At 47.8% G+C, this 144,179-nt stretch overlaps 1 long non-coding RNA gene across 1 annotated transcript; it reads right to left on the reverse strand.

The window, feature by feature from the left end:
- Window positions 1-3,904: 3,904 nt before the first annotated feature.
- Window positions 3,905-120,811, reverse strand: LOC134920961 (uncharacterized). Its single transcript, XR_010177470.1, has 3 exons — window positions 120,565-120,811; window positions 118,041-118,175; window positions 3,905-3,998 (listed from the first exon to the last, which is right to left on the reverse strand). It is a non-coding gene; the product is annotated as an uncharacterized LOC134920961 (long non-coding RNA).
- Between the last annotated feature and the right edge of the window lie 23,368 nt (window positions 120,812-144,179).

A 144,179-nucleotide genomic window follows, 5' to 3' on the forward strand; every position in this document is an offset into this window, starting at 1 on the left:
CAGAGAACACTGGGTACACAGTAAAGATCCCTGTGAGGAAGGTGTAAACTTAGTGTTACATGAGGGCCACACAGATTTTTTTTACCTAGACATTCCTACAGCAGAAAACACAGAGTTAATAAGCAATACAGTGTAATGACAACACAGTGTACATAGACAGCAACCCCAGACAGCCCTGTATGGAGTGACACAGAGAGGACTTGGACCAGCACACAATAACACAGCCCAAAGCAAATCTCTACTGGGTATTTTTATTTGAATGTAATGTGCATAGCGGTGTAACTGCTGAATAAACGCTCCCCCCTTCCTATCAGACCCCCTGGTACCAGTACAGTGTGGTTCAGTGGAGGAACAGTGTCAGCGTGCAGCCTGTAGTCAGCAGCAACAGCAGCAGGAAATGACGCCTTCCAGCCTTTGGTCCCGCTATCTGGGAAGCCCCGCCTGCTCTATGGCGCGTGGCCCCTAGAAGATTATACTGGATTCCACTGCAAAATGTGTAAAAAAACAGAGAAAATAATCCCCCTTTTCGTCATTAGCCAGTGTGGGTTCACGGCGGGCAACGCAGCTCGTGAACTGCGACCACTGTGAATTATGCCACCATTGTCACCGGGGACCCACTAACCAGGACCCCGGTGTAACACTCACCGCACTGCGTCTGTCTTCAGCATCTGTTAGGGGTGGCAGCATGCAACCAGCGTAGGCTCACAGAGAAACAGCACCTTAGGAGCTTAGTGTCCTGTCAGCAGGGATATGAACCATTAACTCTATATTAAGTTGGTTCGATTTTCCCCTAAGTCCCACGACGCAGGCAGACTGGTTGCCAAACAGCGCTGCCTAAAAAGAAAAAGTCTGAAGAAAACTTTCTGGCGCTCCCAGAGAATGCACCCGGCTCCTTGGACACATTTTCAAAACGGAGTCTGCTAGAAGGGGCATAGAGGGGAGGAGCCAACACGCACAAATTAATTCTTAAAGTGCCAGGCTCCAATGGACCCGATCTATACCCCACGGTACTAAAGTACATTCCTCAGTATCCACTAGGACATTAGAGAAAAATTAGATAAAATGAACACTAAGGATTGATGCAGAGTTCGGGGGATATTCAATTAGCACCTGAAGAGACATCGGGAGTAAAAACTCCCAATGTTTCTTCGGGTTTTGCGGACGGCCTATTCGATTTGACCGGCCATTAAAAAGTGCATTTTCACCAAAAAATACACAGGTTCAGTGAAAACTGTGTGTTTTCGGGTGAAATAGCCCCGTTTTCGGATGCAAACGGGGCTGATATCAGTGATTTTGCTTCAGCTCACTACAACAATATGGCTCGAATCCATTCCGACAAGCATTTGTCGGAATGGATCCGACAAGGGATATTCAAAGCCCATCTCAAATCGACTTTAAAAAGCAGTCGAATTGAGATGAGGGGGGGGGGGGGAAGCATCCACCCGGCTCCAGCAAGCAAGCCCTTACTTGCTGGAGCAGAGTGGACAGTGCTGTGAGCGGCGGCTATTACACATCCTCCTGCAGCGCTGTGCTGTAGCGCGGCTCTCCCCCATCTGCCCGCGGCTCTCCCCCCTCTCCTCCTTTCAGGTCCCCCATCTCAGTTCCGACCTGAAAAAGTCGAAAACTGCCATCTTTTCGACAAGACGGCAGTTTCGACCCTAATTGAATATACCCCATATGGTCTAAACAAATTCTAAAAACATTTTATTTATAGGGGCAAGTAATAATTTTAGCTTGTTACATGAAGTTTCAGAGAAAAGCAGACACGGGGCCTAATTCTGAGTTGATCTCAGCAGCAAAGTTGTTAGCAGTTGGGCAAAACCATGTGCACTGCAGGGGAGGCAGATATAAAATCCGCAGAGAGAGTTAGATTTGGGTGCGGTGTGTTCAAACTGAAATCTAAATTGCAGTGTAAAAATAAAGCAGCCAGTATTTACCCTGCACAGAAATAAAATAACCCACCCAAATCTACCTCTCTCTGCACGTTATATCTGCCCCCCCTGCAGTGCACATGGTTTTGCCCAACTGCTAACAAATTTGCTGCTGCAATCAACTCTGAATTAGTCCCAAGCTCGTGGGAGTGTGTCCACTCTGCAATACCTCACACCTTGGTGAATGGACGAGTTTGGAGTGGAGATATCGGAAGCACTCAATTACTACAGAGTGACAAAAGTTAACTTACGTGTAATGAGAGAACAGGGACAGAAGAGGGAGGCAATAAGAAAGGATATAATCTGGATAAATCAGGGACAGGGAATGCTAGTGGATAGTGCATTGGTAGTAATCAAGTGGTCAAAGAAAAAGGTAAAAAAATGAGGCACAGCAGAAAAGTACTACAATTTTAACATTTCATTACAACAGTTATCTAGTACCAGAGTACAATAAAAAATAATAGGAAATACTGTGTGCCAATCTTCGATCAATCTGTATGCCAATGAAGCACTTTATAGTGTCCAGTGTTCTCCCCACGCTCTATTTTTCAAGCGGTTCGCCTGGGAAAATTACTCTGCCACCCGGCACGGTTACATAGCCTAAAGTCGCACTGCACTGTGATGCTGACGCACAATATTTTTTACTCGTGATTGGCTACCCCACTCATGCCCTGACGTCAGACGCGTCACCTGACCGTCCTCGCTCTCACGCAGGTCCCCGGCTGTCGCGGGTAACCCCCTCGGCTCACGCCCTGTTTCATGATGAGACTAATGCATCTCCTGAAGCCACACATCCTGCAGGGTGCAGCAGCTGTAGCGAGCTGCAGATGGAGGTTGCCCTGCAATCGCTTTCCCTGGTTTCACGTAAGCTCTCGCGCAGGAAGGTCAGCTCCTCGTCCACAGCCATGAAATCGCTCCTGAGCAAGTCTGTGCCCTGTCTGCCAGCCCTACGCGATAATGGAGAAGAGCCCCCCACTCCTTGAGCTGCAAAGCTTGCACTTCATCCAGTGCTACGGGTTCCTGGAGAACGTTTGAAAGGGTGCTGCTGCTAGGGCAGCTGAGATCGGGGTGAACCACGTCAAGGTGGCAGAAATCAGCAACAAGCTAGTGCAGGCTCAGCAGAAAAGGGACCTGGGCACTGTCCTGCAGGTGAAGGATAGACTGAGGTACTACCTCACACCCCAGTATAAAGTCCTCTTCAGCCATATTAGTAAGCTGGAAGCGCCTGGTGGACCTCAGAGCTGACATGGTGTTAAGTCTAGGCTGGCATATGTCCCCCACCTTAGGGTAAGATGCCTTGCGTGTGCTCAGTTGTGTATTGCATGGATCATTGCCAATGCCACCAGGTTACTTATATGTATGTATCCTTATAGAAGCATCTACTACTGTGCGGTGGTGTATAAGGGGCCATACTGTGTGCGCATAATTTGCAATAAGGGACCATACTGTATGGACATAATGTGAATTGGTACTATTGTGTGGCCATGCCCCCTCCATGTGAGGCCACACCCTTTTTGCACGAAGGCCCCTACACAGCTGCTATTTGAGGTAAAATTTTCTGGGGAGAACACTGGTGCCATGTCTGGGCCATCTAAAACACTGCCAAGCACATTACAGTCTCTGCAAAGTAATATATTAGCCCTGAGGTTCTTAATCGTGGTTCTCAATGCACCCCAACGGTCCAGGTTTTAAGTTTACCCATGCCTGGCCACAGGTAACTTAGCGCCTATTCAGCATGAGTTGTAGTTTTCGCAAAACTACAACTCCTTTCTCTAGCATGCGGAGGGCTGACCAGCCAAGGCAAGGCCGCCCTGCATGCCGGGTCCAGTGCCACCCCTTCCCCCCTCCTTCCCTGCTGAAATGTGAGCAAAAAGATATATTAAATAACTAGCACAGTACATAACAAAATTAGAGTAGGACCAGTGGTCCATCTATAACTATGATGCCAAAAACATATCCTGTAATTGTATGTCCTTACCTGTCCACAACTAAGCCAACAGCTTGTGTTAGGTCTGGATTGGATACTTGAAGACGCTTCCATAAAGACCATACAAACTCCTTGTCGGCCTGGAAAGGAAAGGAAAAGAAAAAAGCAATTTTATCAAAGTTAGAAGGGTTACAGAGAGAAATTGTACTCAACAATCACGGGAAAGGGGGCGCGGGGGGGGGTTCAGTTGCAGGGAACCTCCTGTCCCGACTTGAATTATGACCACAAGAGCAGTAGTATTAAAAACAATCGTACTAGAGCTGCAACCATAACATGCCATAAAAAGGATAGAATAGAGCTGCTGCACATGCCCAGAGGCAGCAGCTTCTACATCCAAGTCAGCAGTTTTGAGGAGCACAGTGTTAAATGGTCATCAGACCAGAGAGAAGCTGCCAGCAAGAGGAGACATGCACCTTAACATGAGGTGGGAGAATGTGTGTTTAGAAAGCTCATTTCTGTCTCTTACTGGTCATATAATATACAGTATGTATATTTACAGTATTATGGGAAGTTCAACATTATCCTGACCATTTATTTTATTTATAGGAGGTAAAATATGTCTGATACAGAAAGTTAATTTTTTTAGAGTATCGCCCCTACAGCCTATACCAGTGATTCCCAACCTCGGTCTTCAGGGCACACTAACAGTCCAGGTTTTACGGATAGCCTAACTTGAGCCCACGATTTAATTAGTTGCAGTTATTTTTATTTAACCATCTGTGATCAAGCATGGATATCCTTAAAACCTGGATTGTTAGTTTGCTTGAGGAACGAGATAGGGAAACACTAGCCTATATACCAGTGGTTCCCAACCTCGGTCCTCAAGTACCCCCAACAGTTCATGTTATGGATACACCTGATCAACTGCTAGGTGACTTGGAAAACATGAACTGTTGGGGGTACTTGAGGACCGAGGTTGGGAACCACTGCTATAGACTAGTGTTTCTTAAATTTGGACTTCAGGAACCCCTAACAATGCATGTTTTACAGATCTCCTCAGTATCACATTTGAAATAGCACTAACTGTAGATCTTAAAAATATGTCAGCCAGTAATGAATACATCTGTGCATCAACTAGAAAATCTGGAAAACAAACACTGCTAGAGGTGCATAAGGACAAAGTTTGGTAAACACGGCTATAAACAATCTAGAGTTAGTTTTTAATACTGTATTACATACACTGTTCGGTGAATAATGAGACCAATGTGTATATATGTCCAGAACTGATGCCAGGTTCTTCTGCAGCTGCCCCTTACTTGATCCAATGCCCCGCAGAACAGGGACTTGAATCTTATTATGGTGCCCTCATCAAAAAAAAATAAAGCCATTCAGCTCAGGCTGGTTGACCCTACTGCCACATCTAGCAGTTTACTGTGATCACTGGCACTTTCATGCACTGCACTTAGTATGAGCCAGAAAATAGGATTTTAATACCTACCGGTAAATCCTTTTCTCCTAGTCCGTAGAGGATGCTGGGGTCCACTTCAGTACCATGGGGTATAGACGGTTCCGCAGGAGCCATGGGCACTTTAAGACTTTTCAAGGTTGTGAACTGGCTCCTCCCTCTATGCCCTCCTCCAGACCTCAGTTATAGGAACTGTGCCCAGGGAGACGGACATTTCGAGGAAAGGATTTACTTTTATACTAATGGTGAGATTCATACCAGCTCACACCTCAACCATGCCGCACAACATGGCATTCAACATGACACATGCCAACAGCCATGAACCATTTACAGCAACATGCTGAAAACAAATGAAACACAACTTGTGTAACTATAAAGAACAAACTGCAGGTAAAGTACGCACTGGGTGGGGTGACCAGCATCCTCTACGGACTAGGAGAAAAGGATTTACCGGTAGGTATTAAAATCCTATTTTCTCATACGTCCTAGAGGATGCTGGGGTCCACTTCAGTACCATGGGGTTATACCAAAGCTCCAGTACGGGCGGGAGAGTGCGGATGACCCTGCAGTACCGATTGACCGAACTTGAGGTCCTCATCAGCCAAGGTGTAAAACTTATAAAATTTAGCAAATGTTTTTGACCCTGACCAAGTAGCTGCTCGGCAAAGTTGTAAAGCTGAGACGCCCCGGGCAGCCGCCCAGGATGAGCCCACTTTCCTAGTAGAATGGGCCTTCACCGACTTCGGTACTGGCAAGCGGCAGAATGAGCGTGCTGAATTGTCCCTCTGATCCAGCGCGCAATAGTCTGCTTAGAAGCAGGACACCCAATCTTGCTGGGAGCATACAGGACAAACAGAGCCTCTGTTTTCCGTAATCGAGCTGTTCTTGCGACATAAATCTTCAAAGCTCTAACCACATCTAGAGACTGTGACTTAGTGAAAGTGTCAGTAGATACTGGCACCACAATAGGTTGGTTTATGTGGAAGGACGAAACCACCTTTGGAAGAAATTGTTGACGAGTTCTTAACTCTGCCCTATCTTCATGGAAGATCAGGAAAGGGCTCTTGTGAGACAAAGGCCCCCAACTCAGACACCCACCTTGTGGATGCCAATGCCAAAAGCATCACCACTTTCCAAGTGAGAAACTTCAATTCTATCTCCTGCAGAGGTTCAAACCAATCTGATTGAAGGAACTGCAATACCACACTAAGGTCCCATGGTGCCACTGGAGGCACAAATGGAGGCTGGATGTGCAGAACCCCTTTCACGAACGTCTAAACTTCTGGAAAGGAGGCCAATTGTTTTTGAAAGAAAACTGGTAAGATCGAAATCTGGACCTTGATTGACCCCAATCTAAGGCCCGCATCCACACCAGACTGCTGAAAATGGAGAAAACGTACCAACTCAAACTCTTCCGTAGGAGCCTTCTTGGATTCACACCAAGACACATATTTTCTCCAAATACGGTGGTAATGTTTAGACGTTACTCCTTTCCTGGCCTGAATAAGAGTGGGGATGACAATACCCTTTCGGGCTAGGATCCGACGCTCAACAACATGCCGTCAAACGTAGCCGCGGTAAGTCTTGATACACACACGGCCCCTGCTGTAGTAGGTCCTCTCGAGGAGGAAGAGGCCAAGGATCTTCTATGAGCAACTCCTGAAGATCTGAATACCAAGCCCTCCTTGGCCAGTCTGGGGCAATGAAGATTGCTCAAACTCTTGTTCTTATTATTATTTTGAGAACTGTTGGAATCAGTGGAAGTGGAGGGAAAACATATACCGACCGAAACACCCACTGGGTCACCAGTGCATCCACTGCTATTGCTTGAGGGTCTCTCAACCTGGAACAATCTCTCTGAAGCTTCTTGTTTAGAAGAGATGCCATCATGTCTACTTGAGGAACTCCCCAAAGACTTGTCACCTCTGCGAAGACATCTTGGTGGAGGCCCCACTCTCCTGGATGGAGATCGTGTCTGCTGAGGAAGTCTGCTTCCCAGTTGTCCACTCCCGGAATGAAAATTGCTGACAGAGCTCTAACATGTCTTTCTGCCCAGAGGAGAATCCTTGTCACCTCTGCCATTGCCGCTCTGCTTTTCGTTCCGCCTTGCCTGTTTATGAACGCGACTGCTGTTACATTGTCCGACTGGATCTGCACGGGTTCTTGAAGAAGATGTACCGCTTGTAGAAGGCCGTTGTAAATGGGTGTAGTATGGTATGCCGGCGGTCGGGCTCCCGGCGACCAGCATACCGGAGCCCAATCGCCGGCATACCGACAGCGTAGCGAGCGCAAAGGAGCCCCTTGCGGGCTCGCTACGCGCACCACGCTATTTATTCTCCCTCCACGGGGGTCGTGGACCCCCACGAGGGAGACTGTCGGTATGCCGGGTGTCGGGATTCCGGCGCCGGTATTCTGTGCGCCGGGATCCCGACATTCGGCATTCTGAAGACCACCCTTGTAAATGGCTCTCAATTCCAGAACGTTTATGTGAAGGCAGGCTTCCTGACTTGACCATTTTCCTTGGAAGCTTTCCCCCTGTGTGACAGCTCTCCAGCCTCGGAGACTTGCATCCGTGGTTACTAGGACCCAGTCGTGAATCCCAAACCTGCGTCCTTCTAGTAGGTGAGAACTGTGTAGCCACCACAGGAGCGAAATCCTAGCTTTGGGGGACAGGATTATTTTCCGGTGCAAGTGTAGGTGGGATCCGGACCACTTGTCCAACAGGTCCCACTGGAATACTCTGAAATCGGCCAAACTGTATGGCTTTTTAGGCCGCTACCATTTTCCCCAAAACCGAATGCATTGATGGATCGACACGCTTGTTGGTTTCAATATTTGTTTGACCATTTTCTGGATTTCCAGAGCCTTTTCCACTGGAAGAAATACTCTCCGTACTTCTGTGTCCAGAATCATCCCTAAAAAGGACAATCTTGTCGTCGGTTCCAACTGCGACTTTAGAAAATCCATGATCCAACCGTGTTGTTGGAGTATTGCAAAAAAATGGTGAACTGCTCAATCAGATAGTGATGTCACTCAGGTGCTAAAAGGGAGGGGTAATTCTGTGAAGGAAAAAACAATGGTTCCCTAATGCACACTGAGTGAATAATATTCCTACATAATAGTCAGATAATACGGAGATCTTGGTTGCGTATATCTGCAGATATAGGGTTAAGCCCCCAGGCCGATCGACAAGGCCTCTCCGTCACTGGGGGTCCCTAATATTAGGTATGGGTCCGGGGTGCAGGACCCCATAATGTCGGCACAGGTCGGCTACCCCAGGTCAGCACACAGGTGAGAGTTAATAGGGTTAATAAGAAGCACAGAAGTGCTATGTGAGTGGTGTGATTAAAATCATACAAAAATATATACAAAGTGATAGGGAAACTCATAAGTGTTAATAAAGTGTTAGGGTGTGCCGACCTGAAGCAGCCCAGCGATACCGACACAGGGGCCACCACACCCCACACCCACCCCGTAAATAATTCCAAATATGTCTGGGTTGAATTCCCAGTGTAAGGCCACATGGTAATGGCTCCTACAGCATCTGAGAGCCAGCTTACCTGGGGATACCCCTGACTTCCCCCTATGGCAGTCTAGAGTCAGCAATCCCTCCTAATGCTGACCCGTTCATGCCTCTCAATACAATGCAAAAAAATGGTGAACTGCTCAATCAGATAGTGATGTCACTCAGGTGCTAAAAGGGAGGGGTAATTCTGTGAAGGAAAAAACAATGGTTCCCTAATGCACACTGAGTGAATAATATTCCTACATAATAGTCAGATAATACGGAGATCTTGGTTGCGTATATCTGCAGATATAGGGTTAAGCCCCCAGGCCGATCGACAAGGCCTCTCCGTCACTGGGGGTCCCTAATATTAGGTATGGGTCCGGGGTGCAGGACCCCATAATGTCGGCACAGGTCGGCTACCCCAGGTCAGCACACAGGTGAGAGTTAATAGGGTTAATAAGAAGCACAGAAGTGCTATGTGAGTGGTGTGATTAAAATAATACAAAAATATATACAAAGTGATAGGGAAACTCATAAGTGTTAATAAAGTGTTAGGGTGTGCCGACCTGAAGCAGCCCAGCGATACCGACACAGGGGCCACCACACCCCACACCCACCCCGTAAATAATTCCAAATATGTCTGGGTTGAATTCCCAGTGTAAGGCCACATGGTAATGGCTCCTACAGCATCTGAGAGCCAGCTTACCTGGGGATACCCCTGACTTCCCCCTATGGCAGTCTAGAGTCAGCAATCCCTCCTAATGCTGACCCGTTCATGCCTCTCAATACAATGCAAAAAAATGGTGAACTGCTCAATCAGATAGTGATGTCACTCAGGTGCTAAAAGGGAGGGGTAATTCTGTGAAGGAAAAAACAATGGTTCCCTAATGCACACTGAGTGAATAATATTCCTACATAATAGTCAGATAATACGGAGATCTTGGTTGCGTATATCTGCAGATATAGGGTTAAGCCCCCAGGCCGATCGACAAGGCCTCTCCGTCACTGGGGGTCCCTAATATTAGGTATGGGTCCGGGGTGCAGGACCCCATAATGTCGGCACAGGTCGGCTACCCCAGGTCAGCACACAGGTGAGAGTTAATAGGGTTAATAAGAAGCACAGAAGTGCTATGTGAGTGGTGTGATTAAAATAATACAAAAATATATACAAAGTGATAGGGAAACTCATAAGTGTTAATAAAGTGTTAGGGTGTGCCGACCTGAAGCAGCCCAGCGATACCGACACAGGGGCCACCACACCCCACACCCACCCCGTAAATAATTCCAAATATGTCTGGGTTGAATTCCCAGTGTAAGGCCACATGGTAATGGCTCCTACAGCATCTGAGAGCCAGCTTACCTGGGGATACCCCTGACTTCCCCCTATGGCAGTCTAGAGTCAGCAATCCCTCCTAATGCTGACCCGTTCATGCCTCTCAATACAATGCAAAAAAATGGTGAACTGCTCAATCAGATAGTGATGTCACTCAGGTGCTAAAAGGGAGGGGTAATTCTGTGAAGGAAAAAACAATGGTTCCCTAATGCACACTGAGTGAATAATATTCCTACATAATAGTCAGATAATACGGAGATCTTGGTTGCGTATATCTGCAGATATAGGGTTAAGCCCCCAGGCCGATCGACAAGGCCTCTCCGTCACTGGGGGTCCCTAATATTAGGTATGGGTCCGGGGTGCAGGACCCCATAATGTCGGCACAGGTCGGCTACCCCAGGTCAGCACACAGGTGAGAGTTAATAGGGTTAATAAGAAGCACAGAAGTGCTATGTGAGTGGTGTGATTAAAATAATACAAAAATATATACAAAGTGATAGGGAAACTCATAAGTGTTAATAAAGTGTTAGGGTGTGCCGACCTGAAGCAGCCCAGCGATACCGACACAGGGGCCACCACACCCCACACCCACCCCGTAAATAATTCCAAATATGTCTGGGTTGAATTCCCAGTGTAAGGCCACATGGTAATGGCTCCTACAGCATCTGAGAGCCAGCTTACCTGGGGATACCCCTGACTTCCCCCTATGGCAGTCTAGAGTCAGCAATCCCTCCTAATGCTGACCCGTTCATGCCTCTCAATACAATGCAAAAAAATGGTGAACTGCTCAATCAGATAGTGATGTCACTCAGGTGCTAAAAGGGAGGGGTAATTCTGTGAAGGAAAAAACAATGGTTCCCTAATGCACACTGAGTGAATAATATTCCTACATAATAGTCAGATAATACGGAGATCTTGGTTGCGTATATCTGCAGATATAGGGTTAAGCCCCCAGGCCGATCGACAAGGCCTCTCCGTCACTGGGGGTCCCTAATATTAGGTATGGGTCCGGGGTGCAGGACCCCATAATGTCGGCACAGGTCGGCTACCCCAGGTCAGCACACAGGTGAGAGTTAATAGGGTTAATAAGAAGCACAGAAGTGCTATGTGAGTGGTGTGATTAAAATAATACAAAAATATATACAAAGTGATAGGGAAACTCATAAGTGTTAATAAAGTGTTAGGGTGTGCCGACCTGAAGCAGCCCAGCGATACCGACACAGGGGCCACCACACCCCACACCCACCCCGTAAATAATTCCAAATATGTCTGGGTTGAATTCCCAGTGTAAGGCCACATGGTAATGGCTCCTACAGCATCTGAGAGCCAGCTTACCTGGGGATACCCCTGACTTCCCCCTATGGCAGTCTAGAGTCAGCAATCCCTCCTAATGCTGACCCGTTCATGCCTCTCAATACAATGCAAAAAAATGGTGAACTGCTCAATCAGATAGTGATGTCACTCAGGTGCTAAAAGGGAGGGGTAATTCTGTGAAGGAAAAAACAATGGTTCCCTAATGCACACTGAGTGAATAATATTCCTACATAATAGTCAGATAATACGGAGATCTTGGTTGCGTATATCTGCAGATATAGGGTTAAGCCCCCAGGCCGATCGACAAGGCCTCTCCGTCACTGGGGGTCCCTAATATTAGGTATGGGTCCGGGGTGCAGGACCCCATAATGTCGGCACAGGTCGGCTACCCCAGGTCAGCACACAGGTGAGAGTTAATAGGGTTAATAAGAAGCACAGAAGTGCTATGTGAGTGGTGTGATTAAAATAATACAAAAATATATACAAAGTGATAGGGAAACTCATAAGTGTTAATAAAGTGTTAGGGTGTGCCGACCTGAAGCAGCCCAGCGATACCGACACAGGGGCCACCACACCCCACACCCACCCCGTAAATAATTCCAAATATGTCTGGGTTGAATTCCCAGTGTAAGGCCACATGGTAATGGCTCCTACAGCATCTGAGAGCCAGCTTACCTGGGGATACCCCTGACTTCCCCCTATGGCAGTCTAGAGTCAGCAATCCCTCCTAATGCTGACCCGTTCATGCCTCTCAATACAATGCAAAAAAATGGTGAACTGCTCAATCAGATAGTGATGTCACTCAGGTGCTAAAAGGGAGGGGTAATTCTGTGAAGGAAAAAACAATGGTTCCCTAATGCACACTGAGTGAATAATATTCCTACATAATAGTCAGATAATACGGAGATCTTGGTTGCGTATATCTGCAGATATAGGGTTAAGCCCCCAGGCCGATCGACAAGGCCTCTCCGTCACTGGGGGTCCCTAATATTAGGTATGGGTCCGGGGTGCAGGACCCCATAATGTCGGCACAGGTCGGCTACCCCAGGTCAGCACACAGGTGAGAGTTAATAGGGTTAATAAGAAGCACAGAAGTGCTATGTGAGTGGTGTGATTAAAATAATACAAAAATATATACAAAGTGATAGGGAAACTCATAAGTGTTAATAAAGTGTTAGGGTGTGCCGACCTGAAGCAGCCCAGCGATACCGACACAGGGGCCACCACACCCCACACCCACCCCGTAAATAATTCCAAATATGTCTGGGTTGAATTCCCAGTGTAAGGCCACATGGTAATGGCTCCTACAGCATCTGAGAGCCAGCTTACCTGGGGATACCCCTGACTTCCCCCTATGGCAGTCTAGAGTCAGCAATCCCTCCTAATGCTGACCCGTTCATGCCTCTCAATACAATGCAAAAAAATGGTGAACTGCTCAATCAGATAGTGATGTCACTCAGGTGCTAAAAGGGAGGGGTAATTCTGTGAAGGAAAAAACAATGGTTCCCTAATGCACACTGAGTGAATAATATTCCTACATAATAGTCAGATAATACGGAGATCTTGGTTGCGTATATCTGCAGATATAGGGTTAAGCCCCCAGGCCGATCGACAAGGCCTCTCCGTCACTGGGGGTCCCTAATATTAGGTATGGGTCCGGGGTGCAGGACCCCATAATGTCGGCACAGGTCGGCTACCCCAGGTCAGCACACAGGTGAGAGTTAATAGGGTTAATAAGAAGCACAGAAGTGCTATGTGAGTGGTGTGATTAAAATAATACAAAAATATATACAAAGTGATAGGGAAACTCATAAGTGTTAATAAAGTGTTAGGGTGTGCCGACCTGAAGCAGCCCAGCGATACCGACACAGGGGCCACCACACCCCACACCCACCCCGTAAATAATTCCAAATATGTCTGGGTTGAATTCCCAGTGTAAGGCCACATGGTAATGGCTCCTACAGCATCTGAGAGCCAGCTTACCTGGGGATACCCCTGACTTCCCCCTATGGCAGTCTAGAGTCAGCAATCCCTCCTAATGCTGACCCGTTCATGCCTCTCAATACAATGCAAAAAAATGGTGAACTGCTCAATCAGATAGTGATGTCACTCAGGTGCTAAAAGGGAGGGGTAATTCTGTGAAGGAAAAAACAATGGTTCCCTAATGCACACTGAGTGAATAATATTCCTACATAATAGTCAGATAATACGGAGATCTTGGTTGCGTATATCTGCAGATATAGGGTTAAGCCCCCAGGCCGATCGACAAGGCCTCTCCGTCACTGGGGGTCCCTAATATTAGGTATGGGTCCGGGGTGCAGGACCCCATAATGTCGGCACAGGTCGGCTACCCCAGGTCAGCACACAGGTGAGAGTTAATAGGGTTAATAAGAAGCACAGAAGTGCTATGTGAGTGGTGTGATTAAAATAATACAAAAATATATACAAAGTGATAGGGAAACTCATAAGTGTTAATAAAGTGTTAGGGTGTGCCGACCTGAAGCAGCCCAGCGATACCGACACAGGGGCCACCACACCCCACACCCACCCCGTAAATAATTCCAAATATGTCTGGGTTGAATTCCCAGTGTAAGGCCACATGGTAATGGCTCCTACAGCATCTGAGAGCCAGCTTACCTGGGGATACCCCTGACTTCCCCCTATGGCAGTCTAGAGTCAGCAATCCCTCCTAATGCTGACCCGTTCATGCCTCTCAATACAATGCAAAAAAATGGTGAACTGCTCAATCAGATAGTGATGTCACTCAGGTGCTAAAAGGGAGGGGTAATTCTGTGAAGGAAAAAACAATGGTTCCCTAATGCACACTGAGTGAATAATATTCCTACATAATAGTCAGATAATACGGAGATCTTGGTTGCGTATATCTGCAGATATAGGGTTAAGCCCCCAGGCCGATCGACAAGGCCTCTCCGTCACTGGGGGTCCCTAATATTAGGTATGGGTCCGGGGTGCAGGACCCCATAATGTCGGCACAGGTCGGCTACCCCAGGTCAGCACACAGGTGAGAGTTAATAGGGTTAATAAGAAGCACAGAAGTGCTATGTGAGTGGTGTGATTAAAATAATACAAAAATATATACAAAGTGATAGGGAAACTCATAAGTGTTAATAAAGTGTTAGGGTGTGCCGACCTGAAGCAGCCCAGCGATACCGACACAGGGGCCACCACACCCCACACCCACCCCGTAAATAATTCCAAATATGTCTGGGTTGAATTCCCAGTGTAAGGCCACATGGTAATGGCTCCTACAGCATCTGAGAGCCAGCTTACCTGGGGATACCCCTGACTTCCCCCTATGGCAGTCTAGAGTCAGCAATCCCTCCTAATGCTGACCCGTTCATGCCTCTCAATACAATGCAAAAAAATGGTGAACTGCTCAATCAGATAGTGATGTCACTCAGGTGCTAAAAGGGAGGGGTAATTCTGTGAAGGAAAAAACAATGGTTCCCTAATGCACACTGAGTGAATAATATTCCTACATAATAGTCAGATAATACGGAGATCTTGGTTGCGTATATCTGCAGATATAGGGTTAAGCCCCCAGGCCGATCGACAAGGCCTCTCCGTCACTGGGGGTCCCTAATATTAGGTATGGGTCCGGGGTGCAGGACCCCATAATGTCGGCACAGGTCGGCTACCCCAGGTCAGCACACAGGTGAGAGTTAATAGGGTTAATAAGAAGCACAGAAGTGCTATGTGAGTGGTGTGATTAAAATAATACAAAAATATATACAAAGTGATAGGGAAACTCATAAGTGTTAATAAAGTGTTAGGGTGTGCCGACCTGAAGCAGCCCAGCGATACCGACACAGGGGCCACCACACCCCACACCCACCCCGTAAATAATTCCAAATATGTCTGGGTTGAATTCCCAGTGTAAGGCCACATGGTAATGGCTCCTACAGCATCTGAGAGCCAGCTTACCTGGGGATACCCCTGACTTCCCCCTATGGCAGTCTAGAGTCAGCAATCCCTCCTAATGCTGACCCGTTCATGCCTCTCAATACAATGCAAAAAAATGGTGAACTGCTCAATCAGATAGTGATGTCACTCAGGTGCTAAAAGGGAGGGGTAATTCTGTGAAGGAAAAAACAATGGTTCCCTAATGCACACTGAGTGAATAATATTCCTACATAATAGTCAGATAATACGGAGATCTTGGTTGCGTATATCTGCAGATATAGGGTTAAGCCCCCAGGCCGATCGACAAGGCCTCTCCGTCACTGGGGGTCCCTAATATTAGGTATGGGTCCGGGGTGCAGGACCCCATAATGTCGGCACAGGTCGGCTACCCCAGGTCAGCACACAGGTGAGAGTTAATAGGGTTAATAAGAAGCACAGAAGTGCTATGTGAGTGGTGTGATTAAAATAATACAAAAATATATACAAAGTGATAGGGAAACTCATAAGTGTTAATAAAGTGTTAGGGTGTGCCGACCTGAAGCAGCCCAGCGATACCGACACAGGGGCCACCACACCCCACACCCACCCCGTAAATAATTCCAAATATGTCTGGGTTGAATTCCCAGTGTAAGGCCACATGGTAATGGCTCCTACAGCATCTGAGAGCCAGCTTACCTGGGGATACCCCTGACTTCCCCCTATGGCAGTCTAGAGTCAGCAATCCCTCCTAATGCTGACCCGTTCATGCCTCTCAATACAATGCAAAAAAATGGTGAACTGCTCAATCAGATAGTGATGTCACTCAGGTGCTAAAAGGGAGGGGTAATTCTGTGAAGGAAAAAACAATGGTTCCCTAATGCACACTGAGTGAATAATATTCCTACATAATAGTCAGATAATACGGAGATCTTGGTTGCGTATATCTGCAGATATAGGGTTAAGCCCCCAGGCCGATCGACAAGGCCTCTCCGTCACTGGGGGTCCCTAATATTAGGTATGGGTCCGGGGTGCAGGACCCCATAATGTCGGCACAGGTCGGCTACCCCAGGTCAGCACACAGGTGAGAGTTAATAGGGTTAATAAGAAGCACAGAAGTGCTATGTGAGTGTAATTATTTACGGGGTGGGTGTGGGGTGTGGTGGCCCCTGTGTCGGTATCGCTGGGCTGCTTCAGGTCGGCACACCCTAACACTTTATTAACACTTATGAGTTTCCCTATCACTTTGTATATATTTTTGTATTATTTTAATCACACCACTCACATAGCACTTCTGTGCTTCTTATTAACCCTATTAACTCTCACCTGTGTGCTGACCTGGGGTAGCCGACCTGTGCCGACATTATGGGGTCCTGCACCCCGGACCCATACCTAATATTAGGGACCCCCAGTGACGGAGAGGCCTTGTCGATCGGCCTGGGGGCTTAACCCTATATCTGCAGATATACGCAACCAAGATCTCCGTATTATCTGACTATTATGTAGGAATATTATTCACTCAGTGTGCATTAGGGAACCATTGTTTTTTCCTTGTTGGAGTATTGACAGGGAGAGTGCGATGTTCTGCGCCAACTGTTCCCTGCATCTCGCTTTTATCAGGAGATCGTCCAGATCCTTTTTAACGAAGGACGACCATCATCTCCGCCGTCATCTTGGTGAATACCCTCGGTGCCGTGTAGTCCGAACGGCAACGTCTGAAACTGGTAATGGCAATCCTGTACTGCGAATCTTGGATAAGCTTGGTGAGGAGGATAAATGGGAACATGCAAGTAACCATCTTTTATGTCTACTGACACCATGAAGTCCCCCTCTTCCAGACTGGAAATCACTACCCTCAGGGGTTCCATCTTGAACTTGAACCTTTTCAGGTAGAGATTCAGATTTTTCAGGTTTAATATTGGTCTGACCGAGCCGTCCGACTTCGGAACTACGAAGAGGCTTGAATAAAAAAACCTTCTCCTTACTGTGCCAAGGGTACCAGGACAATGACCTGATCCTGACATAATTTTTGAATTGCCGTTGTTACTGCCTCTCTTCCCGGAAGAGAAGCTGGCAAGGTCAATTTGAAAAATCGGACGTCTTGAAACTCTAGTTTGTACCCATGGGACACCATTTGTAACACCCATTGGTCCAAGCCAGATTGAATCCAGATTTGGCTGAAAAGTTTCAGACGTGCTCCCACCCGAGCGTACTCCCGCAAGGGAGCCCCAGCGTTATGCTGCAGATTTGGCAGAAGCAGGGGTGGACTTCTGCTCCTGCGATCCGGGAGACACTGCGGAATTCTTTCCTTGTCCCCTTCCCCTACCTGCAAAAAAGGGGAGACCTTTGGCCTTTTTGTATTTGTTGGGCCGAAAGGACTGTATGTGAGAGTGATGTGTCTTTTTTGCAGGTGTAGGAGCATAAGGCAAGAATGTCGACTTATCTGCGGTAGCCCGTCACCAAACAAGGTCTCACCTTTATACGGGAGAGCCTCCATATTTCTTTTGGAATCTGCATCAGCATTCCACTGGCGAATCCACAACTCCCTCCGAGCCGATACTGCCATGGTAGCGGTTCTTGATCCCAAGAAACCAATATATTTCATGGTTTCTAGTACGTATGCAGCAGCGTCTTTGATATGACCTAGCGTTAGGAGTATCTTGTCTCCATCTATTGTGTCAATGTCTAATGACAAGTTTTCTGACCACTTTTCAATAGCACTACTCACCCACTCACAGACAATGGTAGGCCTGAGTAGTGTCCCATTGGCCACATCAATAGATCACCTCACTCACTTGGGCCTGTCGGCTCCTTAAGTGAAGCCATTCCAGGCGCAGGGAGAAACACCTTTTCTCTTTTATGACAGGGCCCTGTCTAAAATACGGGGTGACTCCCACCTTTTTTGGAAAAAGGTAAGCTGCCTGAATTCCTTTTGGGAATCTGAAATTTCTTTTCAGGTTAAATCAGACCTGAGGTGGAGGGAAAAATAAGAATTTACTTACCGATAATTCTATTTCTCGTAGTCCGTAGTGGATGCTGGGGACTCCGTCAGGACCATGGGGAATAGCGGCTCCGCAGGAAACAGGGCACAAAAGTAAAAGCTTTAGGATCAGGTGGTGTGCACTGGCTCCTCCCCCTATGACCCTCCTCCAAGCCTCAGTTAGGATACTGTGCCCGGACGAGCGTACACAATAAGGAAGGATTTTGAATCCCGGGTAAGACTCATACCAGCCACACCAATCACACTGTACAACCTGTGATCTGAACCCAGTTAACAGCATGATAACAGCGGAGCCTCTGAAAAGATGGCTCACAACAATAATAACCCGATTTTTGTAACAATAACTATGTACAAGTATTGCAGACAATCCGCACTTGGGATGGGCGCCCAGCATCCACTACGGACTACGAGAAATAGAATTATCGGTAAGTAAATTCTTATTTTCTCTGACGTCCTAAGTGGATGCTGGGGACTCCGTCAGGACCATGGGGATTATACCAAAGCTCCCAAACGGGCGGGAGAGTGCGGATGACTCTGCAGCACCGAATGAGAGAACTCCAGGTCCTCCTCAGCCAGGGTGTGCCCCTGACCAAGTAGCAGCTCGGCAAAGTTGTAAAGCCGAGACCCCTCGGGCAGCCGCCCAAGATGAGCCCACCTTCCTTGTGGAATGGGCATTTACATATTTTGGCTGTGGCAGGCCTGCCACAGAATGTGCAAGCTGAATTGTACTACACATCCAACTAGCAATCGTCTGCTTAGAAGCAAGAGCACCCAGTTTTTTGGGTGCCTACAGGATAACAGCAAGTCAGTTTTCCTGACTCCAGCCGTCCTGGAAACCTATATTTTCAGGGCCCTGACAACATCTAGCAACTTGGAGTCCTCCAAGTCCCTAGTAGCCGCAGGTACCACAATAAGCTGGTGCAGGTGAAACGCTGACACCACCTTAGGGAGAAACTGGGGACGAGTCCGCAGCTCTGCCCTGTCCGAATGGACAATCAGATATGGGCTTTGTGAGACAAAGCCGCCAATTCTGACACTCGCCTGGCCGAGGCCAGGGCCAACAGCATGGTCACTTTCCATGCGAGATATTTCAAATCCACAGATTTGAGCGGTTTAAACCAATGTAATTTGAGGAATCCCAGAACTACGTTGAGATCCCACAGTGCCACTGGAGGCACAAAAGGGGGTTGTATATGCAGTACTCCCTTGACAAACTTCTGGACTTCAGGAACTGAAGCCAATTTTTTCTGGAAGAAAATTGACAGGGCCGAAATTTGAACCTTAATGGACCCCAATTTGAGGCCCATAGACACTCCTGTTTGCAGGAAATGCAGGAATCGACGAGTTGAAATTTCTTCGTGGGGCCTTCCTGGCCTCACACCACGCAACATATTTTCGCCACATGTGGTGATAATGTTGTGCGGTCACCTCCTTCCTGGCTTTGACCAGGGTAGGAATGACCTCTTCCGGAATGCCTTTTTCCCTTAGGATCCGGCGTTCCACCGCCATGCCGTCAAACGCAGCCGCGGTAAGTCTTGGAACAGACATGGTACTTGCTGAAGCAAGTCCCTTCTTAGCGGCAGAGGCCATGAGTCCTCTGTGAGCATTTCTTGAAGTTCCGGGTAACAAGTCCTTCTTGGCCAATCCGGAGCCACGAGTATCGTTCTTACTCCTCTACGTCTTATAATTCTCAGTACCTTGGGTATGAGAAGCAGAGGAGGGAACACATACACCGACTGGTACACCCACGGTGTTACCAGAACGTCCACAGCTATTGCCTGAGGGTCTCTTGACCTGGCGCAATACCTGTCCAGTTTTTTGTTCAGGCGGGACGCCATCATGTCCACCTTTGGTCTTTCCCAACGGTTCACAATCATGTGGAAGACTTCCCGATGAAGTCCCCACTCTCCCGGGTGGAGGTCGTGCCTGCTGAGGAAGTCTGCTTCCCAGTTGTCCACTCCCGGAATGAACACTGCTGACAGTGTTATCACATGATTTTCCGCCCAGCGAAGAATCCTTGCAGTTTCTGCCATTGCCCTCCTGCTTCTTGTGCCGCCCTGTCTGTTTACGTGGGCGACTGCCGTGATGTTGTCCCACTGGATCAATACCGGCTGACCTTGAAGCAGAGGTCTTGCTAAGCTTAGAGCATTGTAAATTGCCCTTAGCTCCAGTATATTTATGTGGAGAGAAGTCTCCAGACTATATCACACTCCCTGGAAATTTTTTCCCTGTGTGACTGCTCCCCAGCCTCTCAGGCTAGCATCCGTGGTCACCAGGACCCAGTCCTGAATGCCGAATCTGCGGCCCTTTAATAGATGAGCACTCTGCAGCCACCGCAGAAGAAACACCCTTGTCCTTGGAGACAGGGTTATCCGCTGATGCATCTGAAGATGCGATCCGGACCATTTTTCCAGCAGATCCCACTGAAAAGTTCTTGCGTGAAATCTGCCGAATGGAATCGCTTCGTAAGAAGCCACCATTTTTCCCAGGACCCTTGTGCAATGATGCACTGACACTTTTCCTGGTTTTAGGAGGTTCCTGACTAGCTCGGATAACTCCCTGGCTTTCTTCTCCGGGAGAAACACCCTTTTCTGGACTGTGTCCAGAATCATCCCTAGGAACAGCAGACGTTTCGTCGGAAACAGCTGCGATTTTGGAATATTTAGAATCCACCCGTGCTGTCGTAGAACTACTTGAGATAGTGCTACTCCGACCTCCAACTGTTCTCTGGACCTTGCCCTTATCAGGAGATCGTCCATTTTCTTTGAAGAAGAATCATCATTTCGGCCATTACCTTGGTAAAGACCCGGGCTGCCGTGGACAATCCAAACGGCAGCGTCTGAAACTGATAGTGACAGTTCTGTACCACGAACCTGAGGTACCCTTGGTGAGAAGGGCAAATTTGGACATGGAGGTAAGCATCCCTGATGTCCAGGGACACCATATAGTCCCCTTCTTCCTGGTTCGCTATCACTGCTCTGAGTGACTCCATCTTGATTTGAACCTTTGTATGTAAGTGTTCAAATATTTCAGATTTAGAATAGGTCTCACCGAGCCGTCTGGCTTCAGTACCACAATATAGTGTGGAATAATACCCCTTTCCTTGTTGTAGGAGGGGTACTTTGATTATCACCTGCTGGGAATACAGCTTGTGAATTGTTTCCAATACTGCCTCCCTGTCGGAGGGAGACGTTGGTAAAGCAGACTTCAGGAACCTGCGAGGGGGAGACGTCTCGAATTTCCAATCTGTACCCCTGGGATACTACTTGTAGGCTCCAGGGGTCCACTTGCGAGTGAGCCCACTGCGTGCTGAAACTCTTGAGACGACCCCCCACCGCACCTGAGTCCGCTTGTACGGCCCCAGCGTCATGCTGAGGACTTGGTAGAAGCGGTGGAGGGCTTCTGTTCCTGGGAATGGGCAGCATGCTGCAGTCTTCTTTCCTTTCCTCTATCCCTGGGCAGATATGACTGGCCTTTTGCCCGCTTGCCCTTATGGGGACGAAAGGACTGAGGCTGAAAAGACGGTGTCTTTTTCTGCTGAGATGTGACTTGGGGTAAAAAAGGTGGATTTTCCAGCTGTTGCCGTGGCCACCAGGTCCGATGCACCGACCCCAAATAACTCCTCCCCTTTATACGGCAATACTTCCATGTGCCGTTTGGAATCTGCATCACCTGACCACTGTCGTGTCCATAAACATCTTCTGGCAGATATGGACATCGCACTTACTCTTGATGCCAGAGTGCAAATATCCCTCTGTGCATCTCGCATATATAGAAATGCATCCTTTAAATGCTCTATAGTCAATAAAATACTGTCCCTGTCAAGGGTATCAATATTTTCAGTCAGGGAATCCGACCAAGCCACCCCAGCGCTGCACATCCAGGCTGAGGCGATCGCTGGTCGCAGTATAACACCAGTATGTGTGTATATACTTTTTAGGATATTTTCCAGCCTCCTATCAGCTGGCTCCTTGAGGGCGGCCGTATCTGGAGACGGTAACGCCACTTGTGATAAGCGTGTGAGCGCCTTATCCACCCTAAGGGGTGTTTCCCAACGCGCCCTAACTTCTGGCGGGAAAAGGTATACCGCCAATAATTTTCTATCGGGGGAAACCCACGCATCATCACACACTTCATTTAATTTATCTGATTCAGGAAAAACTACAGGTAGTTTTTTCACACCCCACATAATACCCTTTTTTGTGGTACTTGTAGTATCAGAAATATGTAACACCTCCTTCATTGCCCTTAACATGTAACGTGTGGCCCTAAAGGAAAATACGTTTGTTTCTTCACCGTCGACACTGGAGTCAGTGTCCGTGTCTGTGTCTGTGTCGACCGACTGAGGTAAATGGGCGTTTTAAAGCCCCTGACGGTGTTTGAGACGCCTGGACAGGTACTAATTTGTTTGCCGGCCGTCTCATGTCGTCAACCGACCTTGCAGCGTGTTGACATTATCACGTAATTCCCTAAATAAGCCATCCATTCCGGTGTCGACTCCCTAGAGAGTGACATCACTATTACAGGCAATTGCTCCGCCTCCTCACCAACATCGTCCTCATACATGTCGACACACACGTACCTACACACAGCACACACATAGGGAATGCTCTGATAGAGGACAGGACCCCACTAGCCCTTTGGGGAGACAGAGGGAGAGTTTGCCAGCACACACCAAAACGCTATAATTATACAGGGACAACCTTTATATAAGTGTTTTCCCTTATAGCATCTTAATATATAATCATATCGCCAAATAAGTGCCCCCCCTCTCTGTTTTAACCCTGTTTCTGTAGTGCAGTGCAGGGGAGAGCCTGGGAGCCTTCCCACCAGCAGTTCTGTGAGGGAAAATGGCGCTGTGTGCTGAGGAGAATAGGCCCCGCCCCCTTTTCGGCGGGCTTCTTCTCCCGTTTTTCTGACAACCTGGCAGGGGTTAAATACATCCATATAGCCCCAGAGGCTATATGTGATGTATTTTTAGCCAGTATAGGTACTTTCATTGCTGCCCAGGGCGCCCCCCCCCAGCGCCCTGCACCCTCAGTGACCGTTGGTGTGAAGTGTGCTGAGAGCAATGGCGCACAGCTGCAGTGCTGTGCGCTACCTCATGAAGACTGAGAAGTCTTCAGCCGCCGATTTCTGGACCTCTTCTCTCTTCAGCATCTGCAAGGGGGTCGGCGGCGCGGCTCCGGTGACCCATCCAGGCTGTACCTGTGATCGTCCCTCTGGAGCTAGTGTCCAGTAGCCTAAGAAGCCAATCCATCCTGCACGCAGGTGAGTTCACTTCTTCTCCCCTAAGTCCCTCGTTGCAGTGAGCCTGTTGCCAGCAGGACTCACTGAAAATAAAAAACCTAATAAAACTTTTACTCTAAGCAGCTCTTTAGGAGAGCCACCTAGATTGCACCCTTCTCGGCCGGGCACAAAAACCTAACTGAGGCTTGGAGGAGGGTCATAGGGGGTGGAGCCAGTGCACACCACCTGATCCTAAAGCTTTTACTTTTGTGCCCTGTCTCCTGCGGAGCCGCTATTCCCCATGGTCCTGACGGAGTCCCCAGCATCCACTTAGGACGTCAGAGAAATTACATTACTTCTTTACTGAAGTAAACCCTCTCCTTGTGGTAAAAGAGGGGGTTTCGTAACTTCTAACACCTCCTTTATAGCTAAAACATGTTTTGAATGCTTTTTTGCTAACTTAGGACCTATTCCCCTGGAATCACTAGCGTCGACACAGGAATCAGAGTCCGTGTCGGTATCAGTTTGTACTACTTGTGCAAATTTGTATGTGACCCTGTGGATGAAAGGCAGAACTATTAAAAATCACATCTTCAACAGATTATTTTCATTTTCTGTATGAGATTCAGTCCAACCTCTTACTGATATGATTCACACGATCATGTAACCTTTCACCCAGCCAGGCTCTTGGTGTCATATTACACCTCTGTGTCCCTAACATGTCTCCACAGAGTTCCCTGCCACAGACATGTCACACACGTGCACAACCACACCACAGACACTCCGGGACGTATAGGGTACAGACCCACAGTAAAATCTGTCAGAGGGACACAGATAGGATTTGCCAGCTCACAACCCAGCGCCAGTAACACAATGTCTATGAACACAAAATGTCCACTGCCATTCAGCGCTTTTATAATGTTAATCACACAATTATATAGCACCAAGGGAGTAATTCCGAGTTGATCGCAGCAGAAAACTTTTAAGCAGTTGGGCAAAACCATGTGCACTGCAGGTGTGGCAGATATAACATTTGCAGAGAGAGTTAGATTTGGGTGGGTTATATTGTTTCTGTGCAGAATAAATACTGGCTGCTTTATTTTTACACTGCAATTTAGATTTCAGTTTGAACACACCCCACCCAAATCTAACTCTCTCTGCACATGTTATATCTGTCCCCCCTGCACTGCACATGGTTTTGCCCAACAGCTAACAAGTTTTCTGCTTTCGCTCAACTTGGAATTAGGCCCCAAATTCACTGTGCCTCCCCCCCCCCCTCCCTGTTTTGCACCATGATACTTGTTCAGTAGTGGAGGAGGACCAGCTTTGTCTCTGCAACCTGGGGAGAGAGAGAAAATGGCGCTGAGCAGTGTGCTGGCTGACTGAGGAGGAAGCTCCACTCTTCAATGGTGTGTTTCTCCTCAGCTTTTATGAGGTAATTTTTTATACTGGCGGGGGTAGGACTGTGCCTCAGCAACTTATGCCCCTTATTTATGCCAGTTTCCATAGGTTTCATGCTGCCCAGGGCGCCCCCCAGCGCCCTGCACCCTGCAGTGCCTGTGTATGTGTGGGCAAAATGGCGCGCTGCGCTCCCACCAGCCGCGCGGTACCTTTAGCCGTCACTTTCTTGATTGAAGATCTGTCTTCTAACACTCACCTGTCTTCTGACTTCTGGCTCTGTGAGGGTGGTGACGGCGTGCTGTGGGAGTGAGCATCTAGGCACAGCTAGCGTTCAGTTCCCTTCAGGAGCTAATGGTGTCCTGTCAGCCAGAAACAGAGCCATGAAACTCTTTAGGAAGTTGGTTCCTACTTCTGCCCCCTCAGTCCCGCGAAGCAGGGAGACTGTTGCCAGCAGTTCTCCCTGAAAATAAAAAACCTAACATAAGTCTGAGAGTGGGAGGGTTATGGGTAGGGGAAGGGGGTTAGGGTACCCTCTGCACCCTTGTCGGCAGTGCTGCGATTGGAATGCTGATGTGTTTTCTCATTTCTAGCCTTATATCATGTACCCCTGGCTCAGCTCACTTGTATAAGTGCTTTTGACCGAATCAGATGTTTTAGGCAGCTTCACATGATGATCCCAGGAGTAGCGGGTGCACCACAGGTAGCAGCAGTGCCTGCACAATAGCTTCACGTTGTATTCTCGTACATCCTTAGCTATGTCTAGTTGTGAATGGCGCTGGGAATATCAGGGCAAACTTACTGTATTTGATGGCTGAAACAACCACTGAGGTCGGGCTACAAGCCCATGACACTCCCAGAAGACACACAAGGAATGCAAGGAAAGCAACCACCCAAGTTCAGCCACCTACTCCTAGACTGCTCACCCTTCCCCACAGCACTTACGCTGTCACCGGCGCTCACCTCCTGCCCGCAGCACAGCGTACAGCAGCCGCAGAGCTGTCTTCACACTCTGCCCGGCACCCGTGTGAAGCCGCAGCATGTGACCTGGAGGGGGAGGGTGCACCACCAGAGGACTGGTAGTGGTAAGGCTCTAACTTAGCTTTTCACAGGCAGGAAGCGCTGTCAATTGACAACCAGGAATTGGCTGCAGCGGAACACGTCACTGGGGACCCACACATTTTTTAAAAGTGAGTCCCCGCCCTCAGATCTGGATAAAATACTCGCTGTAGCTCATATTTGCGAACACTATACTAGGGATGTATATTTTGCTGGTGAGAAATCGGCATATGCCACTATGTTAGAGGTTAGTGGAGTAGAAGCTACATGACGGCAACAAAAAAATCAAAATCCATTAGATGGGAAATGTGCGTCTTTTCCACTGAGCCCCCCAATTGTGCTGTAATCATTTTATACCTGTGATTCATCTAGAACAGGAAAGACAAATACTGCAGATGTATTAACTTCATTTAATAAAGAGATGTGTGACACCATATTCTTATTACATTAGTTTAACAGGAGACTCCTATTATCTCCGTGTTGTGGGAGGATCCGCTCCTAATATCCAATTATAAGTCTGTGGTTTCTTGCTTGCCTCTAATTCCTTCCCTCATTACAATATTATGCGCTGATAGAAGCATTCTGTAGATCTGATTGGTTGTTGTAACCACACAAATGCCAAACCATGAGGAGATGAATAATGAATACAAAATGTGACCATGGCGTAACAGGGATCGGTATGAAATACCTCCAATCAAAATGCCAACGTTCAAAATCCCGACACCAATTGACCGATGGTCAAAATCCCAACAAGGTCAAAATCCCGACATGGACAAAATACCGACATTTAAAATACCGACAAGGTCAAAATACCGACATGTAAAATGCAGACAGGTCAAAATTCCAACATGCATTTTTTTTTTGTGTATGTCGACATAAGTCAACATGGACACCATATAAAGTGTACCGCTGCGCTCGCCATGCTTCGGGCACACTATTATATTCCCCCTCCAGGTCCACTGGGATGGTAAAGTATGAACAAGTCGGTTTCAATGAAAAAAATCATGAAAAACTCAGGTCGGTATTTTGACCTGTCGGCATTTACATGTCGGTATTTTGACCTTGTCGGTATTTTAAATGTCGGTATTTTGTCCATGTCGGGAATTTGACCTTGTCGGGATTTTGACCATTGGTCAATTGGTGTCGGGATTTTGATTGTCGGGATTTTGATTGGAGGTAAACTGACTGCATCCCGCGTAACATACCTCAATCACTTTTCACCTTTCATGACCATACCCAATGCCCCCTTTAATTATAATCTACCCAAATACATTCTTATATTATTTTATTATAAGACTGTTAAGGATTTACTTTTGGAAATAACATTGTCCCCTTAATTGCTTTAATGAAGTAAAAGCAGCCCCTGAAATGTCCCCAAATATGAAGTTGCTGGTTATCCCAAATACACATTTATAGGGCTCAGACACAAAGTATTATATCCACATTTATTTATATAGATAGCACCAACATACTACTTTGCACTTTACAATTGTTAACAAAAGTAATAAAAGAGGAACAAAAAAAAAAAAAAAAACAGGTAAGAAGGGCCCAACTTATAGAACACAGATTTTGATGGCAGATAAGAAACTCTTGGCTCATCTAGTCTCAAAAACGTACAAGTTGCAACCTATAGGGAGATAGACATTTCATACACAAGGAAATGGCTACATATTACAAATCACTTCAGGCAGATTGCACAGCTATATAATTCAGTCATACCGCAATCTTGCCTGTTGGTCAGTAGGTTGTGTAAGAGAAAAAAAGAACATACGAAAAGTTATGTGTGGAGTCTGTAGAGTAGAGGTAATTGTGTAGAATAGCTTATAGGGGTTATTTGGGCGTTTCTGGATCTCAGAGAATGCTTGAAGGTTTGCAGACTAAAAGAACAAGTCCTGTAACCATGAATGGGAGCAGGTAATGCATGTGGCTTGTATACAAGTCAAAGTATTTTATATTGAATTCAGTGAAATACAGGAAACCAAAGTATGGAGTGACAGCAGTAGAAAAACGGTATGGGTGTCAGATCAACCTACCCTCTGCATTCAAAATAGATTGAAGGCATGAAAGTCTCTTCAGTGAAAGACCAATAAAAAGACTACTGTAATCATCAATGCCGTAGAGAATCGTAATCAAACGTTTTGCAGTGAGCAAGGAACTAGCTGGATTTCCTTAATGATACTGTTAATCATGAAAGATACATATATACCTTTACACGGGCAATGACCAAATACCACAAATTATGGTCTCCTTGGTACACATTCAACTCTGGCTGGAGGGGTGGCACTTCACAGTAGCATGGCATTCAGTAATTTTAGGAGTGCACTACTTTCTCCTTGGGTCACACGATTTACATATCCCTCTATGTCATGCTATCTGTACAGTGCCAGGTTTTTTTTTTTTTTTTATTACCTTACAAACTTTTCACGTTTCATACTGTGGTCTTTATGCTAATTTGTCTTCTCAATGCTACAGAAGGGTCTTTGTTTAATGTTTTATGTATGTGTTTCGTTGAGAACAAAATCAAGTCAATAAAATGCACTTAATTAATAAAAAAAGTTTGCAATGCTTTGTGTAAGATATGTGTAGATTTTGCATATGTTTCTTAGATGTATATAGCATGATTTTGAGACAGATTGAATGTAGGGAGCAAACGACAGTTCATGACAATTGAAGTAGTGTAAATGGTCGCATTGTAAACAGAAATATGGATGTCAGGTAGGTAACTACTATTGGCTGGTGAGAATATTATCAACTTAGCTAGATGATGAAATAAAACAGCAAAAAGATATTTAGTACAAGAGGCCATCATGGATGGTGACAGATCTGGAGAGGATATAAGCTGATTAGTTTTCCAAGAGAGGTGGTATGGAAAGAGAAGACATAGGACTGAGCCTTGTGGTACTCCATCTGATAGAGAAAGCGGACAGGAGATGGATCCAGAGAGGTAAACAATGGAATGAGGATTCGATAAGTAGGATGAGAACCAATATAGGACAGTGTTCTGAAGACCAAGGGGTTTCAGGGTTTAAATGAGAAGACAGTGGCCAGCAATGTCAAATGCAGCACAGAGAACCAGGAGAATTAGAAGAGTGTAATGGTATTTACACTTAGCAGTGATCAGGTCATTGACTATGTTAGTCAATGTAGTCTTAAGTGTTGGGGTCTAATAAGTTGTGTGAGCCAAGAAAGTGTGCAAGGAGGATGCAGGCAAGTCTCTGAAGCAGCTCCTAGGAGCTGAAAGATGGGATGGAAATTTTAGAGAGTTAGGGACAGAATTGTGGTTTTTTTTTCAGAATTGTAGTAATCATTAAATGCGTGAATAATGACGGAAATATACCAGTTATAGAGATAGAATACAGATTTTACATAAGGTTCGAATGAGTTCTGGAGACAGGGCTTGACTGATTTGTAAGGGTATAGGAGAGAAGGTAGAGTAGAAAAAATATGGCAGTTATAAAATTACATACAGTAGGTACATTGATGTAATTACATCATGATGAATTGGGATCAGTACGTAATCCCGCTGGACGGGATCCCGGCGGTCGAAATACCGACGCCGGAATCCCGACCACACAATCCCGACAGGGGTGGCGAGCGGAACGCAGCCCCTTGCGGGCTCGCTTCGCTCGCCACGCTGCGGGCACGGTGCCTCGCTACACTATTATATTCTCCCTCTATGGGTGTCGTGGACACCAACGGAGGGAGAATATGTCGGGATTGTGGCGGTCGGGATTCCGGCGTCGGTATTTCGACCGCCGGGATCCCGTCCAGCAGGATGTTGACCGCATCCCGGTGAATTGATAGGGGTATATTCAATAGAAGTCGAAAGCTGCCGTCTGTCAGAAAGACGTCAGTTTTCGACTTTTTTAGGTTGGAAGGGGTTCCGACCTATTAAATATACCCCAAAATTATCTGACAAGTCAGGGAATTCGACTTGTCGGAAAGCACGTGGATCGGCAGAATAGCTGCCAATCCGCGTGCTTCTTTTGAAAACAGGGCCAAATCCCTTTTTAAAAAATAGGATTTTAATTACCTACCGGTAAATCCTTTTCTCGTAGTCCATAGAGGATGCTGGGGTCCACATTAGTACCATGGGGATAGACGGGTCCACTAGGAGCCACTAGCACTTTAAGAGTTTGAGAGTGTGGGCTGGCTCCTCCCTCTAAGTATCGAACTTGTAGAACTTTGCAAACGTGTTCGACCCAGACCAAAGTAGCCGCTTGGCAAAGCTGTAAAGCGGAGACATCCAGAGCAGCCGCCCAGGAAGAACACACCTTACGAGTAGAGTGGGCCTTAACAGACGTAGGACACGGCAATCCTGCCGTAGAATACGCATGCTGGATAGTGAACCTAATCCAGCTAGAGATTGTCTGCTTAGAAGCAGGATACCCAAGTTTCTTGGGATCATACAGGACATACAGAGAGTCCGATTTTGTGACAAGCAGTCCTCTTTACATAGATATTCAGAGCACTTACAAAATCCAAGGACTTTGATGAAACTGAGAAGTCACTAGCAACTGGCACCACAATAGGTTGGTTTATATGAAATGCTGACACAACCTTCGGAGGAACTGTGTACGTATCCGGAGCTCAGCTCTATCTTCATGGAGGATCAAATAGGGGCTCATACAAGACAAAGCCCCCAGCTTAGACACACGTCTAGCTGAAGCTAAGGCCAACAAAGTGACAGCCTTCCATGTGAAACTTGACCTCAACCTCCGGTAGAGGCTCGAACCAATCCGACTGGAAGAACTGTAACACCTCGTTAAGATCCCAGTGCGCCGTAGGCGGCAAAAAGGGAGGCTGGATATGCAGAACCCCTTTCAGAAAAGTCTGAACCTCAGGGAGGGAAGCCAATTGTTTCTGGAAGAAAATGGATAGGGCCGAAATTTGGACCTTTACGGATCCCAACCTGAGGCCCATATCCACACCTGCTTGCAGGAAGAGGCGAAACCTTCCTAGTTGAAACTCCACCGTAGGAAATTTCTTGGGACTCACACCAAGATACATATTTTTTCCAAATACGATGGTAATGTTTAGACGTTACTCCTTTCCTAGCCTGTACCAGGGTAGGAATAACCTTGGTCGGAATTCACTTCCAAGCTAAAATCTGGCGTTCAACCTCCATGCCGTCAAACATAGACGCGGTAAGTCGTGATAAGCGAATGGCCCCTGCTGCAGCAGGTCCTCCTGAAGAAGACTCGGCTTTTCTAGCAGTAGATCCAGAAGATCCGCGTACCAAGCCCTTCTTGGCCAGTCCGGAGCAATGAGGATTGCCTGAACTTTTGTTCTCCTTATGAGTTTTAGAACACTTGGAATGAGTGGAAGTGGAGGAAACACGTACACTGACTGGAACACGCACGGAGTCACTAGGGCATCCACTGCCACGGCTTGTGGGTCCCTCGACCTGGAACAATACCGCCGAAGCTTCTTGTTGTGACGAGAGGCCATCATGTCTATTTGAGGTACACCCCAAAGATCTGTTACCTCCACGAACACCTCTGAATGGAGTCGCCACTCCCCTGGATGGAGATCCTGTCTGCTGAGGAAGTCCGCTTCCCAGTTGTTTACACCAGGAATGAAGATTGCTGACAGCGCTAATGCATGTCTTTCTGCCTAGAGGATGATTCTTGATACCTCTGCCATTACAGCTCTGCTCTTTGTTCCGCCCTGTCGGTTTATGTAAGCCACTGTCGTTACATTGTCCGACTGCACTTGAATGGCCCGGTTTCTCAGAAGATAGACCGCTTGGAGAAGACCATTGTAGAAGGCTTAGTTCTAGAATGTTTATTGGCAGGCCGGCTTCCAGACTTGACCACCTTCCTTGGAAGGTTTCCCCTTGAGTGACTGCGCCCCAGCCCCGGAGGCTTGCATCCGTGGTTAGAAGGATCCAACCTAGAATCCCGAACCTGCGGCCCTCCAGAAGGTGAGGTATTTGAAGCCACCAGAGGAGTGAAATCCTGGCCTTTGGCGACAGACTTATTCTCTGGTGCATGTGTAGATGAGATACTGACCACTTATATAGGAGATCCAGTTGGAAGGGCCGTGCATGACACCTACCGTACTGCAGAGCCTCGTAAGAGGCCACCATCTTCCCCAGAAGGCGAATGCACTGATGAACCGAGACCCGGGCTGGCTTCAGGACATCCCGGACTATTGTTTGTATCACCAACGCTTTCTCCTCCGGCAGAAATACCCTCTGCACTTCCATGTCAAGGATCATTCCCAGAAAAGACAACCTCCTGGCCGGTTCCACATGTGATTTGGGAAGATTCAGGATCCAACCGTGTTCCCTGAGCAGAGGAGTCGTGAGAACAATGGACTGTAATAGCTTCTCCTTGGAAAATGCCTTTATCAGCAGATCATCCAGATACGGGATTATATTCACCCCTTGGCTTGCAGATGAGAACCATCATCTCCGCCATCACCTTTGGAACACCCTCGATGCTGTAGACAGGTCGAATGGCAAGGCCTGGAACTGAAAACAACTGTCTAACTGTGCGAATCGGAGAAAAGCTTCATGCGGCGGCCAAAACGGAATGTGGAGGTATGCATCCTTGATATCCAGGGATACCAGGAATTCCCCCTCCTCCAGACCGGATATCACCACCCTCAGAGACTCCATTTTGAACTTGAACTCTTCAGAAAGGGGTTTAGCGATTTTAAGTTCAAAATGGGCCTGACCGAACCATCCGGTTTCGGTACCATGAAAAGGTTTCGAATAGTAAACCTCGTTTTGCAAATGGGGAGGAACTGGTACAATGACCTGTGACTCTACCAACTTTTGAATGGCTTCCTGCAAGCCTGATTTGAAGAACCGGTCAGGATGGAGATCTTTAAACCCCAGCCTGTACCCCTGGGACACAATATCCTGTACCCAGGGATCCAGGCCGGACGACACCCAGACATGGCTGAAATGCCTGAGTCTCACCCCACCGGCCATATCTCCAGGCCGCGCAGTCCACCATAATGCTGAGGTTTCTTGGATTTTGGCCGACCTCCCCTAAAGAAAGTGTTAGACGGCTTGGCCTTTCTTGCTTTAATAGCCCAAAAGGACTGTGATGCAGGAGTAGTAAAAGGTTTCTTCGTAGACGGTGCAGCTGAGGGAAGAAAAGGTGACTTACCCGTGGTAGCTGTGGAAATCCACGCATCCAGCGCTTCCCCAAAGAGAGCCTGACCTGTGAAGGGTAGGGTCTCCACACCTCTCCTGGATTCCGCGTCGGCAGACCACTGGCGCAGCCAAAGTCCTCTGCGAGCTGAGACAGACATGGAAGATATCCCTGTAGCCATCGAACCCAAGTCCTTCATGGATTCCTCCATAAATCCTGCAGAATCCTGAATGTTACGTAAAAACAGTTCAACATCACCTTTATTCATTGTATCCAAATCTTCAATTAACGTGCCTGACCACTTTACTATAACCTTGGAACTCCATGCACAGGCAATAGTAGGACGTAGTATCGCCCCTGAAGCCGTGTATATGGATTTGAACGTAGCGTAAATTTTGCGGTCAGCCAGTTCTTTTAACACAGTAGATCCTGGGACAGGTAAAACCACCTTTTTTGAGAGTCTGGATACAGACGCGTCAACTATGGGTGGATTTTCCCGTTTTTTCCTATCTTCCTCAGGTAAAGGAAAAGCAACCAGAAACCTTCTAGGGATCCGAAATTTTTTCTCCTAGTTTTCACAGGCTCTCTCAAAAATTGCATTTAATTCTTTAGACGCAGGGAAGGTTAGCGAGGCTTTCTTATTGTCTGTAAAGTAAGCCTCCTCAAACTGCTCAGGTGTTGTATCAGCAATATTCAATACATCTCTAATGGCCTCTATCATCAACTGCACCCCTTTTGCAAGAGATCCCGCCGCGTCCCCCCCCAGTACATCCCCATCACCATCTGCCGTGTCAGGGTCGTTATCCGTGTCATCCTGCATAATTAGGGCAAGAGCACATTTTTAGGAGCGTACGTCAGGGGGTGCGGAGGCAACAGAACCGGACCAAACAGCCATAAAGTTCTATAAAACCTGAGTTGCAGACTCATTTTGTGCAACTCTAGTAGAAATCTGAGAAATCATGCTTTTAAGAGAGGCTAATCACTCCCTTGCTGGGACCTGTGCTAACACACTGCAATCCTGATTACATGGAATGGGATCATCCTGAGAGGGCAAATCCTCTGCAGCATATGGACATAACTTAATGGAGACCACAAACACTACACACATGCACAGGGAAAGGCAGACAGAGTTTCCCCCCCCCCCCCCAAGAATGCCATGAGAGATACAGAGATTGGAGCCAACCCACACACAGCGCTTCTTGGATAGAGAACAGCCAATACCCAGCGCTGACTGTGTACCTTAATCGGTTACACAGTCTGTACACAGCCTCCCCCTCCCCCCCCTTCTACAACCCCCTGGTACCGTTGTATGATAGCTGGAGTTGATGAGGATAGACAGCTCTCCCCTTCTGCGTCTCTGCAGGCAGGAAAACTAGCGCTGAAAGCTGCTGGGTCCGCTCTGAGAAGCTCCGCCCCCTTTCAAGGTGCTGCTTCACGCTCTCTGTTTGAATTATACTGACCTGAGATATGTGCTGGCAGTGATCCGGTGTCCCTGACAGGCTTGCCGACCAGTCTAGGGTGTAGGCGTTGGCTCAGGGTGCCCCTCACAATGCCGCACTATGTACCACTGAGCCCTGGAGCGCAGTTAGTACTGCGCTCCATACCCTGTTGCCGCCATATTCACACCGGCTCCCTGCTTGCTAGGGGGGCCGGTGACTAACTCGCCACAAGTCTTCTGGCTCTGTAAGGGGGTGGCGGCATGCTGCCGGGTTGAGCGATCCCCTGTGGCGGAGATCGAACAATCCCCTCAGGAGCTCAGTGTACTGTCAGCGAGAATAGTGGCTCAGACCCCTTAAGGCGTACACTACTCCCCCCTTAGTCCCACAAAGCAGGGAGGCTGTTGCCAGCAGCCTTCCTGTAAAATAATAAACTCTAAAAAAATAGGATTTTAATACCTACCGGTAAATCCTTTTCTCTTAGTCCGTAGAGGATGCTGGGGACACTTCAAGAACCATGGGGTATAGACGGGATCCGCAGGAGACATGGGCACTTTAAGACCTTAAAAGGGGTGTGAACTGGCTCCTCCCTCTATGCCCCTCCTCCAGACTCCAGTTACAGGAACTGTGCCCAGGGAGACGAACATTTTGAGGAAAAAGGATTTATTTTGATTTAAACTAAGGTGAGATACATACCAGCTCACACCTCAAACATGCCGTACAACATGGCATTCAACCCAACGCATGCAACGGCATGAATAACGACAGCAACAGGCTGACTAAAACCGCAACACAACACGTGTGTAACCATAACCAAAAACTGCAGATACAATACGCACCGGGAGGGGCGCCCAGCATCCTCTACGGACTAAGAGAAAAGGATTTACCGGTAGGTATTAAAATCCTATTTTCTCCTACGTCCTAGAGGATGCTGGGGACACTTCAAGAACCATGGGGTTTATACCAAAGCTCAAGAACGGGCGGGAGAGTGCGGATGACTCTGCAGCACCGATTGACAAAACAAGAGGTCCTCCTTAGCCAGGGTATCAAACTTGTAAAACTTTGCAAAAGTGTTTGAACCCAACCAAGTAGCTGCTCGGCAAAGCTGTAATGCAGAGACCCCCCGGGCAGCCGCCCAGGATGATCCCAAATTTCTGGTAGAATGGGCCTTGACCGATTTCGGTAACGGCAATCCAGCTGTAGAATGAGCTTGCTGAATCGTATTACAGATCCAGCGTGCAACAGTCTGCTTGGAAGCAGGAGCCCCAATATGGTTGGGATCATACAGGACAAACAGAGCCTCCGTTTTCCTAATCTGAGCCGTTCTGGCTACATACATTTTCAAAGCTCTGACCATATCCAGAGACTTCGATTCCGCTAAGGCGTCAGTAGCCACTGGCACCACAATAGGCTGATTCATGTGAAACGATGACACCACTTTTGGCAGAAATTGCTGACAAGTTCTCAACTCCGCTCTGTCTTCATGGAAGATCAAATAGGGGCTCTTGTGAGACAAAGCCGCCAATTCAGACACCCGCCTTGCAGAGGCCAAGGCCAACAACATGATCACTTTCCAAGTGACGAATTTCAACTCTACCTTACGTAAAGGTTCAAACCAATGAGATTGCAGGAACTGCAACACCACGTTAAGATCCCATGGTGACACCGGGGGCACAAAGGGAGGTTGGATGTGCAGCACGCCTTTCACGAAAGTCTGAACTTCCGGAAGGGAGGCCAATTCTTTTTGAAAGAAAATTGACAAGGCCGAAATTTGTACTTTAATTGAGCCTAACTTTAGGCCCGTATCCACACCTGCTTGCAGAAAATGGAGAAAACGGGCCAGCTGAAATTCTTATGTAGGAGCCTTCTTGGATTCACACCAAGACACATATTTTCTCCAAATACGGTGATAATGCTTCGCCGTTACTTCTTTTCTAGCCTGAAGAAGTGTGGGATTGAATTCACTGGGAATACCCTTTTGGGCTAGGATCCGGCAATCAACCTCCAAGCCGTCAAACGAAGCCGCGGTAAATCTTGGTACACGCACGGCCCCTGCTATAACAGATCCTCTCGTAGAGGAAGAGGCCAGGGATCTCCTATGAGCAAATCCTGAAGATCTGGATACCAGGCCCTCCTTGGCCAGTCTGGAACAATGAGGATTGCATGAACCCTTGTTCTTCTTATGATCTTTATCACTTTTGGAATGAGTGGAATCGGAGGGAACACATATACCGACTGAAACACCCACGGTGTCACTAGGGCGTCCACCGCTATTGCTTGAGGGTCCCTTGACCTGGAACAATATCTCGGAAGTTTCTTGTTGATGCGAGACGCCATCATGTCTATTTGAGAAATTCCCCAACGACTTGTCACTTCTGCAAAGACCTCTTGATGAAGACCCCACTCTCCTGGATGGAGATCGTGTCTGCTGAGGAAGTCTGCTTCCCAGTTGTCCACACCTGGAATGAAGACCGCTGACAGAGCGCTTACATGTCTTTCCGCCCAGCGGAAAACTTTTGTGGCCTCTGCCATTACCGCTCTGCTCTTCGTTCCGCCCTGGCGGTTTATGTACGCTACTGCTGTTATGTTGTCCGACTAAATCAAGACGGGCAGATCGCAAAGATGATGTTCCGCTTGTAGAAGGCCTTTGTAAATGGCCCTTAATTCCAGAATGTTTATGCGTAGACAAGCTTCTTGGCTTGACCATTGGAAATTTTCCCCGTGTGACTGCACCCCAGCCTCGGAGACTCGCACCCGTGGTCAGCAGGATCCAGTCCTGGATCCCGAACCTGAGCCCCTCTAGGTGTGAGCTGTGCAGTCACCACAGGAGTGAGATTCTGGTCTTGGAAGACAGGATTATCTGTCGGTGCATGTGCAGATGGGACCCGGACCACTTGTCCAACAGAATCCCACTGAAACACTCTGGCATGGAACCTGCCAAACTGAATGGCCTCGTAGGCCGGAACCATCTTCCCCAGCAATCGAGTGCATTGATGGATTGACACTGTCGCCGGCTTCAGAATTTGCCTGACCAGACTCTGAATTTCCAGAGCCTTCTCTTCTGGAAGAAAAACTCTCTGTAATTCTGTGTCCAGAATCATTCCCAAAAACGACAGTCGTTTCGTCGGACTCAACTGTGACTTTGGCAAGTTCAGGAGCCAACCATGTTGTTGCAGAACTGTCAGGGAAATCGTAATGCTCTGCAGTAATCAGTCCCTGGATCTCGCCTTTATCAGGAGATCGTCCAAGTACGGGATAATTGTGACTCCTTGCTTGCGCAGGAGAACCATCATTTCCGCCATAACTTTGGTGAAAACCCTCAGAGCCGTGGATAGACCAAACGGCAACGTCTGAAATTGGTAATGACAATCCTGAATCGCAAACCTCAGGTAAGCCTGATGTGAAGGATCAATGGGGACGTGTAAGTAGGCATCATTTATGTCGAACGACACCATAAAATCCCCTTCCTCCAGACTGGAGATCACTGCTCGGCGAGATTCCATCTTGAATTTGAATTTTCTCAGATAGAAATTGAGGGATTATTGGTTCAGAATTGGTCTGACCGAGCCGTCCGGCTTCGGGACCACAAACAGGCTCGAATAAAAACCTTCTCCCTGTTGTGACGGGGGCACCTTGACAATGACTTGATTTTGACACAGCTTTTGTATCGCATTGCATACTACTTCCCTGTCCGGAAGAGAAGCTGGTAAGGCCGATTTGAAAAATCGCCGAGGGGGAACGTCTTGAAACTCTAGTTTGTACCATTGGGACACTATTTCTTACACCCATGGGTCTAGGGTCGAATGAACCCAGAACTGACTGAAGAGTTGGAGACGTGCCCCCACCGGTGCGGACTCCCGCAGAGGAATCCCAGCGTCATGCGGTGGATTTGGCAGAAGCCGGAGAGGACTTCTGCTCTTAGGAACCTGCCACAGCCGGTGACCTTTTTCCCTTTCCTCTTCCTCTAGAAGGAAAAAACAAAGGTTCCCTAATGCACACCGAGTGAAAAATATTACGACATAATAGTCAGATAATACGGAGATCTTAGTTGCGTATATCTGCAGATATAGGGTTAAGCCCCCAGGCCGATCGACAAGGCTTCTCCGTCACTGGGGGTCCCTAATACTGGGTATGGGTCCGGGGTGCAGGACCCCATAACGTCGGCACGTGACCTGGGGTGGCCGACCTGTGCCGACGTTATGGGGTCCTGCACCCCGGACCCATACCCAGTATTAGGGACCCCCAGTGACGGAGAAGCCTTGTCGATCGGCCTGGGGGCTTAACCCTATATCTGCAGATATACGCAACTAAGATCTCCGTATTATCTGACTATTATGTCGTAATATTTTTCACTCGGTGTGCATTAGGGAACCTTTGTTTTTTCCTACACAGAATTACCCCTCCCTTTTAGCACCTGAGTGACATCACTATCTGATTGAGCAGCTCACCACTTTGTGCACTCTTCCTCTAGAAGCAAGGAAGGAAGACCCTTGTCCTTTTTTGTATTTATTGGGCCGAAAGGACTGCATCTGATAGTGGTGCGTTTTCTTTTGTTGTGCAGGAACATAAGGTAAAAATGATGACTTACCCGCGGTAGCCGTAGATACCAGGTCAGCGAGGCCGTCACCAAACAAGACACCACCTTTATACGGCAGAGACTCCATAGCGTTCTTAGAGTCAGCATCAGCATTCCATTGATGAATCCACAATGCTCTTCTAGCTGAAACTGCCATGGCATTGGCCCATGATCCCAAAAGGCCAATGTCTCTCGCAGCTTCCTTTAGGTAGGCTGCAGCGTCCTTGATATAACCCAGTGTCAAAAGAATGCTATCCCTATCCAGGGTATCTATCTCAGATGACAAGTTATCTGCCCACTTTTCAATAGCGCTACTCACCCACGCCGAAGCAACGGCAGGTCTGAGCAGTGTACCTGTAGTGACATAAATGGATTTCAATGTATTTTCCTGCTCAGAGGACGGAAGCGCCACCTTTTTGGACAGTCGTGACAGAGCCTTGTCTACAGTGGGGGGTGATTCCCACTTTTCTCTATCCCCAGAGGGGAACGGATATGCCACCGGAATTCTCATTGGAATCTGAAACTTCTTGCCAGGATTTTCCCAAACCTTTTCAAAAAGCGAGTTCAGTTCATGAGAGGGAGGAAACGTTACCTCAGGTTTCTTTCCTTTATACATACAGACCCTTGTATCAGGAACAGCGGGATCCTCCGTGATATGTAACACGTCTTTTATTGCCACAATTATGTACTGAATGCTCTTAGCCAGTTTAGGATTTAATCTGGCATCACTATAGTCGACAACGTGTCCGTGTCGGTATCTGTATCTGCTATCTGGGTAAATGAACGCTTTTGCGACCCCGAGGGGGTCTGGACCTGTGACAAAACATCCTCTACGGATTTTTTCCATGCCTGGTTCTGAGACTCAGATTTATCCCATCTCTTATTTAATAGAGCCACATTTGCATTCAAAGCACTCAAAACATTTACCCAATCAGGAGTCGGCGGTGCCGACATGGTCACTCCCACAGCCGTTTCTGTCCCTAATCCAGCCTCCTCCTGAGAAGAGCACTCAGCCTCTGACATGCCAACATACGTGTACCGACACCCACACACACACACTGGGCATATAGGGGACAGACCCACAGTAAAGCCTGTCAGAGAAACACAGAAGGGAGTTTGCCAGCTCACAACCCAGCGCTTATCCCAGTTCTGAAAACCTTTATACAAAGCCTCAGACCTATTAGCGCTTTTATAAATACATATATAGCACCAAAATAACTGTGCCCCCCCTGCTTTGCACCCTGTTACTTGATACAGCAGTGTAGAGGAAGGACCAGCGTCTCTGCAGCTCTGTGAAGAGAAATGGCGCTGATGAGAGCTGTGAGGGCTAAGCACCGCCCCCTTAAAGGCGCGCTTCAGCCCCGCTACTTTTTAAAATATTTATACTGACGGGAGTTCGGATTTAGTGCCTTGGCACTTAAAAACCACCTTGCCAGTCTTATATGAGGTTTTTAATGCTGCCCAGGGCTGGGGTGGTGAGGTCCCTCTTGCTGGAGCCGGGGAGCTGGGAGGATGCTGCGGCGGTGGTGAGGTCCAGCTTGCTGAATCCGGAGGACGCTGCCCGGCTACGCTGCTGTAGACGCTGCTCTCCCCCTCTCAGCACCTTCATCTCAATCCGACTTTTTTTAAAGTCGGATTGAGAGGGTCATTGAATAGGTCATGTCGAATCCATTCCAGCAAATTCATGTCGGAATGGATCCGACTTCAATTGAATATACCCCATAGTCTCTGCTATCATCACATACCCCATAGTCTCTGCAGTCATCAGAGGAGAGGACAGAAGGGGACGGAGACTGCTGCTATTACAGCTGCTGCCACTGGAGGAACTGGTGACTACGGCTGCATAAAAGGATTAAGGACCGCACAAAGATAGATAAGTATAAGCCTAACTTAATTATTGTATAAGTGAGTGTTTCTCCAGATTGTTCTTCCTTGTCTTCTTTATATATTTAGTTTTTATTTTATATATTTGCTTCTTTTCTGTTGAAAGTAACAGGGAGTTAGACCTTATAAACACTATGGGTGGGGCTGTGATTGAGGACCTCACTCAGTGCATGTCGTGCAAGATGTACGCACACCTGGAGCAACCGTCCCAGTGTGATTACATCTGCACGAGATGTGTGCGAACGGTTGCCCTGGAAGCCCAGGTAATGGATCCAGAGCAAACCATTACGCGACTGAGGGAGATTCACAATCTCGAGCAAGAACTAGATAGAACGGTGGAGGAGCTGCGGGAAGGGTCACTGGTAGAAGAGGAAAATCAGGGAGCCAGCTGGGTCACAGTTAGAAGGAAGAAGAAGAGGGGGAGGCTCGACATCTCCGGACTATCAAACCCGAATAAATTTGCACGACTGGACGAGGACTCGGAGGATGATAGTGAGGAAATGACGGTGCCGGAGGGGACTGTTTACTCTAGCATCCAGAGGAGCGGCCCCTCTGGCAGAGTTGGGACAAAAGATAGTGAGGTACCTAGTCAGATGGTGGTGGTAGGGGATTCTATCATCAGGAAGGCAGATAGGGCAATCTGCTACTGGGGACGCCTGGTATTAATGTATCTGACGAGGAATTGTTACTGAGGCAAATTGAAAGAGCAGCAGGAGTAGGTGACATAGTGGTGATGGGAGATTTTAACTATCCAGAGATAAACTGGAAAAACGATTCATGTGATACTGCTAGAGGTAATAAGTTTTTAAACACACTTAGGGGTATATGCAATTGCGGTCGAATTCCCGAAAATGTTGAAAAACGGGACATTTTCGCCAAAAAAAAAAAATTCGACAATGCAATTCAGTACTTTCGACAAAAAAACGGACTTTCAAAATTCGACTTTTTGAAATTCGACATTTGTCAAATTCGACATTTCTGCAATGGCACAAATGCGGCAATTCGACAAAAGTATATTCAATTGAAGATTCTAAATTCGACAACAGTGCTTTTAGACAGTAAATTCGTCATTTTCAATCCGCCACACTTTGCTGGCGGAATCTAATAAAAAAAATTTAAAACATGTTTTTTTGTGTGTTTTTTTTATTGGTAATAGCATATCTATTTATATTAGAAGGGATTAGGTACTTGGTTTGTCTATTTTGGAGGCACAAGTATTATTTATATATTTTCAAAAATATTATTATTATTATTATTATTATTTTTATTTTTTTAATGGAATGGTAAAAATCAGGAAAAAAAATGCGTGGGGTCCCCCCTCCTAAGCATAACCAGCCTCGGGCTCTTCGAGCCGGTCCTGGTTCTAAAAATTTGGGGGAAAAACTGACATGGGATCCCCCATATTTTTAAAACCAGCACCGGGCTCTGCGCCTGGTGCAAAAAATACGGGGGACAAAAAGAATAGGGGTCCCACGTATTTTTTACACCAGCATCGTGCTCCACTAGCTGGGTAGATAATGCCACAGCCGGGGGTCACTTTTATACAGCGCCCTGCGGCGGTGGCATTAAATACGCAACTAGTCACCCCTGGCCGGGGTACCCTGGAGGAGTGGGGACTCCTTCAATCAAGGGGTCCCCCCCTCCAGCCACCCAAGGGCCAGGGGTGAAGCCCGAGGCTGTCCCCCCCCCCATCCAAGGGCTGCGGATGGCGGGCTGATAGCCTTTTGAAAAATTAAAGAATATTGTTTTTTCCAGTAGTACTACAAGTCCCAGCAAGCCTCCCCCACAAGCTGGTACTTGGAGAACCACAAGTACCAGCATGTGGGAGAAAAACGGGCCCGCTGGTACCTGTAGTTCTACTAGAAAAAAAATACCCCAAAAAAAACAGGACACACACACCGTGAGAGTAAAACTTTATTTCACACATGTCGACACACACATACTTACCTATGTTCACACGCCGACCTCTGTCCACTTGTCCAAGTAGAATCCACAGTGTACCTGAAAATAAAATTATACTCACCTGATCCAGTGTCCTGTGGTCTTTTATTATAATCCACGTACTTGTCAAAAAAAAAAAACCGAACACCCGGACCAGGCGGACTGAAAGGGGTCCCATGTTTACACAGGGGACCCCTTTCCCCGAATGCAGAGACCCCCCCCCCCCTGTGACTGCTGTCACAGAAAGGTCCCTTCAGCCAATCAGGAAGCGCCACTTCGTGGCACTCTCCTGATTGGCTGTATGCGCGTCTGAGCTGGCAGACAGCGCATCGCACAGCTCCCTCCATTAGTTTCAATGGTGGGAACTTTGCGGTCAGCGGTGGGGTTACCCGCGGTCAGCCGCTGACCGCGGGTGACCTCACCGCTGACCGCAAAGTTCCCACCATTGAAAGTAATGGAGGGGGCTGTGCAATGCGCGTCTGAGCTCAGACGCGCAGAGCCAATCAGGTGAGTGCCACGAAGTGGCGCTTCCTGATTGGCTGAAGGGACCTTTCTGTGACAGCTGTCACGGGGGTCTCTCTGCATTCGGGGAAAGGGGTCCCATGTGTAAACATGGGACCCCTTTCAGTCCGTGTGGTCCGGGTATTCGTTTTTTTGTTTTGCCAAGTACGTGGATTAGAACACACAGGACACTGGATCAGGTGAGTATAATTTTATTCACAGGTACCCCGGATCGTTAGATCAGGAGACGTGGCAGTCGGCGGTTCAACATAGGTAAGCATGTATGTGTCGGCATGTATGAAATAAAGTTTTACTTTCACGGTGTGTGTCTCCTGTTTTTATTTGGGTATTTTTTTCCTAGTAGAACTACAGGTACCAGCGGGCCCGTTTTTCCACTCGCATGCTGGTACTTGTGGTTCTCCAAGTACCACCTTGCGGGGGAGGCTTGCTGGGACTTGTAGTTCTTCTGGAAAAAACAATACTCGATCATTTTACTCAAGGCTATCAGCCCCCCATCCGCAGCCCTTGAATCGGGGGGGGGGGGACAGCCTCCGGCTTCACACCTGGCCCTTGGGTGGCTGGAGGGGGGGACCCCTTGATTGAAGGGGTCCCCACTCCTCCAGGGTACCCCGGCCAGGGGTGACTAGTTGGATATTTAATGCCACGGCCGCAGGGCACTGTATAAAAGTGACCCCCGGCTGTGGCATTATCTGTCCAGCTAGTGGAGCCCGATGCTGGTGTAAAAAATACGGGGGACCCCTACGCTTTTTGTCCCCCGTATTTTTTGCACCAGGCGCAGAGCCCGGTGCTGGTTTTAAAAATACGGGGGATCCCCTGTCAGTTTTTCCCCCAAATTTTTAGAACCAGGACCGGCTCGAAGAGCCCGAGGCTGGTTATGCTTAGGAGGGGGGACCCCACGCAAATTTTTTTCGGGTTTTTTTACAGGTTTTTTTTACATTTTTAAAAATCTAATCAAAATCCGTCAAATCGTCCGTTTTTCGACAGCGGGACTGTCGAATCCGTTTTTTATTGAATATGTTGAATTCCGGCACCCACCTGCCAGAATTCGACGGTCGAATTGTGTCGAATTAAAAAACGGGCGAAAAATTGCCGCGATTCGCCGGCAATTGCATATACCCCTTTAATAATAACTACCTTAGTTCAACTAATTGAGGAACCCACCAGGTACAATGCAATCTTAGACCTGGTATTAAACAATGGGGAATTGGTATCAGATATTGAAGTGGGGGAGCCCATAGGAAACAGCGACCACAATAAGGTCACATTAAATGTAAGTTTTCATAGAGTCCTATACTGGCTCAACTAGGACTCTAAACTTTAGTAAAGCCAACTTTGAAATGATGAGGGAAACTCTAAAGGATATTGATTAGGAAGGTTCGTTTCTAGGAAAAAATACTAGAGAAATGGGATGTATTAAAATCACTACTACCTAAAAATACTCTCACATTTATTCCTAACTGCAGCAAAAAAAGGATTCAAAAATAAGAATTTACTTACCGATAATTCTATTTCTCATAGTCCGTAGTGGATGCTGGGGACTCCGAAAGGACCATGGGGAATAGCGGCTCCGCAGGAGACTGGGTACAAAGTAAAAGCTTTAGGACTAGCTGGTGTGCACTGGCTCCTCCCCCTATGACCCTCCTCCAAGCCTCAGTTAGGATACTGTGCCCGGACGAGCGTACACAATAAGGAAGGATTTTGAATCCCGGGTAAGACTCATACCAGCCACACCAATTACACCGTACAACTTGTGATCTGAACCCAGTTAACAGCATAACAGAAGGAGCCTCTGAAAAGATGGCTCACAACAACAATAACCCGATTTTTGTAACAATAACTATGTACAAGTAATGCAGACAATCCGCACTTGGGATGGGCGCCCAGCATCCACTACGGACTATGAGAAATAGAATTATCGGTAAGTAAATTCTTATTTTCTCTAACGTCCTAGTGGATGCTGGGGACTCCGAAAGGACCATGGGGATTATACCAAAGCTCCCAAACGGGCGGGAGAGTGCGGATGACTCTGCAGCACCGAATGAGAGAACTCCAGGTCCTCCTCAGCCAGGGTATCAAATTTGTAGAATTTAGCAAACGTGTTTGCCCCTGACCAAGTAGCTGCTCGGCAAAGTTGTAAAGCCGAGACCCCTCGGGCAGCCGCCCAAGATGAGCCCACTTTCCGTGTGGAATGGGCTTTTACAGATTTTGGCTGTGGCAGGCCTGCCACAGAATGTGCAAGCTGAATTGTACTACAAATCCAACGAGCAATCGTCTGCTTAGAAGCAGGAGCACCCAGCTTGCTGGGTGCATACAGGATAAACAGCGAATCAGATTTTCTGACTCCAGCCGTCCTGGAAACATATATTTTCAGGGCCCTGACTACGTCCAGCAACTTGGAATCCTCCAAGTCCCTAGTAGCCGCAGGCACCACAATAGGCTGGTTTAAGTGAAATGCTGAAACCACCTTAGGAAGAAATTGAGGGCGAGTCCTCAATTCTGCCCTGTCCGTATGAAAAATTAGGTAAGGGCTTTTATAGGATAAAGCCGCCAATTCTGAGACACGCCTGGCTGAAGCCAGGGCTAACAGCATTACCACTTTCCATGTGAGATATTTTAAGTCCACAGTGGTGAGTGGTTCAAACCAATGTGATTTTAGGAATCCCAAAACTACATTGAGATCCCAAGGTGCCACTGGAGGCACAAAAGGAGGCTGTATATGCAGTACTCCCTTGACAAACGTCTGAACTTCAGGAACAGAAGCCAGTTCTTTTTGGAAGAATATTGACAGGGCCGAAATTTGAACCTTAATGGACCCTAATTTGAGGCCCATAGACAGTCCTGTTTGCAGGAAATGCAGGAAACGACCCAGTTGAAATTCCTCTGTAGGGCCTTCCTGGCCTCGCACCACGCAACATATTTACGCCAAATACGGTGATAATGTTGTATGGTTACATCCTTCCTGGCTTTGATCAGGGTAGGGATGACTTCATCCGGAATGCCTTTTTCCTTCAGTATCCGGCGTTCAACCGCCATGCCGTCAAACGCAGCCGCGGTAAGTCTTGGAACAGACATGGTCCCTGCTGGAGCAGGTCCTTTCTTAGAGGTAGAGGCCACGGGTCTTCCGTGAGCATCTCTTGAATTTCCGGGTACCAAGTCCTTCTTGGCCAATCCGGAGCCACGAGTATAGTCTTTACTCCTCTCCTTCTTATGATTCTCAGTACTTTTGGTATGAGAGGAAGAGGAGGGAACACATACACTGACTGGTACACCCACGGTGTTACCAGAGCGTCCACAGCTATTGCCTGAGGGTCCCTTGACCTGGCGCAATATCTGTCCAGTTTTTTGTTGAGGCGGGACGCCATCATGTCCACCTTTGGTTTTTCCCAACGGTTCACAATCATGTGGAAGACTTCTGGGTGAAGTCCCCACTCCCCCGGGTGAAGATCGTGTCTGCTGAGGAAGTCTGCTTCCCAGTTGTCCACTCCCGGAATGAACACTGCTGACAGTGTTATCACATGATTCTCCGCCCAGCGAAGATTCCTTGCCACTTCCATCATTGCCCTCCTGCTTCTTGTGCCGCCCTGTCTGTTTACGTGGACGACTGCCGTGATGTTGTCCGACTGGATCAACACCGGCTGACCCTGAAGCAGAGGTCTTGCCTGACTTAGGGCATTGTAAATGGCCCTTAGTTCCAGGATATTTATGTGAAGTGACGTTTCCATGCTTGACCACAAGCCCTGGAAATTTTTTCCCTGTGTGACTGCTCCCCAGCCTCTCAGGCTGGCATCCGTGGTCACCAGGACCCAATCCTGAATGCCGAATCTGCGGCCCTCTAGGAGATGAGCACTCTGTAACCACCACAGGAGAGACACCCTTGTCCTTGGAGACAGGGTTATCCGCTGATGCATTTGAAGATGCGATCCGGACCATTTGTCCAGCAGATCCCACTGAAAAGTTCTTGCGTGGAATCTGCCGAATGGAATCGCTTCGTAAGAAGCCACCATCTTTCCCAGGACTCTTGTGCATTGATGTACTGACACTTGGCCTGGTCTTAGGAGGTTCCTGACTAGCTCGGATAACTCCTTGGCTTTCTCCTCCGGGAGAAACACCTTTTTCTGTACTGTGTCCAGAATCATCCCTAGGAACAGCAGACGTGTCGTCGGAATCAGCTGTGATTTTGGAATATTTAGAATCCATCCGTGCTGTCGTAGTACTACTTGAGATAGTGCTACTCCGACCTCTAACTGTTCTCTGGACCTTGCCCTTATCAGGAGATCGTCCAAGTAAGGGATAATTAAGACGCCTTTTCTTCGAAGAAGAATCATCATTTCGGCCATTACCTTGGTAAAGACCCGGGGTGCCGTGGACAATCCAAACGGCAGCGTCTGAAACTGATAGTGACAGTTCTGTACCACAAACCTGAGGTACCCTTGGTGAGAAGGGCAAATTGGGACATGGAGGTAAGCATCCTTGATGTCCAGAGACACCATATAGTCCCCTTCTTCCAGGTTCGCTATCACTGCTCTGAGTGACTCCATCTTGAACTTGAACCTTTTTATGTAAGTGTTCAAGGATTTCAGATTTAAAATGGGTCTCACCGAGCCGTCCGGCTTCAGTACCACAAACAGCGTGGAATAATACACCTTTCCCTGTTGTAGGAGGGGTACCTTGATTATCACCTGCTGGGAATACAGCTTGTGAATGGCTTCCAATACCGCCTCCCTGTCGGGGGGAGACGTTGGTAAAGCAGACTTCAGGAACCGGCGAGGGGGAGACGTCTCGAATTCCAATTTGTACCCCTGAGATACTACCTGCAGGATCCAGGGGTCCACTTGCGAGTGTGCCCACTGCGCGCTGAAATTCTTGAGACGGGCCCCCACCGTGCCCGAGTCCGCTTGTAAGGCCCCAGCGTCATGCTGAGGACTTGGCAGAAGCGGGGGAGGGCTTCTGTTCGTGGGAAGAGGCTGTTTGCTGCAGTCTTTTTCCCCTTCCTCTGCCCCGGGGCAGATATGAGTGGCCTTTTGCCCGCTTGCCCTTATGGGGACGAAAGGACTGAGCCTGAAAAGACGGTATCTTTTTCTGCTGCGAGGTGACTTGGGGTAAAAAGGTGGATTTTCCAGCCGTTGCCGTGGCCACCAGGTCCGATAGACCGACCCCAAATAACTCCTCCCCTTTATACGGCAATACTTCCATATGCCGTTTGGAATCCGCATCCCCTGACCACTGTCGCGTCCATAATCATCTTCTGGCAGAAATGGACATCGCACTTACTCTTGATGCCAGAGTGCAAATATCCCTCTGTGCATCTCGCATATATAGAAATGCATCCTTTAAATGCTCTATAGTCAATAATATATTGTCCCTGTCCAGGGTATCAATATTTTCAGTCAGGGAATCCGACCAAGCCACCCCAGCACTGCACATCCAGGCTGAGGCGATTGCTGGTCGCAGTATAATACCAGTATGTGTGTATATACTTTTTAGGATATTTTCCAGCTTCCTTGAGGGCGGCCGTATCAGGGGACGGTAACGCCACTTGTTTTGATAAGCGTGTGAGCGCCTTATCTACGCTAGGGGGTGTTTCCCAACGCGCCCTAACCTCTGGCGGGAAAGGGTATAATGCCAATAATTTTTTAGAAATTAGCAGTTTTTTATCGGGGGAAACCCACGCTTCATCACACACCTCATTTAATTCATCTGATTCAGGAAAAACTACGGGTAGTTTTTTCACACCCCACATAATACCCTTTTTTGTGGTACTTGTAGTATCAGAAATGTTCAAAACCTCCTTCATTGCCGTGATCATGTAACGTGTGGCCTTACTGGAAAATACGTTTGTTTCCTCACCGTCGACACTGGAGTCAGTGTCCGTGTCTGTGTCTGTATCGACCTGAGGTAACGGGCGTTTTATAGCCCCTGATGGTGTTTGAGACGCCTGTACAGGTATTAACTGATTTGCCGGCTGTCTCATGTCGTCAACAGTCTTTTGTAAAGTGCCGACACTATCACGTAATTCTTTCCATAAGACCATCCAGTCAGGTGTCGACTCCCTAGGGGGTGACATCACTAACACAGGCAATTGCTCCGCCTCCACACCATTTTCCTCCTCATACATGTCGACACAGCGTACCGACACACAGCACACACACAGGGAATGCTCTGATAGAGGACAGGACCCCACTAGCCCTTTGGGGAGACAGAGGGAGAGTTTGCCAGCACACACCAGAGCGCTATATATATATATAGGGATAACCTTATATAAGTGTTTTTCCCTAATATAGCTGCTGTATATATTAATATGCCAATTTAGTGCCCCCCCTCTCTTGTTTTACCCTGTTTCTGTTGTGCAGGACTGCAGGGGAGAGTCAGGGAGCCTTCCTCCAACGGAGCTGTGAGGAAAAAATGGCGCTTGTGTGCTGAGATAGGCTCCGCCCCTTTTTCGGCGGCCTTTCTCCCGCTTTTTTGTGGAAAACTGGCAGGGGTTAAATACATCCATATAGCCCAGGAGCTATATGTGATGTATTTTTAGCCATTTAAGGTATTTTCATTGCGTCCCAGGGCGCCCCCCCCCCCAGCGCCCTGCACCCTCAGTGACCGGAGTGTGAAGTGTGCTGAGAGCAATGGCGCACAGCTGCGGTGCTGTGCGCTACCTTATTGAAGACAGGACGTCTTCTGCCGCCGATTTTCCGGACCTCTTCACTCTTCTGGCTCTGTAAGGGGGCCGGCGGCGCGGCTCCGGGACCCATCCATGGCTGGGCCTGTGATCGTCCCTCTGGAGCTAATGTCCAGTAGCCTAAGAAGCCCAATCCACTCTGCACGCAGGTGAGTTCGCTTCTTCTCCCCTTAGTCCCTCGATGCAGTGAGCCTGTTGCCAGCAGGTCTCACTGAAAATAAAAAAACCTATTTAAACTTTTACTCTAAGCAGCTCAGGAGAGCCACCTAGATTGCACCCTTCTCGTTCGGGCACAAAATCTTAACTGAGGCTTGGAGGAGGGTCATAGGGGGAGGAGCCAGTGCACACCAGCTAGTCCTAAAGCTTTTACTTTGTGCCCAGTCTCCTGCGGAGCCGCTATTCCCCATGGTCCTTTCGGAGTCCCCAGCATCCACTAGGACGTTAGAGAAATAATAAACCGATGTGGCTTAAAAAAAATACGATTTTACTCACCGGTAAATCTATTTCTCGTAGTCCGTAGTGGATGCTGGGAACTCCGAAAGGACCATGGGGAATAGCGGGCTCCGAAGGAGGCTGGGCACTCTAGAAAGATTTATGACTACCTGGTGTGCACTGGCTCCTCCCACTATGACCCTCCTCCAAGCCTCAGTTAGGACACTGTGCCCGGACGAGCTGACATAATAAGGAAGGATTTTGAATCCCGGGTAAGACTCATACCAGCCACACCAATCACACCGTACAACTCGTGATACTATATCCAGTTTGACAGTATGAAAACAACTGAGCCTCTCAACAGATGGCTCAACAATAACCCTTTAGTTAGCAATAACTATTTACAAGTATTGCAGACAATCCGCACTTGGGATGGGCGCCCAGCATCCACTACGGACTACGAGAAATAGATTTACCGGTGAGTAAAATCTTATTTTCTCTAACGTCCTAGTGGATGCTGGGAACTCCGAAAGGACCATGGGGATTATACCAAAGCTCCCAAACGGGCGGGAGAGTGCGGATGACTCTGCAGCACCGAATGACAGAACTCAAGGTCCTCCTCAGCCAGGGTATCAAATTTGTAGAATTTTGCAAACGTGTTTGCCCCTGACCAAGTAACAGCTCGGCAAAGTTGTAAAGCCGAGACCTCTCGGGCAGCCGCCCAAGATGAGCCCACCTTCCCTGTGGAATGGGCTTTCACTGATTTAGGATGCGGCAGTCCAGCCGCAGAATGCGCCTGCTGAATCGTGTCACAGATCCAGCGAGCGATAGTCTGCTTAGAAGCAGGAGCACCCAGCCTGTTGGGTGCATACAGGATAAATAGCGAGTCAATTTTCTTGACTCTAGCCGTCCTGGAAACATAATTTTTCAAGGCCCTGACTACGTCCAGTAACTTGGAATCCTCCACGTCCCTAGTAGCCGCAGGCACCACAATAGGTTGGTTCAAGTGAAAAACTGATACCACCTTAGGGAGAAACTGGGGACGAGTCCTCAATTCTGCCCTCTCCATATGGAAAAACAGATAAGGACTTTTATATGACAAAGCCGCCAATTCTGATACACGCCTGGCCGAAGCCAAGGTCAATAACATGACCACTTTCCGCGTGAGATATTTTAGATCCACGGTTTTTAGTGGTTCAAACCAATGTGATGTTAAGAAACTCAACACCACGTTGAGATCCCAAGGTGCCACTGGAGGCACAACCGGGGGCTGAATATGCAGCACTCCTTTTACAATGTCTGAACTTCAGGTACTGAAGTTAATTCTTTCTGGAAGAAAATCGACAGAGCCGAGATCTGTATCTTAATGGAGCCTAATTTTAGGCCCATAGACACTCCTGCTTGTAGGAAATGCAGAAATCGACCTAGTTGACATTCCTCTGTTGGGGCCTTTTGTGGCCTCACACCAAGCAACATATTTCCGCCATATGCGGTGATAATGGTTTGCAGTTACATCTTTCCTGGCTTGAATCAGCGTAGGAATGACTTCCTCCGGAATGCCCTTTTCCTTTAGGATCCGGCGTTCAACCGCCATGCCATCAAAACGTACCCGCGGTAAGTCTTGGAACAGACAGGGCCCCTGCTGCAGCAGGTCCTGTCTGAGCGACAGAGGCCATGGGTCCTCTGATATAATTTCTTGAAGTTCTGGGTACCAGGCTCTTCTTGGCCAATCCGGAACCACGAGTATCGTTCTTACTCCTCGCCTTCTTATTATTCTCAGTACCTTTGGTATGAGAGGCAGAGGGGGGAACACATAAACCGACTGGTACACCCACGGTGTTACCAGAGCGTCCACAGCTATCGCCTGAAGGTCCCTTGACCTGGCGCAATATCTTTTATAGCTTTTTGTTGAGGCGGGACGCCTTCATGTCCACCTGTGGCCTTTCCCAATGGTGTACAATCCTTAGGAAGACTTCTGGATGAAGTCCCCACTCTCTCGGGTGGAAGTCGTGTCTGCTGAGAAGATCTGCTTCCCAGTTGTCCACTCCGGGAAAGAACACTGCTGACAGTGCTAACACATGATTTTCCGCCCATCGGAGAATCCTTGTGGCTTCTGCCATCGCCATCCTGCTTCTTGTGCCGCCCTGTTGGTTTACATGGGCAACTGCCGTGATGTTGTCTGATTGGATCAGGACCGGCCTTTTGAAGCAGAGGCCTTGCCTGACTCAGGGCATTGTAAATGGCCCTCAGTTCCAGAATATTTATGTAGGGAAGTCACCTGACTTGACCAAAGTCCCTGGAAGCTTCTTCCCTGTGTGACTGCCCCCCAGCCTCAAAGGCTGGCATCCATGGTCACTAGGACCTAGTCCTGTATGTCGAACCTGCGGCCCTCTTGAAGATGGGCACTCTGCAGCCACTACAGTAGAGATACCCTGGTCCTTGGAGACAGGGTTATCAGCCGATGCATCTGAAGATGTGATCCGGACCACTTGTCTAACAGGTCCCCCTGAAAAGTTCTTGCATGGAACCTGCCGAATGGGATTGCTTCGTAGGAAGCTATCATTTTTCCCAGGACTCGCGTGCAATGATGCACCGATAACTGTTTTGGCTTCAGGAGGTCTCTGACTAGAGATGACAGCTCCTTGGCTTTCTCCTCCGGGAGAAACACTTATTTCTGGTCTGTGTCCAGAACCATCCCCAGGAACAGTAGACGTGTCGTAGGAAACAGCTGTGTCTTTGGACTGTTTAGAATCCAACCGTGCTGTTGTAGCACTTTCCAAAATAGTGCTACCCCGACTAGCAACTGCTCCTTGGACCTCGCCCTTATAAGGAGATTGTCCAAGTACGGGATCATTAAAAACTCCCCTTTTTCGAAGGAGTATCATCATTCCGGCCATTACCTTGGTAACACCCTCGGTGCCATGTACAGTCCAAACGGCAGAGTCTGGACTTGGTAATGGTAATCCTGTACCACAAATCTGAGGTACTCCTGGCGAGGATAGTAAATGGGGACATGCAGGTAAGCATCCTTGATGTCCCGGGATACCATGTAATCCCCCTCGTCCAGGCTTGCAATAACCGCCCTGAGCGATTCCATCTTGAACTTGAATTTTTTTATGTATGTGTTCAAGGATTTTAAATATAAAAAAGGGTCACACCGAACCATGCGGTTTCGGTACCCCAAACCGTGTGGAATAGTAACCCCGTCCTTGTTGAAGTAGGGGCACCTTAAGTATTACCTGATGGGAATACAGCTTATTAATTGCCTCTAGCACAGCCTCCCTGCCTGAGGGAGTTGTCGGCAAGGCATATTTGAGGAAACGGCGGGGGGAAGACATCTCGAATTCCAGCTTGTACCCTTGAAATACTACTTGAATGAAACAGGGATCCACCTGTGAGCGAGCCCACTGATCGCTGAAATTTTTGAGACGGCCCCCCACCGTACCTGGCTACACCTGTGGAGCCCCCGCGTCATGCTGTGGACTCAGAGGAAGCGAGAGAAGAATTATGATTCTGGGAACAGGCTGACTGGTGCAGCTTTTTCCCTCTTCCCTTGTCTCTGTACAGAAAGGAAGCGCCTTTGACCCGCTTGCTTTTCTGAAGCCGAAAGGACTGTACCTGATAATACAGTGCTTTCTTAGTCTGTGAGGAAAACTGAGGTAAATATATTTCTTCCCAGCTGTTGCTGCGGATACGAGGTCCCAGAGACCATCCCCAAATAATTCCTCACCCTTATAAGGCAGAATCTCTATGCGCCTTTTAAAGTCCGCATCACCTGTCCAGTGACAGGTCTCTAATACCCTCCTGACAGAATGGACATTACATTCATTTTGGATGCCAGCCGGCAAAATATCCCTCTGTGCATCCCTCATATATAAGACGACGTCTTTAATATGTTCTCATGTTAGCAAACTAGTATGTTTGACAGGGTCACCGACCACGCTGCAGCAGCACGCTCTGCAGGTTTCAGTCTAGTACCTGAGTGTGTAAAAACAGACTTCAGGATAGCCTCCTGCTTTTTATCAACAGGTACCTTCAAAGTGGCCGTTCCTAAAACGGCAGTGCCACCTATTTTGACAACCGTGTGAGCGCCTTATCCACCCTAGGGGATATCTCCCAGCGTAACTTATCCTCTGGCGGGAAAAGGTACGCCATCAGTAACTTTTTAGAAATTACCAGTTTCTTATCAGGGGGAACCCACGCTTCTCACACACTTAATTCATTCATCTGATGGGGGAACAAAACACTGCCTGCTTTTTCTCCCCAAACATAAAAACCCATTTTTAGAGGTTAATGTCAGAAATGTGTAACACATTTTTTTATTGCCGGGATCAAGTCACGGATGTTCCCAGTGGATTGTGTATAAGTCTCAACCTTGTCGACACTGGAGTCAGACTCCGTGTCGACATCTGTGTCTGCCATCTGAATGAGCGGGCGTTTTTGAGCCCCTGATGGCCTTTGAGACGCCTGGGCAGGCGCGGGCTGAGAAGCCGGCTGTCCCACAGCTGTTACGTCCATCCACCCTTTTATGTAAGGAGTTGACACTGTCGGTTAATACCTTTCACCTAACCATCCACTCTGGTGTCGGCCCCACAGGGGGCGACATCACATTTATCGGCATCTGCTCCGTCACTATATAAGCCTCCTCCTCAAACATGTCGACACAGCTGTACCGACACACCGCACACACACAGGTAATGCTCTGACTGAGGACAGGACCCCACAAAGCCCTTTGGGGAGACAGAGAGAGAGTATGCCAGCACACACCAGAGCGCTATATAATGTGGGGATTAACACTATAATTGAGTGAATTTTCCCCCATAGCTGCTTGTATATACAATATTGCGCCTAAATTTAGTGCCCCCCCCTCTCTTTTTAACCCTTTGAGCCTGAAAACTACAGGGGAGAGCCTGGGGAGCTTTCTTCCAGCTGCACTGTGAAGAGAAAATGGCGCCAGTGTGTCTGAGGGAGATAGCTCCGCCCCTTTTCCGCGGCCTATTCTCCCGCTTTTTTCTGGATTCTGGCAGGGGTATTTACCACATATATAGCCTCTGGGGCTATATATTGTGGTATTTTTGCCAGCCAAGGTGTTTTTATTGCTGCTCAGGGCGCCCCCCCCAAGCGCCCTGCACCCTCAGTGACCGGAGTGTGAAGTGTGCATGAGGAGCAATGGCGCACAGCTGCAGTGCTGTGCGCTACCTTGGTGAAGACTGATGTCTTCTGCCGCCGATTTTCCGGACCTCTTCTTGCTTCTGGCTCTGTAAGGGGGACGGCGGCGCGGCTCCGGGACCGAACACCAAGGACTGGGCCTGCGGTCGATCCCTCTGGAGCTAATGGTGTCCAGTAGCCTAAGAAGCCCAATCCGGCTGCAAGCAGGCGAGTTCGCTTCTTCTCCCCTTAGTCCCTCGCTGCAGTGAGCCTGTTGCCAGCAGGTCTCACTGAAAATAAAAAATCTAATTCTATACTTTCTTTCTAGAGGCTCAGGAGAGCCCCTAGTGTGCATCCAACCTCGGCCGGGCACAAGATCTAACTGAGGCTTGGAGGAGGGTCATAGTGGGAGGAGCCAGTGCACACCAGGTAGTCATAAATCTTTCTAGAGTGCCCAGCCTCCTTCGGAGCCCGCTATTCCCCATGGTCCTTTCGGAGTTCCCAGCATCCACTAGGACGTTAGAGAAATAAATAAAGGAACTTATGGGCAAGAAAAGGCGAGCATTTAAAAAATACAAATCTGATGGGAATGCGGAATCATTTCAGCACTATAAGGACTGTAATAAAATATGCAAAAAAGAAATGAGCGGCTAAAGTAGAAACAGAAAAACTAGTAGCAAAGGAAAGCAAAGCGACTCCCAAAAAAATCTTTAAATACATTAATAGCAAGAGATTAATGAAGGAGAGTATAGTCGGGAGACTTAATCAAAAATTATAAGGACATAGCGGACATACTTAATTAATTTTTTTCAACAGTACTTACTAGAGAGGACCCAATTATGGGACTAACACACAATCTCAATAATGAGAATATCCCACTGATAGGTACTTATTTAAGTGAGTAGGTAGTCTATGACCGATTAAAACATTTAAAGATTAATAAGTCACCGGGGCCCGATGAAATTCACCCAAGGGTTCTAATGGAGCTTCACTCTGAACTTGCAAGACCGCTATTTTTGATCTTTAAGGATTCAGTTATATCAGGTACGGTTCCCAAAGACTGGTGTATAGCGGAAGTAGTGCCTATATTCAAAAAGGGAAGTAAAGCTGAACCGGGAAACTATAGACCAGTTAGTCTTACATCTATAGTGGGGAAAGTATTGGAAGGTATTCTAAGGGATAGTATTCAGAAGTTCCTTGAAGCTAATAAAATCATTAAAAGGAATCAATATGGATTCGTGAAGGACAGATCCTGTCAAACCAACTTACTTGGTTTTTATGAAACAGTAAGTGCAAACCTCGATCAGGGTAAAGAGGTGGATGTAATCTTTTTAGATTTTACCAAAGCTTTCGACACAGTACCACACATGCGGCTTATCTACAAGCTACAAGAAATAGGTCTTGGAAGCTCTATATGCACTTGGGTCAAGAATTGGTTAGTTAATAGAGAGCAGCGCATTGTGTTTAATAGATCTCTTTCAAATTGGACTGAAGTGTTAAGTGGTGTGCCACAAGGCTCGGTATTGGGACCGCTATTGTTCAACATTTTCATTAACGACCTAACAGAAGGTCTAGAGAGAATGGTCTAAATTTTTGCAGCTGATACCAAATTGAGTAAGGCTATTAATACAGAGGAGGATGCGGAGTCTCTTCAGAACGACTTAGTTAAATTAGAAGCATAGGCAGCCAAATGGAGAATGTGCTTCAACACAGACAAGTGTAAGGTAATGCACTGTGGTAGCAAGAACAAAAATAACACCTACATACTGAATGGGGTAAAATTAGGGGATAGTGTACTGGAAAAAACTTAGGTGTTCTCATAGATAGCAAACTAAGCAGCAATTCCCAAAGTAGGATGGCAGCAAAGAAGGCTAATAAGATACTAGCATGCATAAAACGGGGAATTGATGCAAGGGACGAGAGTATTATACTCCCATTATATAAATCACTAGTGAGGCCACATCTTGAATACCGTGTACAATTCTGGGCACTGTACTACAAGAAGGATATCCTGAAGCTAGAAAAGGTTCAGAGGAGGGCTACCAAACTAATTAAGGGCATGGAAAGGATGGAATACAATGAAAGGCTTGAAAGACTAGAGGGGATATGATCAACATCTATAACATCTACAAATATATAAGGGGACAATACACAGAGCTAGTGCGGGACCTGTTTTTGGCCAGATCAACACATAGGACTTGTGGACACCCGCTCAGGTTAGAAGAGAGGAGATTCCGCACAATACGTCGTAAAGGCTTTTTCACGGTAAGGACAATACGTGTTTGGAATTCCCTGCCTGAGGGAGTTGTAATGGCGGACTCAGTCAACACCTTTAAGAATGGGTTAGATAAATTCCTCATGGATAAGGGTATCCAGGGTTATGGTGCATAGTCACGCACTATAGTTACTATAAAAAGGGATAAAATGCAACGGCTGAAACCAGAATCAGTCATAATTTTAGACAAAACATTGTGCATAGGAGACCACAAATAGGTTGAACTCGATGGACAAATGTCTTTTTTCAACCTCAGATACTATGTAATATTGGCTTAGCCCACAAAACGGTTGTTAAAAAACCCAATAAAAAAAAAAAGGTCCTGTAGTAGCATCTGCTTTCTGTACTAACCATAGACGTAATCAGACCTTCATGAACAAAAACTCCTTTCACATGCAGTATCACAATGACTTTACGTGTATTAGCTCTGATGGTAAGTGCAATTGTTTTAAGGGTAAAACATATAACTGATTTTGTTTAAACCACACATATACACTAGAAAGACTTCACAAATGACTTTCTGAGACCAACCATAGTGGCCTATTTTAGACCCATTAACAACGACATCCAAGGGCTCCCTGTAATTGGTTTCAAACACAAAATTCCTGACATCAGGGTCTATGTACAGTACAATATAAATCAAACAAACATGCATTATCTGTTGTAAAAATAGGATTTTAATTACCTACCGGTAAATCCTTTTCTCGTAATCCGTAGAGGATAATGTGGTCCATTTAGTACCATGGGTATAGACGGGTCCACTAGGAGCCATGGGCACTTTAAGAATTTGATAGTGTGGGCTGGCTCCTCCCTCTATGCTCCTCCTACCAGACTCAGTCTAGAAACTGTGCCCGAGGAGACGGACAACTTTGAGAGCAGAATAGATAAGGACAGTGGTGAGATTCAGAGCCAGCGCACACAACAAGAGGAAAGCCAAGCTAACCAAACTTGAAACAGGAACAGCAACGGCTGAACCAACATTACTTAACCAAGTAACAGTGCAGGGAGAACGAAGAAGTGCCCGGTACCCTCTATGGACTACGAGAAAAAGGATTTAACGGTAGGTAATTAAAATCCTATTTTCTCTTACGTTCTAGAGGATACTGGGGTCCATTTAGTACCATGGGGATGTACCAAAGCTCCCAAACCGGGTGGGAGATTGCGGAGGTTCCTGCAGAACTGATTGACCAAACTGAAGGTCCTCAGAGGCCAAAGTATAGAACTTGTAGAACTTAGCAAATGTGTTCGAACCTGACCAAGTAGCTGCTGGTCAGAGCTGTAAAGCCAAGAAACCCTGGGCAGCTGCCCAGGAAGAACCCACCGACCTAGTAGAGTACAGATTTTGGACACGGCAAATTTGCTGTAGAATAAGCATGATGGATAGTAAGTCTGATCCAGCGTGCAATTGTCTGTTTTGAAGCAGGACACCCAATCTTATTGGGATCATAAAGAACAAACAGCGAGTCCTTCCTTCTGTGACGAGCTGTTCTTTTCACATACACCTTCAAAGCCCTTATAACATCCAAAAGACTTTGAAGTAGCAGAGGTGTCGGTGACAACCGGAACCACAATAGGTTGGTTGATGTGGAACGCAGACACCACTTTAGGTAGAAATTGCTGACGAGTTTTGAGTTCAGCTCTGTCCTCATGGAAAATTAAATTGGGACTTTTGTGAGACAAAGCTCCGACACACATCTTGCTGAAGCCAAGGCTAACAGTGTGACAGTCTTCCATGTAAGATATTTTACGTCCACCTCCTGTAACGGTTCAAACCAGTTCAATTGGAGGAACTGCAGCACCACATTGAGATCCCAAGGTGCCGTGGGAGGCACAAAGGGAGTTTGGATGTGCAGAACACCTTTCAAGAACGTCTGGACCTCATGGAGAGAAGCCAATTGTTTCTGAAAGAAAATGGACAAGGACGAAATCTGGACTTTTACGGATCCCAGACGCAGGCTCACATCCACGACTGCCTGCAGAAAAAGCAGGAAACATCCCAGATGAAATTCCACCGCAGAATAATTTCTGCTCTCACACCAAGAGACGTATTTCTTCCAAATACGATGGTAATGCTTAGACGTTACCCACTTCCTGGCTTGGATCATAGTCAGGATAACCTTGTTAGGGATCCCTATCCTGGCTAGAATCAGCTGTTCAACTTCAATGCCGTCAAACGTAGCCGCAGTAAGTCCTGAAAGATGAACGGGCCCTGTGGCAGAAGATCCTCACAAAGAGGTAGAGGCCACGGATCTTCGAGGAGCATCTCCAGAAGGTCCGCGTACCAGGCTTTTGGGAAGTCCGGAGCAATGAGTATTGCTTGAACCTATTCCCTTTTTATTCGTTTTAGAATTCTTGGGATCCGAGGAAGTGGATGAATGTACACCATCTGATAGACCCATGGAGTCATCAGGGCATCTATCGCCACCGCCTGTGGGTCTCTCAACCTGGAACAATACCGCCTGAGCTTCTTGTTGAGACGAGAGGCCATTATGTCGATCTGTGAATATCCCCATCGACTTGTCAAGCACCTGAACACTTCCGTGTGGAGGCCCCAATCCCCCGGGTGCAGGTTGTGTCTGCTGAGGAAGTCTGCTTCCCAGTTGTCTACTCCCAAACTCCAGTCTATAACCCTGGGAAATAAGATCTATGACCCAGGGATCTTGTCAGGAATTTGACCAGATCCGACTGAAGAATTGTAGTCGGGCTCCCACTTGACATCCTTCCAGGCATTGTGGTCCAAATATTTGAAGAAGCAGAGCCTGAGCTCTGTCCCTGAGCACCTGCTGTTGCTGGTTTGCCTGGTTTACCTCTTGCGCCGCTGGAGGACGTAAAAGCACCTCTGGATTTGCCCTTGAACTTGGCCGTCCGAAAGGACTGTAACTTAGAAGCTGAATAAGTCTTCTTGGTTGGGGGGGCTGCGGAAGGAAGATACGTAGACTTACCCGCAGTAGCGGTGGAGATCCATTTGTCTAATTCATCTCCAAACAAGGCCTCTCCATGAATGGTAGGCCTTCCACGCCTTTCCTGGAGTCCGCATCAGCAGTCTACTGCCATAGCGGTGGTGCATGCATCAAGCTAACACCATAAAGTTCACAGAGTCCTGTATATGCTGCAGGAGTAAGCAAGCCCCCTCCCCCCTCAGATAAGGAATCTAACCCCTCAATTAGGTTATCTGGCCATTTAGCAATGGCTTTAGTGACCCACGCACATGCAATAGTGTGTCTTTGAGCCACCCCCGCAGCTGTGTACAGGGATTTGAGTGTAGCCTCAATTTTACGATAAACCGTGTCTTTCAGGGAGGCTGCACCAGGAACAAGCAATAAAATTTTACGTGACAGTCTAGAGACTGATGCGTCCACTATCGGTGGATTCTCCCATTTTTTCCTATCCACCAGAGGAAAAGGAAAAGATGAGAGCAACCTTTTAGGGATCTGAAACTTATCAGGATTAACCCATGGTTCTTCAAACAGGGTATTCAATTCCTTCGACACAGGAAAGGTAACAGAGGACTTCTTTTTTTACATTAAAATAAGATTCCTAACACTCCTCTGACACCTTATCAGGAATATGCAGAACATCTCTGATAACCTCTATAAAATCCTCTATTCCTTGTGACAGAGCTGCATCCCCCCCATCTGAGTCCACCTCCACCTCCTCCATGTCGGACCTGCCAGTGTCAGAGTCAGAATGCAGGATATGGGCCAGAGATCACTTTTGCGGACAAATGGAAGGGGATTGAGAAGCTGTTTTGAGGACTGAGTCTCTGTTCATAAACTCATTCACAGTCTGTTTTAAGTATTGCGTCTCTTTCTCATTGCGGGACAATTTTGTAGAAAGAGTTGAGATCATTCCCTTAAGAGAATTAACCCATTCCACTTCAGCCCCGCTAGTCTGTGAACCCTGACTACCCAGTATCGAGCCCCCAAGTGAAGAGGAACACTCTGTAGTACAAGAGATACACTCTTTACCTGACGTAATGTAATGTGACAGCACACACACACACACACACACACACACACACAGGAAAGGTTAGGCACAATTAACCCAAAAAGAGCCCTTCAGAGAAACACAGAGTTGTTTGGAGTAAGCCCCCACCACGCCCTTATCGCTAATGCCAAGCTTAGCCGGGTCGCAGACTAAGTACCCTGAGAGGGGACTTTGTACACTAATAGTTGCTCCCCCCCTGCTACGACCCCCTGGTACCGCTGAGGTAATCTGGAGTCACACTGTAGGAGCTGCGCCTCCCTGTCCTGTCAGCGTCTGTGTCCACTGCAGAGGGGAAATGGCGCTGGTGAGCTGCTGGATCCACTCATAGTGAAGCCCCGCCCCTTCAATGGCGCTCAGTCCTCCCGCTTTTTTTACACTGGCTGAGGAATCTGGTGCTTAAAATGGAGAGAACCGTTTTAAGGCTGTTGTGCCAGTATGGGTACTGTGTACAGTGTACTGGGACGCAGTTGTGTACTGTGTCCGGAGACACATTCCGCTCCGTGTAGAAGCCGTGCGTCTCCGTACCCTCATGTCGCCATAATGACTGGTGACCCGCTAGCCTGGACGCCGGCTCAGTACTCACCACTCTCCATTCTTCTGGCTCTGTTAGGGGTGGCGGCGTGCTGCGGGAATGTACGCTCGCCGTGGTGGGGCTTGCAAATAGTTCCCACAGAAGCTCAGTGTCCTGTCAGCGGGGAATGGGACCATTAACCTTTCAAGAGGTTGGGCCATCCCCCCCCCCCCCCCCTTAAGTCCCAAGAAGCAGACAGGCTGGTGCCAACCAGCACTGCATGAGAATAACAAACATAGAAAATAAATGCAGAAAACTCTTTAGGAGCTTCCTTTAGCGTGACCAGCTCCTCCAGGCACATTTTCTAAACTGAGTCTGGTAGGAGGGGCATAGAGGGAGGAGCCAGCCCACACTATCAAATTCTTAAAGTGCCCATGGCTCCTAGTGGACCCGTCTATACCCATAGTACTAAACTGACCCCAGTATCCTCTAGGACGTAAGAGAAATACAAAACATAAAGAGCTGAAATAGGATTAAATGCAATTACAGGTTGAGTATCCCTTATCCAAAATGCTTGGGACCAGAGGTATTTTGGATATCGGATTTTTCCGTATTTTGGAATAATTGCATACCATAATGAGATATCATGGTGATGGGACCTAAATCTAAGCACAGAATGCATTTATGTTTTATATACAACTTATACACACAGCCTGAAGGTCATTTTAGCCAATATTTTTTATAACTTTGTGCATTAAACAAAGTGTATCTACATTCACACAATTCATTTATGTTTCATATACACCTTATACACACAGCCTGAAGGTCATTTAATACAATATTTTTAATAACTGTGTGTATTAAACAAAGTTTGTGTACTTTGAGCCATCAAAAAACAAAAGTTTCACTATCTCACTCAAAAAGTCCGTATTTCGGAATATTCCGTATTTCGGATATTTGGATATGAGATACTCAACCTGTACTAATTTAAAAATCAATTAAAGCATTGAGAAAAAGTTATACCGTTTATTCTATTTTAAGGATTGATAGTATTTTTTGGTCAAGACCTCTTCAAATATGCACTCCCCCTGTAAATAAAAGCAATCCACCCATTTTTATCATTTTATCAACAAACAGGCAGTGGACTTTTTTTTTTTCCTGAGGGGGGGATATGTAAATGCACTGAGCTGGCTGTGAATGGGCATTCTTAGTATATCTGGCATGCAAGTATTTATTTCGCTTAATTATTAAACCGCTTTTCAAACATCTTGGCACAATTAATAGAGACACTAAAATTGCTCCCTGAATGGTTACAACAGCCAAACAACATCTTTTGAAAGAAATCTCAACATCCTGACTGAAATTGGCACAGAAAGCAGGATTTCCAGCTGTCCATGCCTGCGAGGAATCAATCTGCAGCATACCTAAGGATTGTCGAGCATACTTGTTTCACGCCTGCTGATCAGAACACAGAACTGCATACTAGAAGTTTATCAACAGCATATTAGCAGAAAAAACATTAGCAGTGCCTGCTGTGCTGACCAAAGAGAATGCATAATAACATTTTCTATGAAATAATTCATTAAATTGTGTTTATCTACTGTACAATGAACACAAATTCAGTGGCTGTACCAGGCTAGGTGTATATATAGATGTGTATATAATACCCTTTGCTGTATATACATACACATATAAACAGTATAATATACATACATGTATGCACACACCTTAAAGTATGCCTATTTCAGCTTTCATGTGTCAATCAATCATCTATAAGATGCAGACTAATAACCCTTTTACACCGCCAGCATGTAACACAGGTTATTGCACATGAACATGCATAACCCGTGTTGCTAGTTGGTGTAAAAGGGCAGAGTTGGAATAATCCGGGTCAAGTAACCAGGTATTCCAACTCGGGAAGTTTGCAGGGTTGAACACAGGTTCAACCCTGTGCAATATGCCGGGTTGGAGATTGCAGTGGGAAAGAGGCCTGACGCGGCTCCCAGCCGGGTAGCATCTCTCTAGGCTCCCGTCTGCGACCTGCGATTTTAGTGTAAAAGATGTATAACTGTATAACTGTATTTCTGAAAGCACTTCTAACATCAGACTAATAATTTGGGATTTAAACAATTCTATGGTTTTTACAAAGAAAGACAGTAACAAAGTATCTTAGATCAGACGCCGGTTCGTGAGCCAATCGGAGCTCACGGACCAGCAGCCAATCAGGAGCTGCCGGTCCGCAAGCTCTGACTGCCTCACGAACTGGCGCCTGATTTAAGATACCCGCGGCTCCCGGACTGAGGAGATGGAGAGACTAGTGCTGCGCTCTCCTGTCCTCACACACAGCCAGGCAGCAGATCCCAGGCAGCAGCGGCGGTGAGCACATTGTGGGCATATGTTATCTGGCAGTGTGGGGGCATGTGTTTATCTGGCACTGTGGAGGCATATGTGTATCTGGCATTGTGGGGGCATATGTGTATCTGGCACTGTGGGGGCACATGTATATCTGGCACTGTGCGGGCACATGTATATCTGGCACTGTGCGGGCACATGTATATCTGGCACTGTGCGGGCACATGTATATCTGGCACTGTGGGGGCACATGTATATCTGGCACTGTGGGGGCACATGTATATCTGGCACTGTGGGGGCACATCTATATCTGGCACTGTGGGGGCACATGTATATCTGGCACTTTTAGGGACATATGTGTATCTGGCACTATTGGGGGAATATGTGTATCTCGCGCTGCACTACTGAGGGAATATTTGTATCTGGCCCCCAATATGTGTATCATACACCCATTTTTCACATAGTACCACTAAGACATTTTTCCTACTTGCACCACTGCATTAAAGTAAATGTTTTCTTTACGATACTTGACATCTCTTTGATTATACTTTATTGTTGGTTTTTCTAAAAAAAACTTAGAAAATAAGAATTTACTTACCGATAATTCTATTTCTCGGAGTCCGTAGTGGATGCTGGGGTTCCTGAAAGGACCATGGGGAATAGCGGCTCCGCAGGAGACAGGGCACAAAAAAGTAAAGCTTTACTAGGTCAGGTGGTGTGCACTGGCTCCTCCCCCCATGACCCTCCTCCAGACTCCAGTTAGGTACTGTGCCCGGACGAGCATACACAATAAGGGAGGCATTTTGAATCCCGGGTAAGACTCATACCAGCCACACCAATCACACCGTACAACTTGTGATCTAAACCCAGTTAACAGTATGACAACAGAAAGGGCCTCTTAAAGATGGCTCCTTAACAATAACCCGAATTAGTTAACAATAACTATGTACAAGTATTGCAGATAATCCGCACTTGGGATGGGCGCCCAGCATCCACTACGGACTCCGAGAAATAGAATTATCGGTAAGTAAATTCTTATTTTCTCTATCGTCCTAAGTGGATGCTGGGGTTCCTGAAAGGACCATGGGGATTATACCAAAGCTCCCAAACGGGCGGGAGAGTGCGGATGACTCTGCAGCACCGAATGAGAGAACTCCAGGTCCTCCTTTGCCAGGGTATCAAATTTGTAAAATTTTACAAACGTGTTCTCCCCCGACCACGTAGCTGCTCGGCAGAGTTGTAATGCCGAGACCCCTCGGGCAGCCGCCCAAGATGAGCCCACCTTCCTTGTGGAGTGGGCTTTTACAGTTTTAGGCTGTGGCAGGCCTGCCACAGAATGTGCAAGTTGAATTGTGTTACAAATCCAACGAGCAATCGACTGCTTAGAAGCAGGTGCGCCCAACTTGTTGGGTGCATACAATATAAACAGCGAGTCAGATTTTCTGACTCCAGCCGTCCTTGCAATGTATATTTTTAAGGCTCTGACAACGTCCAACAACTTGGAGTCCTCCAAGTCGCTAGTGGCCGCAGGCACCACAATAGGTTGGTTCAGATGAAATGCTGATACCACTTTAGGGAGAAAATGCGGACGAGTCCGCAGTTCTGCCCTATCCGAATGGAAGATTAGATAAGGACTTTTATAAGATAAAGCCGCCAATTCAGATACTCTCCTGGCAGAGGCCAGGGCTAGTAACATAGTCACTTTCAATGTGAGATATTTCAAATCCACCTTTTTCAATGGTTCAAACCAATGGGATTTGAGGAAATCTAAAACTACATTTAGATCCCACGGTGCCACCGGAGGCACCACAGGAGGCTGTATATGCAGTACTCCCTTGACAAAAGTCTGGACCTCAGGGACTGAGGCCAATTCTTTTTGGAAGAATATTGACAGGGCCGAAATTTGAACCTTAATGGATCCCAATTTTAGACCCATAGATAATCCTGATTGCAGGAAATGTAGGAAACGACCCAGTTGGAATTCCTCCGTCGGAACCTTCCGATCCTCGCACCACGCTACATATTTTCGCCAAATGCGGTGATAATGTTTCACGGTGACTTCCTTCCGTGCCTTAATCAAGGTAGGAATGACTTCTTCTGGAATGCCTTTCCCTTTTAGGATCTGGCGTTCAACCGCCATGCCGTCAAACGCAGCCGCGGTAAGTCTTGAAAAAGACAGGGACCCTGCTGTAGCAGGTCCCTTCTCAGAGGTAGAGGCCACGGTTCGTCCGTGAGCATCTCTTGAAGTTCCGGATACCAAGTCCTTCTCGGCCAATCCGGAACCACTAGTATTGTTCTTACTCTTCTTTGCCGTATGATCTTCAATACCTTTGGTATGAGCGGCAGAGGAGGAAACACATACACTGACTGGTACACCCAAGGAGTTACCAGTGCGTCCACAGCTATTGCCTGTGGATCTCTTGACCTGGCGCAATATTTGTCCAGTTTCTTGTTGAGGCGAGACGCCATCATGTCTACAATTGGTCTTTCCCAACGGTCTATTAACATGTTGAAGACTTCTGGATGTAGACCCCACTCTCCCGGATGAAGATCGTGTCTGCTGAGGAAGTCTGCTTCCCAGTTGTCCACGCCCGGGATGAACACTGCTGACAGTGCTATCACGTGATTCTCCGCCCAGCGAAGAATCTTGGCAGCTTCTGCCATTGCACTCCTGCTTCTTGTGCCGCCCTGCCTGTTTACATGGGCGACCGCCGTGATGTTGTCCGACTGAATCAACACCGGCTTTCCTTGCAGGAGAAGTTCCGCCTGGCTTAGAGCATTGTAGATTGCTCTTAGTTCCAGAATGTTTATGTGAAGAGACTTTTCCAGACTCGTCCATACTCCCTGGAAGTTTCTTCCTTGTGTGACTGCTCCCCAGCCTCTCAGGCTGGCGTCCGTGGTCACCAGGATCCAATCCTGAATGCCGAATCTGCGGCCTTCTAATAGGTGAGCCTTCTGCAACCACCACAGAAGTGACACCCTTGTCTTTGGTGACAGGGTTATTCGCAGGTGCATCTGCAGATGCGACCCTGACCATTTGTCCAACAGATCCCTTTGGAATATTCTTGCATGGAATCTGCCGAATGGAATTGCTTCGTAAGAAGCCACCATTTTTCCCAGGACTCTTGTGCATTGATGTACTGACACTTTTCCTGGTTTTAGGAGGTTCCTGACCAGATCGGATAACTCCTTGGCTTTTTCCTCTGGAAGGAAAACCTTTTTCTGAACCGTGTCCAGAATCATTCCTAGGAACAGCAGACGAGTTGTCGGGATTAAATGGGATTTTGGAATATTCAGAATCCACCCGTGTTGTCTTAGCACCTCTTGAGATAGTGCTAAAGCGGTCTCCAGCTGTTCTCTGGACCTTGCCCTTATTAGGAGATCGTCCAAGTATGGGATAACTAATACGCCTTTTCTTCGAAGAAGAATCATCATCTCGGCCATTACCTTGGTAAAGACCCGAGGCGCCGTGGACAATCCGAACGGCAGCGTCTGAAACTGATAGTGACAGTTTTGAACAATGAACCTGAGGTACCCCTGGTGTGCGGGGTAAATCGGAACGTGTAGATACGCATCCTTGATGTCCAAGGATACCATAAAGTCCCCTTCTTCCAGGTTCGCTATCACTGCTCTGAGTGACTCCATCTTGAACTTGAACTTTTTTATGTAGAGGTTCAAGGACTTCAGATTTAGAATAGGCCTTACCGAGCCATCCGGCTTCGGTACCACAAATAGAGTGGAATAATACCCCTTTCCTTGTTGTAATAGGGGTACTTTGACTATCACCTGCTGAGCGTACAGCTTGTGAATGGCTTCCAACACCCTCTCCCTTTCGGAAGAGACGGTTGGTAAGGCAGACTTCAGGAAACGATGAGGAGGATCCGTCTCTAATTCCAACCTGTACCCCTGAGATATTATCTGCAGGATCCAGGGGTCTACCTGCGAGTGAGCCCACTGCGCGCTGTAATTTTTGAGACGGCCCCCCACTGTCCCCGAGTCCGCTTGAGAGGCCCCAGCGTCATGCTGAGGTTTTTGCAGGAGCCGGGGAGGGCTTCTGTTCCTGGGAAGGAGCTGCCTGTTGGTGTCTCTTCCCTCTTCCTCTGCCTCGTGGCAGGTACGACAAGCCCTTTGCTCTCTTATTTTTGTAGGAGCGAAAAGGCTGCGGTTGAAAAGTCGGTGCCTTTCTCTGTTGGGGAGTGACTTGAGGTAAAAAAGTGGATTTCCCGGCAGTAGCCGTGGCCACCAAGTCTGATAGACCAACTCCAAATAACTCCTCCCCTTTATACGGCAAAACCTCCATGTGACGTTTTGAATCCGCATCGCCTGTCCACTGTCGTGTCCATAAGGCTCTTCTGGCTGAAATGGACATAGCACTCACCCGAGATGCCAGTGTGCAAATATCCCTCTGTGCATCACGCATATAGATAAATGCATCCTTTATTTGTTCTAACGACAGTAAAACATTGTCCCTATCTAGGGTATCAATATTTTCAATCAGGGATTCTGACCAAACTACTCCAGCACTGCACATCCAGGCAGTTGCTATAGCTGGTCGTAGTATAACACCTGCATGTGTGTATATATTCTTTTGAATAACTTCCATCTTTCTATCTGATGGATCCTTAAGTGCGGCCGTCTCAGGAGAGGGTAACGCCACTTGTTTGGATAAGCGTGTGAGCGCCTTGTCCACCTTAGGGGGTGTTTCCCAGCGCGCCCTAACCTCTGGCGGGAAAGGGTATAATGCCAATAACTTTTTTGAAATTATCAACTTTTTATCAGGAGCAACCCACGCTTCATCACACACGTCATTTAATTCTTCTGATTCAGGAAAAACTGTTTGTAGTTTTTTCACACCATACATAATACCCTGTTTTACGGTATCTGTAGTATCAGTTAAATGTAACGTCTCCTTCATTGCCAAAATCATATAACGTGTGGCCCTACTGGAAAATACGTTTGAATTTCTACCGTCGTCACTGGAATCAGTGCCCGTGTCTGGGTCTGTGTCGACCGACTGAGGCAAAGGGCGTTTTACAGCCCCTGACGGTGTTTGAGGCGCCTGGACAGGCATTAATTGATTGTCCGGCCGCTTCATGTCCTCCACTGACTGTTTAAGGGAAGATAAACCATCACGTAATTCCACAAATAAAGGCATCCATTCTGGTGTCGACCCCCTGGGGGGTGACATCTGCATATTTGGCAATTGCTCCGCCTCCACACCAATATCGTCCTCATACATGTCGACACCACGTACCGACACACACCGCAAACTCACAGGGAATGCTCTAATGAAGACAGGACCCACTAGCCCTTTTGGGGAGACAGAGGGAGAGTCTGCCAGCACACACCACAAAGCGCTATATATACAAGGGATATCCTTATATTAAGTGCTCCCTTATAGCTGCTTTAATATATATATATATAGCCATTAAAGTGCCCCCCCTCTCTGTTTTACCCTGTTTCTGTAGTGCAGTGCAGGGGAGAGACCTGGGAGCCGTTCTGACCAGCGGAGCTGTGACAGAAAATGGCGCCGTGTGCTGAGGAGATAGGCCCCGCCCCTTTTTCGGCGGGTTCTTCTCCCGCTATTTTTCCAGTCAGGCAGGGGTTAAATATCTCCATATAGCCCCTATGGGCTATATGTGAGGTATTTTTAGCCTTGTATAAGGTTTATATTTGCCTCTCAGAGCGCCCCCCCCCAGCGCTCTGCACCCTCAGTGACTGCCCAGTGAAGTGTGCTGAGAGGAAAATGGCGCACAGCTGCAGTGCTGTGCGCTACCTTATGAAGACTGAGGAGTCTTCAGCCGCCGGTTTCCGGACCTCTTCACGCTTCAGCATCTGCAAGGGGGTCGGCGGCGCGGCTCCGGGACCGGACTCCACGGCTGGGCCTGTGTTCGATCCCTCTGGAGCTAATGGTGTCCAGTAGCCAAGCAGCAAATCCACTCTGCATGCAGGTGAGTTTACTACTTTCCCCCTAAGTCCCACGTTGCAGTGATCCTGTTGCCAGCAGGACTCACTGTAAAGAAAAAAACCTAAACTAAACTTTCTCTAAGCAGCTCTTTAGGAGAGCCACCTAGATTGCACCCTTCTCGTTCGGGCACAAAATCTAACTGGAGTCTGGAGGAGGGTCATGGGGGGAGGAGCCAGTGCACACCACCTGACCTAGTAAAGCTTTACTTTTTTGTGCCCTGTCTCCTGCGGAGCCGCTATTCCCCATGGTCCTTTCAGGAACCCCAGCATCCACTTAGGACGATAGAGAAAATTGCATGTTAGACTCTCTTTTTCTTTCGGCCCACACCAGATTAGGACCTTGAGTATTTGGCCCAGTTGGGATTTCGAGTTTGACATGTCTGCACTACACCATAAAGAACACATACTATTCCTCTATAATCAGAATATGCAAGATGTATCTGATCTCAATGTTACAACTTTCTTTAAGCTGCCAGAACCTGAATAACAATTCATACGGGAGTGGACAAATTCTAGGGGGTAAATTTACTAAAATGGGAGTTCTATTTAAGATGGGATGTTGTCTATAGCAACCAATCAGATTCTATTTCTCATTTATCTAGCACCTTCTAGAACAGGGATGGGGAACCTTCGGCCCTCCAGCTGCTGTTGAACTACACATCCCAGCATGCCCTGTAACAGTTTTAGCATGGTCAAATAGCAAAACTGTAGCAAGGCATGCTGGTATGTGTAGTTCAACAACAGCTGGAGGGCCGAAGGTTCCCCATCCCTCTTCTAGAAGATAATACATGGAATCTGATTGGTTGCTATGCGCAACATCCCATCTTAAATACAACTCCCATTTTAGTAAATTTACCCCCAGGAGCCAATTTACCTGAACACTGACTGCTAAGGTCTAATTTTTGGGAATTATGTGTATTGAAGTAAACGGATGCACATTTTTCCTGGCTCCTTAATACGAGCTCCAAGATTTTGATTGCTGGGGGCTGCATTCAACATTATTTTGTCCTAACTTAAAACACTCTCACTCATACGGAAAACCATTGCAGCAAATCATGGGGTTAATTTCTTTTTCCACACTGCTTCTTTATGGCTTATTTCTTGTTACTTGAGATTAGATTTATCAAATTGTAGGATTTATTGAAGACTACATGATTGTGAGCTACAGTATGTCCAGGTATGTAAGAACATGGATTCGAAAGAGGTTTTACTTTCTTGCTCATACAACTATAAAATATACGTACATATATTTTTTTTTTTTTTTTTTTTTTTTACAGGGAATAAAAGTTAATTTCCCTTTTTGTGCATGTCAGGCTATGGCTGCTGTCTGATACTTATTTCTATAACCGCTGACTCTGGCCTCGTTTCAATAATTGTGTGATGCATTTCCAAACAAAACAAAAAAAGTTTTTTGTTTTTTTTTAAAGAAATTTTTTTATGTACCACTATTTTTTACCATACAATATATGAAATTGTTCCACAAGTCTTTCACTGAATGACATTATTTGCAAGAGAATATGTTTTAATCGGCATACAGGAATAAACACAAGGCAGTTTGCAGATAAACCTCATTCTATTAGACAAACTAGAGAAGCCGTGAATATGTCACTCGCTACTAGCGGCTCCAGCAGTTCATCCACGAGGTACATCATCATATTGAATTATAATAAATGAGAACATTTCCCTTTCATCATTTCCATTTAAAGAATTTCCCTTTGTGTTGTTCCCATTAATAATGGATGCAGCTACAGAAGGAGTTACTGTGGAATGGAAACTGACAAAAGAGGGACGCTTAGACATGTAGCCGTACCACTGAGACTGGATTGTTATTCAGGCTCTGGCAGTTTAAAGAAAGTTTGGAAGATTGAGATCACAGACGTCTTCTTGCACATTTTGATTATGGAGGAATAAATAAGAATTTACTTACCGATAATTCTATTTCTCGGAGTCCGTAGTGGATGCTGGGGTTCCTGAAAGGACCATGGGGAATAGCGGCTCCGCAGGAGACAGGGCACAAAAAAGTAAAGCTTTACTAGGTCAGGTGGTGTGCACTGGCTCCTCCCCCTATGACCCTCCTCCAGACTCCAGTTAGGTACTGTGCCCGGACGAGCATACACAATAAGGGAGGCATTTTGAATCCCGGGTAAGACTCATACCAGCCACACCAATCACACCGTACAACTTGTGATCTAAACCCAGTTAACAGTATGACAACAGAAAGGGCCTCTTAAAGATGGCTCCTTAACAATAACCCGAATTAGTTAACAATAACTATGTACAAGTATTGCAGATAATCCGCACTTGGGATGGGCGCCCAGCATCCACTACGGACTCCGAGAAATAGAATTATCGGTAAGTAAATTCTTATTTTCTCTATCGTCCTAAGTGGATGCTGGGGTTCCTGAAAGGACCATGGGGATTATACCAAAGCTCCCAAACGGGCGGGAGAGTGCGGATGACTCTGCAGCACCGAATGAGAGAACTCCAGGTCCTCCTTTGCCAGGGTATCAAATTTGTAAAATTTTACAAACGTGTTCTCCCCCGACCACGTAGCTGCTCGGCAGAGTTGTAATGCCGAGACCCCTCGGGCAGCCGCCCAAGATGAGCCCACCTTCCTTGTGGAGTGGGCTTTTACAGTTTTAGGCTGTGGCAGGCCTGCCACAGAATGTGCAAGTTGAATTGTGTTACAAATCCAACGAGCAATCGACTGCTTAGAAGCAGGTGCGCCCAACTTGTTGGGTGCATACAATATAAACAGCGAGTCAGATTTTCTGACTCCAGCCGTCCTTGCAATGTATATTTTTAAGGCTCTGACAACGTCCAACAACTTGGAGTCCTCCAAGTCGCTAGTGGCCGCAGGCACCACAATAGGTTGGTTCAGATGAAATGCTGATACCACTTTAGGGAGAAAATGCGGACGAGTCCGCAGTTCTGCCCTATCCGAATGGAAGATTAGATAAGGACTTTTATAAGATAAAGCCGCCAATTCAGATACTCTCCTGGCAGAGGCCAGGGCTAGTAACATAGTCACTTTCAATGTGAGATATTTCAAATCCACCTTTTTCAATGGTTCAAACCAATGGGATTTGAGGAAATCTAAAACTACATTTAGATCCCACGGTGCCACCGGAGGCACCACAGGAGGCTGTATATGCAGTACTCCCTTGACAAAAGTCTGGACCTCAGGGACAGAGGCCAATTCTTTTTGGAAGAATATTGACAGGGCCGAAATTTGAACCTTAATGGATCCCAATTTGAGACCCATAGATAATCCTGATTGCAGGAAATGTAGGAAACGACCCAGTTGGAATTCCTCCGTCGGAACCCTCCGATCCTCGCACCACGCTACATATTTTCGCCAAATGCGGTGATAATGTTTCACGGTGACTTCCTTCCGTGCCTTAATCAAGGTAGGAATGACTTCTTCTGGAATGCCTTTCCCTTTTAGGATCTGGCGTTCAACCGCCATGCCGTCAAACGCAGCCGCGGTAAGTCTTGAAAAAGACAGGGACCCTGCTGTAGCAGGTCCCTTCTCAGAGGTAGAGGCCACGGTTCGTCCGTGAGCATCTCTTGAAGTTCCGGATACCAAGTCCTTCTCGGCCAATCCGGAACCACTAGTATTGTTCTTACTCTTCTTTGCCGTATGATCTTCAATACCTTTGGTATGAGCGGCAGAGGAGGAAACACATACACTGACTGGTACACCCAAGGAGTTACCAGTGCGTCCACAGCTATTGCCTGTGGATCTCTTGACCTGGCGCAATATTTGTCCAGTTTCTTGTTGAGGCGAGACGCCATCATGTCTACAATTGGTCTTTCCCAACGGTCTATTAACATGTTGAAGACTTCTGGATGTAGACCCCACTCTCCCGGATGAAGATCGTGTCTGCTGAGGAAGTCTGCTTCCCAGTTGTCCACGCCCGGGATGAACACTGCTGACAGTGCTATCACGTGATTCTCCGCCCAGCGAAGAATCTTGGCAGCTTCTGCCATTGCACTCCTGCTTCTTGTGCCGCCCTGCCTGTTTACATGGGCGACCGCCGTGATGTTGTCCGACTGAATCAACACCGGCTTTCCTTGCAGGAGAAGTTCCGCCTGGCTTAGAGCATTGTAGATTGCTCTTAGTTCCAGAATGTTTATGTGAAGAGACTTTTCCAGACTCGTCCATACTCCCTGGAAGTTTCTTCCTTGTGTGACTGCTCCCCAGCCTCTCAGGCTGGCGTCCGTGGTCACCAGGATCCAATCCTGAATGCCGAATCTGCGGCCTTCTAATAGGTGAGCCTTCTGCAACCACCACAGAAGTGACACCCTTGTCTTTGGTGACAGGGTTATTCGCAGGTGCATCTGCAGATGCGACCCTGACCATTTGTCCAACAGATCCCTTTGGAATATTCTTGCATGGAATCTGCCGAATGGAATTGCTTCGTAAGAAGCCACCATTTTTCCCAGGACTCTTGTGCATTGATGTACTGACACTTTTCCTGGTTTTAGGAGGTTCCTGACCAGATCGGATAACTCCTTGGCTTTTTCCTCTGGAAGGAAAACCTTTTTCTGAACCGTGTCCAGAATCATTCCTAGGAACAGCAGACGAGTTGTCGGGATTAAATGGGATTTTGGAATATTCAGAATCCACCCGTGTTGTCTTAGCACCTCTTGAGATAGTGCTAAAGCTGTCTCCAGCTGTTCTCTGGACCTTGCCCTTATTAGGAGATCGTCCAAGTATGGGATAACTAATACGCCTTTTCTTCGAAGAAGAATCATCATCTCGGCCATTACCTTGGTAAAGACCCGAGGCGCCGTGGACAATCCGAACGGCAGCGTCTGAAACTGATAGTGACAGTTTTGAACAATGAACCTGAGGTACCCCTGGTGTGCGGGGTAAATCGGAACGTGTAGATACGCATCCTTGATGTCCAAGGATACCATAAAGTCCCCTTCTTCCAGGTTCGCTATCACTGCTCTGAGTGACTCCATCTTGAACTTGAACTTTTTTATGTAGAGGTTCAAGGACTTCGGATTTAGAATAGGCCTTACCGAGCCATCCGGCTTCGGTACCACAAATAGAGTGGAATAATACCCCTTTCCTTGTTGTAATAGGGGTACTTTGACTATCACCTGCTGAGCGTACAGCTTGTGAATGGCTTCCAACACCCTCTCCCTTTCGGAAGAGACGGTTGGTAAGGCAGACTTCAGGAAACGATGAGGAGGATCCGTCTCTAATTCCAACCTGTACCCCTGAGATATTATCTGCAGGATCCAGGGGTCTACCTGCGAGTGAGCCCACTGCGCGCTGTAATTTTTGAGACGGCCCCCCACTGTCCCCGAGTCCGCTTGAGAGGCCCCAGCGTCATGCTGAGGTTTTTGCAGGAGCCGGGGAGGGCTTCTGTTCCTGGGAAGGAGCTGCCTGTTGGTGTCTCTTCCCTCTTCCTCTGCCTCGTGGCAGGTACGACAAGCCCTTTGCTCTCTTATTTTTGTAGGAGCGAAAAGGCTGCGGTTGAAAGGTCGGTGCCTTTCTCTGTTGGGGAGTGACTTGAGGTAAAAAAGTGGATTTCCCGGCAGTAGCCGTGGCCACCAAGTCTGATAGACCAACTCCAAATAACTCCTCCCCTTTATACGGCAAAACCTCCATGTGACGTTTTGAATCCGCATCGCCTGTCCACTGTCGTGTCCATAAGGCTCTTCTGGCTGAAATGGACATAGCACTCACCCGAGATGCCAGTGTGCAAATATCCCTCTGTGCATCACGCATATAGATAAATGCATCCTTTATTTGTTCTAACGACAGTAAAACATTGTCCCTATCTAGGGTATCAATATTTTCAATCAGGGATTCTGACCAAACTACTCCAGCACTGCACATCCAGGCAGTTGCTATAGCTGGTCGTAGTATAACACCTGCATGTGTGTATATATTCTTTTGAATAACTTCCATCTTTCTATCTGATGGATCCTTAAGTGCGGCCGTCTCAGGAGAGGGTAACGCCACTTGTTTGGATAAGCGTGTGAGCGCCTTGTCCACCTTAGGGGGTGTTTCCCAGCGCGCCCTAACCTCTGGCGGGAAAGGGTATAATGCCAATAACTTTTTTGAAATTATCAACTTTTTATCAGGAGCAACCCACGCTTCATCACACACGTCATTTAATTCTTCTGATTCAGGAAAAACTGTTTGTAGTTTTTTCACACCATACATAATACCCTGTTTTACGGTATCTGTAGTATCAGCTAAATGTAACGTCTCCTTCATTGCCAAAATCATATAACGTGTGGCCCTACTGGAAAATACGTTTGAATTTCTACCGTCGTCACTGGAATCAGTGCCCGTGTCTGGGTCTGTGTCGACCGACTGAGGCAAAGGGCGTTTTACAGCCCCTGACGGTGTTTGAGGCGCCTGGACAGGCATTAATTGATTGTCCGGCCGCCTCATGTCCTCAACTGACTGTTTAAGGGAAGATAAACCATCACGTAATTCCACAAATAAAGGCATCCATTCTGGTGTCGACCCCCTGGGGGGTGACATCTGCATATTTGGCAATTGCTCCGCCTCCACACCAATATCGTCCTCATACATGTCGACACCACGTACCGACACACACCGCAAACTCACAGGGAATGCTCTAATGAAGACAGGACCCACTAGCCCTTTTGGGGAGACAGAGGGAGAGTCTGCCAGCACACACCACAAAGCGCTATATATACAAGGGATATCCTTATATTAAGTGCTCCCTTATAGCTGCTTTAATATATATATATATAGCCATTAATGTGCCCCCCCTCTCTGTTTTACCCTGTTTCTGTAGTGCAGTGCAGGGGAGAGACCTGGGAGCCGTTCTGACCAGCGGAGCTGTGACAGAAAATGGCGCCGTGTGCTGAGGAGATAGGCCCCGCCCCTTTTTCGGCGGGTTCTTCTCCCGCTATTTTTCCAGTCAGGCAGGGGTTAAATATCTCCATATAGCCCCTATGGGCTATATGTGAGGTATTTTTAGCCTTGTATAAGGTTTATATTTGCCTCTCAGAGCGCCCCCCCCCAGCGCTCTGCACCCTCAGTGACTGCCCAGTGAAGTGTGCTGAGAGGAAAATGGCGCACAGCTGCAGTGCTGTGCGCTACCTTATGAAGACTGAGGAGTCTTCAGCCGCCGGTTTCCGGACCTCTTCACGCTTCAGCATCTGCAAGGGGGTCGGCGGCGCGGCTCCGGGACCGGACTCCACGGCTGGGCCTGTGTTCGATCCCTCTGGAGCTAATGGTGTCCAGTAGCCAAGCAGCAAATCCACTCTGCATGCAGGTGAGTTTACTACTTTCCCCCTAAGTCCCACGTTGCAGTGATCCTGTTGCCAGCAGGACTCACTGTAAAGAAAAAAACCTAAACTAAACTTTCTCTAAGCAGCTCTTTAGGAGAGCCACCTAGATTGCACCCTTCTCGTTCGGGCACAAAATCTAACTGGAGTCTGGAGGAGGGTCATAGGGGGAGGAGCCAGTGCACACCACCTGACCTAGTAAAGCTTTACTTTTTTGTGCCCTGTCTCCTGCGGAGCCGCTATTCCCCATGGTCCTTTCAGGAACCCCAGCATCCACTTAGGACGATAGAGAAAAAGGCGTTCTTTGTAATGATTTATGGCAGCTACCTGTTTACTCAATAATTCACAGTAAAAAAAAGCAGGGATATGCAATGTACAAAAAAAACAAAATAAAAAGATACTGCCAATGGTAGAACCATTATTCCTTTGTTAAGGTGCAAACTATGGCATTTGAAACTGTACTCAGGCATGCTCTACAAAACTGCTGCAACTAATTCAGAACACCACCTGCAAAACACAATGGGGGTCATTCCGAGTTGTTCGCTCGTTGCCGATTTTCGCTATATTGCGATTAGTCGCTTACTGCGCATGCGCAAGGTTCGCAGAGCGCATGCGCTTAGTTATTTTACACAAAAGTTAGGTATTTTACTCACGGCATTACAAGGTTTTTTCATCGTTCTGGTGATCGTACTGTGATTGACAGGAAGTGGGTGTTTCTGGGCGGAAACTTGCAGTTTTCTGGGTGTGTGTGAAAAAACGCTGGCGTTTCTGTGAAAAACGCGGGAGTGTCTGAAGAAACTGGGGAGTGTCTGGGTGAACGCTGGGTGTGTTTGTGACGTCAAAACAGGAACGAAACTGACTGAACTGATCGCAATGGCTGAGTAAGTCTCGAGCTACTCAGAAACTGCTAAGAAATTTCTATTCGCAAATCTACTAATCTTTCGTTCGCAATTCTGCTATGCTAAGATGCACTCCCAGAGGGCGGTGGCTTAGCGTGTGCAATGCTGCTAAAAGCAGCTAGCGAGCGAACAACTCGGAATGAGGGCCCATAATTGTTCTTTTGCTATAAATGGCATCGGACACTAACCTTTTCATTGCCAAACAGTCGTTAATAATTAGACTTTATTTTATTTTCAGGGCCAATTATTTTATAGTCCATATGGTATATTGTAAATTATGAATGGTGCGTCAAATCCCTTTAAAATGTGTATATTGGGGGACTAGGGTGGGGATAAGATTGGGTTATTGCAGTAAAGTGAAGATGCCAACCAAGAGCCTCATAGCCCTGTTCTCAAGATCAAGATCATTACATTTTAAATATGTAAGAAAATGTAGATTTGGGGGAATTCTGCAATCCAAAAGATTTAAACATGTGTTGCTGTGGTAGATGTCACCCGCCAGGTATCTCCACGTAAAGCACTTTCGGAATTCTCTAGACAGAGCACCCTGGAGAACACAAAACTTGGAATGATTAATTATTTTAAATAAATATTTGTACGGTTTGCAGAGGGGAGTTATTTGGGTCAATACACGGGACATAGCAATTGCTAAAAAAAAAAGGTCTATATCACAGGTCTCCATTCCTCAAGTACCAGCAACAGGTTATATTTTGGGGATCTCTTTAATCCTACACAAATGCTCCCTGACTGTCAATCACTTGTGAATAAACCTTCACTGTGACAGCTGTAAGACCATTGTGGTACATGCACAGTGCGACTGAGAAGCATTCACAGTGGCAAAATAATCAGAATTGCTCCAATGCGTCTGACATCGACATTGCATACATCCATGATTCAGGCCCTAAGACAAGAGATAGGAGAATTTATTTTAACACAGTGCTGTTAAAGTGGAATTATCATTTTTTCATCTCACAATTTATGAAGTGATAAAGTTAATTACTTTATCTTTCTAGCAGCACTGTTCTTTGTATCACAAGTGTTTTACATTATGGTAACACTATTGTGTTTAGTTCTATATTTTTTCAAAAGGGTATTTTTGGACAGAGACAAGAGAAAGGAGATTTAATTTTAACACGCAGCACTGTTAAAGTAGAAGTATCATTATTTTTATCTCATAATTTATTGGGTGTTTGAAGTGCTACTTCTCTTCCCTTTCTAGCAGCAAACTGGTTAGTGTGCTGGAATGTTGTCCTCATTATTGCTTGGAGAGATTGTGGTATCCATATTACCACTGAAAAGTGGATCACTACTGGAAAGATTCACAGTAGATCCACAAGAGCAAAACTATGTACAGTTATTGATTATACATATATACAGTCCACTTTCTTTTTCACATTTTTGGGACATAATAGTTCCCAAATGTCTACATTAAATTACCGGTAAGCTGTGACGTATCGTATTTGAATGTATCCATTTATACCACTATATTTGTTATTTTTAAGTGATTATTTCATTAATCTTTACTGAATATATATGCAAATATTCACTGTATCTTTGAAAGACATATTTGCACTTTTTTGGTGTTTATTTGTTTTATATCTAGAGAATTCAGAAGTGTTTTGGTTTGTGTTATGTAAAATTGAAGATTTCCTAATGATGCAGCTAAGAAGTTCCAGTTTATCAATTTATTTACATATCCAATATTTCTTTTGATAGTCAAATAGCAAAATAATAAGAATTTACTTACCGATAATTCTATTTCTCATAGTCCGTAGTGGATGCTGGGGACTCCAAAAGGACCATGGGGAATAGCGGCTCCGCAGGAGACTGGGCACAAAGTAAAAGCTTTAGGACTAGCTGGTGTGCACTGGCTCCTCCCCCTATGACCCTCCTCCAAGCCTCAGTTAGGATACTGTGCCCGGACGAGCGTACACAATAAGGAAGGATTTTGAATCCCGGGTAAGACTCATTACCAGCCACACCAATCACACCGTACAACTTGTGATCTGAACCCAGTTAACAGCATGATAACAGAAGGAGCCTCTGAAAAGATGGCTCACAACAACAATAACCCGATTTTTGTAACAATAACTATGTACAAGTAATGCAGACAATCCGCACTTGGGATGGGCGCCCAGCATCCACTACGGACTATGAGAAATAGAATTATCGGTAAGTAAATTCTTATTTTCTCTAACGTCCTAGTGGATGCTGGGGACTCCAAAAGGACCATGGGGATTATACCAAAGCTCCCAAACGGGCGGGAGAGTGCGGATGACTCTGCAGCACCGAATGAGAGAACTCCAGGTCCTCCTCAGCCAGGGTATCAAATTTGTAGAATTTAGCAAACGTGTTTGCCCCTGACCAAGTAGCTGCTCGGCAAAGTTGTAAAGCCGAGACCCCTCGGGCAGCCGCCCAAGATGAGCCCACTTTCCGTGTGGAATGGGCTTTTACAGATTTTGGCTGTGGCAGGCCTGCCACAGAATGTGCAAGCTGAATTGTACTGCAAATCCAACGAGCAATCGTCTGCTTAGAAGCAGGAGCACCCAGCTTGTTGGGTGCATACAGGATAAACAGCGAGTCAGATTTTCTGACTCCAGCCGTCCTGGAAACATATATTTTCAGGGCCCTGACTACGTCCAGCAACTTGGAATCCTCCAAGTCCCTAGTAGCCGCAGGCACCACAATAGGTTGGTTTAAGTGAAATGCTGAAAACACCTTAGGGAGAAATTGAGGACGAGTCCTCAATTCCGCCCTGTCCGAATGGAAAATCAGATAAGGGCTTTTACAGGATAAAGCCGCCAATTCTGACACGCGCCTGGCCCAGGCCAGGGCCAACAGCATGACCACTTTCCATGTGAGATATTTTAACTCCACAGATTTAAGTGGTTCAAACCAATGTGACTTTTGGAATCCAAAAAAAAAACTACATTGAGATCCCAAGTGCCACTGGAGGCACAAAAGGAGGCTGTATATGCAGTACCCCTTTTACAAACATCTGAACTTCAGGGACTGAAGCTAGTTCTTTTTGGAAGAAAATTGACAGGGCCGAAATTTGAACCTTAATGGACCCCAATTTCAGGCCCATAGACACTCCTGTTTGCAGGAAATGTAGGAATCGACCCAGTCGAATTTCCACCGTCGGGCCTTACTGGCCTCGCACCACGCAACATATTTTCGCCAATTGCGGTGATAATGTTTTTGCGGTTACATCCTTCCTGGCTTTGATCAGGATAGGGATGACTTCATCCGGAATGCCCTTTTTCCTTCAGGATCCGGCGTTCAACCGCCATGCCGTCAAACGCAGCCGCGGTAAGTCTTGGAACAGACAGGGTCCTTGCTGGAGCAGGTCCCTTCTTAGAGGTAGAGGCCACGGATCCTCCGTGAGCATCTCTTGAAGTTCCGGTTACCAAGTCCTTCTTGGCCAATCCGGAGCCACGAATATAGTGCTTACTCCTCACCATCTTATCAATCTCAGTACCTTGGGTATGAGAGGCAGAGGAGGAAACACATACCCTGACTGGTACACCCACGGTGTTACCAGAGCGTCTACAGCTATTGCCTGAGGGTCCCTGGACCTGGCGCAATACCTGTCGAGTTTTTCCCAACGGTTTATAATCCTGTGGAAGACTTCTGGGTGAAGTCCCCACTCTCCCCGGGTGGAGGTCGTGCTGAGGAAGTCTGCTTCCCAGTTGTCCACTCCCGGAATGAATACTGCTGACAGTGCTATCCCATGATTTTCCGCCCAGCGAAGAATCCTTGCAGCTTCTGTCATTGCCCTTCTGCTTCTTGTGCCACCCTGTCTGTTTACGTGGGTGACTGCCGTGATGTTGTCCGACTGGATCAACACCGGCTGTCCTTGAAGCAAAGGTCTTGCTAAGCTTAGAGCATTGTAAATGTCCCTTAGCTTCAGGATATTTATGTGAAGTGATGTCTCCAGGCTTGACCATAAGTCCTGGATATTCCTTCCCTGTGTGACTGCTCCCCAGCCTCGCAGGCTGGCATCCGTGGTTACCAGGACCCAGTCCTGAATGCCGAATCTGCGGCCCTCTAGAAGATGAGCACTCTGCAACCACCACAGGAGGGACACCCTTGTCCTTGGTGACAGGGTTATCCGCTGATGCATCTGAAGATGCGACCCGGACCATTTGTCCAGCAGGTCCCACTGGAAAGTTCTTGCGTGGAATCTGCCAAATGGGATTGCTTCGTAGGAAGCCCCCATTTTACCCAGAACCCTTGTGCATTGATGCACTGAGACTTGGCTCGGTTTGAGGAGGTTCCTGACTAGCTCGGATAACTCCCTGGCTTTCTCCTCCGGGAGAAACACCTTTTTCTGGACTGTGTCCAGGATCATCCCTAGGAACAGAAGACACGTCGACGGAACCAGCTGCGATTTTGGAATATTGAGAATCCAATCGTGCTGCCGCAACACTATCTGAGATAGTGCTACACCGACCTCCAACTGTTCCCTGGATCTTACCCTTATCAGGGAATCGTCCAAGTAAGGGATAACTAAAATTCCCTTCCTTCGAAGGAACATCATCATTTCGGCCATTACCTTGGTAAAGACCCGGGGTGCCGTGGACCATCCCTACGGCAGCGTCTGAACTGATAGTGACAGTTCTGTACCATAAACCTGAGGTACCCTTGGTGAGAAGGGTGAATTTTGACATGAAGGTAAGCATCCTTGATGTCCCGAGACATCATGTAGTCCCCTTCTTCCAGGTTCGCAATCACTGCTCTGAGTGACTCAATCTTGAATTTGAACCTCTGTATGTAAGTGTTCAAAGATTTTAGATTTTAGAATCGGTCTCACCGAGCCGTCTGGCTTCGGTACCACAATAGTGTGGAATAATACCCCGTTCCCTGTTGCAGGAGGGGTACCTTGATAATCACCTGCTGGGAATACAGCTTGTGAATGGCTTCCAAAACTGCCTCTCTGTCCGAGGGAGACGTCGGTAAAGTCGACTTTTGGAAACGGCGAGGGGGAGACGTCTCGAATTCCAATATGTACCCCTGAGATTATTACCTGAAGGATCCAGGGGTCTACTTGCGAGTGAGCCCACTGCGCACTGAAATTCATTGAGAACGGGCCCCCACCGTGCCTGAGCTTGTAAAGCCCTAGCGTCATACTGAGGGCTTGGCAGAGGCTGGAAAGGGTTTCTGTTCCTGGGAACTGGCTGATCTCTGCAGCCTTTTTCCTCTCCCTCTGTCACGAGCAGAAAAGAGGAACCTTTTGTCCGCTTGCCAACAAAGGACTGCGCCTGATAATACGGCGTCTTATTTTGAGAGGCGACCTGGGGTACAAACGTGGATTTCCCAGCTGTTGCCGTGGCCACCAGGTCTAAAAGACCGACCCCAAATGTCCCCTTTCAAAGGCAATACTTCCAAATGACGTTTGGAATCCGCATCACCTGACCATTTTACTGGTAGAATTGGACAACGCACTTATACTTGATGCCAGTCGGCAATTATTCCGCTGTGCATCATGCATATATAGACATGCATCTTTTAAATGCTCTATAGGCAATAATATACTATCCTTATCTAGGATATCAATATTTCCAGTCAGGGAATCCGACCATGCCAACCCAGCACTGCACCTCCAGGCTGAGGCGATAGCTGGTCGCAGTATAACACCAGTATGTGTGTAAATACCTTTTTTTGGATACCCTCCTGCTTTCTATCAGCAGGATCCTTAAGGGCGGCCATCTCATGAGAGGGTAGAGCCCTTGTTCTTACAAGCGTGTGAGCGCCTTATCCCCCCCTAGGGAGTGTTACCCAATGCATCCTAACCTCTGGCGGGAAAGGGTATGCAGCCAATACTTTTTAAGAAATTATTAATTGTTATCGGGGGGAAACCCACGCATCATCACACATTTTATTTCTCAGATTCAGGAAAACTACAGGTAGTTTTTCCCTCACCGAACATAATACCCCTTTTTTGGTGGTACTCGTATTATCAGAAATGTATAAAACATTTTCCATTGTCTCAATCATGTAACGTGTGGCCCTACTGGAAATCACGGTTGTCTCTTCACCGTCGACACAGGAGTCAGTATCCGTGTCGGCGTCTGTATCTGCCATCTGCCTGACGGCCTATGAGACGTCTGGACAGGCACAAGCTGAGTAGCCGGCTGTCTCATGTCAACCACTGTTTTTTTATATAGAGCTGACACTGTCACGTAATTTTCAACAGTACATCCACTCAGGTGTCGACCCCCTAGGGGGTGACATCACTGTTACAGACACTCTGCTCCGCCTCCACATCATTTTCCTCCTCATACATGTCGACACACACGTACCGACACCCAGCACACACACAGGGAATGCTCTGATAGAGGACAGGACCCACTTAGCCCTTTGGGGAGACAGAGGGAGAGTTTGCCAGCACACACCAGAGCGCTATATATGTATAGGGACAACCTTACAATAAGTGTCTATCCCTTATAGCTGCTTATATCTGTTATTTTGCCAAATAAGTGCCCCCCCTCTCTTTTTTACCCTGTTTCTGTAGTTGCAGGATGCAGGGGAGATTCTGGGAGCCTTCCTACCAGCGGAGCTGTGTGGGAAAAATGGCGCTGTGTGCTGAGGAGATAGGCCCCGCCCCCTTCACGGCGGGCTCTTCTCCCGCTTTTTACTGGAAAACTGGCAGGGGTTAAATACATCCATATAGCCCAGGAGCTATATGTGATGTATTTTTCGCCAACTAAGGTAAATTCATTGCTTCCCAGGACGCCCCCCCCCAGCGTCCTGCACCCTCAGTGACCGGAGTGTGAAGTGTGCTGAGAGCAATGGCGCACAGCTGCAGTGCTGTGCGCTACCTTATGAAGACAGGAAAGTCTTCTGCCGCCGATTTATGGACCTCTTCTTGCTTCAGCATCTGTAAGGGGGCCGGCGGCGCGGCTCCGGGACCCATCCATGGCTGGGCCTGTGATCGTCCCTCTGGAGCTAATGTCCAGTAGCCTAAGAAACCCAATCCACTCTGCACGCAGGTGAGTTCGTTTCTCTCCCCTAAGTCCCTCGATGCAGTGAGCCTGTTGCCAGCAGGTCTCACTGAAAATAAAAAACCTATTTAAACTTTTACTCTAAGCAGCTCAGGAGAGCCACCTAGATTGCACCCTTCTCGTTCGGGCACAAAATCTAACTGAGGCTTGGAGGAGGGTCATAGGGGGAGGAGCCAGTGCACACCAGCTAGTCCTAAAGCTTTTACTTTGTGCCCAGTCTCCTGCGGAGCCGCTATTCCCCATGGTCCTTTCGGAGTCCCCAGCATCCACTAGGACGTTAGAGAAAATAGGATTTTAATACCTACCGGTAAATCCGGTAAGTCCTTTTCTCTTAGTCCGTAGAGGATGCTGGGGTCACATTTAGAACCATGGGGTATAGACGGTATCCGCAGGAGACATGGGCACTTTAAGACTTTCAAAGGGTGTGAACTGGCTCCTCCCTCTATGCCCCTCCTCCAGACTCCAGTTATAGGAACTGTGCCCAGGGAGATGGACATTTCGAGGAAAGGATTTATTGTTAAACCAAGGTAAGCATCTTACCAGCTCACAGCTTAAGCATGCCGCAGAACGTGGCATTCAACAGAACACAAGCCAACGGCATGAACAATTGCAGCAACATGCTGACAAGAACCGTAACACAACATGTGTGTAACCACAATCAATGCTGCAGATACAGTACGCACCGGGACGGGCTCCCAGCATCCTCTACGGACTAAATGAAAAGGATTTACCGGTAGGTATTAAAATCTTATTTTCTCATATGTCCTAGAGGATGTTGGGGTCACATTTAGAACCATGGGGTTATACCAAAGCTCTAGAACGGGCGGGACTCTGCAGCACCGAATGACCAAGCTGGAGGTCATCATCGGTCAAGGTATCAAACTTGTAAAACTTAGCAAAAGTGTTTGCCAAGTAGCTGCTCAGCAAAGTTGCAATGCCGAGATCCCCCCGGGCAGCCGCCCAGGACGAGCCCACCTTTCTAGTAGACTGAGCCTTCACCGATTTCGGTAACCGCAATCCTGCCGTGTAATGAGCATGCTGAATCGTACCACAGATCCAGCGCGCAATAGTCTGCTTGGAAGCAGGACACCCAACTTGTTGGGAGCATACAGAACAAACAGAGTCTCTGTTTTCCCAATCGGAGCCGTTCAGGCGACATAAAACTTCAAAGTTCTGACCACATCCAGAAACTTTGACTCAACGAAGGCGTCAGTGGCCACAAGCACCACAATAGGTTGGTTCATGTGGAAAGAGGAAACTACCTTCGGCAGAAAATGTTGACTTGTTCTCAATTCTGCACTATCATCATGGAAGATCAAACAAGGGCTCTGACTTGTTCTCTATTCTGCACTATCTTCATGGAAGATCAAACAAGGGCTCTTGTGAGACAAGGCCACTAACTCAAACCTCCGCCTTGCAGATGCCAAGGCCAACAGGATGACTACTTTCCAAGTGAGGAACTACAACTCCAGCTTATGTAAAGGTTAAAATCAATGTGATTGAATGAACTGCAACACCACATTAAGATCCCATGGTGCCACTGGAGGCACAATGGAGGTTGGATGGGCAACACGCCATCCACGAAAGTCTGAACTTCTGGAATGGAGGCCAATTGTTTCTGAAAGAAAACTGCTAGGGCTGAAACTGTACCTTAATTGAGCCCAATTTTAGACCCGCATCCACACCTGCTTGTAGAAAATGGAGAAAACGTCCTAGCAGAAAACCTTCCATAGGAGCCTTCATGGATTCACATCAAGAAACATATTTTCTCCAAATACGGTGTTTAGATGTTACCCATTTTCTGGCCAGAAAAAATGTGGGAATGACTTCACTGGAAATACCTTTACGGCTAGGGTTAGGCGTTCAACCGCCATGCCGTCAAACGTATCCGCGGTAAGGATTGATATACGTACGGCCTCTGCTGTAAAAGGTCCTCACGCAGGGGAATAGGCCAGGGAACAGCTATGAGTGCTTCCTGGAGGTCTGGATATAAAGCCCTCCTTGGCCAGTCTGAGACAACGAGGGTCACTCGAATCTTTGTTCTTCTTATGATCTTTAGAACTTTTGGAATGAGAGGGAATGGAGGGAATACATATATCGACCGAAACACCCACGGTGTCACCAGTGCATCTACTGCTATTGCCTGAAGGTCCCTCGACCTGGAACAATATCCCCGAAACGTCTTGCTGAGACGAGATGCCATCATGTCTACTTGAGGAACTCCCCAACGACTTGTCACCTATGTGAAGACTTCTTGGTGGAGGCCCCACTCTCCTGGATGGAGATCGTGTTTGCTGAGGAAATCTGCTTCCCAGATGTCTACTCCTGGAATGAAGATCGCTGACAGAGCGCCTGTATGCTTTTTCTCCCAGCGGAGAATCTGTGTGGCTTCTGCCACCGCCGCTCTGCAATTCGTTTCGTCCTGACAGTTTCTACATGCTACTGCTGTTACATCGTCTGACTGGATCAGTACGGTTAGATCTTGAAGATGTTCCGCTTGTAGAAGGCCATTGTACAGTAAATGGCTCTTAACTCCAGAATGTTTATGTGGAGACAAGTTTCCTGACTTGACCATTCCTTGGAAGTTTTTTCCCCCCCTGTGTGTCTGCTCTCCAACCTCGGAGGCTTGCATCCGTGGTCACTAGGGTCCAGTTCTGGATCCCGAACCTGCACCTCACTAGGAGGGGAGAGTTTTGCAGCCACCACAGGAGTGAGATTCTGGTCTTGGAAGACAGGATTATCCACCGGAGCATGTGTAGGTGGTATCCGGACTCTAACAGGTCACACTGGAATACTCTGGCCTGTAACCTGCCAAACTGTATGACCTTGTAGGTCGCAACCATCATCCCCAGCAACCGTATGCATTGATGGATAGAGACACTTGCTGGTTTCCGAATTTATTTGACTAGTCTCTGGATCTCCAGAGCCCTTTCCACTGGAAAAAAAACTCTGTAGTTCTGTGTCCAGTATCATTTCCAGAAATGGCAATCTTGTCGTCGGTATCAAGTATGAGTTTGGGAAGTTCATGACCCAACACTGTTGATGAAGAACTGTCAGGGATAGTGCAATGTTTTGCACCAACCTGGCCTTGAAACCCTCCTTTATTAGGAGATCTTCCAAGTACGGGATACTAATGACTCCTTGCTTGCGAAGGAGAACCATCATTTTCGCCATTACCTTGGTGAGAATCCTTGGATCCGTGGATAGACCAAACGGCAACATCTGAAATTGGTAATGACAATCCTGAATTGTAAATCTCAGGCAATCCTGACGTGGAGGATAAATGGGAACATGTAAGTAGGCATCCATTATGTCTACTGAAACCATGAAATCTCCTTCCTCCAGACTGGAGATTACTGCCCTGAGAGATTCCATCCTGAATATGAATTACTTCAGGTAGAATTTGAAATATTACTGATTTAGGATCGGTTTGACTGAGACGTCCAGCTTTGGAGCCACAAAACGAGTTTTATGGTAAGAACTTACCTTTGTTAAAACTCTTTCTGCGAGGTACACTGGGCTCCACAAGGATAGACATAGGGGTGTAGAGTAGGATTTTGATCCGTAGCACCAACAGGCTCAAAAGCTTTGACCTTCTTCCCAAGATGCATAGCGCCGCCTTCTATATCACCCCGCCTCCGTGCACAGGAGATCAGTTTTGTTAACCGGCCCAATGCAGTAGCAAGTAAAAGAGACGACAACTGCCAGTTGCCACAAACACCACACTCTCCCGACAGGAGAAGTGTCAGCGGCTAATGCCATACCAACCCAAAGAAGCTAAGTGCGTCAGGGTGGGCACCTTGTGGAGCCCAGTGTACCTCACAGAAAGAGTTTTAACAAAGGTAAATTCTTATCATAAAACTCGTTTTCTGCTGCGGGGTACACTGGGCTCCACAAGGATAGACATAGGGGATGTCCTAAAGCAGTTCCTTATGGGAGGGGACGCACTGTAACGGGCACAAGAACCCTGCGTCCAAAGGAAGCATCCAGGGACGCGGCAGTATCGAAGGCATAGAACCTTATTAACGTGTCCACAGAGGACCACGTAGCTGCCTTGCACAACTGTTCAAGGGTCGCACCACGTTGGGCCGCCCAAGACGGTCCAACAGACCGAGTAGAATGGGCCTTAATGTGATCAGGAGCAGAGAGACCAGCCTTCACATAAGCATGTGCAATCACCATTCTGGCCAGAGTTTGCTTGTGAGCAGGCCAGCCCCGTTTGTGAAATCCAAACAGCACAAAGAGAGAATCAGATTTCCTAATAGAAGCAGTTCTCTTCACATAGATACGGAGTAAGAATGCCAGACCCTATAGTAAATCCGAGCAGAAGCCGGTTTCCGGGCCCGCAACATAGTTTGAATGACCGCCTCAGAAAACCCTTTAGCCCTTAAGACGGAAGCTTCAAGAGCCACGCCGTCAAAGACAGCCGGGCTAGGTCCTGGTAGACACAGGGGCCCTGAACGAGGAGGTCTGGGCGTTGTAGAAGTAGAATTGGACGCTCTGACGATAGGCCTTGCAGGTCTGAGAACCAGTGCCGTCTCGGCCATGCTAGAGCTATGAGAAGCAGAATTCCTTTTTCTTGCTTGAACTTCCGAATTACCCTGGGCAGGAGTGACACCGGAGGGAACACGTACGGCAGCCGAAACCTCCACGGTATCGCCGGCGCAATCACGAATGCTGCTTGAGGATCCCTTGTCCTTGCTCCGAAGACCGGAACCTTGTGATTGTGTCGAGACGCCATCAAATCTACGTCTGGAAGGCCCACCTTTCCACTAAGAGTTGAAACACTTCTGGATGGAGGCCCCACTCGCCGGCATGCACGTCCTGACGACTGAGAAAGTCCGCTTCCCAATTCAGGACTCCCGGAATGAATATTGCCGATATGGCCGGTAGATGGCGTTCTGCCCACTGTAGAATCCGTGAGACTTCCTTCATTGCTAGGCGGCTTTGAGTGCCGCCTTAATGATTTATGTAAGCCACTGTGGTGGCGTTGTCCGACTGTACTTGAACAGGACGGTTCTGAATTAAATGCTGGGCTAGGTTCAAGGCATTGAAGACCGCCCGCAACTCCAGAATATTGATCGAGAGGAGGGACTCCTCCTTGGTCCACCGACCCTGAAGGGAGTGTTGCTCCAGCACCGTGCCCCAACCTCTTAGACTGGCATCTGTCGTCAACAGGACCCAGTCGGATATCCAGAACGGACGGCCCCTGCACAGTTGTTATTCCCGGAGCCACCAGAGCAGCGACAGACGGACCTCCGGAGGCAATGAGATCATTTGAGACCTGATCCGGTGAGGCAGGCCGTCCCATTTGGCTAGAATCAGCCTTTGGAGAGGGCGAGAGTGAAATTGAGCGTACTCCACCATGTCGAATGCTGACACCATGAGGCCCAGCACCTGCATCGCCGAATGTATCGACACTTGCGGACGAGATAGTAAGCAACGAATCCTGTCCTGAAGTTTCAGGACTTTCTCCTGAGACAGGAACAACCGCTGGTTATGAGTGTCCAATAGTGCTCCCAGATGCACCATGCTCTGAGCAGGGATCAGAGATGACTTCTTCCAGTTGATGAGCCACCCGTGGGCTTGCAGAAACCGGACCGTCACATCTAGATGACGCAGGAGAAGTTCTGGGGAATTTGCTAGGATTAACAAGTCGTCCAAATACGGCAGTATCCTGACCCCTTGACGGCGGAGTACCACCGTCATCACCGCCATGACTTTTGTAAAAACTCGCTGAGCCATTGTTAAACCAAAAGGTAACGCCCGAAACTGGTAATGGCAGTTGTCAATCGCAAGTCTCAGGTATTGCTGATGAGACACTGCTATAGGAATATGCAGGTAAGCATCCTGTATATCCAGGAAGACCATGAAGTCCCCAGGTTCCAAGGCCAGAACTATAGAGCGAAGGGTTTCCATCCGGAACTTGGAAACCTTCACAAACCTGTTCAATGCCTTGAGGTTGAGAATGGGCCGGGAGGACCCATTCGGTTTCGGGACTAGAAACAGCAGAGAATAGTACCCCCGGCCCCTCTGCGCAAGAGGCACCTGTACTACGACTCCTGTATCCAGGAGGGTCTGTACCACCGAATGTAGAGTGTTTGCCTTTGTCTTGTCCAACGGGACATCTGTCTGTCAAAATCGATGAGGGGGTCGGTTTTTGAAGGCTATGGCGTAACCTCGAGTGACGACTTCCCATACCCAGGCATCTGAAGTGGTCTTCAACCATTCCTGGGTATACCCTAGAAGCCGGCCCCCCATCCTGGGATCCCCAAGAGGGAGGCCCGCCCCGTCATGCGGCAGGCTTATCTGTCTTGGAAGCTGGCTAACGGGCCGCCCAGGCTCTTTTGGGCTTAGGCTTACCAGGTTTGGAAGTACGGGCCTGCTTGTTGTACGCCTAACCTTTTGCTTTACCTGAAGGGCGAAAGGGGCGAAAGGAAGTACCTTTAGCCTTCGACACAGAAGGAGCAGTACTTGGCAGACAGGCAGTTTTGGCAGTAGCCAAGTCAGCCACAATCTTATTTAAATCCTCCCCAAACAGAATATCTCCCTTAAAAGGGAGTACCTCCAGGGTTTTTCTAGAGTCCAGATCCACAGACCAGGATCTCAGCCACAATATCCGGCGAGCCAGGACTGACGTAATAGAGGCCTTGGCTGCCAGGATACCGGCATCAGAAGCCGCCTCTTTAATATAACGAGAAGCTGTGACAATATAAGACAAGCATTATCTAGCATGGTCAGAGGAGATTTCAGCATCTAACTCCAAGGCCCATGCTTCAATGGCCTCTGCAGCCCAAGTAGCTGCAATAGTGGGCCTTTGTGCAGCACCCATGAGGGTGTAAATTGCTTTCAGACAACCCTCCACACGTTTATCCGTAGGCTCCTTTAGAGACGTGACGGTAGTGACAGGTAGAGCTGAGGAAACCACCATCCTAGCCACATGTGAGTCCACTGGAGGAGGCGTTTCCCAATTCATAGACAGCTCCCGCGCGAGGGGATAGCGAGCCAGCATCTTCTTTTGAGGCACAAACTTCGTACCCGGGTTTTCCCAGGGTTCCTAACTTATATACACTAGGTGGTCAGAGTGATGTAAAACTTGTTTAATCACCTTCTGACGCTTGAACCTATCTGGTTTCTTAGGAGGAACGGATGGCTCGGGATCATCCGTAATCTGTAAAAATAGGATTTTAATACCTACCGGTAAATCATTTTCTATGAGTCCGTAGAGGATGTTGCAGACACCAAAAAAACCATGGGGTATAGTCGGGATCCGCAGGAGACACGGGCACTTCAATACTTTTAAAGGGGCGTGACCTGGCTCCTCCCTCTATATCCCTCCCCAGACTCAGTTTGGAACTGTGCCCGGAGAGACGGACATTTCGAGGAAAGGAATTAACAAACAAGGTGAGCATTATACCAGCTCACGCCATAAACATGCCGAATAACATGGCATTCAACTGAACACATGCCAACGGACATGCAGAATTTTGTTCAACAAGCTGAAGAAACCATAACACAACCTGTGGGTAACCACAACTAAACTGCAGATACAGTACGCACTGGGACGGGCGCCCAACATCCTCTACGGACTCATAGAAAAGGATCCTAGAGGATGTTGGGGACACCAAAAAAACCATGGGTTTTATACCAAAGCTCTATAGTGGGCGGGAGAGTGCGGATGACTCTGCAGCACCGATTGACCAAACTTAAGGTCCTCATCGGCCAAGGTATTAAACTTGTAAAATTTAGCAAACATGTTTGACCCCGACCAAGTAGCAGCTCGGCAAAGTTGCAATGCCGAGACACCCCGGGCAGCTGCCCAGGACGAGCCCACCTTCCTAGTGGAATGGGCCTTCACCGATTTCAGCAACGGCAATCCTGCCGTGGAATGAGCCTGCTGAATCGTTTGACATATCCAGCGGGCAATGGTCTGCTTGGAAGCAGGACACCCAATCTTACTGGGAGCATACAGGACAAACAGAGACTCTGTTTTCCTAACTGGAGCCGTTCTGGCGACATAAATTTTCAAAGCTCTGACCACATCTAGAGACTTTTCCTCAGCCAAAGCGCCAGTAGCCACTGGCACCACAATAGGTTGGTTAATATGAAAAGAGGAAACCACCTTCGGCAGAAATTGTTGCAGAGTTCTAAACTCTGCTCTATCTTCATGGAAGATCAAATAAGGTCTCTTGTGAGACAAGGCCGCTAAATCAGACACCCGCCTTGCAGATGCCAATGCCAACAAAATGACAACCTTCCAAGTGAGGAATTTCAATTCCACTTTACTTAAAGGTTCAAACCAATGTGATTGAAGGAATGTCAATACCACATTAAGGTCCCAAGGTGCCACAGGGGGCACAAAGGGAGGTTGTATGTGCAGGACCCCTTTTACAAAGGTCTGCACCTCAGGAAGTGAGGCCAATTGTTTCTGAAAGAAAATTGACAAAGCAGAAATCTGCACCTTAATGGAGCCTAATTTAAGGCCTGCATCCACTCCATTTTGTAGAAAATGGAGAAACCGTCCAAGGTCAAACTTCTCCACAGGAGCTTTCTTGGACTCGCATCAGGAAACATATTTCCTCCAAATACGGTGATAGTGCTTTGATGTCACACCCTTCCTAGCAAGAATAAGGGTAGGGATGACTTCACTGGGAATACCCTTTCGGCCTAAAATCTGGCGTTCAACCGCCATGCCATCAAACGTAGCCGCTGTAAGTCCTGATAGACGAACGGCCCCTGTCGTAGCAGATCCTCGCGAAGAGGAAGAGGCCAGGGATCTTCGACCAGTAACGCCTGAAGAACCGGTTACCAAATTCTCCTTGGCCAGTCTGGAACTACAAGGAGCGCTGGAATCTTCGTTTTTCTTAGAATTCTCAGAACCTTTGGGATGAGAGGAAGCGGAGGGAAAATGTACACTGACGGAAACACCCAAGGTGACGTTAGTGCATCCACTGCCGCCGCCTGAGGGTCCCTGGACCTGGAACAATACTTCAGAAGTTTTCTGTTGAGGCGAGACGCCATCATGTCTATGTGGGGGAACCCCCCAAAGACTTGTCACTAGTGTGAAGACCTCTTGATGGAGGCCCACTCTCCTGGATGTAGATTGTGTCTGCTGAGGAAGTCTGCTTCCCAATTGTCCACCCCCAGAAGGAATATTGCTGACAGAGCGCTTGTATGCGTCTCTGCCCAGCGAAGAATCTTTGTGGCTTCTGCCATGGCTGTCCTGCTCTTTGTGCCACCTTGGCGGTTTATGTATGCTACTGCTGTCACATTGTCAGATTGGATCCGGACAGGCCGGTTTCGAAGAAGATGCTCCGCTTGCAGAAGACCGTTGTAAATGGCCCTTAGCTCCAGAACGTTTATGTAAAGATGAGTCTCTGGACCTGACCATCTTCCTTGGAAGGTCACCCCTTGTGTGACTGCTCCCCAACCTCGGAGACTTGCATCCGTGGTCACTAGGATCCAGTCCTGGATCCCGAACCTGCGTCCCTCTAAGAGATGAGAGCTGTGGAACCACCACAGGAGTGAGATTCTGGTTTGGGGAGATAGAATTATTCTCCGGTGCATATGAAGGTGGGATCCGGACCACTTGTCCAACAGGTCCACTGAAACACTCTGGCATGGAACCTCCCAAACTGGAGGGCTTCGTATGCCACTACCATCTTCCCCAGCAACCGAATGCATTGATGAATGGAGACTGTTGTTGGTTTCAGAATGAGTTTTACCAAACTCTGAATTTCCAGAGCTTTCTCCATAGGGAGGAACACTCTATGCTGGACTGTGTCCAGAATCATACCTAAAAACGCCAACCGGGTTGTTGGCATCAACTGTGATTTCGGCAAGTTTAAGAGCCAGCCGTGCTGTTGCAGAATCGATAGGGACAGTGCAATGTCCTGTACCAACTTGTCTTTGGATCTCGCCTTTATCAGGAGATTGTCCAAGTATGGGATAATTGTGACTCCTCGCTTGCGGAGGAGAACCATCATGACTTTTGTGAAAATCCTCGGAGCCGTGGACAGGCCAAACGGCAACGTCTGAAACTGGTAATGAGTATCCTGGATTGCAAACCTGAGGTACCTTTGATGAGGAGGATAGATGGGGACATGAAGGTATGCATTTTTATGTCCAATGACACCATGAATTCTCCCTCCTCCAGACTGGAGATCACCGCTGGAGAGACTCCATCTTGAATTTCTTCAGGAAAAAATTTAGAGATTTCAGGTTGAGGATTGGTCTTACCAAGCCATCCGGCTTTGGTACCACAAACAGGCTTGAATAAAAACCCTCCCCTTGCTGTGCCAGGGGAACGTCTTGAAACTCCAGTTTGTACCCTTGGGTCACAATTTGCAACACCCAAGGGTCTAGGTCCGAACGAACCCAGACCTGACTGAAGAGCTTTAGACATGCCCCCACCGGTGCGGTCTCCTGTAGGGGAGACCCGGCGTCATGCGGTGGATTTGGCAGAAGCCGAGGAGGACTTCTGCTCCTGGGAACCCGAGGAGGCGGGTGTTCTCTTGCCCCTTCTTCTACCTCTGGTAGCAAGGAAGAAATTTCCTTGGCCTCTTTTATACTTGTTGGGCCGAAAGGACTGCATTTGATAGTGTGGTTTCTTTAGTTGCGCAGGAACATAAGGTAAATAGGTTGACTTAGTCGCGGTGGCCGCCGATACCAAATCAGTAAGCCCATCCCCAAAAAGTTCACCTCCCTTAAATGGAAGGGACTCCATATTTTTCTTGGAATCGACGTCAGCATTCCACTGGTGAGTCCAAAGCGCTCGCCTAGCCGCAACTGACATAGCATTAGCCTTAGCACAAAGGAGGGCAGCATCTCTTGCAGCCTCTTTCAAGTACGCAGCCGCGTCCCTGATATAACCAAGCATCACTAGGATGCTATCCCTATCAAGATTATCCAAATCAGAAGACAAACTTTCAGCCCATTTTTCAATAGCGCTACTTACTCACGCTGACGCAATAAGAGGCCTAAGCTGCGTCCCCGTGGTTGTAAAAATAGCTTTCAAAGTAGCCTCCTGCTTACGATCAGCCGGCTCCTTAAGGGTCGTCGACTGAGCCACAGGGAGGGCTACCTGTTTAGACAAGTGCGCTAGGGCCTTGTCAACTGTGGGTGGTGTTTCCCACTTTTCCCTATCAGCCGCGGGAAAGGGGTACGCCACCTTGATCCGGTTAGGAATTAGAAATTTTTTATCAGGGTTGTTCCAAATGCCATCAGAGGTCATTTAGTTCAAAACATGGAGGAAAAGCAACTGAGCGTCTCTTTTCCTTGTAAATAAGGATACTCGTTTCAGGTGTAATAGGGCCCTCATCAATATGTAATATGTCTTTAACAGCTACAATCATATACTGGATACTCTTAGCCAATTTAGGATCTAATCTGGAATCAGCATAGTCGACATCAGCCTCAGAGTCTGTGTCGGTATCTGTGTCAACTAATTGGTCAACACCACGTTTGAGCGACCCTGGAGGGCCCTGGACCTGCAATAAAGCGTCCTCCATTGATCTCTTCCACACCTGGATTTGAGATTCAGACTGATCAAACTTTTGATTTAAAAGAATGACATTAGCATTTAAAGCATTCAAAGTAGATAACCAGTCAGCAGTCGGCGGTGCCGACAGGGCCACCCCCAAAACATTAGGTGTCCCCAATAAATTATCCCCCTGAGAGGAATAATCTGTCTCAGACATGTCGTCCACTGAAAACAGCACCCAAATCAAAGCCTGTCAGGGAACACAAAGGGAAAAAGCCAGCTCACACCCCAGCGCCAAAATGCAGGTCTGAAAACACCCTCAAGTGCCCCAGAGCTGCAGCGATATATTTATCTATTAATTCTGGCCCCACCACCTCGTTTTCTTATGCCCCTGGTATTTGCTGCATGTGAGGAAGAACCAGCGCTGCTTGTGTGGAGGAGGAAATGGCGCCGAGTGAGCAGTGAGGAAGAAGCTTTATTTATCCTGGCAGGGGTTTTGGACTGTGCCTAGGCACTTTTAGTCCAACTAGCCAGCTTTTCTGAGGTAAACAGGCTTCCCAGGGCGCCGCCGCCCCCCCCCCCCCCCCCCCAACGCCCTGCACCCAGCGGTGTGTACTGTATGGGAGCCCGGCGCGCACTGTGCACTCGCTATGCGGTACCTCTGTAATGCCGTCTTAGTGAAGAGAAGTCTTTACTCACCTTCCCCTACCTCTATATGCAAAGAAAGGGAAAACATTTTTATTTTTATTTATTTTTTGTTCGTACCTCATGGGCCGAAAGGACCGCAACTTGGAGCGATGCGACTTTTTTGTCTGCGGAGGGAGACACGGCAGAAAAACGACTTACCTGCGGTAGCTGCCCACCATATCATCCAGGTCACTACCAAACAAGGTCTCCCCTTAATTACGTGAGAGACTCCATAATCTATTTTGGAAGCAGGATGCGCCTTTCACTGGTGAATTCTCTGTCACGGCTCCACACATACTGTATATGATCTAACGTCAGGAGAATCTCATCCATAGCTAGTGTCAATACTTGATGATAAAATTATCAGACCACTTTTCAACAGCACCACTCATCCACACACATGCAATGTAGTCCTGAGTAATGTCTCATGGGTTGTATCATTAAATAATAAGATTTTACTTACCGGTAAATCTATTTCTCGTAGTCCGTAGTGGATGCTGGGGACTCCGTAAGGACCATGGGGAATAGACGGGCTCCGCAGGAGACATGGGCACTTTAAGAAAGAATTTAGATTCTGGTGTGCTCTGGGTCCTCCCTCTATGTCCCTCCTCCAGACCTCAGTTAGAGAAACTGTGCCCGGAAGAGCTGACAGTACAAGGAAAGGATTTTGGTAATCCAGGGCAAGATTCATACCAGCCACACCAATCACACCGTATAACTTGAGATAAACATACCCAGTCAACAGTATGAACAACAACAGAGCAACAGGTCAACCCTGATGCAACCATAACATAACCCTTATTTAAGCAATAACTATATACAAGCATTGCAGAAGAAGTCCACACTTGGGACGGGCGCCCAGCATCCACTACGGACTACGAGAAATAGATTTACCGGTAAGTAAAATCTTATTTTCTCTAACGTCCTAGTGGATGATGGGGACTCCGTAAGGACCATGGGTATTATACCAAAGCTCCCAAACGGGCGGGAGAGTGCGGATGACTCTGCAGCACCGATTGAGCAAACACCAGGTCCTCCTCGGCCAGGGTATCAAACTTGTAGAACTTTGCAAAAGTGTTTGACCAAGTAGCCGCTAGGCAAAGTTGTAATGCCGAGACCCCTCGGGCAGCCGCCCAAGAAGAGCCCACCTTCCTAGTGGAATGGGCCTTAACTGATCTTGGCAGCGGCAATCCAGCCGCCGAATGAGCCTGCTGAATCGTGTTACAGATCCAGCGAGCAATAGTCTGCTTTGAAGCAGGAGCACCAAGCTTGTTGGAAGCATACAGGATAAACAAAGACTCTGTTTACCTAACCCTAGCCGTTCTGGCTACATAAACCTTCAAAGCCCTGACTACATCAAGCAACTCGGAATCCTCCAAGTCCGTAGTAGCCACAGGCACCACAATAGGTTGGTTTATATGAAAGGATGAAACCACTTTCGGCAGAAATTGTGGACGGGTCCGCAATTCTGCTCTATCCGCATGGAAAACCAGATAGGGGCTTTTATGTGACAAAGCCGCCAACTCCGACACACGCCTAGCCGAAGCCAAGACTAATAGCATGACCACCTTCCACGTGAGATATTTCAACTCCGCCGTTTTGAGTGGTTCAAACCAGTGGGATTTCAGGAAACTCAACACCACGTTAAGATCCCAAGGTGCCACTGGAGGCACCAAAGCGGGTTGAATATGCAGCACTCCCTTTACAAACGTCTGAACTTCAGGTAGAGAAGTCAACTCCTTTTGAAAGAAAATGGATAGGGCTGAAATCTGGACCTCAATGGACCCCAATTTTAGGCCCAAATTCACTCCTGACTGTAGGAAGTGAAGGAAACGGCCCAGCTGGAATTCCTCCGTAGGGGCATTCCTGGCCTCACACCAAGCAACATATTTTCGCCTTATACGGTGATAATGTTAAGCTGTCACGTACTTCGTAGCCTTTATCAGCGTAGGAATGACCTCCTCCGGAATGCCTTTCTCCGCTAGGATCCGGCGTTCAACCGCCATGCCGTCAAACGCAGCCGCGGTAAGTCTTGGAAGAGACAGGGCCCCTGTTGCAACAAGTCCTGTCTTAGAGGAAGAGGCCACGGGTCCTCTGTGAGCATTTCTTGCAGATCTGGATACCAAGTCTTTCGTAGCCAATCTGGAACAATGAGTATCATTCTCACTCCTCTTTTTCTTATTATTCTCAGCACCTTGGCTATGAGAGGAAGAGGAGGAAATACATAGACCGACTGGAACACCCACGGTGTCACCAGGGCGTCTACAGCTATCGCCTGAAAGTCTCTTGACCTGGCGCAATACCTCTGTAGTTTTTTGTTGAGGCGGGATGCCATCATGTCCACCTGTGGCAGTACCCACCGACTTGCAGTCTGTGCGAAGACTTCCTGATGAAGTCCCCACTCTTGTCTGCTGAGGAAGTCTGCTTCCCAGTTGTCCACTCCCAGGATGAACACTGCTGACAGTGCGCTTACGTGATTTTCCGCCCAGCGAAGAATTCTGGTGGCTTCCGCCTTGTCGGTTTACATGAGCCACTGCGGTGATGGAGTCTGACTGAATCAGAACCGGTTGGTCGCGTAGCAGGGTCTCCGCTTGACGTAGGGCGTTGTATATGGCCCTTAGTTCCAGGATGTTGATGTGAAGGCAAGTCTCCTGACTTGACCACAGACCTTGGAAATTTCTTCCCTGTGTGACTGCTCCCCACCCTCGGAGGCTTGCATCCGTGGTCACCAGGACCGAGTCCTGAATGCCGAAGCTGCGGCCCTCGAGAAGGTGAGCACTCTGCAGCCACCACAGGAGAGACACCCCGGCCCTGGGGGATAGGGTGATTAACCGATGCATCTGAAGATGTGATCCGGACCACTTGTCCAGTAAGTCCCATTGAAAGGTCCTCGCATGGAACCTGCCGAAGGGAATGGCCTCGTATGATGCCACCATCCTTCCCAGGACTCGAGTGCAGTGATGCACTGACACCTGTTTTGGTTTTAATAGGTTCCTGACCAGTGTCATGAGCTCCTGAGCTCTCTCTATCGGGAGATAAACCCTTTTCTGGTCTGTGTCTAGTATCATGCCTAGGAAAGGCAGACCAAGGTAGGAAAGACCAAGAAAGGTAGGAACCAACTGCAACTTTGGAATATTTAGAATCCAGCCGTGTTGCCGTTACACTTCCAGAGAAAGTGCTACGGAGATCAGCAACTGCTCTCTTGATCCCGCTTTTATGAGGAGATCGTCCAAGTATGGGATAGTTGCGACCCCTTGCTTCCGCAGGAGTACCATCATTTCCGCCATTACCTTGGTAAATATTCTCGGTGCCGTGGAGAGACCAAACGGCAACGTCTGAAATTGGTAATGACAATCCTGTACCACAAATCTGAGGTACGCCTGATGAGGTGGATAAATGGGGACATGAAGGTATGCATCCTTTATGTCCAGAGACACCATAAAATCCCCCCCTTCCAGGCCTGCGACGGCCGCTCTCAGCGATTCCATCTTGAACTTGAACCCTTTCAGGTATATGTTCAGGGATTTTAAATTCAATATGGGTCTGACCGAACCGTCCGGTTTCGGGACTACAACATGGTCGAATAATTACCCCCTCCTTGTTGAAGGAGGGGAACCTTGACCACCACCTGTTGAAGATACAATTTGTGAATTGCAGTTAACACTATTTCCCTCTCGTGGGGGGAAGCCGGCAGGGCCGTCGGTGAGGGGGCATCTCCTCGAAGTCCAGCTTGTATCCCTGAGACACAATATCTATTGCCCAGGGATCCAACAGGGAGTGAACCCACTTGAGGCTGAAATTTCGAAGACGTGCCCCCACCTGGCCTAGCTTCGCCTGTGGAGCCCCAGCGACATGCGGTGGATTATGTAGAGGCCGGGGAGGACTTCTGTTCCTGGGAACTAGCTGTGTTGTGCAGCTTCTTTCCTCTGCCCCTGCCTCTGGCAAGAAAGGACGCACCTCGGACTTTCTTGTTTCTTTGTGATCGAAAGGACTGCATTTGATAATGTCGTGCTCTCCTAGGCTGTGCTGGAATATAAGGCAAAAGATCAGAATTACCAGCTATAGCTGTGGAGACCAGGTCCGAGATCCCTTCTCCACACAATCCTCAGCCTTGTAAGGTAAACCTTCCATATGCCTCTTAAGTCGGCATCACCTGTCCATTCCATGTTCCACAGGACACGTCAAGCAGAAATCGACATAGCGTTGACTCTAGAACCCAGTAGACTAATGTCTCTTTGGGCATGTTTTATATATATATATATATATATATATATATATCTAAGACAGCATCTTTTATATATATATATATATATATATATATATATACGAATGCAGGGATGGTTGTGCTATCAATGTCCTTAAATTCACTGATTAGATCGTCCACAGTTCAAACGATGCAAGTGCTGGCACTCCAAAAGACAGCGTAACCACAGCTGTAATTTTCCAATGTGCACTAAAAGAGAGTGAAGGCGCACTCAATGAGCAAGTATAACAGGTAATTTATTACAATGATAAAAGCTCACATACATCTCGGATTAAAATAGCCGGCTCACGAACACATCCAAAGTGCCTCCGGATAGCAGCGTGTGAATTGTTCTCTGCCGCTCAATCATCAGATGGTCTCATCAGCGTGTATGCTTGTGGACTCCGCAACAAACTCCGATCACTCAGAGCCGTCCTTCCTGGCCTTCCTGGCCACGCCCAACGCGTTTCGTCACTGCCGGACGAAGTCCGGCAGTGACGAAACGCGTTGGGCGTGGCCAGGAAGGACGGCTCTGAGTGATCGGAGTTTGTTGCGGAGTCCACAAGCATACACGCTGATGAGACCATCTGATGATTGAGCGGCAGAGAACAATTCACACGCTGCTATCCGGAGGCACTTTGGATGTGTTCGTGAGCCGGCTATTTTAATCCGAGATGTATGTGAGCTTTTATCATTGTAATAAATTACCTGTTATACTTGCTCATTGAGTGCGCCTTCACTCTCTTTTAATATATATATATATATATATATATATATATATACACACATACTAGGGTCTCAATCTCTGCTGATAAGGTATCTGTCCACGCTGCTACAGTGCTATAAACCCATGCCGACACAATCGCCGGTCTGAGTAGTGTACCAAAATGTGTGTAAATGGACTTCAAAGTACTTTTACTGCATGTTATCTGCAGGATCCCTGAGGATAGCTGTTAAGTCAGCGCTACCTTTTGGGCAAACGTGACACCCTAGGGGAAGATTCCCATCGTATCCTGGCCCTAGTAGGGAAAGCATACTCCCTGAGAATTCTTTGTGGGAAACTGCAGTCTCTTGTCTGGAGATTCCCGCAGCTTTCTTCCCCTTAAACATGTGTACCCTTGTGTCAGGGACAGATGAGTCATCAGTGATATGCAAAACATTTTTTATTACAATAATCATATATTGAATACTTTCCTGCCATTTTGGCTGTAACTTTGCATTATCGTAGTCGACACTGGAGTCAGACTCCGTGTCGATATCAGTGTCTATTATTTTGGATAGTGAGCATTGAGAGACTCTGAAGGTCTCTGCGACATAGGGACAGACATGGGTAGATTCCCTGTCTGTTCTCTAATCTTTTGTGCAATAAATTTAACTTAGCACTTAATTTCACATATCCAAACAGGTGTCGGCGTTGTCGACGGAGACACCACTCACACACATTTGCTCCATCTCCTCCTTATGGGAGCCTTTTACCTCAGACATGTCGACACACATGTACTGACACACCACACACTCAGGGAATGCTCATCTGAAGACAATTCCCCCACAAGGCCCTTTGGAGAGATAGAGAGAGAGTATGCCAGCACACACCCCAGCGCTATAAACCCAGGAATAACACAGTAACTTAATGTTAACCCAGTAGCTGCTGTTTATATAGATTATTGCGCCTAATTATGTGCCCCCCCTCTCTTTTTACCCTCTTCTATATCTGCAGGGGAGAGCCTGGGGAGCTTCCTCTCAGCGGAGCTGTGGAGAAAAAAATGGCACAGGTGAGTGCTGAGGAAGAAGCCCCGCCCCCTCGACGGCGGGCTTCTGTCCCGCTTAAATATACATTTTCTTGGCGGGGGCTCATACATATATACAGTGCCCAACTGTATATATGTGTACTTTTGCCAAACGAGGTCCATATGCTGCCCAGGGCGCCCCCCCCTCCCCCTGCGCCCTGCACCCTTACAGTGACCGGAGTATGCGAGGTGTGTGGGAGCAATGGCGCACAGCTGCAGTGCTCTGCGTTACCTCAGTGAAGAACGGAGTCTTCTGCCGCCGATTTCGAAGTCTTCTTGCTTCTCATACTCACCCGGCTTCTGTCTTCCGGCTCTGCGAGGGGGACGGCGGCGCGGCTCTGGGATCAAACGACGAGGGTGAGATCCTGTGTACGATCCCTCTGGAGCTAATGGTGTCCAGTAGCCTAAGAAGCAGGACCTAGCTTCAGAGAGTAGGGCTGCTTCTCTCCCCTCTGTCCCACGATGCAGGGAGTCTGTTGCCAGCAGAGCTCCCTGAAAATAAAAAAACCTAACAAAATACTTTCTCACAGCAAGCTCAGGAAAGCTCACTGAACAGCACCCAGCTCGTCCGGGCAGTCTCAAACTGAGGTCTGGAGGAGGGACATAGAGGGAGGAGCCAGAGCACACCAGAATCTAAATTCTTTCTTAAAGTGCCCATGTCTCCTGCGGGGCCCGTCTGTTCCCCATGGTCCTTATGGAGTCCCCAGCATCCGCTAGGACGTTAGAGAAATTAATGTATACTGCAACGTGTGGTCTGCCGGCTCCTTAAGGACAGATGTCCCAGATGCAGGCAGAGCCACATCTTTGTTAACCGTGAGAGGGCCCTTCTTAAAACGGGGGGTGACTCCCCCTGTCAACTGCCGGGAATGGCTAGGTAACCTGAATTCCCTTGGGAATCACGACAGGAAGGAAAAAGTTTCCTTCTTTTTTTTCTTTATATAGGTAAACCTTCTTCTGTTAATACAGAAGGGTACTCCATAATGTACTGAATATTCCTAGTTAATTTCGGAATCATTCTGGAAAACCAGTGTCGACACAGGATTCAGAGTCCGTGTCGGTATCAGTGTGCATTACATAGAGAATGTTAGGAGACCCCGAGGGGCCTGGTGAGGATGAAAACACAGAACTTTGGAAAGACACCTCTTCCACGCTCTGCACCCTGCAGTGCCTGTTATGTGTGTGGGAACATGGCGTGCAGTGTTCCGTTTGCTGCGCGGTACCTCAGAAAGCCGTCACTGGAGAAGAAGTCTTCTGTTCTTCTGCTACTCACCCGTCTTCTGACTTCTGGCTGAGTAAGTGGGTGACGGCAGGCTGCGGGAGTGAGCATCTAGGCGTACCCAGCGATCAGCACCCTCAGGAGCTAATGGTGTCCTGTCAGCTAGAAGCACAGCCATTGAACTCACTAGAAGTTGGTCATACTTCTCTCCCCAAAGTCCCACGAAGCAGGGAGACTGTTGCCAGCAGCCTCCCTGAAAATAAAAAACCTAACATAAGTCTTTTCAGAGAAACTCAGTAGAGCTCCCCTGTAGTTCATCCAGTCTCACTGGGCGAAATTCTAAAACTGGAGTCTGGAGGAGGGGCATAGAGGAATGAGCCAGTTCACACCCTTTGAAAGTCTTAAAGTGCCCATGTCTCCTGTGGATCCCGTCTATACCCCATGGTTCTAAATGTGACCCCAGCATCCTCTAGGACGTATAAGAGAAAATGAGATTTATGGTAAGAACTTACCATTGTTAAATCTCTTTCTGCGAGGTACACTGGGCTCCACAAGGATTAACATCGGGGTGTAGAGTAGGATCTTCATCCAAGGCACCAACAGGCTCAAAGCTTTGACTGTTCCCAAGATGCACAGCGCCGCCTCCTATATAACCCCGCCTCCGTGCACAGGAACTCAGTTTCGTTAACCAGCCCAATGCAGTAGCAGGTACCAGAGACGACAATCGCTTGTAGCCAATTACACCTCACACTCAAAACAGGAGAGGGTGTCAGCGGCTATGCCATACCAACCCAAAGAAGCGAAGTGCGTCAGGGTGGGCCCCTTGTGGAGCCCAGTGTACCTCGCAGAGAGAGATTTAACAACGGTAAGTTCTTACCATAAATCTCGTTTTCTGCTGCGGGATACACTGGGCTGCACAAGGATTAACATCGGGGATGTCCTAAAGCAGTACCTTATGGGAGGGGACGCACTGTAGCAGGCACAAGAACCCGGGGTCCAAAGCAAGCATCCTGGGAGGCGGAAGTATCGAAGGCATAGAAACTAATGAACGTGTTCCCAGAGGACCACGTAGCCGCCTTGCACAGTTGTTCAAGGGTCGCACCACTGTGGGCCGCCCAAGAAGTTCCAACCGACCGAGTAGAATGGGCTTTGATGGTAGCAGGAACCAGACGACCAGCCTGTACATAAGCATGTGCAATCACCATTCTTATCCATCTGGCCAGAGTCTGCTTGGAAGCAGGCCAGCCACGTTTGTGAAAACCAAACAACACGAAAAGAGAATCAGATTTCCTAATGGAGGATGTTCTCTTCACATAGATACGGAGAGCCCGTACTACATCCAAAGACCGCTCTTTGGTAGACAACTCAGGAGAATTAAAGGCCGGAACCACAATCTCCTGGTTAAGGTGGTTGGAAAACACCACCTTGGGTAAATAACCTGGCCGCGTTCTAAGAACCGCCCGGTCACGGTGAAAAATCAAATAGGGAGACTTACAGGATAAGGCACCCAAGTCGGAGACCCTTCTAGCTGAAGCAATGGCCAGCAAGAATAACACCTTAAGGGAAAGCCACTTAAGGTCAGCAGAGGTAAGAGGCTCAAACGGAGACTCTTGTAAGGCCTCCAAAACCACCAACAGATCCCAAGGAGCCACAGGTGGCACATTAGGAGGCTGAATCCGCAACACACCTTGAGTGAATGTATGGACATCAGGTAGGGTAGCAATCTTTCTCTGAAACCAAATCAACAAGGCAGAGATGTGAACCTTCAGGGAGGCCAGACGCAGGCCTAAATCCAGGCACTGTTGTAGAAAGGCAAATAGTTTGGCCGTAGTAAACTTGAAAACGTCATGATTGTGAGACGCACACCAAGTAAAGTAAGCATTCCAGACCCTATGGTAGATCCGAGCAGAAGCCGGCTTACGGGCCTTCAACATAGGTTGAACGACCGCCTCAGAAAAACCCTTGGACCTCAGGACAGAAGCTTCAAGAGCCATGCCGTCAAAGCCAGATGGGCCAAATCCTGGTAAACACAAGGGCCCTGAACGAGGAGGTCTGGTCGTTGTGGAAGTAGAAGGGGACGAGCCAACGAGAGGCCCGTAGATCGGAGAACCAGTGCCGCCTGGGCCACGCTGGAGCGACCAGAAATAAGTTTCCTCCTTCTTGCATGAACTTCCGTATTACTCTGGGCAGGAGTGACACCGGAGGGAACACATACGGCAGCTGAAAGTTCCATGGAATTGCCAGAGCGTCCACGAACGCAGCTTGAGGATCCCTTGTCCTTGCTCGGAAGACCGGAACACTGGGAGTGTGTCGAGACGCAATCAGATCCACATCTGGAAGGACCCACGTGTCCACGAGAAGTTGAAATACCTCCGGATGGAAGCTCCACTCTACGGCATGTACGTCCTGACGACTGAGATAGTCCACTTCCCAGTTCAGAACGCCCGGAATGAACACTGCGGATATGGCCGGCACATGGCGCTCTGCACACTGAAGAATCCGTGATACTTCCCTCTTTGCCATGCGGCTTCGAGTGCCGCCTTGATGATTGATGTACGCCATCGTGGTGGCGTTGTCCGATTGTACTTGAACAGGTCTGTTTTGTATCAGATGCTGGGCCATTGTTAATGCATTGAACACTGCCCGCAATTCCAGAATGTTTATCTAGAGTAGTAACTCCTCTCGGTCCACCGACCCTGGTGAGAGTGTTGTTCCAACACCGCGCCCCAACCTCTCAGACTGGCATCCGTCGTCCCAGTTGGATATCTAGAAGGGACGGCCCCTGCTTAATCATTGGTCCTGAAGCCACCAGCTCAGTGACAGGCGGACCTCCGGAGACAAGGAGATCATGCGAGATCTGATCCAGTGAGGCAGGCCGTCCCACTTGGACAGAATCAACTTCTGCAGAGGGCGAGAATGGAATTGAGCATACTCCACCATGTCGAAAGCCGACACCATGAGACCTAGCACTTGTATTGCCGAATGAATCGACACTTGCGGACGAGATAGGAAGCATCAAATCCTGTCCTGAAGTTTCAGGAATTTCTCCTGAGACAGGAACAACCGCTGGTTGTGAGTGTCCAATAACGCTCCCAGGTGTACTATGCTCCGAGCAGGAACCAGGGAGGATTTCTTTCAGTTGATCAGCCACCCGTCGGCTTTCATGCACTGGACTGTCAGATCGAGATGACACAGGAGAAGTTCTGGGGAATTCGACAGGATCAACAAATCATCCAAATACAGTAGGATCCTGACCTTTTCAGTGTTCACTCTAGGAGTGAAAAGGGGTAGGGCGCCGGACTCCGGGGGCACAATTGCGCGCATCCGAAACAGGGGCGCGGCCATGCAAATTAGGGGGCGTGGCCACACCTACGTCTTTTTTGGGGGCGGTGCTGCCCACAAACGCTACTATACAGAGCGTCTGTGGCCGGCGACGTCACTGTTGGGGGCGTGCCCAGTACCTCCGTCGGTGCTGGGCTTCCCCCAGCTCTCTCCCAATGCGTGAATGGATGCCGCGCGAATGCGCACGGCATCTATACACGCCGGGAGGGCAGGAAGCGGGTGGCTGTTCTAGCAGGGCGCCGCAAAAAGGGCAGGGCGGGTTTTGCCCGCTAAAAAACAGGCAGGGCGCGGCGCCCTGCTAAAACAGCCTAGAGTGAACACTACTCTTGACGGCGGAGTGTAGCCGTCATGACCGCCATAACTTTGGTGAAAACTCGGGGAGCCGTTGTCAAATCAAAGGGTAACGTCCAAAATTGGTAATGGAGGTTGCCCACCGCAAACCTCAGGTACTGCAGATGATACACCGCAATAGGAATATGCAGGTAAGAATCCTGTATGTCCAAGGAGACCATAAAGTCCATAAAGTACCCCTTGCCTCTCTGAGCTAGAGGCACCTGTACCACCACTCCTGTGGTCAGGAGGGCATGTACCACAGAGTGCAACATATTTGCTTTTGCCGGATCCAGAGGCACATCTGTCAGGCAAAATCGATGAGGGGGACGATTCTTGAAGGGTATGGCGTAACCTCGAGTGACGACTTCTCTTACCCAGGTATCTGAAGTGGTCTTCAATCATTACTGGGCAAAACCTAGAAGTCGGCCCCCCACCCCTGGGATCCCCCAGAGGGAGGCCAGCCCCGTCATGCGCAGGCTTGTCAGTTTTGGAAGCAGGCTGACGAGCAGCCCAGGCACGCTTCGGTCTGGGCTTTGCAGGTCTGGATGCACGAGCTTGCTTTGGGTACGCCTGACCTTTTGCTTTACCTAGAGGACGAAAGGGCAGAGGGAAAGTACTTTTAGCCTTCTGTGCGGAAGGAGCCGTACTAGGTAGGCAAGCTGTTTTAGCAGTAGCCAGATCAGCCACAATCTTATTAAGGTCTTCTCAAAAGAGAATGTCTCTCTTGAAAGGAAGCACCTCCAGGGTTTTCTTGGAATCCATATCCACCGACCAGGATCTCAACTAAAGGATACGTCTGGCCAACACGGACGTAGTAGCAGCCTTGGCCACCAGCACCCCAGCATCGGAGGCCGCCTCCTTAAGGTACAGAGAAGCCGTGGTAATATATGAGAGACATTGTCGAGCATGCTCAGATGCGTTGGAAGGCAGTTCCGCCTCAAGCTCCTGAGCCCACGCCTCAACAGCTTCAGCAGCCCATGACGCTGCAATGGTTGGCCTATGCACAACCCCCGTTAGGGTGTAAATCGCTTTCAAACAACCATCCACACGTCAATCCGTCGGTTCCTTCAGAGAGGTGTCGGTAGTTACTGGCAGAGCAGAGGAAACTACCATGCGCGCGACATGAGAATCTACAGGCGGAGGAGTTTCCCAATTCTTACATATCTCCGCAGAGAGAGGATAGCAAGCCAACAGTCTCTTATTTGGTGTGAATTTTGTTTCCGGATTTTCCCAGGATTCCTGACGTATGTCAACCAGGTGTTCAGAATGAGGTAAAACTTGTTTAACCACCTTCTTACGTTTAAACCTATCCTGCCTTGTCAATCAGGCAGAGGCTGTCGCAGGGGGGCGGCCAACGCTCCGTTTTCATGGAGGAGACTGAGAGTTGCGGGGAGCGGTGCAGCGCGAATGGGAGGTGGCCAAAAGTGGCCGTGTCAGAGGCGTGATGATGTCACATGCAGGCACCGCGATCGTGAACACAGCGGCGAAGCTCCTGCGGCGGCAACAGCCATCACTAATTTCTACGATGAAGCACAAATTGCGAGGCGGTCGCAATTTCTACGTCATCAAGGAGCGGGGGAGGGGGGGGGGCGCCGGTCAGCATGCTGGGCGGCCCCCAGCATGCTAGGAAAAGGATAGCAAATTCTGCTAATTAGCAGAATTTGCTATCCATACTAAATTAGGCCCACTATTACAGTGGACAGAGTTGGAAAAATACAAATGAAACAAATTATACTGCCGATGTATTAATAACGTATGGACATTGCGAATGCAGTTTTCTACTCTGATTCTGACTAAAATGGTTTGGAGTCTGATATTTTAAGACTGGATCCACTTGGGTAGTTAGCTACAGTGATGTCCTACTAAAATAAAATTTTATTTTGGATATATATCTGAATTCCAGCAAAAGATTTATACAATATATTTTTTTCTTCATACTGTGAAAAAAGTACAAGCATGCAAGTCTTAGGACTGTGATTTTTTTAGATCTGCACGAAAAAGGCATGTCCACTTACACAACTTTACTGTCCTAGATCTGCCACAGTAATAACCTGAACATTGATGATGGTGCACTGCAGTGTCGGTGACCATTGCACCCACCACCACTTTGAGGACCATAGTTTTGCTACTATTGCATTGTTTAAACTAACATTTTTTTCCAAAGGTAGTCTGACATATATGACAACCTGTAAAATTTCTTCAAAATTGGGGATGATTTTCAATATTGGTTCACTTGACATGGAATAACCCTTGCAGATTTTGTTCAGGTACTAATTGGAGTAATGGTTTTACATTTCCCAGAATGTACAATTCAATGGCATACCGCAGGGGTGGCCAACCAGTCAGAGACAAAGAGCCAACAAATCTTATTAGGTACGTCAAAGAGCCAACATCAAGCCGAAGGGGCGTGTGCAAAAATGGGGTGTGACCTTGTGCCTGCTAGGCCACACCCCTGGTATAAAAGACAATGAAAATGCCAGATCCACATAAAATACATTTTAAAGCCAGAATCAACATAAAATACATTGAAAAACACATTTCCACATAAAAATAAGAATTTACTCACCGGTAATTCTATTTCTCGTAGTCCGCAGTGGATGCTGGGTACTCCGTAAGGACCATGGGGAATAGACTGGCTCCGCAGGAGACTGGGCACTCTTAAAAGAAAGATTAGGTACTATATCTGGTGTGCACTGGCTCCTCCCTCTATGCCCCTCCTCCAGACCTCAGTTAAGGAAACTGTGCCCGGAAGAGCTGACATTACTAGGAAAGGATTTGGAATCCAGGGTAAGACTCATACCAGCCACACCAATCACACCGTACAACTTGTGATAACTATACCCAGTTAACAGTATGAATAACAACTGAGCCTCATGTAATAGATGGCTCATAACAATAACCCTTTATTTAAGCAATAACTATATACACGTATTGCAGAAAGTCCGCACTTGGGAAGGGCTCCCAGCATCCACTACGGACTACGAGAAATAGAATTACCGGTGAGTAAATTCTTATTTTCTCTAACGTCCTAGTGGATGCTGGGTACTCCGTAAGGACCATGGGGATTATACCAAAGCTCCCAAACGGGCGGGAGAGTGCGGATGACTCTGCAGCACCGAATGAGCAAACTCAAGGTCCTCCTCAGCCAGGGTATCAAACTTGTAGAATTTTGCAAAAGTGTTTGAACCCGACCAAGTAGCAGCTCGGCAAAGTTGTAAAGCCGAGACCCTTCGGGCAGCCGCCCAAGAAGAGCCCACCTTCCTTGTGGAATGGGCTTTCACTGATTTAGGATGCGGCAGTCCAGCCGCAGAATGCGCAAACTGAATCGTGCTACAGATCCAGCGAGCAATAGACTGCTTTGAAGCAGGAGCACCCAGCTTGTTGGGTGCATGCAGGATAAACAGCGAGTCAGTTTTTCTGACTCTAGCCGTCCTGGAAACATAGATTTTCAGGGCCCGGACTACGTCCAGCAACTTGGAATCCTCCAAGTCCCTAGTAGCCGCAGGCACCACAATAGGTTGGTTCAAATGAAACGATGATACCACCTTAGGGAGAAATTGGGGACGAGTCCTCAATTCTGCCCTTTCCATATGGAAGATCAGATATGGGCTTTTACATGACAAAGCCGCCAATTCTGACACACGCCTAGTCCAAGCTAAGGCCAAAAGCATGACCACTTTCCACGTGAGATATTTTAACTCCACGGTCTTAAGTGGCTCAAACCAGTGGGATTTTAGGAATCCAACACAACGTTAAGATCCCAAGGTGCCACTGGAGGCACAAAAGGGGCTGAATATGCAGCACCCCTGTAACAACGTCCGAACTTCAGGCAGTGAAGCCAGTTCTTTTTGAGAGAAAAAGGGATAGGGCCGAAATCTTGGCCTTTATGGATCCTAATTTTAGGCCCATAGTCACTCCTGACTGTAGGAAGAGCAGGAATCGACCCCGCTGGAATTACTCTGTAGGGCCTTCCCGGCCACACACCAAGCAACCTATTTTCGCCATATACAGTGAAAAAGTCTTGCTGTCACGTCTTTCCTAGCCTTTATCAGCGTAGGAATAACTGCATCCGGAATGCCCGTTTCCGCTAGGATCCGGCGTTCAACCGCCATGCCGTCCAACGCAGCCGCGGTAAGTCTTGGAACAGACAGGGCCCCTGTTGCAACATGTCCTGTCTGAGAGGCAGAGGCCATGGGTCCTCTGAGAGCATTTCTTGCAGTTCCGGGTACCGAGTCCTTCTTGGCCAATCCGGAGCAAAGAATATTGTTCACACTCCTCCTTTTATTACAATTCTCAGCCCTTGGGTCTGAGAGGAAGAGGAGGGAATACATAGACCGACTGGAACACCCACGGTGTTACTAGTGCGACCACAGCTATCGCTTAGAGTCCCTTGACCCAGCGTAAAACCTTTTTTATCTTTTTATTGAGGTGGGACGCCATCTAGTCCACCTGAGGCAGTTCCCATCAATTTGCAAAACTGCGTGAAGACTTCCTGATGAAGTCACCACTTTCCCGGGTGGAGGTCGTGCCTGCTGAGGAAGTCTGCTTCCCAGTTGTCCACTCCCGGAATGAACACTGCTGACAGTGCGCTTACTTGATTCTCCGCCCAGCGAAGAATTCTGGTGGCTTCTACCCTCGCCACCCTGCTCCTTGTGCCGCCTTGGCGGTTTACATGAGCCCCTGCGGTCTGACTGGATCAGAACCGGTTGGTCGCGAAGCAGGAACTCCGCTTGACTTAGGGCGTTGTATATGGCCCTTAGTTCCAGGATATTGATGTGAAGGCAAGTCTGTTGGCTTGACCACAAACCTTGGAATTTTCTTCCCTGTGTAACTGCCCCCCACCCTCGGAGGCTTGCGTCCGTGGTCACCAGGACCCAGTCCTGAATGGCAAATCTGCGGCCCTCGAGAAGGTGAGCACTCCGCAGCCACCACAGGAGAGACACCCTGGCCCTGGGGGATAGGGTGATTAACCGATGCATCTGAAGATGTGGTCCGGACCACTTGTCCAGTAAGTTCCATTGTCCTTGCATGGAACTAGCCGAAGGGGATGGCCTCGTATGATGCCACCATCCTTCCCAGGACTCGAGTGCAGTGATGCACTGACACCTGTTTTGGTTTTCAATAGATTCCTGACCAGTGTCATGAGCTACTGAGCTCTCTCTATTGGGAGATAAACCCTTTTCTGGTCTGTGTCTAGGATCATGCCTAGGCGAGGCAGATGAGCTGTAGGAACCAACTGCGACTTCGGAATATATAGAATCCAGTCGTGTTGCCGTTTCACTTCCAGAGAAGGTGATACGCTGTCCAGCAACTGCTCTCTTGATCTCGCTTTTATGAGGAGATCATCCAAGTATGTGATAATAGTGACACCTTGCTTCCGCAGGATCACCATCATATCCGCCATTACCTTGGTGAAATTGGTAATGACAATCCCGTACCGCAATTCTGAGGTACGCCTGATGAGGTGGATAAATGGGGACATGAAGGTATGTATCCCTTATGTCCCGATTCACGATAAAGTCTCCCCCTTTTCAGGCTTGCAATGACCGCTCTTAGCGATTCCATCTTGAACTTGAACCTTTTCAGGTATATGTTCAGGGATTTTAATTCAATATGGGTCTAACCGAACCGTCTGGTTTCGGGATTATAACATGGTCGAATAATAACACCCTCTTGTTGAAGGAGGGGACCCTTGACCACCACCTGTTGAAGATACAATTTACGAATTGCAGTTAACACTGGCTCCCTCTCTTCGGGGGAAACCCGCCGGGTCCACGGTGAGGGGGCATCTTCTCCCAGTCCAGCCTGTATCCCTGCGACACAATTTCTATTGCCCAGGGATCTAACAGGGAGTGAACCCACTTGTGGCTGAACTTACGAAGGCGTGTCCCCACCGGGCCTAGCTCCGCCTGTGGAGCCCCAGCGACATACGGTGGATTTTTGTAGAGGCCGGGGAGGACTTCTGTTCCTGGGGACTAGCTATTGTACAGCTTCTTGCCTCTACCCCCGGCTCTGACAAGAAAGGACGCACCTCAGACTTTCTTGTTTCTTTATTCGAAAAGCTGCATTTAATAATGTCGTGCTTTCCCAGGCTGTGCAGGAATATAGGGCAAACTAGCAGAATTACCAACTATAGCTGTGGAGACCAGGCCCGAGAACCTTTCTCCACACAATCCTCAGCCTTCCATATGCCTCTTAAGTCGGCATCATCTGTCCAATGTATATTCTACAGGACACGTCAAGCAGAAATCGACATAGCTTTTGACTCTAGGACCCAGTATACTCATGTCCCTTTGGGCATGCTTTATAATTATATATCTATCACTTAAGACAGCATCTTAAAATATTTATATGCATACTAGGGTCTCAATCTCTGCTGATAAGGTACCTGTCCACGCTGCCACAGCGCTATAAACCCATGCCGACACAATCGCCGGTCTGGGTAGTATACTAGAATGTGCACACTATCTGCAGGATCCCTGAGAATAGCTAGTGCAAACAGGACACCCAAGGGGAAGATTCTCAACACATCCTGGCCCTAGTGGGGAAAGGATACAGCCTGAGAATTCTCTTGTGGAAAGATGCCGTCTCTTGTCTGGAGATTCCCGCTCTTTTTCCTCATGAGAGGAGGGAAATTTACCTCAGCATTCTTCCCCTTAACATGTGTACTCTCGTGTCAGGGACAGATGAGTCATCAGTGATATGCAAATCATCTTTTATTCCAATAATCATATATTGAATATCTTTTAGCCCTCTTGGCTGTAACTTTGCATTATCGTAGTCGACAGTGGAGTTAAACTCCGTGTCGATACCAGTGTTTGTTATTTTGGATAGTGAGCATAGAGAGACTCTGAAGAACTCTGTGACATAGGGACAGACCAGGGTAGATTTCCTTTCTGTTCCCTAACCCTTTTGTGCAATAATTTTACCTCAGCACTTACACATATCCAAACAGGTGTCGGCGTTGTCGACGGAGACACCCTCCCACACACATATCCGCTCTATCACCTCCTTAGAGGAGCCTTTTACCTCAGACATGTCGACACACGCGTACCGACACACCACACACACAGGGGATGCTCTATTTGAAGACAGTTCCCCCACCAGGCCCTTTGGAGAGACAGAGAGAGAGTATGCCAGCACACACCACAGCGCTATATAATACAGGGATGTACACTATACTGAGTGATTTTTCCCCTATAGCAGCTTATATACACAGTTTTGCGCCTAAATTTATGTGCCCCCCTCTCTTTTTTACCCTTTATGTACCAGGATACTGCAGGGGAGAGCCTGGGAAGCTTCCTTCCAGCTGAGGTGTCAAGAGAAAATGGCGCCGGTGTGCTGAGGAAGAAGGCCCGGCCCCCTCAGCGGCGGGCTTCTGTCCTTTTATGTACTTTAATGGCGGGGGTTTTTACACATATACAGTACTAGACTGTATTATGTGTGTTTTTATTGCCATAAGGTAATCTAATTGCTGGCCAGGGCGCCCCCTTCCCCCAGCGCCCTGCACCCATCAGTGACCGGAGTGTGTGGTGTGCTAAGGGAGCAATGGCGCACAGCTGCAGTGCTGTGCGCTACCTTAATGAAGACTGGAGTCTTCAGCCGCCGATTTTCAACTTCTCTTCGTTCTTCTGGCTCTGCAAGGGGGACGGCGGCGCGGCTCCGGGACCGGACGACCGAGGACTGGGCCTGTGTTCGATCCCTCTGGAGCTAATGGTGTCCAGTAGCCTTAGAAGCCCAAGCTAGCTGCAAGCAGGTAGGTTCGCTTCTCTCCCCTCAGTCCCACGTAGCAGTGAGTCTGTTGCCAGCAGATCTCACTGAAAATAAAAAACCTAACAAATACTTTCTTTTCTAGGAAGCTCAGGAGAGCCCCTAGGGTGCATCCAGCTCTGGCCGGGCACAGATTCTAACTGAGGTCTGGAGGAGGGGCATAGAGGGAGGAGCCAGTGCACACCAGATATAGTACCTAATCTTTCTTTTAAGAGTGCCCAGTCTCCTGCGGAGCCCGTCTATTCCCCATGGTCCTTACGGAGTACCCAGCATCCACTAGGACGTTAGAGAAATAATTGAAAAATCCAGATCCTCATAAAATATATTGAAAAAGCCATATTCACATAATACACTTCAGCTCCTCCATGTGTCACTCCAGCCAGCACCCTCCTGTGTCAATGTGTCACTCCAGCCAGCACCCTCCTGTGTCACCCAAGTCAGCTCCCCATTGTGTCTCTCCTGCCAGGATTCTACTTTGACACTCCAGCCAGCTCCCCATTGTGTCAATTTGTCACTCCAGCCAGCACCCTCCTGTGTCATTCCAGCCAGCACCCTCCTGTGTCACTCCAGCCAGCTGCCAATTGTGTCACTCTTGCCAGCACCCTCCTGTGTCACTCCAGACATCACCCTCCTGAATCACTCCAGTCAGCTCCCCATTATGTCTCTCCTACCAGGATCCTGCTGTGTCACTCCAGCCAGCACCACCTTTTGTCACTCCAGCCCACACTCATATGTCACTACAGCCCAGTATCTGGCTCCCTCAGTTTTCAGTCGCTGTAGTGCTGCTGTGTGTCTGGTTGGAGTGCACCAGTTTCCAGGATCTGTTGTGATCAGATGACTGAGTGTCGGGAGCCACATTTGAATAAAGAAAGAGCCACAGGTTGGCCACGGCTGGCATACCACATTCATAAAACTGCTGCACCAAGAACTGGTAGTATGTGGATAGTAAAATGGAGGTGGTAACCGGTCTATTGGCATAAAAACAAAATGAGTGTTGCACACCTTTTTCAGCTTATAAATCACATTCACGAGTCCAAAGCAACATTGCCTACTGATAAGTCATTAGTTAGCAAAAGTTGACGATGGGATTTTACATGGCATACCTGGCACTGGGACAATTCTTCAGTCAAGCTGCTGATTTCTTCCTCAAGTAACAGAATGCGTTCCTGACTGTTCTGCTTTACAGCCATTTCTCCAGCTTTGTCATATAATTGAGGATGTGTATGATAAATGAAGATCTAGGGTCAACAAAAATATACACCCATAAAACATTTATATTCCGGAGAATACACTTTAATCAAAAAATATCATATTTTGAGATTGAATGGAGATAATCCAAACAAATCGGAAAACTTAAAAAAAGGGGGAAGGAGGAAATCTAAAAATTTACTGTATGAACTATTTATTTTACGCATCGTCCATATTCTAGTACGTTTATATGAATGGATCATACACATTTACATGTGAGTGAATGATATTTATTTATTGCATAAATATCTAGTTATAGTTAGGGATGGCTATCAACCATCAATAATTGCTGAACATCAATGGTTAACTACTAATGGTTGACTGCCTTGCCACTGATGACAGAGAGCCAATAGTTCTCTGCTACCAGCTAAGCCCCGCCCCTGTTTTTTTTTTTTTTATGGGGGGGGGGGGGGGGGTTTATTGGCCCATGGTCCAGCCAGCACCTGCCAGCAATGGCCACAAGTTATGCAAACCATCAATAGTACACCATAGATGATTTAAGTGCCATCAATGGTTATCAACAATGGCAACCATCGATGGGCAGCCCACCATAGGCCATCCCTAGTTATAGTATGTCTGCAAATCATTTGGAATGCTGTCATGGGGAATGCAAATCACGCAAAGAAATACAACCATCACAATAGTGGTTACAAGCTATATGTTATCTTGCTGGTATAGAATAGTGATTTGCTAGCATTGTGTCCATGTTGCACAATTTTTTGTAAAAACAGAAAAGCGACCTGGAAGAAATGCATAAAAAAAATTGGTGTAATCTTCCAGAACACCACAATAGTGGCAGCTGAGCAGAACCATAATACAGACTCTAAAATCAGCCATAAGCAAAGTTTTGGAGGTTGTTATAAGGTGTCAAATGGATGATTCTCACTTTAAAAATAAAAAACTTTATGAATGTTGGAAAAATTATAGGCAACAAGTCTTTTCCAACAAATTCAACTCTTTAAAGCATTTTAGGGCACAGCAAAGAATTGTTTAATTTGATTTTGTCGGTGTATCAAAACAAGCTTGTAAACTGTTGGGGGGGGGGGGGCATAGCGCATCACTACAACACCACACCATATTTTTTTAACCCACTGTTGTTATCTCTTTAGAGAAAACTTCCTGAAAACTGACATGTCATTATTGGGCATATTCTACAAATTAAGGTGGGTACACACTAGTGGTATAGTGAACTATATCGCTCATTTTACCCCCTCCTGAGCAATATAGTTTACTATATCGCCCAGTGTGTATGCCACCGAGTACGAACTATACGCGACCCCACGGGTAATTAACGAGCCTCAAGTGCCCTACACACTGGGCGATGGCAGCAAATTGGACGCTGAATGATCTGAATGATAATCATTATCATCCAAATTGTTTTGCATTGCAAAACAACGGGAAACCAATGATGAACGACCGCAGGGACGCGCATCATTCATTGTTGGTGAATACAAACTAAACTATATATTGCTCATTTCTGAGCGATATCGTTAATATCGCCCATCACCATCGCCCAGTGTGTATGTCGCTTAAGTATCGGCCGTGCATGCAGTTCAAATTGGACTCATCATCCAAAGCTGCATGCTCCGGCCAGCCTCGGCATGACGTCACTGTGCGATATCGCACAGTGGGGCAGATTTATTAAGCTTGGTGAAGTGATAAAGTTGAAGGTGATAAAGTACCAGCCAATCAGCTCCTGTCATTTTTCAAACCCAACCTGTGACATGGCAGTTAGGATCTGATTGGCTGGTCCTTTATCACCTTCCACTTTATCACTTCACCGAGCGTAATAAATCTGCCCCAGTGTGCATGCCTGCCGTCAGGCGACCCGGCCCAGGAGGGAAACACTAGGCGATGTCACTCACGAGAACATCACCAAGTGTGTACCCAACTTTACTCCTCCAGGTGCATGACTACGCATTGGAGCGGTGTGCAGAAGCTCTGCACTAAGGGGTCTATTTATTAAGCCTTGGATGGAGATAAAGTCGCTGGAGATAAAGTACCAGCCAATCGGCTCCTAACTGTCATGCCACAGGCTGTGTTTGAAAAATGAGTTAGTAGCTGATTGGCTGGTATTTTATCTCCAGCGACTTTATCTCCATCCAAGGCTTAGTAAATAGACCCCGGAGTCCCGGCCGGCCTTTTTAACCAAAAGGGGTGAGGGAGACTTCATCCGGATGATGATTACAGAACTCCAGCGAGCTGTGAGCAGTCATCAGTATGTGCCGCTGGCAGCAGGAGGGTGCCGAATACGGGATACCAATGGGCACTGGCATGAGCGACCCAGGGAGCTCCCACCGCGGCTCACCCCCCAGCAACAGAAGAGACACGGGAGAGTTATACACAGCTCAGTAATGGACGGAGCTGCGCCATATGTACCTGGTGCTGCCGCTACGGACGGTCACAGCAGTAACTGTGATAGTGGGTAGCTGCCGGGGGTGACGCGCCGCACAGTCAGTATGTAACACACACTCAGTGCGCCCGGTGCGGGCATTCAGTAACGCAGCAACACTTCCCCGCTCATACAGCCCGCCTCTCCGCCGCCAGCCAACCGCCAGCGCCTACCCTTGGGGCCAATCACGGCCCTGCTTTCTGCCACACACTCTGACAATGCGCAAGAGACGGAAGCGTTGATTGGACGGTTTTATGTGGCCGGGAAGTTCAAGTAGGCTGTTTTGGAGCCCGGAGGTCGGAGGAGGATGGCAGGCAGCTGACGGAATGGTTGTGCGCTGTGTGTAGTGCCAGTGCTTAGTGGTGTGCAAAGCGCTGTGCTATCCACTACGTATAGCCATTTGCTCCGGCTGTAGACATTTTTAACCAATTTCAAAGTTACTGTTTATGACTTGTCTCTTTATTATAAAGTACGTGTGCATAATAACGACTTAATATCATGCTTGCCTGCCTGACCCTCTCCATGAGGGAGAAAATGCTCTGTTCCTGGACTTTCCTGGTAATGTATGATTGCCATCACCTGTGGTGAGCTAGTTAATTGATAAGAAAGGTGTTTCACCACAGGTGATGGCAATCATACATTACCAGGAAAGTCCAGGAACAGAGCATTTTCTCCCTCATGGAGAGGGTCAGGTAGGCAAGTATGCTTAATATACAGCGCTGTACAGAGAGAGCGGTCAGTACACATGATGGACCTGTTTCCCACTCCCAGGCATACGTGCTGTCGATGTTGGCAGTTGCTGATTTTTGTGACTTGTGCATGCAAATCTCCTGGCAGGTGCCGCAGGGCTGATTAAGTCGTACTGAGGGTGGGATGTACCAACCTTGCTGTGTACATCCCGCCACACATCACATCGATACTAATTGCATATTTACTAACATATCCAATAACTATCGTAATGGACAGCCCTCCTGATCAGAACTGTCCTTTGCGTTGTGCTTCGTTCCCTGGACTTACGGTTGGTTCTAAATCGGAGTGGGAGAAGGGACCTTCTGATGTCACTAAGGGAGGAGACACGTCACCAGGGGGAGGAGCTACGGCCGAACAGGGTACCCGAAAAGTACGCTCGCCACGCTTCAGACTCGGTGGCTCGCTTCGCTCGCTACCTGATTACTAAAGGTAATAGTTGGTGGCGTGGATAGTAGAGGAACTATCCCGCTGGCCTAGCTCCTCTCCCTTGTATCATGGCTCCTCCCCCTAACGTAAAAGGTCCCTTAGGCCACTTGAATCTAGCATCAACCCTGGACTTACAGGTTTATGTTCCTGGAGTCCATCTGTGCATGCGCAGAAGGACACGGAGACCTCGGGGCATGCTGGGAGAGATGCTATCGGATCCTTCACACAGCACAATGAACTAAGAAGCCCATAGGCTTCTGTAGGGTAATGCCAGCTATAGCTATAGGTGCTTCGGTATGGGGGCTTTAGGCTTCTGTAGGGTAATGCCAGCTATAGCTATAGGTGCTTCGGTATGGGGTCTTTAGTATGTGGTAAAACCCCACAAAACAGTTTTTTACCATATTTCTGCTTTAGTATATCTGTTTTAGTACAATGTATTGTGTGGCGATAGGGAGGTGGCTCTTCAGACGCGCAAATATCTAGTGGCAGCGTTGCGGGAGCATTGCAGGCGTGGTTTTGGACAAAGGGGTCTATTTACTAAGACATGGAGAGAGAGAAAGTCTCAAACAATCACCTGTAATTTTTCCGTCCTTCTGCATTCAGTTGCGTGACAGAAGAATCAGCCCTCATGCTATAACTGTCAGTAACCACCTGGTGCACCACCATCATATCATAAATTTACACGCTGGCTCTGAACACCATCATGGCATTGTTGGCACTACCTATTGGGGGTCATTCTGACCTGAACGCTCGCTGCAGTTCTTCGCAGCGTTTAGGTCAGAACTGTGCCGGCACATGGCTGACGGCTGTCGTTGCCTAGCGATCGCCTCTGCCTGATTGACAGGCAGAGGCGGTCACTAGATGGGAGGGGGCGGCACGGCGGCGCTTGCCCGCCGTTTTGTGGGCGCGGTCTGGCCAACGCAGGCACTGTGCAATGCTTTTGTACTTGTGCGGTGGGGGGGTGGTCTGAAATGCGGGGTGGACTAGCCATGTGCTGGGCATCCCTTCGCACGTCAGGGAAGATGATCGTAGCTCTGCTAAATTTAGCACAGCTACGATCAGGTCAGAATGACCCCCATTGTCCTTTTGGTGTGGGTAAAATTTATCAAGCGGTCTAAAGAGTTGCCTATTAGCATCTAGCATTTACACAGTACATTGTATAAAATTATAGAAGCTGGTTGCTATGGGCAACTTCTCCACTCTTTAGAAGGTTTGCTGGTGTTTGTCCTTCAGCTTGCTAGTGGCTCATGGCCTTTAATGATAGCATCTTTGGAATGTCTGAAAAAGTCTTCCACCTAATCCATTGGTGGTTGGATGATATGGTGCTGAACTAATATGCTTAATTCCAGAGATTCCCAATCACAATCCTCAAGGCACCCCAATAGTCCAGGTTTTAAGTTTATCCATGCTTGGCCACAGGTGACTTAATTAGCACCTTAGTCAATTTGATTTAACCATCTGTGCCGAGCCATGGATATACCTAAAACCTGGACTGTTGAAGTGCCTTGAAGACCACATTTGAGAACCTCTACTTTAGTCCATTATTTTTCAAGAATCTTTGCAATTCTCTTATGAACGAAGATCCATTATCATTACATGTTGGTTTGGGTAACCCATTTCTGGAGCATATAGTTATCAAAACAAGAATAGTTTTCTTAGACAACATATACTTCATCTGAAAAATCAATATGAACTCTTTGCCATAGGAATGAGGGTCATTCCCAAGGGTGTAATAAAGCTGGTGTAGGTACATTTTACTTTTTTTTTTGTCTTTACAGTCTTTAATCAGTCAGTTATTAATGAGATCTGGACATCAATTCAAAGCAACTATACATAATTTAACAGATCTTAATTTTCACTGTGCTAATGTGGTCTCATGTCCAGAATAACAGTGGGGTGGGTGGAAATGCAATTTAAGGGCCCCATGGAAATAGTCCCAGTTGATCTGCAAAAGGCTGACAGGACACTGCCAGCGACCGTCCAAGGCTTAAACTCTATGTAATATACTTGTTATAGGAGGATTGTGCAACACTTTTCTGGTTCCATAGGACAACACTTTGGAATATTATGCTGTGGGAGTCAAGCTGAAATTATATTCCTTCTGTCTAATTATATAGTCTTAGTTGATTTCTCCTCACTGTGTTTAAAAACTGTGGAAGAGGTGGAGGAGAGTTAATTTCTCTGTTCAAGGAGAGTTAAATAAACAAAAACTTAAGTTAATTATGGGCAATTCCACCGGCAACAGAATCACCTTTGTACAGTGATACATTCTATTCATCATACAACTGCCACCACTAATGTGTACAAATCATCATAACCCAACAGCCCACAATAAACCCCTATATAAAATACTATCCAAATAGCTTAAGTGCTATCGTGTGTAAGATATCCTTGATAAATCAGCCTACTTTCAAAGTCAGTAACCGAATCACCATTCATAAGACGTTACTGTGGGGGAAATTCAACTGAGGGTGAAAGATGTGAATTGGCGCAGCATTTAAATGCCGGTAACAGTAGCTTTTGCCTGGCCTATAGGCACCACAATTTGCTCAAAGTGCTCGCTACCCTATGAGGTAGCAAATAGTTTTCTCTGACGTCCTAGTGGATGCTGGGTACTCCGTAAGGACCATGGGGTATAGACGGGCTCCGCAGGAGACTGGGCACTCTTAAAAGAAAGATTAGGTACTATATCTGGTGTGCACTGGCTCCTCCCTCTATGCCCCTCCTCCAGACCTCAGTTAGTATCTGTGCCCGGCCAGAGCTGGATGCACCCTAGGGGCTCTCCTGAGCTTCCTAGAAAAGAAAGTATTTGTTAGGTTTTTTATTTTCAGTGAGATCTGCTGGCAACAGACTCACTGCTACGTGGGACTGAGGGGAGAGAAGCGAACCTACCTGCTTGCAGCTAGCTTGGGCTTTTAAGGCTACTGGACACCATTAGCTCCAGAGGGATCGAACACAGGCCCAGTCCTCGGTCGTCCGGTCCCGGAGCCGCGCCGCCGTCCCCCTTGCAGAGCCAGAAGAACGAAGAGAAGTTGAAAATCGGCGGCTGAAGACTCCGGTCTTCATTAAGGTAGCGCACAGCACTGCAGCTGTGCGCCATTGCTCCCTTAGCACACCACACACTCCGGTCACTGATGGGTGCTGGGGGGGGGGGGGGGCGCCCTGGGCAGCAATTAGATTACCTTACTTGGCGAAAAGCACATAATACAGTCTGATAAACTGTATATGTGCATTAACCCCCGCCATTAAAGTACATAAAAGGACAGAAGCCCGCCGCTGAGGGGGCCGGGCCTTCTTCCTCAGCACACCGGCGCCATTTTCTCTTCACAGCTCAGCTGGAAGGAAGCTCCCCAGGCTCTCCTCTGCAGTATCCTGGTACACAAAGGGTAAAAAAGAGAGGGTTGGCACATAAATTTAGGCGCAAAACTGTGTATATAAGCTGCTATAGGGGAAAAATCACTCAGTATAGTGTACATCCCTGTATTATATAGCGCTGTGGTGTGTGCTGGCATACTCTCTCTTTGTCTCTCCAAAGGGCCTGGTGGGGGAACTGTCTTCAAATAGAGCATCCCCTGTTTGTGTGGTGTGTCGGTACGCGTGTGTCGACATGTCTGAGGTAAAAGGCTCCTCTAAGGAGGTGATAGAGCGGATAAGTGTGTGGGAGGGTGTCTCCGTCAACAACGCCGACACCTGTTTGGATATGTGTAAGTGCTGAGGTAAAATTATTGCACAAAAGGTTAGGGAACAGAAAGGAAATCTACCCTGGTCTGTCCCTATGTCACAGAGTCCTTCAGAGTCTCTCTATGCTCACTATCCAAAATAACAAAGTATCGACACGGAGTTTAACTCCACTGTCGACTACGATAATGCAAAGTTACAGCCAAGAGGGCTAAAAGATATTCAATATATGATTATTGGAATAAAAGATGATTTGCATATCACTGATGACTCATCTGTCCCTGACACGAGAGTACACATGTTAAGGGGAAGAATGCTGAGGTAAATTTCCCTCCTCTCATGAGGAAAAAGAGCGGGAATCTCCAGACAAGAGACGGCAGCTTCCCACAAGAGAATTCTCAGGCTGTATCCTTTCCCCACTAGGGCCAGGATGTGTTGAGAATCTTCCCCTTGGGTGTCCTGTTTGCACTAGCTATTCTCAGGGATCCTGCAGATAGTGTGCTCATTCTGGTATACTACCCAGACCGGCGATTGTGTCGGCATGGGTTTATAGCGCTGTGGCAGCGTGGACAGGTACCTTATCAGCAGAGATTGAGACCCTAGTATGCATATAAATATTTTAAGATGCTGTCTTAAGTGATAGATATATAATTATAAAGCATGCCCAAGGGGACATGAGTATACTGGGTCCTAGAGACAAAAGCTATGTCGATTTCTGCTTGACGTGTCCTGTAGAATATACATTGGACAGATGATGCCGACTTAAGAGGCATATGGAAGGCTGAGAATTGTGTGGAGAAAGGTTCTCGGGCCTGGTCTCCACAGCTATAGCTGGTAATTCTGATATTTTGCCTTATATTCCTGCACAGCCTAGGAAAGCACGACATTATTAAATGCAGCTTTTCGAACAAAGAAACAAGAAAGTCTGAGGTGCGTCCTTTCTTGTCAGAGCCGGGGGCAGAGGAAAGAAGCTGTACAACACAGCTAGTCCCCAGGAACAGAAGTCCTCCCCGGCCTCTACAAAAATCCACCGCATGTCGCTGGGGCCCCACAGGCGGAACTAGGCCCGGTGGGGACACGCCTTCGTAAGTTCAGCCACAAGTGGGTACACTCCCTGTTAGATCCCTGGGCAATAGAAATTGTATCGCAGGGATACAGGCTGGACTGTGAGAAGATGCCCCCTCACCGAGGACCCGGCGGGCTTCCCCCCAAGAGAGGGAGCCAGTGTTAACTGCAATTCGTAAATTGTATCTTCAACAGGTGGTGGTCAAGGGTCCCCTCCTTCAACAAGAGGGTGTTATTATTCGACCATGTTATAATCCCGAAACCAGACGGTTCGGTTAGACCCATATTGAATTAAAATCCCTGAACATATACCTGACAAGGTTCAGGTTCAAGATGTAATCGCTAAGAGCGGTCATTGCAAGCCTGAAATGAATCGGGACATAAGGGATGCATACCTTCCCCATTTATCCACCTCATCAGGCGTACCTCAGAATTGCGGTACGGGATTGTCATTACCAATTTCACCAAGGTAATGGCGGATATGATGGTGCTCCTGCGGAAGCAAGGTGTCACTATTATTACATATTTGGATGATCTCCTCATAAAAGCGAGATCAAGAGAGCAGTTTCTGGACAGCGTATCACCTTCTCTGAAAGTGAAACGGCAACACGACTGGATTCTATATATTCCAAAGTCGCGATTGGTTCCTACAACTCATCTGCCTCGCCTAGGCATGATCCTAGACACAGACCAGAAGAGGGTTTATCTCCCGATAGAGAGAGCTCAGGAGCTCATGACACTGGTCAGGAATCTATTGAAAACCAAAACAGGTGTCAGTGCATCACTGCACTCAAGTCCTGGGAAGGATGATGGCATCATACGAGGCCATCCCCTTCGGCTGGTTCCATGCAAGGACAATGGAACTTACTGGACAAGTGGTCCGGATCACATCTTCAGATGCATCGGTTAATCACCCTATCCCCCAGGGCCAGGGTGTCTCTCCTATGGTGGCTGCGGAGTGCTCACCTTCTCGAGGGCCGCAGATTCGGCATTCAGGACTGGGTCCTGGTGACCACGGATGCAAGCCTCCGAGGGTGGGGGGCAGTTACACAGGGAAGAAAATTCCAAGGTTTGTGGTCAAGCCAACAGACTTGCCTTCACATCAATATCCTGGAACTAAGGGCCATATACAACGCCCTAAGTCAAGCGGAGTTCCTGCTTCGCGACCAACCGGTTCTGATCCAGTCAGACCGCAGGGGCTCATGTAAACCGCCAGGGCGGCACAAGGAGCAGGGTGGCGAGGGTAGAAGCCACCAGAATTCTTCGCTGGGCGGAGAATCAAGTAAGCGCACTGTCAGCAGTGTTCATTCCGGGAGTAGACACGACCTCCACCCGGGAAAGTGGTGACTTCATCAGGAAGTCTTCACGCAGTTTTGCAAATTGATGGAAACTGCCTCAGGTGGACTACATGGCGTCCCACCTCAATAAAAAGATAAAAAAGGTTTTACGCTGGGTCAAGGGACTCTCAGGCGATAGCTGTGGTCGCGCTAGTAACACCGTGGGTGTTCCAGTCGGTCTATATATTCCCTCCTCTTCCTCTCAGACCCAAGGGCTGAGAATTGTAATAAACGGAGGAGTGTGAACAATATTCTTTGCTCCGGATTGGCCAAGAAGGACTCGGTACCCGGAACTGCAAGAAATGCTTTCAGAGGACCCATGGCCTCTGCCTCTCAGTCAGGACATGTTGCAACAGGGACCCTGTCTGATCCAAGACTTACCGCGGCTGCGTTGGATGGCATGGCGGTTGAACGCCGGATCCTAGCGGAAAAGGGCATTCCGGATGCAGTTATTCCTACGCTGATAAAGGCTAGGAAAGACGTGACAGCAAGACTTTTTCACTATATATGGCGAAAATAGGTTGCTTGGTGTGTGGCCGGGAAGGCCCTACAGAGGAATTCCAGGGGGGTCGATTCCTGCACTTCCTACAGTCAGGAGTGACTATGGGCCTAAAATTAGGATCCATACAGGCCAAGATTTCGGCCCTATCCCTTTTTCTCTCAAAAAGAACTGGCTTCACTGCCTCAAGTTCGGACGTTGTTACAGGGGTGCTGCATATTCAGCCCCTTTTGTGCCTCCAGTGGCACCTTGGGATCTTAACGTGTGTTGGATTCCTAAAATCCCACTGGTTTGAGCCACTTAAGACCGTGGAGCTAAAATATCTCACGTGGAAAGTGGTCATGCTTTTGGCCTTAGCTTGGACTAGGCGTGTGTCAGAATTGGCGGCTTTGTCATGTAAAAGCCCATATCTGATCTTCCATATGGAAAGGGCAGAATGGAGGACTCGTCCCCAATTTCTCCCTAAGGTGGTATCATCGTTTCATTTGAACCAACCTATTGTGGTGCCTGCGGCTACTAGGGACTTGGAGGATTCCAAGTTGCTGGACGTAGTCCGGGCCCTGAAACTTTATGTTTCCAGGACGGCTAGAGTCAGAAAAACTGACTCGCTATTTATCCTGCATGCACCCAACAAGCTGGGTGCTCCTGCTTCAAAGCAGACTATTGCTCGCTGGATCTGTAGCACGATTCAGCTTGCACATTCTGCGGCTGGACTGCCGCGTCCTAAATCAGTAAAAGCCCATTCCACGAGGAAGGTGGGCTCTTCTTGGGCGGCTGCCCGAGGGGTCTCGGCTTTACAACTTTGCCGAGCTGCTACTTGGTCGGGTTCAAACACTTTTGCAAAATTCTACAAGTTTGATACCCTGGCTGAGGAGGACCTTGAGTTTGCTCATTCGGTGCTGCAGAGTCATCCGCACTCTCCCGCCCGTTTGGGAGCTTTGGTATAATCCCCATGGTCCTTACGGAGTACCCAGCATCCACTAGGACATCAGAGAAAATAAGAATTTACTCACCGGTAATTCTATTTCTCGTAGTCCGTAGTGGATGCTGGGAGCCCGTCCCAAGTGCGGACTCTCTGCAATACATGTATATAGTTATTGCTTAACTAAAGGGTTATTGTATGAGCCATCTGTTGAGAGAGGCTCAGTTATTGTTCATACTGTTAACTGGGTATAGTTATCACGAGTTGTACGGTGTGATTGGTGTGGCTGGTATGAGTCTTACCCTGGATTCCAAATCCTTTCCTAGTAATGTCAGCTCTTCCGGGCACAGTTTCCCTAACTGAGGTCTGGAGGAGGGGCATAGAGGGAGGAGCCAGTGCACACCAGATATAGTACCTAATCTTTCTTTTAAGAGTGCCCAGTCTCCTGCGGAGCTCGTCTATACCCCATGGTCCTTACGGAGTACCCAGCATCCACTACGGACTACGAGAAATAGAATTACCGGTGAGTAAATTCTTATTTTTGATTGAGATTTTGTTGCTTTAAAGCGCGGCTTCGGCTGCACATATCTGGCTGAGTCAACAGATTCACCCTCAGTTGAATTTCTCCCTAAGTTGTACACAAAATTGATAAATTCAGCTCCAGAAATAACGTTTGTTTTTCACAATTTTATTACAAGATGGGGTCATCCTGGGGATGTATCTACATAAATTTGGTAAAATGATCATAATTTGTGTAACCTGGGCACATTTTCTAACAAGGTAACAGAATCACCAAGTGGGTCAGTAATGAGCATGATAAAGTGTTTTGATTACAATATGTTTTTGTCTGTTGAATAGTTACAGGCACTTATATCGCTGGAGTGAATCATCGCGGCAGCGGCCCCAGTTTTACAGCTGCCCAAACTCGCTCAAAAGTGCTCGCTGTCCCATAGGGTAGCAAGCAATTTGGTGTGAATTCAGGCACAAACCAGACTGCGAGGGTGCAAGATCGGATTTAAACGCAGTGGCAACGGCACTTCGCACCCTTCACAGCTTATTGCATTTCTCAGGAGTAATTGTTGGTGATATCCTTCAACTGTAATATCATAGGGGCCATTTCAGTTAGCACTGTGGAAATGTAGCTCCCGGATTGTGGGGGTCATTCCGACTCGTTCGCACACAGCGGTTTGTCGCTGCGGTGCGAACGGGTCCAGAATGCGCACGCGCATCGTTGCCCGGCGACAGGGGTCGCCGGGTTACGATGCATATTACGAAGAAAGTGGTCGCAACGGCGGCAGCAAGAAAACTGACAGAAAGAAGGCGTTCCTGGGCGTCACCAGACCGTTGGCGCCCGTTTTCAGGGAGTGATTGGAAAAAACGCAGGCGTGGTCAGAAGAATGGAGGGTGGATGTCTGACGTCAAAGCCGGGACCTACATCGCTGGAGCCGTCGCACAGGGTAAGTAGGTCTAGGGCTAGTCTACTTTTACACAAAACTTTTTTAGCTTAGCAGGGCTGCACAAGCGTTCGCAGCCCTGCTAAGCTAAAATACACTCCCCCATAGGCGTGGACAAGTTGATCGCACCAGCAGCAAAAAGTTGCTGGCTGCGATCAACTCGGAATGACCACCTAAGTGCCCAGAGCTATTCAATTACTCCCATGGTAAACCTGCAGCTAGTCCTTAATACAGATTTATGCTCATACCCATCTGAGGTCTCCTGCAATGCATCTGACACTTAACCCAGGAGATGCAGGTCACTGCAATTAAGCCCCGGACATTAGTTACGGTAAGAAGGCCTTCCCAATGTAAGTGTCAGGTGCAATGCAGTCAGTTGAATAGTTCCAGGCACTTATCCCGGGGGCTACATACCCACGATGCTAATTGAATAAACCCCCATAGAATTTAGATAACATTGGATCATTTTTGGTTTCCTTCATCATTAGTTATTGAAAACTGATGTAATGATATTGAGTTATACATATCTTCTTGGTCCATTTGGGTAGACTCATCAGCATATTGTAGAGTGGATTAGCAGTGTTGAGACGTTTCATCCTCTTAAATTCAGTATCACAAGTGTGAACTTCAAAGAATAAGGACCATGGGGCTAATTCAACAAGGAACGCAAAATGCAAAAATACGTAAAATCTGAGACAAAAAATACAACTTCTGAGACATAGCAAAAATTGCGTATGCACTACGAAAACTAGGCGTGTAGGGGTGTACTAAAGGGCTGGACTCGCAAAACTGGGAGCAGGGGCGTGTTATGGGCGTATGCAGATAGGCGGAGCATACGCATTTTTTGCATCTGAACGCACATTTATGGGGGTAAATTTACTAAGATGGGAGTTCTATTTAAGATGGGATGTTGCCCATGGCAACCAATCAGATTCTACTTCTCATTTAGCACCTTCTAGAAGATAATACCTGGATAATTGGTTGCTATTGGCAACATCCCATCTTAAATAGAACTCCCATTTTAGTAAATTTACCCCCTGGTGTGCAGTTTCTCAGTGACTACAGGTCTACCTTAAAATCTGCACAAGCTGACCTCAGTTGAAAAATGTTCGATGTATATCACCCAGCTGAAGCAGCTCACGCTGCTGACTACAATTCAGTTTATTCAGCTGCATTGAAACTTAACAACCTGTAAGGGAGCTTTAAACTATTTAACACATGTATTACACTAAAATATATGTTAGTAGTAACCTAATAATTCTTTTAAGTTAACAATAATGCAGGTTTGTCAAGAACACACTTGTTTTCCTACAAACGTACAATAACATTTACAAGCAAGTTTTTTTTTATTTTTTGTTTGGTTAATTGCTTTTTGTTTAAAAGCTGAGGTTTCTTATGCTTTAACGCAACAAACAATTATTATCTTCAAAAATCATACCCACATACATGTGTAAGTTGGTTTTTTTTTCTCCCCTTGACAAGGATACATATGTTCAATAACATCACCACAATAATTGTGATTTTGTGGACATTTTAATTATGCACCACTTTCTTTTTTTAAAATATTTTCACATTAAACAATAACATAAGGAATGTTAATAATAACAAAATTAATATGTCATGTATGTAAACTTTCAACATAAATTTTTTTTCTCTCATGTCCTAGAGGATGCTGGGATCCACATTAGTACCATGGGGTATAGACGGGTCCACCACGAGCCATTGGCACTTTAAGAGTTTGAGAGTGTGGGCTGGCTCCTCCCTCTATGCCCCTCCTACCAGACTCAGTTTAGAAAATGTGCCCGGAGGAACCGGTCACAGCTAGGGGAGCTCTCCTGAGTTTTCCTGGAAAAAAGTTTTTTAGAGTTTATTATGTTACAGGGAGGCTGCTGGCAACAGCCTCCCTGCAGTGAGGGACTGAGGGGGGGAGCAGTGTCCGCCCTGCGGGGTCTGAGCCACTGTCTCCGCTGACTGGACAGTGATCTCCAGAGGGGTCTGATTGTTCTCCGCCACAGGGGACCGCTCTCCCCAGCAGCATGCCGCCACCCCCTTGCAGAGCTGAAGAATCAGTGGCGAGTGAGACACCGACACCCCTAGCAAGCGGGGGGTCGGTGTGAAGATGGCGGCATCAGGGTAGGAGTGCAGTATTAACTGCGCTTCGGGGATGGCTCAGCGGCAGACTGGCCAAGGCGGGCTTGGTACGCGGACCTTCTGAATCTCTTGCAGGAAGAGCCGAGGCCTCTTCCTCTTCAGGAGGACATGCTGCAGCTGGGGCCGTTCGCCTATCAAGACTTACTGCGGCCATGTTTGACAGCATGGAGGTTGAGCGCCTGATACTTGGTCAGAAGGGCATTCCGAACAAGGTCATTCCTACCCTGATACAGGCTAGGAAAGGGGTAACGTCTAAACATTACCATTGTATTTTGAAGAAATATGTCTCTTGGTGTGAATCCAAGAAGTTTCCTACGGTGGAGTTTCAACTCAGATGTTTTCTCCTCTTCCTACAAGCAGGTTTGGATATGGGCCTGAGGTTGGGATCTGTGAAGGTCCAGATTTCGGCCCTATCCATCTTTCTTCCAGAAACAATTGGCTGCCCTCCCTCAGGTTCAGACCTTTTTGAAGGAAGTTCTGCACATCCTACCTCCCTTTGTACCGCCTACGGCGCCTTGGGACCTTAACGTGGTGTTGCAGTTCCTCCAGTCGGATTGGTTTGAGCCTCTACTGGAGGTTGAGGACAAATTTCTTATATGGAAGGCTGTCACGTTGTTGGCCTTAGCTTCTGCCAGACGTGTGTCCGAATTGGGGGCTTTATCCTGTAAAAGCCTTTATTTGATCTTCCACGAAGATAGAGCTGAGCTCCAGACACGTCAGCAGTTTCTTCCGAAGGTCGTGTCTGCATTTCATATCAACCAACCTATTGTGTTGCCAGTGGCTACTGACTCCTCAATTACATCAAAGTCCTTGGATGTTGTGAGGGCTCAGAGGATATATGTGAAGAGAACTTCTCGTCACAGAAAGTCGGACTCTCTGTTTGTCCTATATGATCCCAAGAAAATTGAGTGCCCTGCTTCTAAGCAGACGATCTCTTGCTGAATTAGGTTCACTATCCAGCACGCTTATTCTATGGCAGGATTGCCATGTCAAAAATCTGTTAAGGCCCACTCTACTCGTAAGGTGGGATCTTTCTGGGTGGCTGCCCGGGGTGTCTCGGCATTGCAACTTTGCCGAGCTACAACTTGGTCTGGGTCAAACACGTTTGCAAAGTTTTACAAATTCGATACTTTGGCCGCTGATGATCTGAAGTTCAGTCAATCAGTTCTGCAGGAGCCTCCGCGCTCTCCCTCCCATTCTGGGAGCTTTGGTACATCCCCATGGTACTAATGTGGACCCCAGCATCTTCTAGATAGTAAGAGAAAATAGGATTTTGGTTACCTACCGGTAAATCCTTTTCTCGTAGTCCGTAGAGGATGCTGGGCGCCCGCCCAGCGCTTCGTTTTCATGCTGTTATCTGGTTCAGTACTTCTTTGGTTTAGTTATGTACTGCATTGTTACTTGGTAAGTAATGTTTCAGCAGTTGCTGAGTGTTTCAAGCTAGTTAGCTTTATGTGCCTTGTATGTGTGAGCTGGTATGAATCTTGCCACTATCTGTGTTAAATCCTTCTCACAAAGATGTCCGTCTCCTCGGGCACGGTTTCTAGACTGAGTCTGGTAGGAGGGGCATAGAGGGAGGAGCCAGCCCACACTCTCAAACTGTTAAAGTACCATTAGCTCCTGGTGGACCTGTCTATACCCCATGGTACTAATGGGACCCCAGCATCCTCTACGGACTGCGAGAAAAGGATTTACTGGTAGGTAACCAAAATCCTATTTTTCCTTTTTCCGCCTGCGTTTGTGGATTCACCAGCGGAAGTAGCTCGTCTTGTTGTTCGACGCATCCTGTCAGTATTCATAGTTGGCTCAATGTTATGTGTGGCTGATGTTAAATCGCAAAATTTGACAAGTCCACTTTTTTTTTTGTAACATTAAATTAGTGTTGCAGATTTTCCGTTTGGGCGTGCTGTCGCAATTTTGTGATTGGTCGCAGTTTTTGCTAATTTGTACTTTTTACGATCCTTACTGAATTAGCCCCCATAATTGTAGTCTGGCAGCTGACATTGAAGATGCTACTTTCTTAGGATTCATTATACAGTAGACATGAGAGGTTAGTGTTCTGTGACAAATATGAACTTCTGTCCATAAAGGTACTGGTGGAATTCACTGCCCATACAAGACTTAAAGCTTTATGATGTACAGTATTTGTGAATAATTACATTTTGCCAATGTTACAAATCTCAATGCAACTACGATTGGTCACTCACTGCCATCTGACATAGGTGGTCATTCTGAGTTGTTCGCTCACTGCCGATTTTTGCAGTGCAGCGATCAAGTGAAAAAATGGCAAAAATGCGCATGCGCTAAGTACTTTCACACAAAACTTTGTAGATTTACACAAGCTCGAGCAACGTTTTTTCATCGCTCGAGTGATCGTAGTGTGATTGAGAGGTGGTAGTTTCTGGGCGGAAACTGGCCGTTTTCAGGGAGTGTGCTAAAAAAAAGCAGGCCTGCCAGGTAAAAACGCAGGAGTGGCTGGAGAAACTGGGGAGTGGCTGGCCGAACGCAGGGTGTGTTTGTGACGTCAAACCAGGAACTAAACGGACTGAGGTAATCGCAATCTGTGAGTAGGTCTGGAGCTACTCAGAAACTGCAGGGAATTATTTAGTAACAGTTCTGCTAATCTTTCGTTCGCTATTCTGCTAAGCTAAGATACACTTCCAGAGGGCGGCGGCCTAACGTTTGCACTGCTGCTAAAAGCAGCTAGCGAGCGAACAACTCGGAATGAGGGCCATAGTATTTAATAAGACTTCCACTACATAATGTTAGACATCACGCCAATTTCATGTGTACAGATGGTTCAAAGTGCTTGAGAAACTGTTATTAGTTTCTTTGTCTCTTGAAAAGCCTTTTTGTGAATTGTAGACCATTTCCATGGTACTTTCTTCCATAACAGTGCACAATAATGTAGTTGTGGTAAAACTGAGCACCAGGTATTCCCAGTAACAGTTGATCCAGTTGACCCATGACTCTTTGACAATTTTTGGAGCTGAATTTATTTTAAAGGCATGACATTGTACCGAAATTATCATTTGTCTCTTTTAATTATTAAGTACTTTGTTGATACATTTTCAATCTCCATTTCTAAATAAGAATATAAAGCACAGCCCCAGAATGCATTGGGGCCTGCTCTATAGCCCCGCCTCCAGTCACTGAGGGCTCAGTTTGGAGTTGGTGCCTGCAGCAGCACGTCACCTACCAGGAGGGCTTCACTGGGCAGCCCTGAAAAGCTTTTCTGACATAAGATTTCTTCAGCTCTGGCTGGGCTGGCAGCACTGTAAGTCATAGTGACATTTCAGCGCTGCAGCTCCATCACCTCCCAAACGGTGTCGCATACTTCCGCGGCCTGGTTCCCGGGTACTTGCGGCGTAGAACTCACGGCTTAGGCACAGAGCTACATGGATGCTACGGGGAAGAGGTAAGAGGGTCCCCCAGGCGGGACCCGCCATTAAATCGCGTTCCGTCTGTGACCTAGGGAGACGTGCTGGCGTGGACACAATCACTGGGCACTCTCTTCTCATACAAACACTACAATCCCTAGGTCTTCAGGACAGAGCCCTTACTTGGTTCTCATCCTACCTCTCTAATCGCTCTTTAAGTGTTCATGTCTCTGATTCTACCTCCTCTTCTCTACCTCTATCAGTTGGAGTACCACAAGGTTCAGTCTTAGGTCCTCTGCTTTTCTCAATCTATACCTCATCTCTTGGTAAACTAATCAACTCCTTCAGATTTCAATATCATTTGTACGCTGATGATACTCAAATCTACCTATCCTCCCCAGATTTATCATCATCTGTATTGGTCCGTGTCGCTGAATGCCTGTCTGCTATTTCATCTTGGATGTCATCTCGCCACACCAAACTCAACATTTCAAAAACAGAATTAATTATTTTATCGCCAGCCAAGAGTAGTTACCAACCTGATATCTCCATAACTGTTGACAATGCGACTATCCACCCTACCCAACAAGCTTGCTGCCAAGGTGTCATCCTTGACTCTGAACTGTCCTTTGTTCCACACATTCAATCTGTCTCCAAATCATGTTACACGCATCTAAAAAACATATCCAAAATACGTCCTTATCTTACACAAGACACTGCAAAAACTCTAATCCATGCACTCATCATCTCCCGCATTGATTATTGCAATAGTCTCCTTACTGGTCTTCCCAAACATAGGCTCTCACCATTACAATCCATTTTTAATGCAGCTGCGAGGCTAATCTTCCTAGCTTGACGTTCATCGTCTGCAGATCCGCTCTGTCAGTCCCTCCATTGGCTACCGGTATTCTACCGTATTCAATATAAAATACTTTTACTTACATACAAGGCTATTAACCAAACTGCACCAACATACATCATACATACCAACATACATACCAACATACATCTCTTCACTCATCTCAAAATATCTCCCTACCAAACCTCTCCGCTCTGCACAAGATCTGCGTCTCTCATCCACATGTATTACTTGTTCCCACTCAAAATTACAAGACTTTATCCGTGCTTCACCCACTCTGTGGAATGCCCTCCCACGCACAATAAGACTCACCTCTAGTCTCCAAACCTTTAAACGGTCCCTGAAAACTCACCTCTTCAGACAAGCCTATCAAATTCCAGACCCACCCACATAACCTTCAATGCTTCTCTTTCTAATCACATCCTCTCTGTACAGTACACATAACCTCACATTGTCTTCCAACATTGCTGGGTGATCATATCATACAACCCATTAAGAACCTAGCAATCTGGTGGATCATTATGCAATAGGTAGCATCTATCCTTGTGTATCAATGCCTATTTCCCTATAGATTGTAAGCTTGTGAGCAGGGCCTTCCTACCACTATGTCTGTCTGTCTGTTTTTGCCCAGATTTGTTCTATTACTGTTTTCTAATTGAAAAGCGCAACGGAATATGCTGCGCTATATAAGAAACTGTTAATAAATAAAAATTTAATAAGACCCGCTAGTACCTGGGGTGGAAGTCCAGCATAGGGGAGCCGGCGCTTGTCCTGTAACCCCTCCCCTGGTCCAGGGTGCCATCTCACAGATTTCCTGCCCTGCAGCTGCCTCACACTCTCCCTCACAAAGACACTGGCGCCATCTTACAGCATAGCAGCAGCAGCTGGTCTCTGGGATTGCAGGGCAAAGTCTCTCATGTAAAGCCGCCTGTATACAGAGCCGTGACTTTACATTCACTTAAGTATCCTACATGTCTTGATACAGACAGCGTTAGTTGAGAAAAAGTGTACCTTTACAGAATATGTTGTACGAGTATTCTGATATATCCTCCGGTCACGGACCGCGCTGTGATATATATAATAGTCCAGTGCAGCTTTGTTGTGATAATAATTTCTGCATTGCCTGTGACTGTGTACCTGTATCTGCTGTGTGGTTTCACTCTTAGTGTTTCTCAGATCTGTACCCTAAGGGCTAGGTGCATCTGGGTCTAATAATATAGTAATACACAGTATTTATCCAATACGTATATTCTACTGAGTTTCAGTCACATAATACCGGAATTATTCGCAGGTATTGTGCTTTGTCTGGCTTTATCGTACTAAGTCGTTCTGTTGTTGCATTCTCATATAATGTCTAACAGAAGGGGCAGTATATCAGTGGAAGCTCCTGCATTATGCAGAGCATGCTCCAAGAATTTACCAGAGGGAGAAGTGTTGTATAATGGTCTGTGTACTATTTGTCATACATCTCCCAGTTAGTCTGCAGCTCCTGCATCTATACAGGAGCCTACCTGGGCTGCGTTCACCAACCTACTGGGTACTCTGGTGGAACGCCTAGCGCCCCCTATGGGACCACCTGTGTAACTACAGTCACAAATTGTCCCCATGGTTAATCCGCTTTGGGCGGAAAATCTGTCTAACCAACTGCAGAAAAACAGTCATTGGTAAGACAAAAATCAGCCCCAGGTCACTCCTGTGTCCCTGGGTCCTTTAAGCGGGCTGCTTCCTCCTCACAATCCACAGTCCTTTTTGCTGTTTCATCAGAAGAGAGGGGGAGCATACGGTCAGACACTGAATCCTGTGTTACTGATGCGGATTCTCCCTTGCAGATTGATGTCCCTGTCTTAGCGGTTGCTCTTAAGCATATCCTACAAATCACTGATGATGTGGAGTCCACTACTTTGTCAAAGAAAACTGATAGGTTTAAGCAGCAGACGGTGGTTAAAACTGTAATAGCCAATTCTGACCATGGACATCAGGGAACTACGGTCTTATCCAGGAAATAAATTTCCTCTGCATAAGCGGGCCTTGACTCGCTATCCTCTCCCTGCAGAGTTGTGTAACAAATGGAAGATTCCACCGCCAGTGGATTCTTACGTTACCCGCCTCGTGGTGTTGTCCACTCTGCTCGTCACCACTGTCACTTCACTGAAAGAACCGACAGATAAGTGTGTGAAGGGATGCCTGATATATATACACTAGAGGAAGAGCTTCCTGAGGATATATCTGTTATTGCCAGACAATACCTGTCTCACATTACCACCGCCACCTATTACATTCAGGAGGCGTCCACTGAGACAGGTGTAATGGCAGCCAAGACATCGTCCACGTCTGTCCTTGCTCACCGCATACTATGGTTAAGGTCGTGGAAAGAGGACCTGGACTCCAAACAGACCTTGGAGGTACTCTTCTTCACTGGAGACATTTGTTTGGGGAAGACCTAAATAAAATAGTGTCTGAATTGCAGCCGCTACGACGGCTTTTATCCCCACTACTACTCCTTCTGAACAGAAGGCAAAAGGTACCACTTTTTGCTCCTTTCAGCCTCAAGGGAAAGCAAAAGGTCAGTCATACCCAAGACAATCTCGTGCTCCCAAAACCACAAAGCCCATGGCAAAACAATCCTGGACAGCCTGTCAGCCTGCTTCAAAACATGACAAGCCTGCTGCATGACGGGGAGGGCCTCCTCCTGGCAGATCCCAGGGTGGGAGGCCGACTTCTACAGTTCTTCCTGGTCTGGTTAAAGACAACTTCAGACGCATGGGTACTGGAAGTTGTCTCTCACGGGTACACTGTCTCTTTCAAGAGACATCCCCCACGCCAGTTCTGCACTACGGCCCTCCCTTCAGATCCGTTAAAAGTGCAAGCTCTACAAATGGTCGTGAGTTCTCTCCTGAGAACAGCAGTGGTCGTGCCGGTACCTTAGTCCCTGAGAGGCAGAGGTTACTACTCGACTGTCACGAACCTCGGGCAGCGGCGACCGCGCTTGTCCCTGCGGGTGGCCTGGTCTGCCCGGCGCCTCTCTTCCCCTGTCAGTCTCCGGCTTCAGCGGCGGGTCGGCGCTGCTCTCCGGCGGCTTCCCGGAAGCAAGGGCGCCGCCATCACAAGCAAGGGCAAGGAGGCGGAGCAGGTCTGACGTCACCTGCCTGCTCCGCCAATCAGGCTAGGGCGGGGAATTTAAAATCAGATACCAGGCAGAGATCCGATGCCTGAGTATCTTCGTTTCTCCTGTGGAAGCTATGATCCAGAGCTCCCTCGTCCCTGCAAGCATCCTGTGCTTCCAAGCATCCTGTCCCTGCAAGCATCCTGTGCTTCCAAGCATCCTGTCCCTGCAAGCATCCTGTGCCTACAAGCAACCTGTGCTTCCAAGCATCCTGTGCCTACAAGCACCTCCGTGCCTCCAGTTACCTCCGTGTCTCCAAGCACCTCGTGCCTCCAAGCACCTCCGTGCCTCCAAGCACCTCCGTGCCTCCAAGCACCTCGTGCCTCCAAGCACCTCGTGCCTCCAAGCACCTCCGCGCCTCAAGCACCTCCGTGCCTCCAGTTACCTCCGTGCCTCCAGTTACCTCCGTGCCTCCAGTTACCTCCGTGCCTCCAAGCACCTCCGTGCCTCCAAGCACCTCGTGCCTCCAAGCACCTCGTGCCTCCAAGCACCTCCGCGCCTCAAGCACCTCCGTGCCTCCAGTTACCTCCGTGCCTCCAGTTACCTCCGTGCCTCCAGTTACCTCCGTGCCTCCAAGCACCTCCGTGCCTCCAAGCACCTCGTGCCTCCAAGCACCCCGTGCCTCCAAGCACCTCCGCGCCTCAAAGCACCTCCGTGCCTCCAGTTACCTCCGTGTCTCCAAGCACCTCGTGCCTCCAAGCACCTCGTCCCTCCAAACACCTCGGTGTCTCCAAACACCTCCGTGCCTCCAAGCACCTCCGTGCCTCCAAACACCTCCGTGCCTCCAAGGGTCTCCCAGCACTCCCTGTACTCCCAGTACCTCAGTGCCTTCAATACCACAGTGTCTCCAATATCTCAGTACCCCAGCCTTCATTATTTCTACAAGTCTTGTCTTACAGGAGACCTACAAGAATTCCTCTGGGCCTCCCGCCTGCCGTCTTAGTTCTGCATGAGGAAGACCTACATCCGGCCATCTCTACTACGACCCAGTGGCGGTTCCTCTTCCCGGTCATCGGAAGAAGCCCCGAGTCCACAACACTCCCAAACCAGGTCAGTGATAGTATACTCAGGCCACATGGACTCGGGGGATCGGAACACGGACTCTAGTGCCATCCAGAACCTGGCTTCTCGAGTGCAAAGTCAGGAAGCAGCACAAGGTCAGGTGATGCAGTACCTCCAGCAGTTGTCCGGGCGTCTGGATCAGATTCAGGCGTCTCTGGCCTCAGTAATTCCGGCTCCTGTTCCAGCAGTCGCACCAGTTGCCGTTGCCAGCAATGTTCAACCATCGGCCGGTGTCACTCCACGCCTTCAGTTGCCTACTCCGTCCCGCTATAATGGGAATCCCAAAAATTGTCGTGGTTTCTTGAACCAGTGCGAGGTACATTTCGAGCTACTTGCACACAACTTTCCTACAGACCGGTCCAAGGTAGCATATATTATTTCTCTGTTGGAAGGTTCTGCTTTGGATTGGGTGTCTCCATTATGGGAACGATCTGATCCCATGGTTTCCAACTACACCAACTTCATCTCGTCCTTTCGAAGGATTTTCGACGAGCCCGGCAGAATGACCACTGCTTCTTCCGATTTGCTCCGTGTTCGGCAGGGCGCCCGTTCCGTGGGCCAGTACGTGGTTCATTTCCAGACCATTGCTTCCGAACTACGCTGGAATAATGATGCCCTGAGAGCTGCCTTCTGGAACGGTCTTTCCGACCGGCTGAAAGACGAGCTGGTTACTAGAGATCTGCCGGATCCATTAGAAGATTTGATTTCCCTTTGCGTCAAGGTGGATCTTCGGATGCAGGAGCGTGGAAGAGAACGTAACCGTTCGGATCGTTCCAGGTTCCGGAATCCTACTCCTAGGCCGGTGGCCTCACCTAGCTCAGATGAGCCCATGCAAATTAACCGCTCCCGACTGTCTCCGGAAGAACGACAGCGTCGTCGTGAGGGTAAACTCTGCCTTTACTGTGGAGCCGCAGATCATTTTCTTAAATCTTGTAAAGTCCGTCCGGGAAACGGGCAGACCTAGCTTGTTCCGGAGGAGTCAAGCTGGGAGTTACGACAAAAGCTTCTCCAACTTCGGACTGCTTGCTTCCAGTAACTCTAGTCTCCAATTCAGTCTCCAGGTCTTGTGAAGCCCTATTGGATTCCGGAGCTGCAGGGAACTTCGTTTCTTCCTTCTGTGCCCAAAGTTTGGGTTTAAAGTTACGGCCTATCGAGCGGCCAATTTCACTGACGGCTATCAACGGGACTAGAATTTCCAAAGGTCTCATAATGTGGCGCACGGGGCCAGTTAAGCTGCGGGTCGGGGCTCTACATCAGGAAGATTTGGAACTCTTGGTAATCCCAGAAATGCCCCATGATCTGGTTCTTGGAATGCCTTGGCTGAAAAGTCATAACCCCCACATCGATTGGAAGTCGTCACAAATTCTGTCCTGGAGTTCCTTTTGTCACACTAATTGTCTTACTCCTGTTTGTCCGCTCCGTGTTACCTCCAAAACGGATGAAGAGCACATTCCGGAGGCATATCAAGGGTACAAGGACGTATTTTCGGAACAAGCTGCTGACCTGTTACCACCTCACAGGCCTTGGGACTGCCCTATTGACCTTGTCCCAGGGAAGACGCCACCTCGTGGTCGCACATATCCTCTGTCTCTTCCCGAGACTCAAGCCATGTCGGAGTATATTAAGTCCAATATGCTCAAGGGATTCATTCGCCCCTCTTCCTCCCCTGCTGGTGCAGGCTTCTTTTTCGTGAAGAAAAAGGACGGGGGGTTGAGACCATGCATCGACTACCGCGGCCTAAACGACATTACTATTAAGAATAAATACCCCTTGCCACTAATCACAGAGTTATTTGATAGGGTTCGTGGTGCCCGCATTTTTTCAAAACTCGACTTGAGAGGAGCTTATAATCTTATACGCATCCGAGAGGGGGATGAATGGAAGACTGCCTTTAATACCCGAGATGGGCATTACGAATACTTGGTGATGCCGTTTGGTCTTAGTAATGCTCCCGCGGTTTTCCAGGGATTCGTCAACGAAATCTTTCGTGATATGCTGTATCAGAGCGTTGTGGTATATCTGGACGACATACTGATTTTTTCCAAGAATCTTGTCGAACACAGGACTCAAGTCAAAGAGGTGCTACACCGTTTACAAGAGAATCATCTCTACGCCAAGCTTTCCAAATGTACCTTTGAAGTAACATCTATTCCGTTCCTCGGTTATGTCATCTCGGGGACGGAGCTTCGCATGGATCCGGAAAAGTTGTCGGCCATTCGTGATTGGACTCAGCCTCTTTCCCTGAAAGCAATACAAAGGTTCCTGGGCTTTGCGAACTACTACAGGAAATTCATTAAAGGTTTCTCCACCATTGTTGCACCCATTACTGCCCTGACGAGAAAGGGTTCTAATCCTAGTTTGTGGCCTCCGGAAGCCATTGTAGCTTTTTCTCGCTTAAAGTTAGCTTTCACGACGGCTCCAGTTCTCCAACAACCAAATTTCGAGGAACCCTTCTTCTTAGAAGTTGATGCATCTTCAGTCGGGGTGGGGGCTGTCCTCTCCCAGCATTCCTCTGATAAGAAATTACATCCGTGTGGCTTCCACTCTCGTAAATTCTCTCCAGCCGAACGAAATTACTCTATTGGAGACCAGGAACTCTTGGCAATCAAATCTGCCTTGGAAGAATGGAGATATCTTCTAGAAGGGGCTAAACATGTGTTTACCATCTACACGGATCACAAGAATTTACTGTACATCAAATCCGCACAATGTTTGAATCCTCGCCAGGCGAGATGGGCACTTTTCTTTTCCCGATTCTCGTTCATTATCAAGTACCGTGCCGGGACTCTCAATATTAAAGCAGATGCGCTTTCCCGTTCACAGGTTCCCACAGACGAGGATGAACCTCCGGAGCGG

This window comes from Pseudophryne corroboree, chromosome 1 (genome assembly GCF_028390025.1).
Source record: "Pseudophryne corroboree isolate aPseCor3 chromosome 1, aPseCor3.hap2, whole genome shotgun sequence".
Taxonomy (NCBI): domain Eukaryota; kingdom Metazoa; phylum Chordata; class Amphibia; order Anura; family Myobatrachidae; genus Pseudophryne; species Pseudophryne corroboree.